The following is a 102285-nucleotide window of genomic DNA, read 5'->3' as shown; positions in this document are numbered from 1 at the left end:
ACAGTTTGTAACTACTTTCTCCTTGGCTTCAAACTGGAGAAGCATTTTAAGATTTCAGTTTATTTCAGGCTTTGCCAAGTTTAACAGTTATCCACAAAACCAGGCAATAAATTTATGGACATGGAATGTCTTTTATAATTTTCTCTACAAAGGCTATCTTTTTTTTTTTTTTTGCAGAGTACAAAACCAGCAGAAAAACACACATACCAGAATTTTCAAATTATTTTTCCAGACTTAGTCTGCCCAATTCAGCGTAGGCAAAAGAGTTCACAACTCTGCAGACTTACCCCAAGCTGACAGCCTGGTTCTGAGAATAGGCCCTTGTATTAAAGTTAATGGGACTACTCAGATGAGTAGATTTATTGAACTGTGTATGTATATGTTTGCAGGATCAGTTCCTACGCTGATAATGTAATGTGAAAAGCAAATTTGAAAAAGAAATTTAAGAACATTTGGTGGTGTTATGTCAGCAAGTAAATACCAACCATCTGGTCTCTAGATTGCTAATCTATTTCCCCTGATTTTTATGGGTAGCGTACTTCCTGTGTGTGCAAGCTTGAGACTGCATCATTAAACTTTTGTGTTGATCTTTTTTAGTGTTTTAACAGAAACGTTTAAATTACTTTGCCATTTTGGGGGTGAAATTTTGTTCCTATGCATAATTTTTCTGGTTGGAAATTTTTCATTCTCCTACAGCTTATTTTAAGGTGTTTTATTGAAACACATTTCTAATAAGGATGAATAATTTCGGGTATGTTCTTTGAAAAATAGACCAGTCATCTGCAGTGAACAACATCCAGTTATCTAGAACTGACTAATTACTACAGATAAGATCTCAGTTTGATCCTGGTTGAAAGTTATGTTCTTTGTAAAATATTTGCAATGTAGTATAGGGTTCTGCTTGTATTCCAAATCTATTGTTCAGTACTAAAATATTTTTTTAAAGAAAGTAGCTCAATTAAAAGTATCTTTCAAAGTAGCTGCCTTCAGTCATCTGAAAATGAATCCTTTTATAATTGTTTTCTTAAACTGTGCTTCTTCCATCAGGTTCTAAGAATTTGGCAAATAAGTCTTAAATTATTTAAGATGTTAAAAAAATACATATCTGAATTTGGATTTTTAAATGTGTTTGGAACATTTTCAATGAAAATCTGACTTCTTGACTGTATGTTGTTATCTTGGGGTAAGTTCTGGATTGCTATGCATTGCAAGGAAAAATGAATTGTTGCATACTATTAAAGGTATGAAATTTGCTACATACTTAAATGTTGAGAAGTACTTATCACAGCTTGAAGAAGGCTTGTTTCACTGAGGGAAGCTATAGGAATATCAATTTTCTACGAACTGCAAAGTAAACATATTTAGAAAATTAATTAAAACTACTTTAAAAACTCTCCATGATCCTCATTCTTCCCACCACAGGTTTAACTGTAATTTATCTTTAATTCAATATAATTACATCAAATGCAATCTCCTTTATGGATGCATAAAACCTTGCCCATGTGAACTTGTGCAGTGTTAACTACACCAGTGATAAGAGTAAGATTTTATATACTTCTTTTTCATTTAGCTTAACTTGGAACTTCACTAGATGAAGATGAAATACACCACTGTTAAATCTTCCACAAAAATAAAACTGTCCACATAGGGTTTAAATCTACATCTCATGTGTATTCAAGAATTTAAGTCTATTTAGAGCTGTTCACATTGGTTAACACTCAGTACAAACTATGACTGAATTTCACCACAGTTGAAATGGCGTAATACAGATTACACCAGGAATTATGCACTTGTTTTGTGTCTCCTTGCTGGCCAGAACTTCTTGTGATTTGGTTTATGCATTCTCATGCGAATAAGCCATGGCCTTAATTTAGATGCATTCATTAAAAAGGATATAGCAGGAAGATTGCTGAAATCTGTAAAGATGTGTTGTCTGTGCATACGGTCATGCTATGTAGGCTCTAGAGATCAGAAAATTCCTTGCCTCAGTAGTACCTGTGAAAACATGCAGCTCTCTGCATGTGTTAATTTACCTGTAAAATTTGTGTCTATTCCAATTTATACTTCTTAACTCTTAGCATCCCAGGAACTTCTACAGATTCTCAGGAAAACAGAGTAGGAAGGTGGTTAAAGAACGTACAAAAACGGAAGGTAACGGGTGTCGTGGTTACCCGGGATGTGGAGAAGGCTGAGGTACTCAATGACTTTTTTGCCTCAGTCTTCACTGATAAGAATTCTTGTCTCCCCACCCAAGCTGTGGAAGGCACAGGCAGGGACTGCAAGGATGAAGAACCGCCCACAGTGCTCGAAGAGCAGGTTCGAGATCATTTAAGGAACTTGAAGGTGCACAAGTCCATGGGGCCTGATGAGATCCATCCGCGCGTCCTGAGGGAACTGGCGGATGAAGTTGCCAAGCCACTGGCCATCATATTTGAGAAATCGTGGCGGTCTGGTGAGGTCCCCGATGACTGGAAGAGAGGAAACGTAACCCCCATTTTTAAAAAGGGGAGTAAGGAAGACGCGGGCAACTACAGGCCGGTCAGCCTCACCTCCGTGCATGGCAAGGTCATGGAGCAGATTCTCCTGGAAACCATGCTAAGGCACATGGTGAGCAAGGAGGTGGTTGGTGACAGCCAACATGGCTTCACCAAGGGCAGATCGTGCCTGACCAATTTGTTGGCCTTTTATGACGGGGTAACAGCATCGGTGGACAAGGGACGGGCAACGGATATCATCTACCTGGACTTGTGCAAGGCATTTGACACTGTCCCGCACGACATCCTTCTCTCTAAACTAGAGAGGCATGGGTTCGATGGATGGACCACTCGGTGGATAAGGAGTTGGCTGGATGGCCGCACTCAGAGAGTGCTGGTCAACGGCTCAATGTCCAAGTGGAGACCGGTCACCAGTGGCGTCCCTCAGGGGTCCGTGTTGGGCCCGGCCCTGTTCAACATCTTTGTCGGCGACATGGACAGTGGGATAGAGTGCACCCTCAGCAAGTTCGCCGATCACACCAAGCTGTGTGGTGCCGTCGACTCGCTGGAAGGGAGGGATGCCATCCAGAGGGACCTGGACAGGCTGGAGAGGTGGGCCCGTGCCAACCTCATGAAGTTCAACCAGGCCAAGTGCAAGGTCCTGCACCTGGGTCGTGGCAATCCCAAGCACAAATACAGGCTGGGCAGGGATTGGATTGAGAGCAGCCCTGAGGAGAAAGACCTGGGAGTGTTGGTAGACGAGAGGTTCAACATGAGTGGGCAATGCGCCCTTGCGGCCCAGAAGGCCAACCGCATCCTGGGCTGCATCAAGAGGAGCGTGGCCAGCAGGTCGAGGGAGGTGATTCTCCCCCTCTACTCTGCTCTGGTGAGACCCCACCTGGAGTACTGCGTCCAGTTCTGGAGTCCCCAACACAAGAAGGACATGGACCAGTTGGAAAGGGTCCAGAGGAGGGCCACAAAGATGATCAGAGGGCTGGAGCACCTCTCCTGTGAGGACAGGCTGAGAGAGTTGGGGCTGTTCAGCCTGGAGAAGAGGAGGCTCCAGGGAGACCTGATAGCGGTCTTCCAATACCTCAAGGGGGCCTACAGGAAAGATGGGGAGAAGCTGTTCAGTAGGGCCTGTTGTGATAGAACAAGGGGTAATGGGTTTAAATTAGAAGGAGGTAGGTTTAGATTAGATATTAGAAAAAAATTTTTTACAATGAGAGTTGTAGAGCACTGGAACAGGTTGCCCAGAGAGGTGGTGGATGCCCCATCCCTGGAATCGTTCAAGGCCAGGCTGGATGAGGCTCTGAGCAACCTGATCTAGTCAGGGATGTCCCTGCTTCTTGCAGGGGGGTTGGACTAGATGACTGTTGAAGGTCCCTTCCAACTCTAACTATTCTATGATGCTATGATTCTAATATACATTGAAGAACTTTATTCTGAAATAGACTTTCCTTCTGTGTGAATATCTGACTGTACATCTTCGTTTGTGCAACGAACAACTCCATGCAACATCCCACGTGCATTGTAGTTCATCTACAGAGGGGTACCAGCACCTTCAGTTGAAGACAATCAGCCAATGTGCTGAAACACCAGGAATGGCACAGTGCCTGGTGAAAGTCTGAGTTGCCTGAACACTGATGCAGCGTTCCTCGGTGCTAGAAGAAGATCTTCTCTCTGAGATGTTGACACGGAAGTAACGGACACTGCTGACGACCAATATGATCAAGCAAATGCCAATTTATTGTTGATACATCCCGGTTAATATAGCCCTTCTAATTCCGTATCATGCGCAAGCTCTCTACTAATTGGTTAACTATATCATGCACGCGCTCCTAGCTAAAATATGATTCGTTAAGTCTCTATGTTCACGCGCACGGCTCTCTCCACCTGCACCCTGTATCACGTTCAGCCCCCAGTCACGTATGCCAGCTGTTTTCCTTCTTCTCAAGGTTGCTTCGTTTACTTTCTCACAGGGAGCTTCATTACTTTCTCACAGACGGCCTCATTATTTTCTCACAGGCAGCTTCAGTACTTTCTCACAAGCGGCCTTATCGATGTCCTTGAGGCCTGCTACTCAAAAACACAACAATTCCATTCGGTCTGGATTGTTCACTAAGTGCCCCTGGCTCTCCAGGTATCCAACACTGAGAGTCCTTACAGTCAATCATCTGTCTCCAGATATAGCTCTTAGCTGGAGACAGGTAAATCTTGTGATCTTGTCTTGTCCTCTCCAAATAAAAAGAAAATATACCTGATCTGTAAGGTATGTGGTTCAGGTTCAGTCTTAAGAATAATATGGTTTATGAAAAAAAGCATAGGCTAATTTTCTATTTCAGATTAAGTTAGGATGTTATGCTAGGCAATAACTTGGAGTAGGCCAGTTACCAAGGAAAGGATGTTCATGGAGGATCATGCCCCATCCCTGGGGCATTCAAGGCCAGGTTGGATGAGGCTCTGAGCAACCTGATTTAGTCAAAGATGTCCCTGCTCCTTGCAGGGGGTTTGGACTAGATGACCTTTGAAGGTCCCTTCCAACCCAAACCATTCTATGATTCTATGATTAGCAATAATCACCTGGACCACCTGGCTCATGAAATGGCCACCGCAAATGTTGTATCCCTGAAAAGGTGAAGGAGGAAGTTGGCTGCCAGAGGTTCAAAGAATTAATCCATCAACATTCAACTTTTACCGTGGAATAGAAATTTTAGGAACCTTAAGAAGTGATGCTGAGGGTACTGAGACTTCCATGCATGCTGTCAGGGGCAAAATGACTCTTAACAAATGAACTTAAAGGAGAAATCAATTTATTTTCCTTCCAAAAGGTCACTTAGAATAACTGCAAGGCTAGAAATGAAACCAAAGTTTTGGTGGAGCACAAAATTATTCTACCTTATGCAGATACACCTTAATGATTTTTCACACTATAATCACGATGATTCTTACCCAGAATGAGCAGGTGTCTGCTAATCTTAAAAGTCATTCAGAATCTAGTTAGAAGGTGAAGGAAGTTGAAATCAGCCTGAGTTAAATCAGATTTGAGAGCCAGGGCAGAATCCCGTATTTCTGTCATTAGGCATGGAAGCTCTTAGTCCCAAAAAAGATGGAACTAAGCCAAGGTGGACCTAAGTATTACTGCAGTCATGTCCTGCCTTTTGAGCTGAACTTCAAAAGAGATTACCACCAGGAGAGCAGTGCCTCTGGCAGGCATCCTAAAGACAGACTGAACTTGGTCCAAAAGGACTTCCTGTTTTCTCCAAAATTTGGAGCTAAAAAGCTTGAAGAGGAAATGAGAAAATGCTTTTTAAAAAAAAAATTAACTGTATTTTAATATTTAATTAAATAACATAGTAGGTAAGGACACAATTACAAAGCCATGTAGATGCACAAGGTATACAGGTAAATCCTTTTATGCCTAAAGAGGATTGAGATGATACATCCCCTATTGGCCAGTCAAGATTTAACAAGATCAGTATCCCTGCTTAGTGCTCCTACTTCACAGCTCCTTCTAAAGATTTTGTTTTACATTGGTATGCTAGGGTGGGAAATACCATCATCCAAACCAGAATGCATTTATATAAAAATATTTTCTTCCTTTTGCCACTGCCAAGAGCATCTCCCACTATAGAGAAGACTATTTAAAAGAAAGGAAAAAGGTGTTTGTAAAAATTAGACTAACTAGTAAAACCAAGGTAGGTACTGGCAGCTGTATGTTCTTGCAGTCCTTGGTGTGGAAAACATGGTCTTCACTGATCCCTTGCATTTGACCCTGATGGTTAACTGAAGAAGGAAGAGCTTCTGGAATTCGGGAAATAAGTTCCTAAATTCCTAAATAACAACGTTTTTGCTCCCAACTACATATTAACTGGCCAACACAAGCTAACAAAAATGTATAGGATATATAATCTTCCCTGATCTTCAGAACAAAACTAAGCTAGGAAAATCAGAATGAAGTTTGTATACTAACGAAGCATTTAATGCTGACAATTATATACAATTTTATTATTTTTAACATGTTGAAAATATTAAATGAGAAAATTGACATTTATGCAAGGATATTTCTGTATGTATAAAATAAACCATTTTTAGAACAACCAAAACATTCATTACTTTAATCCAGGTAATTAAACAATTGTAATTAAAATAATAGACTTTGCATCAGAAGCTGGACTAAGTTTTATTTTCTGACTTCTCTTCTGGTGTTTGTGACTGCAATAAGCACACTTTGTTACAGGATATATGATAAACTTCTCCAGATCAAATCTGACAAGCTGTTTGGTGACAGCCATCCTCAGTGTGATTGAGATGTCTGTACACCCAGCATTAAGCTACTTAAGTTTATAAGCCAAAGCCTTTAACAGCCCAAAAGCCACAAATCCTTAGCACTTTGTTTCACACCCTTTCTTCCTTTATTGTCTCTAACAGTGGTGAAAACAGTAAGAAAAGTTACAGCTGAGACCTTGTGTGGATTTTTTGAGGGGCCATTGATCACTTTGTTCCAGATTCTGACACGGTCATAATCACCATTTCCAAAAACACTGAAGAAAAGCTCTAAATTCATTGACAGTGAGTTAGGTATTTCTGACTGCAAGTAGGCTGTGTGAGCACACCTGTTTCCATGTCAGTCTGGGTGTTCTCTTCTTCCTTGCTGAGCAATACCCAATGTAGGCAATGCTGCTCTGCTACAGAGAAGCCTTCTGTGAAGTCAGAGTGATTACATACTCCTGTGCTATTACAAAAGTCCAGTCAATTCCACCAGCTGTCACAAACAGAACAGGTTCAGTACCTATGGAAGAGGTAATCTGACACTACCATGGAGTAATTATTTTATAGTTAGTAAACACTGATGCCAATTCTAGTATCCCTCTTCTCTGAAACAAAATAAAGCATATTTTTTTTTGTATTAATTTTATTTTGTATTTTTTTGTATTAACTTCATGGGATACCTGCAGATACCTCTGTGGAACAGCTGCAATTCCACTTTACTCTACTTGTCACTTTCAAAGAAATTTTCTTCTGTTACACTCATTTACAAGGTCAGACTGTTTGAAATATGCGGTTGACCAAAATTCCCTCTGTAGGCAAGGGGTAGTGCAAGTCAGTGCTAGATCTGTCAGGCATGGACAACAAGAAAAGCGGCAAAAGACATGGTCCTGACAACCTCATATGGAAGCTGGAAATAATCGAGCTATTAAAGGACAGCAACTTGAAACAGCACCTTTTGTTTCTTGAATGCAGTTCTTGTCCCTCTGACATCTCGTCAGTCAAAGGGTTAAATAACTATTGCTTGTTCGGGCACATTTAGATCGCTAGCGTATTTTTTTTTAATATTGTATCACACTTAGAAGAATCAATCATGTGAGGTTTAAAAATCAATCAGTCAATTTTCTTTTTTATGCTTCAAATTTTTAGCCTCCCTAAAGGATCAGTAATTACTTTTACAGGACACAGTACGTCTGGAGAAATTAAGGCCACCACCTTGTAATTTTACACTGATCTGCCAGGATGTCTTCAGCGAGGATGAGGAAAAGAAATAAAGCTTATTTTATTCAGTTATTTTCCCCTTCAGAAGCTTTTCCCATAAAACCTGGTGAGAGAGACAACAAAACTAGCATCTGTCTTGATCTGAAATGTTTCATATTGGTATAAATCATCTTGGGATGGACTGACAGAAAAACCCAGAAGAATGCAAAGGCAGAAGTAGGAGTGGAGGTGAAGGAGCCTCTATTTTTCCAAAGAGCTTTTTCTTTTGGCCTGTGTTTTTGGCCTGAAGACCCCAGTATACTGTAAACATTTCAGAAAGTGAAGGAGATATTAAGAAACAATTTCCTAGACTGGAGGAAAATTAGACAAATTACTGAAGTTAAACCACCATGCCCCAGTTTTAAAATCTGTAAGTTTTCTTACAGATGTAACAGCAGCAGTGGGTTGTGAGACACAAAGCCTGTTCTGGAGACTGGAAAAAAAAAAATGAAAGGAAAGCATTGTCCTAGGAGGTGGGTTCAGTTCCAGCACATTGACATAGACACTGAAATGAAGAAATCCCCTACATACAAAGGATTTCTACCAGTCCTTATTAACAATCAAAGATCACAATCTTCTGCAAAGATCACAAAATCTTTTCAGGTTCTGTAGGGAAGTCAAATACATTTGGTTAACTCTTCCCTTGTCTGGACCTTATAGTCTTTGGGAATCTCTTAACTGATGTTAATTTTTATGTCTACTTTCTTCCCCTCTTCCTACTTCTTTTACTTAAAACAAAGTTTTCTAGTATTGCCCTTTGGAAATAAAGAGTTGTCTCAATGTATTTTGAGAACTTTTTGCGTGTGCCCTGCTCCATCCGAGTGTTAAAACTTCCCCTCTACACACAGTTTTGCCCTTTGGACGCTTAATAATTACAAAACGCCTCACCTACCTCACCCTCATTGGATCGTTTAACGGTTGAACCCGGTGCCATTCTGCTCCCTCCCACTTTTACTTCTACCCTTACCTCGTCAGGTCTGCCTCCCTCTCTTCCCGGGGTTCAAAGGCACGGCACACCGGTTTGCTGCACCTCTGAACGCCTCCCGGCCTGTCCTCCCCGGCCAGCCTGCCCCTTCTCCCCAGAGCTGCACGTTACTCTAACGACTCTCTCCCCTGCCCGCTAACGTCGTAGTGCTGTTTATAAGCGCACTGGCTCACGCTTTGTTCGCCCGACTCCCAAAAGACCGAAATTGTCCCTGCTGTGCGATCCTGACCGCTTAATTCCCTCCCGCCCGCCCGCCCCGGTTTCGGCCGCGGGGCCGCTTCTCCCTCGCGCCCCCCTCAGCGGTCGCCGACGAAGCCCAGTTCGAAAGAGCGCCAGCAGCTCGCGCCTGCGCACTCTCCTCCCGGCCGGAGGCGAGGAGGCGGGGCACCCACTGCCCACCGCGCCCTGCCGAGGAGGCTGGGGGAGAAGTAAGAACTACGCGGCCCGGCATGCTCCGCGCGGCCAGCTCTCCACGGCCGAAGGGAGTGGGCCGCTCCTAGGGCACGCCGGGAGTTGTAGTTCTTCGACGCTGGGTATTGTCTCTCCCCTTTCTCTGTCCGGGATCCCGACCGCCAGCCCTGCCGGGTGAGTGCGGTGACTGACAGCTCCTCGCAGCCAGTGGCCGAAGCGCTGTGTGGCGGAGCTCGGCGCCCGTCTCCTCGGTGACCGGGGGAGCTGGTGCCTCAGTAGAGTAGCCGCGAGTCCTGGGGGACGGAGGTGAGTGGGTCGGAGCCACCCCTGCCGCCCGGCTCTCCCCTCCCCTTCGTCGCCGAGTGCCAGGCCCGGGACCCCGCTCGGGGTGCGCTGGGAGAAGGGGGGCGGTGGATGGGCGGTGTGAGGGGGGAGGGGAGGGCGGCGGAGGGAGCAGAGGGGGAGGGCAGCCCGCGCGCCGCCCCCTCTGCGCGCCCCTCGGGCTCCGGCGCTGCCCGCGACCCCCGGCGGGGGAGGCGAGTGGGGGCCGCTCCTGGCCCCGCTGTCTTTTTTACCGCTCGATTTTTCAAACCGCTCCCTGCGGGCTCAGGTGCCGCTTCTCCCCTCCCCGCGGCTCCACCCTCCCGAGAAGCGGCTGCCCCGCGGGGCGGTTAATGGGTAACCCCGCCGACCCTCGCCCGAGGCCCGCCCGCTGAGGGCAGCACTCGGCGCCCCTCGGGCGCAGGAGCCCCCCCCCACCCCACGGAGAGAGCCGGGGGGCGGCAGCTGGGTCCCTGGTGCCGCCGGAGAAGCCGGCAGCGTAACTTTTGGAGCGGCTTTCGCGAGTGGGAGCTGCCCCTCCCGCTTCTCGCCGTTGCGTGGAAGCGCCGCGGGGACAGACCGTCCCAAGCCTTTTCCTCGCCGCTTTTATTCGCTTCAGCCCTAAACGCTGCCCTGTTCCGCGGCGTCCCGAGAGCCGTACAACGTATTGGCAAGAAAGGAAGAGGGGAAAAATGCCTAACTAGCAACAGAACCGTTTCACGTTCTCAAATACAACAGATAAATTAGTCTGAATTGTAAATACGTGACTGTCTATACAATAGCTTTAGAAAACTTTGTCCTTATTTGCATGAGTCTTGTCAGACGAAACAGCAAAGGGCCAAATTGTGTTTTTTACGCTTCATGCAGTGGCTTCAGTGTGAGAGGAGTTTCTATTAACAACTATTTTTTTAGCCTGCTGTTACTAATTGAAGTCAGTATTTTTTTGAGTGATTGTGCTAGGTACATGTAATTGTTTTCTGGCAAAGCAGTTGCTGCTTACACAGGACACATAATAGTACGTTTTGCCAGTTGTGAAATGTTCATACTTTTTTTTTTTTTTTATTAAAATGTTGTCCTGCCCAAGTTCTGAAACAACCGGTAGCTGTCTTCTACAAGTTGTGCTGTTATATTTCTCGTGTAACTTGTCTGTAAACATGTACCACATTTGAATAGTGAGTGGAATTTAAATTTTGTAACTTCATTTGATCTTTGTAGCGGCATCATTTGTGAAAGTTAGTTCTGCCTTAATGGCACCCATGCTGAAGAGGCTCTTGCAATCCTTCAAGACGTGTGTGAGGGATGAGGGAAGAGTCTCTTTCCTCTATGTGCTTCCACTTTGCATGCTTTATCCTCTTACAGTCTCACTGTTGAAAACCAAAATGAAGCCAATGAAGCCAACCAGTTCTCTGCTTTTTTTTTTTTTTTTAAATAAATAAAAGCATATTAACATGGATACTGAGTATCAGCTCATTTGCAAAGGCTTTTCAAAATGAACTGATGGTCAGTAATGTAGTCTTAAACTTGACATGCGCTCCCTCATTGCCCTGTGTAACTATTAAGGTTGTAGTCTAACATAGACTCCAATAGGAATCTATCTCCTGTTTCTGTTTGCTCTTTTTGTTGCTATGGGTTAACAAGAGCAGAAGCAGGAAACAAACCGCCTCTTTCCCCTGAAAGTAAGCGAATAAGTATTATTTTGTCTGTAGCAGCAGGTTTGAAAATGACATGGAAAGCTAGCATGGATATGTAGAAACATTACCGAAGGAAATGAAGTGTTTGTGGGATAAAGTACAATTCAACCATAACTGCTATTTTTGGTGTTTTGTACCCCCAGAGAATTGATTGAAATGGTAGACCAGGACGTATACTAGCAGAAAATGAAAATGTTTCTCTTTGTTTTGCAGTTCTGTGACAAAGCTGATGTTTATGGGCAAATTATGTTATTTCACATACTTGAACAACTTTTTATTTGCATATGTTAGTGTTTCTGTCTGAAATGTCCTGTGAAACATTTAGTACTTTATAAACTGTATTTGTTATGTGACATTAAGCTATGTTGGTACAAATTTCAATGAACTTTCTGAAATGATCCTATTAATTTTATAGTTCCAGCATTATTGAAATGATAGCAGGAATTCTTTATTTTCAATATTTTTAATAAGTATTTTCTAAATGTCAAAAAACTGTGCAATTTGCTTAAGATTTAGTTACTATGTATTACAAATTATTCTGCTTTTATAGGCCTGTTTTCTCCTATGAAATGCATGTGTCTTCCTGACTAATATTCAGTCATGTGTTTTGCTATTCTACAGACGTTTTTTCATTAAGACTTACTTCATCATACTTAGTGATAGCAAGAAGTCAAAGTAAGCTTGATCATGTGTAGTATTACGGTGTAACCATTTTTCTGACCTACTGTATATGACTGGATGTAGTTATGCTATCAAATTAATGCTATAATTATTAGAAGTAATTACAGTAGTATATTATTGGTAGGCTCTGTAAGATTCAGTATTTAATTTGAACTGAAAATCAACAGCTGAAATAATTTTTTCTCTGGTTATTTGTGGCAATTATCACAGGTTATATAGTTCACTAACAATTTAATGTTTTTGTAAACATGCAGACACCTACAAAGCTTTAGATCAGTGTAACTAAAATGATGTCTTTGTTTCACTGAATGCACCACTCATTCTGTGATTTATTGGAAAACGATGTTCAGACATGATTACTTTGAAACTGTAGAAGTTTGTGCCATTTTTGCGCCACTTCTCTTTAGCTCTGGGTTTCAAATCTGCAAATATCTCATTGTCTAAATTTTCTTTTAATTTAATTTGATAATTGAGTTTTGAACTAGTTTGTTAACAGTTTGTAACTCAACTAATCTCTGTTGGAATCTCTCTGGTTACGAGAAACACTATTTTCATAATTTTTCCATTTGCCTGTCATACTGTTGTTGCAGTAAAACATATTTGAACGCTGAGGATTCTTGCAGAAGAGCTACATTTGTCCTTGTCTTTAAGTTTCCTAGATAAATTTAGTGAGCTGTTATTTATCATGGGTATAATTGGCACAAAAATGCACAATAATATTCAGCTACTGAGGGAGGGAAGCAATGGCTTTTCCAGTCGTGTTTTTTCTCTGTTGGTGTTTTTGGTTTTTTTTTTGTTTTTTTTTTTTTTTACTATTTTTATATATATACACACATAAGTGGCAAAAAACCCTTTAATGAACTTCACACTCACGAAATGACATGACTAAATTAGTAGCTGGAAGTCTTCACACCTCTGGAACTTCATCATTAGAGAAAAGTAATGTATTAGCAGCTTGCTGTTTTGTTTTTATAATGGTCAGGTTTTGGAATGATGTTCCCGTATCAGTGATTATCATTTGGAATAGGTGCTTGATGTGCAAGGGGCATAGGTTAGGAAGGCAAATAGATAAATTGACTGAGGTAAGACAGTGCTGGGGTTTGCTCCTTCCCAAGACCAGTCTAACTACACTTTCATTGTGTGGTTTTTTTTATTGTTGCATTTAGGGTATTTTTTGATAGGTTAGAAAGGTAGTTGGAAAAATCTGGTTTTTTTCCTCATCAGTCACTTCAACATTACAATATTGATCTTTTTTTTTTTTCTGTAACTACAGCTTTTTATTACATTTTTTGATTAGATTATCTATAATCTAATACTCTTTTTAATTGTTCCTTTTCCTCTTGCAAGCTAGTAACACGCTTCTAGGTGCCAGATACTAGAGTGCCTTATGTTGGCCAGGTTAGCAGCACAGTTTTGGAGGGTACTCAAGGGACACATTAGGCTATCCTCCAGACAATCGAGGACAGAAATACTCATTGTAAGGCAAAATGAAACATATATATTCATGCTCCTAGATAGCAGGTTTTTATTCTCCGTTGGGAACTTGTCAGTTGGTTTTTTTGGTTGAAGAACTGTATCTTGAAATGTTTAATGATTATTCTCAGAAAGTACCAGATCTAATTAGTGATAGCTGAATGCGCAGTGATCTCTTGGTTCACAAGTTTAGCCTCCTCAGGAAAAGGTCAGTCTATGTTTAAGGCACAAGACTCGATGCAAGTTGACAGAGATCTTTTACAGCAACGTGTGATTTTTGTTAAGTGTTTGCAAAGCACTTCTTATGTTATGATTTCTATTTAAAGGTTAAGTGTGAAGTTTCATTCCTTCTTAAAGTGAAGTTATTTTCTCAAATTATAGGGGAACTGTTGTTATTGAAGTTAGATAATTGCTATATTAAAACAATTTGCAGAAAACATACCACATTGAACAGGCACAGCTGCACCATGGAGACATAAAAACCTGATGTCCCTTTGTTCAAAAAAATACTAACTAAAATCCAAAAGTAAGGCCAAATGAATGTCTTTTGTAGTATCTTGAGGGCTGTCCTACTTAGGATTTGGAAGGGCCCTAAGAGAATTGCGTCCCGTACTTGAGTATTTAGCAGAACATTCAAGAAACAACAGTGGTGGTTTTTTTTTTTGTTTGGTTTTTTTTTTTTTTTTTTGTTTTTTTTTAAATTCGGCTAATCAAACAGCTTATATATAGTTAAGTAGTTAAGACTTTGATCCTAAATTGTATTTCAGGTTTCGGCTTTTTTTTTGTGGAACTTTTGAAGTCATGACTCTTCTGTTTGTTCTCTCTCAGGCAGAAAAACGATGAAAGTAGTGTGCTGTGGATTGCATCACGAGTGTGGGGTTTTTTACTATTTCTGTAGCTGAGAGCAGTGTCAGAAGGATTTCTTGGTCATTTTTCTTCCATGCGACTGGTGGGTTGGAGACCATTAATTTAACACTTTAGATACAATAAACAAATGCGTGTCTCTGTGTGTATTTTTTTTCATGTGTATCTGTGTGTCTAAAATGTTCACATTTTGCCCGTATATACACCATACATGCTTTCAAGTACCTTACACACTTTAAGTATGTTACAGTGTTACTGAGTTATGAATAAGCCTGTGGACTAGCTCAGGGAAGTAATTATTTTCAGATTACTTCTCCCTTGCTCAGGCTGAGTTTATTGCAGTTTTGTGTAGCTATAGTCCTCCAGTTATTTCAGTCAGTCATCCTCCAGACCCGTGGAAGTAAGAGTTTGTATCATGCAAAAAGGGGATAGTTTCAAAAGTTGAACAAGATGTCATTTCTGTTCTTTGTGTTCCAACATTTTTATGCATTTTAACCTGTTTAGTAGAGGAAGCCTCTCTAAAACAATGGAATTTACCTGAGTATGATTAGAATGAGACATCTAAACTTCAGTGTCAAAACTGAAATGTAATGAAATGGACTGATTTTTGCTGTTCATGTAAAGCTGCTTTATTTTAATTGTAAAGTAATGACTAGATTAATACTGGCAGCATGTGGAGTTCCTTCTTTTTTCCTCTTTTTTTGGTAAGTTTTTGTCTAAATTAAAACACATGGATGTTGGGATGACTAACTGAAATGCTTTTTTTTTTTATAGTGTTTGCTTTCTGACAAGTTATTTTTGAGTAGATCAATTGGTGTAACAGTAAATCTGATTTTTGGATCCCTTTGGTCTAATACACAACTGAATGTCTGTTTGTTGTTGCACACGTAATTGAAATGTATGTGTGAAAGCTGAAGTTTGGCATACATATTTTAAGCTGCCTTTACAGTCAGTCAGTGGAGAGATATAGGCAAATCTGGGGGTAATTTATGCGACCTGTTTTATGTGGATGCATTTGGTACCTGTTTCTGTACATTGCGTATAAAGGAGGGTGGGCTATAGCTGAGTAGATAAACTTAAGCTCTGATTTGTATGTTGCTGGGAAACGACAGATGAGCATCATCCGGGATTTTCACTGTGCTGTAAAATGTGGTGGTATCGCAATGGTGCGGTAAGCCAGAAGTTACCGGAATAGTAGGTAACAGTGTGGAGTTGGGGAAGATGTCACCTGCCATAATATAAAAACACCGACTGTACATCACAAGACTTAGATTCTGTTCTTTGCTTTGCCATTCAGTTACTTTGCCATTTTGGACAGTCACTTTGCATTTCCTACTGCCTTCTCATCAGTAAAATTAAGGCTGTGGTACCAGTTCTTTTCAAATAGTTTTGAGTGTTGTGTTAATTCTCTAGCAATAGTTTTTGATAGAGTTCACTAGTAACGTTTCTGAACAGTAAAGGGAATACTGGGTACTAAAAAACTGAAGTATGATTGAGAATTAAAATTTTTTTTTTCTTTCTCTCTTTCTTTAGAGCTTCGTCAGATGGAGTGATACTGTGAAACATGATAAAAAAGAGGACTAATTAAAAGTTTTCCTATTTCAGGAAAAAAAACCCAAAAATGTATAGACCAGGGGAAACAGTCAAACGTCGACTCAACATGCATGCTCCTCCTCGGATAAGAAGTGTGGAAGTTGCAAGAGGAAGAGCAGGTTATGGGTTTACCCTTTCTGGACAAGCTCCTTGTGTTCTCAGTTGTGTTATGAAAGGAAGCCCTGCAGATTATGTTGGACTTAAGCCAGGAGATCAGATATTCGCAGTTAATGAAATCAATGTGAAAAAAGCCTCTCATGAAGATGTAGTGAAACTTATAGGGAAGTGTTCTGGAGTCCTGCACATGGTCATTGCTGAAGGGATTAGTCATATAGATTCATGTTCAAGTGATGAAGAAGTTGGTTTTTATGATGGGAAGGGATGGCTGAAACCCAAACCTGACTCTAAAGCCCTGGGTATAAACAGAGCAGAGAAAGTTGTTGAAGAAATGCAGTCTGGTGGCATTTTCAACATGATCTTTGAGAATCCTGCTCTTTGTGCTGGTAACTCAGGTAATTCTGCACCAAAACAAAGATCGTTTTCAGATTCTGCTGCTATTAAATTTGAAACTGGAAATGAAAGTGTGAGCAATCCAAACCTACTGTCAAAGGAAGAAATATCCAAAGTCCTGAATGACGACTCGGTTTTTAGAATTGGACTGGAGAGCGCAGAAGACTTTGGATTAGATGCCAGCATTTTAAATGTTGCCATGATTGTAGGTTACCTAGGTTCAATTGAACTTCCTTCGACAACCTCAAATTTGGAAAATGAGAGCTTGCAGGCTATTCGTGGATGCATGAGACGGCTGCGGGCAGAACAAAAAATCCATTCACTAGTGATGATGAAGATAATGCATGACTGTATTCAGCTCTGCAGTGATAAATCAGGTGTAGTGGCAGAATATCCTGCAGAGAAACTGGCATTCAGTGCTGTTTGCCCGGATGACAGGAGATTCTTTGGACTAGTTACGATGCAGACGAATGACGATGCAAGCTTGGCTCAGGAAGATGAAGGGGTTCTGAGGACATCATGCCATGTTTTTATGGTGGATCCTGAATTATTTAATCATAAAATTCACCAGGGCATAGCAAGACGTTTTGGACTGGAATGTACAGCGGATCCAGACACAAATGGCTGTCTAGAGTTTCCAACATCGTCTCTACCTGTTCTTCAGTTTATTTCTGTCCTGTATAGGGATATGGGGGAATTGATTGAGGGAATGCGAGCGAGGGCTTTTCTTGATGGTGATGCAGATGCTCATCAGAATAATAGTACGAGCAGTAACAGTGACAGTGGAATTGGAAATTTTAACCAAGAAGAAAAGAATAATAGAGTTCTGGTGGTTGATTTAGGGAGCAATCCAAGTAAACACATTCCTAACAGCATATGGGAAAATCCAGTAGGAAGGGGACAAAATCAGCCTGCTTCCCATTGGAATGGCTTCTGTCATGAACAAGAAGGAAACGTTCCTTTAGAAGTTATTCAGAACGATAAGTCCCAAAATGTAAGCAAACACTTAAGTCCTTCTGCTCGCATTGAAGTTCCGCTGGTTTCCTCCCGAAATTCAGTACCCCCATCAAAGAAAAACACTGCAGGCATAGGCAATCAAAGGTGGTTGCCCGTGCATGTTTTACAAGAGTGGCAGCATGGAAATGCTAGTGACCAGGAGTCTTACACGGATTCTACGGATGGCTGGTCAAGTGTTAACTGTGGAACTCTTCCCCCTCCAATGAATAAGATTCCAGCTGACAGATACAGAGTCGATGGCAGCTTTGGTCAGCCGCAGTTAAAATCTCATAAAAATGAATGGTCTAAGAAGATGTTTTGCATGCAGAACAAATTTGGCCCTCCTCACAGTATTAGGAAGTCTAAAGAAGATAAAAAGGTAAGGATATGTTGATACTGGTTCCTAAAAAAACCCCCAAACCCAACCGCCTATGGTATTGTTACACCATGATATTTGCGTACTAAAATTTAAACTTATATTATATCACTTAAAAAATTTCAGATGAAGAAAAGAATATGGTTCGTTCTTCTTTGCAGAGGCTTTGCATTTTCCTGTTTAATTGAGTGCAGCTCTGGAATGGTACTTCTGCTTGTTGTCTGTTAGAGCTTTCTCATATTTCTTCTTGTCTGTTCATTGTTTCCAAATGTTGCAGTGGCATTGCAATAAAAGGAGACATGACATTCTAGTAACTTCAGTTCCTTCTGACCTCCGTCAGCAAAAGAATGGAAACAGTCTGGATCTACAGTCTGAGCGAATGTTATTGTTTTAGTGATACCTATTTATATAGAGATGTAGTCTAATCATTAATCAAGAACTTGTGTTATACACTTTTAACTCTAACTGAATAAGACAACTTTATTATAATAAAAATTCACTCTTGCAAACCTCAATACAAGTAGCATTAAACCTACATCAAAGGATAGTCGTTAGTGGTGATTATAGTGTTCACTATTAAGTCACAAATCTAACATTCTGCCAGTGAGCTGTAGTTCAAACTTTATTCCTAATTGCTGCTTCATCTACTTTGTTTTGTCTCCTATTAGGCTTCTATAAACCAAAGTGAGAAGGTCTAAGAAAACTGCCAAAAAGTATGGGGGGGTATCCAACATAATTACGTACTGTTCCCATTGTCACATACACGTTTCGCTGTTGAGGGAGCTAATCTCATGGGAGTCTGTTGTTGATAACTGGGATTCAAGCAAAGTGCAGGTCATTGGTCTTACACTAAAAGAGTTAGTAGCAGAGTTGTATCTAAAACACTTGCTGACTCCGGGGAAGACAGAACCTTGTACTCTAAATTAGTCTGCAAGAAGTCCTGTCCCTCTCCTTCCTTGAGGAAGTGTTGCTTGTATGACTGATTCAAGGGTCCAGCATGCTATCTAAATCTGTTTTTGCAATTTTTTTTTCCACCTTATTAAAAATATCTGACAGCTGCTCAAGTGGATGACAGTAGGGATTCATTAGCTGTTTCATGCTGTTATAAACAAAATCTTTGCGTTGGTATCACACTCAGACATGGACTTTTTGGGGATTAGAATGCAGAACTTCAGAACATTTTGGTGTGGAAAGAAAAATTATTTATTATTGCTTTTCTTGCACTGTGAAGCCAACAATTTTCACGTATGTTCTTTTGTACACTTTTTGAGCTGAAAAAAACCACAACAAAAAGCTAGTATATATAATAGTTATATACTGGTACAGTTTTAATGTGAAGTGGCTGCTACAGGCAGCAATATTTTCCAGACCCACAATAATATATTAAATTTCAAGTGATCTTAAATACAAGGTGATTAACGCTTCTCAGAAACCAAGTACAAATTATCCAAATAGAAACAATTAATTTGTAAATATTGTCCACCCAAGCCACCTAACAGTCAATTCTGTCCGCTGCCCTGAAGACTACATGCTGCATGATGTGTTTGCTGATGGCCCAAGGAAAAGGCTTCTTTCTATGCAGCACCTGATGCAGATGCATTCTGGATGTTGGTCCCAGTGCTCTTCGGGAACAGGACCAGCTACATGGGATGCTGTTGAAATTCCTTCAGGGTCTCTGCAGCCAGTTTGTGTCTGCAGTGTTGTCCATGATAGTAATATGGCTTAGATTTTTTTTTTTCAGAGATTTAAAACTAAACAAAATATTGAAATGTTTGGAATGTTTATTTCATGTAAGTTAAGAATATACTAATGAACATCTCACAGAAAATTTTTCACTTTGAGATGAAAGATATCCTATATGTGGGTAAACAGTAATAATAGCAACCTGATCTAGTCGGGGATGTCCCTGCTCCTTGCAGGGGGGTTGGACTAGATGACCTTTGAAGGTCCCTTCCAACTCTAACCATTCTATGATTCTATGATTCTAATATTTCACCCACTGTATCACTCAGACCGGCATATACCAGAATATATTTTCCAACACTACGTATCTCAATTAATCTTCCCTTTAAAGTTTATTTACTAATAAAATAGGCGTTCTGTTCTTTGATTAATAACAAATTTGTTTGCAAGACACATTTAAAAGGTTTCTACATGGCTTTAACGTTTAGTCTCATTAAGGCTCCAGAACCTCTTCTGCATTTTAATTTTGTCAGTATTATTGAAGGCTTTTGAAACTGATGAGAAAAGCTCATGAAAGTCTCAAAATCATTTGCAGGCATAAGTTGCAAGCACTTAACGTTATTCAGAGTCATTCATAAAGATGAAGTAGTACTATATTCTCATTGTAAATCTTTAATGAAAACAGCCAGAGGATGTTGTTACTGATGAACGTACCTCTGTACTTCTTTAGGTACTCCAGAAATAGGGAAAAATCTAAATTTTTGAATATTTTTACTTTCGTAAAAGAATGATACTCAGAAATTCATACTCTCTTTTTGCTTTGTGTGAAGAGAAGATCTAAGATTGTCTTTTCCAAAACATTATTCATGCTGCATTCTAGAAAACTATATGCCCTCGGCTTCCTGTGACCTTTTTAAGTGGTAAGAACTGATTTTACACAGCATGCTGAAACACATTCCAGTCATGGAATAAAGTATATGAAGTGGCCACATGGGATTGCATTCATATTTTTACAACCTAGTGGCTGAGTCAAATGCTTCGTTTGGCAGAGCGATCCTTAAATTGCTTTTTAATTAAGGTGGGGTTTTTTTTGTCTTTTACATTAATACTGGAGGGCAATATATCCTATGCGTGGGAATGTGCAGAAGCCAGTAGAGGGAGAAGAGATTACCAAAGCTAGAGTTTTTTTGTGATGGACTCTGCACATCCATATTATGTACCGTCTTCTTTCTTGGAGCTTTCATTACACGCTGGGGAGAGGAGATGAGTTCCTGGATGCAGTTCTGATCTAACAGATGAAGAGACTGGTTATGGTTTGAGTGGGAATGGAATAATTCCTGCTTTTTTGTTTGTTGTTCCTTTTGCACTGTACTACTTCCTTTGCTGTTGCCTTCTTATCTTGTTATTTCCACCTTCTTCAGCATCTCACTAAGTTTCAGTCACTTACCTACTCATCCTTTTGCATGATTTTGGTTTATGTGAAAGAAAAGCACCACAAACAATACGAAGATATCAAGAGATGTTAGGATTGGCAAGGGACTTGAGAAATTGCTGAACAGGGAAGCATTCCTTTCCCTCTAGACTAAATTAATCTAATACGTTTGATTTTGTTCAGCCCTTACTCTCTGATTTTGGGCTAACTCCTGGCCAAAAATATGTCTACCCATTACTGTTTTAAATTAAGTTTTACTGGGAAAGTACTCCTTTTTCCACTGGAAAGCTTTGTATCAATCAGTTTAGTCTTTGAGTTTTCTCTCCATGAGGACAGAAGCACTGACCTCTCATGGTTCATTTTTTTTTTTTTTAAAGAAAGTCCGTTTTGATATTGTGGAAGCAAGTATAACATTTAAGATCACAAGAGGTTTTATAACCTGAGCTTAAGAACTCGTACTTGGGTACAAGGTTTATTCCATGTGAATATGACAAATCTATTAAAAAGTAATTAAAAAGCCTTTTAAAATTTGGGGGATTGATTTTTAGAAACCCTTTTCTGCTTCACATTTGTTGTAAGACTTCTGTCTTGACCGCATTATTGTTTGGGCTCATGAAGAGTGTGAGTTTGTAAACGGATCTGATCTGTAGATCTTAGAGGAAGAGAAAATAGATAATCTCATTGTCTGAGATTCACTGGACAATAGTGTTGCAAATACTGTTGGTTTTCTTTTAACTAAAAAAATGTATCAACTGCTTTGTAACCTCCGTGACTTCAGTGACTGAAAATACTGTAAAAATGTGGAAGAGAGAAGACAGCAATACTGTGGGGTTCACTAATGCATCTTTTCTTGCTAATATATTTTCTGGGTTACTATTATTGTTCCTCCGTTTAACTACTTCAGAGTTGTCTTTGTTTCTGAAGTAATTATTACTGAAAAAGATATACTGTTCAAGTTAAAAGTGGAATAGTTTTTCATGTGAAAATTTGTAATTTGCTTCAAATCCAAGAATTGCTGTTTTTAATGTTGGTAACTGGATGGTGAACTAACTGAAAGGCAGATATTTTAGATGCAAAGACAATGTTGGCAAAGCTGTGTGGTTCCCATATTTGTTTTTTGTTGTATAATTACATGTTTTTTTCCCTTTTCTCTACAATTCTGTTTGCTCACTAGCTTAAATTGTTCCACCCCAGCTGTTTATGAAGCAGAATTAATGACAGCTGGATTGCTATTCTTATGCAGTGCAATTTAATGTTAATCTTTGGAATTATAGGCTTTGATCTGATTTGAAATGTACATACATACCTTAAAGAGAACTCAACTGAAATCCTGAGCTAGATCTGAGAATGTGCTAATGTGAATTAATGTACAAAGAGGCATTTATGTGAAATAGGTCCTCTGATACATTTTGCTATGAGAAAATGAAAAGCAGTTGAATGTTTACTAATTTTGTGTAGCCTTTTCTTATGTATTGTAATCTTCTAAAATAATTATTTTAAAAAATAGTCAGTTCTAGGATCTTTAAAAATGTATAAAAAGCCAGAAAAATGCTGGGTGCTTTTCTCTGAAAAAGAAATTAGGTAAAATGTGGAGAGTAAATGTCTGTAGAGCAGTGTTGACTTTCTGAACTTTTCTCATTTCAAATTATGTGCTAGAGATTTAGAATTTTGCATTACACCTGAATGTAAATGTTTTCTAAATCAAGTGTAGGTTTGGACTCCAATTAACATAATGACAATTAAGGGTTGATGCAGGCATCTAAGGATTTCTGAGCTAATTTTGAGTTGCAAAGTCATAGGAGAAGGTAGCATCTTGAGAAACAAAAAGAAACAATGAAGAAAACAGTGTGGAGAAAAATAATTAGCACAGAATGAATTGAAATAATGAGAAGTGGCTTCATTTTAAGTTTTAAATGTAGAAGCTTTGATATAAGAGATTGTAAAATTATTGTCTGAGCGTTCAGTTGTACAAAGAGAGACAGCATTCCCTTGAAGTTGAGAAGATTTAGAGAAGGAGCTGTAAAATACCAGTTCTTCACTGGAGAAGAGAGAGATCAATATCCAATAAAGGTCTTTAATTAACAAAAATAAATACGTAATTGCTAAAACTTACCTGAAGCGTCTAAACAGAAACATGGAGAAAGGAAGCATCAAGAGAAAGACTTGAAAATTCATCCCATCAATAAAATGGCCATTTAGACATCAGTAAGTTTGCAAAGATAGTACCGGAGAAGGATATTCTGTATCATCAAAACAAATTCAAGGTCTTGTAGGTAATCATGTGTTATCATGCTTTGCGTTCACTTAGCAGCTGTACCTTTGAAAAAGATGTGTTTGCACGCCACCTTCTACAGGAGCAACGTTCCATCGCTATTACAATATTAGAAACTTTTGTTTATTTTCCAGACTTAATTCTCGTCATGGCCACCTTATACCTATTTCTTCTTCTGCTAGTGTCTTTTAGTGCAAGTGACTCTTTCTTCAGCGTTTACCTTTTTGATTGTGCATAGAAATGATATTCTCTTTTGGCTTTTATTTTGTTTGATGTAACATGCTTAGTCTCTCAGTCTTCTGGACTTGTTCCTTCCTTGATTGTACTGTATGGGTTTCGAGATGGGTTGACCAGAACTATAAGTGGTTTTGAAAATGTGGGTAGGCAATGTATTCTTAAAGCTGATTTCTGTATTTATTTTGCTTTTCTGATGGTTCTTCATTTTCCTTTCTGATTGTTACTGATTATTGGGCCATACTGACTTAATGTTCCCAGCTAATGCCTACCTAATGTTCAAGTGGAGACCGATGACGAGTGGTGTTCCTCAGGGGTCCGTGTTGGGCCCGGCCTTGTTCAACATCTTTGTCAGTGACATGGACAGTGGGATAGAGTGCACCCTCAGCAAGTTCGCCGATGACACCAAGCTGTGTGGTGCCATCGACACGCTGGAACGGAAGGATGCCATCCAGAGGGACCTGGACAGGCTGGAGAGATGGGCCCATGCCAACCTCATGAAGTTCAACCAGGCCGAGTGCCACCTGGGTTGTGGCAATCCCAGGCGGGGAATGGATCGAGAGCAGCCCTGAGGAGAAGGACTTGGGAGTGCTGGTGGATGAGAAGCTTAACATGAGCCAGCAATGCGCCCTTGCAGCCCAGAAGGCCAACTGCCTCCTGGGCTGCATCAAGAGAAGCGTGGCTAGCAGGTCGAGGGAGGTGATTCTCCCCCTCTACTCTGCCCTGGTGAGACCCCACCTGGAGTACTGTGTCCAGTTCTGGAGCCCCCAACATAAGAAGGACATGGATCAGTTGGAGAAGGTCCAGAGGAGGCCACAAAGGTGATCAGAGGGCTGGAGCACCTTTTCTATGAGGACAGGCTGAGAGAGTTGGGGCTGTTCAGCCTGGAGAAGAGAAGGCTCCGGGGAGACCTTATAGTGGTCTTCCAGTACCTCAAGGGGGCCTACAAGAAAGATGGGGAGAGGCTGTTCAGTAGGGCCTGTTGCGATAGGACAAGGAGTAATGGTTTTAAAATAGAGGGGGGTAGATTTAGATTAGAAATTAGGAAAAAATTTTTTACAATGCGAGTTGTAGAACACTGAAACAGGTTGCCCAGAGAGGTGGCGGATGCCCCATCCCTGGAAACATTCAAGGCCAGGTTGGATGAGGCTCTGAGCAACCTGATCTGGTTGGAGATGTCCCTACTTCTTGCAGGGGGTTTGGACTAGATGACCTTTGAAAGTCCCTTCCAACTCTAACCATTCTATGATTCTATGATTTGTAATTTTCTCCATGTTTCCCTCTAGTAACTTGGCTCTTTCTGCTCCTCTGCAATTTCCAACTAATAGGCTTCCAACTCATACAAGAAACTATTATCTAGTTTTACTGAGAAAATTATCTTACTGTTCCATTTGTATTGATACCATCAACATGTGTGGGTTTTCCTGAAAAAGGATTAGGATAGTACTGAAATGTAGGTGAAGAGTGTTTTGTGCCTAGTTTCCTTAGTCCAGGAGACAAGCAATGATTTTCATTTACTTGGGTGTCTAGTGTGACAGGACAGGCTCTCTTCTCTGTCTTCCTAGAGTGCAGAGAAATCTTACATGAAATTTTACGTCATTCTTGATTATATTATGGGCCTAATTACCATTAAAAGTGCCACTGTAATGGTTAGAAGGCAGTGAAATGTGTCATTATCGTCAGTAATTCACTAATCATAGTGAAGAGGTATTCTTAAAGGCAATCAAACCCATTGACCAGGAATGGTGAATAATACTGTTTGAATCCTTTGTCATACTGGCGCAAAAAAAAAAAAATCATTACAGGAATTGCAGTGTAATTAAAGCCTGTGGAAAAGCTGTCTGTAAAGTTGGAGTTGTAACGTCTTTTTACGTTAACCTTGTGAGGTGGCGTCAATCCATGATGACGGCAGCAGCGCGAGGCAGCCTGAACGCTGTTACTTCATTCTTTTTTTGTTCCGTAGCATATGGAGCCCTCTCTATCAGCCTGCCTACCTGCACCCCAGGACTTCCTGCTTCTGTTCCTGTTATGGTTCAGGGGACTGGACTAGAGCAAGCTCTTCTCCCATTTATCTCTCAGATTCTTTTATCTCTTTAAGGTGACGAGAGGCCCTAACCCAACATACCCCATTTTTCAATGTTAGGCTCCATAGACCCTCACCTTACGAGTTCTGCAGGTGTGCAGTGTCAGATTTTGGGATGAGGAGCGTGTGATGCTGGCTGATGGGATGAGGGGTAAAGGGAGGTCATGGCCTACAGTCTTGCTTGTTCTGCGCTGCGGGGTGGTCACTCAGCTAACAGGACCTGTAATCAGGCGAATGGCACGTAGGGATGGTAGCGTACAACAGAGGAAGGTGAAGCCAAATTGTCCAGAGCGGGATTTGAGACTAATATTAATGACAGAATAATATTTGTATCAACTTCTTTCTTCTATAATCCTCCACTATTTTTTGAGATTTTGTGCGCTGACTATATTGGCATTACTGTGACATCTGTTTCTCATCCCTTTTCAGAAGCGTCTCAGTTAGGAACTAACTTTCTGAGGTCTTAAACCTGCATTTTTTGTGAAGATGAACTGCCGCTCCAGACTGACTCTTTGGCTGTTTAACATCCGAGAGTGAATTTGGCATGTTTTGAGTAACCACAGAAGTTTCAAATTATATGATCTGTGTATCTGGGTTCTGAACTATTATGCCCTTTACTGTATAAAGTCTTAGAGTCAAACCTAAAAGCAGTGAGAGTTTTTAAAAACCTCAATAGCTGGAAGTATGAGTAGGACAAATTAAATTTGATGATTTTATAGTTTGTATGATTAAGCTCTGTGACACATAGAACCTAACAAATTCTGCATTAATGAAGCTCCTTGAATTGTGGCCTTTTAAATGGTGCTGTTCCTTTTTTTTTTTTGTGAAAAAATTTGTGCATAGCATCTTCCTTTTGTTACATGCTTTTTAGAAGCAATTAATCTGAAATCAGTACTCAAATTGACACTTGTACAGGCACTCATAGACAGAGTTCTTGTTAAAAGAATCTAATTTATTGGACTTTTTAGTATAGAGAGATGTTTACCTGAGGAGTTGACTCTCTGGAACAGGATGGCCAGTTACTATCTGAGTGGTGACGGTTGTTTCCCTTGCAAGCGTGGTTTAGGTGGATTGTGTAAGACTCCCCAACCTGTTGTTCTGGTGAATTTTTCTAACCCAGGTGGCAAGTGGTCCTACATGACCATTGCAGCATGTGTGTGGTCCTTTTGTATTGATTATCTTAAATGGTCAGGACAGAAGATGGTTTACTTGTCCCGAAAAGGAGGAGAAAGCAATTCCTATTACGTTATTACATATCAGTAACTATATTTTTGTTTTAGAGCTATTAGAACTTAGTTCATGACATTAAATTTCTTTCTTATGCTTTTTTTTTCTCAAACATGTTAAAAAATGATTTCACTCTTGTGCTTGTGAATCTTGTGAAAGACTGAAAACTGAAACAGTTTTGTGAGCATTTGAAAGCATCTTTCTGTAAATGTAGATCATCAGGCTCGTGAGAGTAGTGTTGATTTAACTTCTTATATTTTACTTATCCCTCTTCCTGCTCTTCCATGTATCAGCCAAAATCTCTGTCCCATAAGATTCAGCTCCTTTAGTTTCTCCTCAAGGTCACAAATTGTGAAGCTTTTTCCGTAAGAAGATTAAATTGGCTAGATGTTGTAAAGCTGGCCTCACAGTTTTTTTTTTTCTTCTTTTCCCCCTTTTCTGGATTCCTGCTGCCAGCTCCCTGTATTTTGCCATTTTCAAGGGTCCCTGAACACCTAGCAAAATATCTCCCACTTCCTTGGTCTCTTGCACTCCAAGAGCTGCCCGTATCCTCTCCTTGCTACCTCTTTACTGCTCCTCCAGCTTTAAAACTGTTGTATCAGAGGAGAGGAATCTCATTGTTGCAGAGAGATACAAAGATTATGTAGTACGAAAAGGAAATTTCAGGTTGTTATGTAAGACAACTTGATAAAAAGTTGTAGTACTTAGTGCATTTGGTAGAATATGAAAGAGCATGATACAGCTCATGCTATAGCTGGGAATTTCTTTAAGCTAATTGAAGATGTTTTCTAAAGGTGTTTGGTTTCTTTGGGTTCTGAATAATTGATACGGTGTCATCAATGTGCTGCTGTGGGCTCCAGCTCCAGGTTAGAGTATCGTATGGACTGTCGTAGTTTCACATTGCATTTCTTTGGTAGTACCAACTTAGAGTTCCCATTGCTCTCAGGCCGGAGTTGGCAGTGAGCATCATCAGTTATGTTGTCATGATTGTCTGCTGATCTTTGTTAGAAACAGGATTATTTAAATTCATAAACTATGGTTTATTGTTAGTGGAGATGAAGGGGCAGCCTGCTGCAGTTTGAGAACTGGCATGAGCGGTCAGAGGTACATGCAAAGTCCTTTAAGCCAGCATAGCTGCTGAAAAAAATGTTACATGGAACTAGTGCCTAACTTGTTTATTTGTAATATTTACTTCTAAGAGCCTATCCTTTTTCTTTCTGTCTTTAAAGAACTGGATTTTTGCAAGCCACCTTGTATCGGGTCATTTTTGTTCTTTCTGCCCTTCTGTTTGCAGTCTAAGGAGTCATGTGCATCTTCACTGCCTTTTTCTTACTAATACATAAAGTACAACATTTTCCACTTTCTCATTTGTACTTTTCTTGCGCACCTCTTTTGTTACCAGACAGAAACCGTTCCCACTTGGACATATTCTCAAACTGCAGCTCTATCAATCCTGCTCTGGTGACTTGTTTTTAATACCTTTCTTGGCAAGTAGATCAGGAGGTAACATCCACAAAGCCAAAAAAGCAGGTTAAAAATAAATTTTTTAAACAATTGTACTTGAAGGGAAAGAAAGACTATAGTTTGGTCAGTGATTGATGGGTTTTTCAGGGGGATGTATTTGCACTTGCCATTTCCTGTTAGCCTAAGGAAAATGTGTGATCTAGTCATATAATAAAAAAAAATTATGCAGACCCATTCATTGTCCTGCTTTTTCTCTTACGGTTATACATTTAACTGGTATTTCAGTCCAGGGTAGTTCACAATTTTTGTTTAAAAAATAGAAAAAGGAACGGATTTTTTAGAGCATCAGTGTGTTAATTCCTGTAATCCTTTGTTGTTTTTCCTCTCCATCTGCCAAATCATAACAAGATAAAGGCTTTTAGAGAGATGTTCTTTTGTACTCTCACCATGATAGATAAGTGGTAGCAGAGTTGTGAGTTATCTGTATGGCAAAATGCAGAGGGTGTATTGCTGTAGCACATGCTTTTCACTAATCAACTTCTTTTCACAAATTTTATGCATTTCTGTTTCTGGTTCCTAAAATGAAGACACTTAGTGAGGTATCAGATGGACTTTAGTTTCCAATACTGTTCTGTGATAGGATTTCTTAGATTTTATTGACTCTCTAGATATTTTTAGAGTTTTCTTTTATAGATTCAGCAGCATAGTGTTTCAGGAAGAGACTATTTAAGATATGATAGTAAATAGTTCTAGCACTTGTTAGCTAATCTGTATTTAAAAAACCCCACAGCCCATGTTTTTGTTTGGCAGGTAACAGTGAATGAAACAGCCTTTTGTTGGTCATATAGTGTACTGTTTTGAAATTTTTTTAGGTTCATTTAATGCTTTTTAATATCTGCTTACTAGTCTAATAAAGGCTTTTAGAAGTACAATAATTTCTTTATGGCTAACAGACGCAAAATTTACATTAATATCAGTCACTGCACTAGCAGTCTGTCTTTGCTCAAATATTGTGGATTTCTTTAGCCATGCTGATTAGTTCATTCTGGTTGCAATGGCTGTTCTCTCTTCAAGTTACGGATGCTTTTATTTCCAGCTCTTTAGAGTCCCATGAAAACCATTTGCCAAAATGTTGCTGCTATTTACTTAAGCTACGTGCTTGTTTCTTGATTGGTGTGCATGTGTGTATGCAAGGCAATTTTTTAAATTGATCTGCAGAAGGAGGTCTGCCTCCATAGTCTGAATGTCTGGAATAGAGTCAAGAGAGGATGAAAAGGCAGACTTCTCAGCACCATCACTAGGAAATGAAATACTTTGTGAACCGTAGTCTTTTTTTTTTTTTTTTTTTTTTTTTTTTAGCAATGTCTTCCTTAATTTCCTAGGTTATTAATTGGATTCTTCAGAGCAAGGAAGAGATTTTTGTCAGCTGAAAATGTTTTCCTAATTGCAATTGTTATCCAAAGGGGTTGGGGAAATGGTTAGCTCAGTGAATTTTGTAATTGTTTCTTAAGCACGATTATATTCTCAGGGTCTTTTCTTCCCCTGCTCTTATATTTACAGTTCCATCCAGGGCTCAGTAGTAAATTTGTATAAGAATGTCAAAAACCGCAAATACAAATTTTGATTGGATACTAATTTACTGTTCTCTTTTCTACTACCACACAATTTGCAAGTGTTTGTTGTCCACTCTCTTTCTTTTTGTTATGTTTCTGACCACAAATAGATAAGCAGCATTTACTTCGAAAATGGGGCATCTGGTGATAATTAATCTTATCTAGCGTCTGCTCGTCAGTGGAATCTAATTAGATTTTTCTGCAGGCAGTTTATTCTTCTTCCTTAGATTTGTAATGTTACTGTTTTTCAAAAATTTTTGAGTGTATGTTCTCTAGTTTTATGTCTTAATCTCACAGAATTGTATATGACTAAACATATACTGGACAGTTTCTATTATTTTTGGTCTGAATTAGGAAGAAGAGTGAAATTGTATTTGTTATTCAAAATAGATATGATTGCTATTAATAGTTTTTTTTTTTTTTAATTTTGTTTTCTTTCACCAGTTTTCTTTTATGAAACATGAAGTCCTCCAAGGGATGCATCTTGCTTTGAGAAATACAGGAAAGGCTATTAAGCAAAATCCATACTGTGTATCTGTTTCATTAGTTTCAACATACCCATTGTACTCGCACTAATGATGTCATTAATTTCACTAGCCTTAGAATTTGCTGAGCTATTTGTAGTCTGATAGTTTTTTCACTAATTCACAGATTAAAAATTAAAAAATTGCGAAACCAGTGTGGTCGTACTTGGCTAGTGGTGAAACCTGGTAGCTGTACACAGGTATTCATGCTGCTTTAACAGGAACGTACCCATGTGGGAGGAGCCATGTTAGTGTTTTGAGATCTTATGCGGTAACAGTAATGGATACTGCTGAATTTAGTGAGGGGTTAGTGTGGAGTTCGCTGTTTGACACAGATTACTGCATTAGATAGAAGCTTTCAGTTCAGACAGGACAGACTGCTGTGACTGTAAGGTATGAGCCAGGTGAGAACTGCTTTAGTGACACCTATCTGGACAAACAGATGATTTTAAAAGTGGCTCAGAAGGACAGGACCTGTCCTCATTCCAGTGAGTGCTACCTGTGAACGTTTACAGAGAGCAACTTTCCTATCTTCACATTCAGGTCATCATTTTAACAAAAGCCATCTTAGCTTGTTTATATTGTACTTTTTTATGTTCTCTTAAAAAACTTAGAAACCAATTTCCAGTTGCTAGCTTTCCAGTTTTCTTTGGCAGAACCCATCCAATTTTCTTCTCAGCCAGTAAGAAAAAAAACCTTAGTAAATTGAAAATGGGGAGGGAAGGAGATTTTGTATGAAAATGGATCACTTTTATAATGAATGAAGAAGCTGGGGTCTCAGCCTGTTGCAGTGATGAACCCTGCAACATCCTTTGGATCTAGATTCCTGTTTACTGTGTTATGTCTTGAAACTTCTATGAGCTTTTAAACAGAAGTCTGTTGTGAATACTGGTGACAGTAGAGCCCTGTTGCTGAAGAATAGTGTTGAGTCCATAGGAATAGGCAAACAGGCAGACATTTTCTGTTGGATAGTTTATCTTTTATTGCAGTAAGGAGACTGTATAATATTCTCGATGCTCTTCTCTACTTTGTATTGAGTGGGTGGTGAATGTGAAATTTCATAGAATCATAGAATGGTTTGGGTTGAAAGGGACCTTAAAGATCACTTAGTTCCAACCTCCCTGACATGGGCAAAGACACCTTCCACTAGACCAGGTTGCTCAAAGCCCCATCCAGCCTGGCCTTGAACACTTCCAGGGATGGGACATCTGGAACTTCTCTGAGTAATCTGTTCCAGTGCCTCACCACCCTCATAGTGAAGAATTTCTTCCTAATATCTAATCTAAATCTACTGTCTTTCAGTTTGAAGACATTACCCCTTGTCATTTTTGCCCTTGTCAAAAGTCCCTCCTCAGTTTTCTTGTAGGCCCTCTAGGTACTGGAAGACCGCTATAAGGTCTCCCCAGAGCCTCCTCTTCTCCAGGCTGAACAACCCCAACTCTCTCAGCCTGTCCTCATAGGAGAGGGCTCCAGCCCTCTTATCATCTTCGTGGCCCTCTTCTGGACTCACTCCAACAGATCCATATCCTTCTTATGCTGGGGGCTCCAGAGCTGGATGCAGTACTGCAGGTGGGGTCTCACCAGAGCAGAGGGGGAGAATCACCTCCCTCGACCTGCTGGCCACACTTCTTTTGATGCAGCCCAGGATACGACTGGCTTTCTGGGCTACAAGCACACATTGCCAGCTCATGTTGAGCTTCTCCTTCACTAGCACCCCCAAGTCCTTCTCCTCAGGGCTGCTCTCAAGCCATTCCATGCCAGCCTGTCAAGTTTCCTCTGGATGGCATCCTGTCCCTCAGGCATGTTGACAGCACCACACAGCTTGGTGTCTTTGGCAAACTTGCTGAGGGTGCATTGTATCCCACTGTCTGTGTCACAGAGTCAGTCCCAATATCGACCCCTGAGGAACACCACTCATCACCAGCCTCTGCCTAAACATTGAGCTGTTGACCACCGCTCTTTGAGTGCAGCCATCCAGCCGATTCCTTATTGCTAGAGTGGTCTGTCTGTCAAACCCATGTCTCTCCAGTTTAGAGGCAATGATGTCATGTGGGACAGTGTCAAATCCCTTGCACAAGTCCAGGTCGATGATATCAGTTGTTCGTCCCTTGTCCACCGATGCTACAACCACATCATAGAAGGCCACCAAATTAGTCAGTACGATCTGCCCTTGGTGAAGCCATGTTGGCTGTCACCAACCACCTCCTTGCTCTCCATGTGCCTTAGCATGGTTTCCAGGAGAATCTGCTCCATGGCCTTGCCAGGCACAGAGTTGAGGCTGACCGGCCTGTAGTTAGCAGTACTAATAAATCTATTTGTAGGTTTACTGTGATAAAAAAATATGCTCAAATGAAATTGAAGAAAATTTACTCTGAATTAAACTCTGTTGTTTTCTAAGGTGAAAAAGTATCAGAAAACAGGGAGGAATTTTCCCCACATTGGATGTTGCAGTGAAAGGAATTCAAAATTTCAGGCATGTAATCACAAGTTTTTCATAATGTAGCGAGTTTATGTACATCTGCTTAGCACCAGTCACCGACTGTGTGCCTACTCTTCCTTGTAAGCTTACATTTTGCCATTTGGCATAAACTAGATATGCACATGCTGGGCTGTTGAAGCTTAACTGACATCTGGTGACTTTTTAAGGAGAAAGAGTATGATTATGGGGAAAAGAGAAAACCATTAGATTTAATTATTGCAGCCCCAATTCTAGTGATGGAACATCCAAGTGAGGTAGTTTGTTTCCTCAGAACAAAAGTTCCTGCATTTTGTAATGTGTGATTTAAAAAGTTGGACTTTAGGAAGCCTTTTTTAAAAAAGGGTAGTGAAAGTGGGATCTTTAAAAGTGTGGAGAAAGATTCCCGCAGAAGCCAAGTGGGGTGATTTCTCGGATGGTAATTTCCTATAGAAAGAACAAATATTTTGTCATTGTAAATGTTTTTGAGTAAAGACAGTAAAGAAGTAGGATTGTCTTGCTTTTAATTAAGCTCTGTCTACTAATACTGACATGCAGCAACTTAACTGATGACTTGTGTTTATACAGTACCTTAATGCTGTATATTTATGATATTTGACTTGAGACTGAAAAAGGCATAACTTCAATGATTTTAATACATTATTTTACAGGGACATGGCAAGTGACCAACTTGTGTTGAAATTGTGGTCCTGGTACAGGTTTGCAAATCCATCTCCTTGGAATTCTGTACCTATTGATGCTTGAAGTTCAGATGCTGTTGCTATGATCAGCAATGTACTACAATTAAGTAAAATAATAATACATATTTTCTGTTATGTTTAGGGTGCAAAGTTTGGACATCCAATGGGATTAAATCAGGCTCCTCCTCCACGTTCTTCTGTTCGAAGATCATTTGGAAGATCTAAGCGATTTAGTATTACTCGTTCTCTGGATGACCTTGAGGTAATTACCTTTCACTTAAAACTGAGTCCTGGAGAGGAACTTACAGTAGTTAATGCTGATCATTAATGATAGAAAGTAAGTAATATCCGTAGTGTAATAAAGTTAGTAATCATTATATGGCATTTATGTGAGGGGAATACAGATTTCAGGTATTATCTGAGTTTCTCAGTGTGTCTTTAATAGTTTACATTGATGTCAGCAGTGGCCATTCTTTCTGTGGGGAATTTTGACTTTATTTTACCAATTTTGCCAATTACAACTGGTCATGTAAAGCAAAACAGTACAGTTTTGCTGATGAAAATTTTAATCATAGCTTAGAAATAATTGTATCATGATATCATATAAAAATCAAATGCTTGTCATATTCTTGTTTTTTTTTTTCATTCAGCTGATGATCATTGCATTGAGAAAATTTTGGAGGGTTATGTTTATTGCTGGACCAAGCTCTTTACGTAACTTTCTAAGCAACATAGCTTACTGCATATGGAAAAGTTTTTAAAAAATACTTAAATAGGTTTTTCCTCCTTATATGTCAGCAGTTGAGAGAAGAGAATTCCTCATCAACTTGGTGTTGGTTATTGGTTATGGTGATTTTGAGTGTTTCTGAGTGTAGTATAACAATGCCATTTCCCATCTGGTATACCATCAGCTGATACCTGGGCCTCAGTGGCAAAACCTGATTGATTTTGGTGAAAATGAGGAATGAAAAGCCATCTGAATTTTAAAAACTGCTCCTCCTGCTCTGCTGAGAGCCTCCTTTAACCAGCCGTAGGAATATGACTTCATTAGATCTTCTCTTCTAGTGTGCCTTCTCGAGAAAACCTGACCCATAGCAATGTGAAGGTGAATAGAGAGATTTTTCCCTTATCCCTTTATCATGCTTATTTGGAAGAAGGTTTGTTGTTGGGGAGAAACAAAAATATGTGTGGAGCTCTTGGGATAGGAACATATTACACTGCTCTTCAGCATGGGAGGGAATGTGGCACACTGATTCCTCTAAATGGGAAGGAGGTGTTTAAAAAGCATTTGAGATGGGAGGAGGAAAGAGGGAGATACTCTGAGTTTCCTGCTGTGGGAAAATGTAGGAAGAAACAGCATTTTACTGACTCGGAACTAAAGGAGAGGAGAACTCGGTGGATTTTTAGGGAACAGAATATATGGAAGGAGCTGCTGGCGTGCTTAGGGAATGCAGGTAGGAACTGTAATTACTTCTCAGATGTTTTAAAGGACCTTTTTCATTGTGGTCTATTTCTCTTTTGTTGTGTGAAGCTTTTAAGTGTTTTGGTTTTTTCCTAGTCATGGAAAATAATTTTTCATTTCTTTGCACTCAAAACTTTCATGCAGCAAGTACATAACTTTAAAAAACAGAGCAAGATCCTCTGGATAGAGCTCTTTGGGAACCATCTAGCTATATCTTTCTTCATTGTAAAATGGTGATTCTTCTAAATTAAAAAAGCTTGCTACTATGTATTACCTGTTTTGACAGAATTTCTGGTCACAGTAAGAGAGAATCCTCTCAGAATATCTTAAGAGCCTAGTGCTAGTTAGTCACGTGCAATAGGAAAAACATGGTTCATGCCATGTTCTTCCAGATTCAAATTTCACAGAGATGTATGTGCACATCTCTTATTTTGAACAGCAAGGGTATAATTTAATTTCTGTTGTAGGAGCTGTTTTACATTGCATAAATATTCATTAAAATAGGGACTTGGTAATTACTTTCCAGTAATTTCAGAAAGATGTCATAGTCACTGGCCTAAAAAGTCCATTTTTCTCTCATTATGTCTTAGCTGCTATTTGTTAGTGTATATAAATTGAGTAGCACCAACAGGAGGGATTAAGAGGACTGAGAGGCTCTTAAATTCTTAAAAGCTGTTACTTTGGACGGGGAAACTTACATTCTATGTCACAGTATAAATTGGACAAAGAAATAATCTGTATTAAAATCTGTATTTAGATGAATGCCCTTGGTACATTGAGCTATTTGGGTGTGGGCTGCTCTCTCTCAGTTGTTTCTTTTCACTTTGAAATATCTTTTTTTCCCCTCTGCATGCCATAAGAGAATGATATCCTAGCCACCAGGAGAAATACCAACCCAGAGAAGAATTTAAAAATCTTTGTAAGTCAAAGTAAAACAGCATTGAGGTGTTTTGATTTTGATTCCAACTTTAACGTTGCTACTGCAGCACTTTTCCCAAGTACTGTTACACTAAGCATAGTAGAACACAATGTTGTCAGTACACGTTTAGATTATTTCAGGCCGTCTATTTAGAGTTGCTGGAAGAGGAAATAACAATACCAGGAAATTCTTAGAGACTCCACCTTTGAAATAATTATCATGAACATATTACATAGGCTACTCATTGCTTTTGTGTTCTTTACAGTTATCTTGGCAGAATGGATAAGGTACTAACCCAAACATGAAGTTTGAAAATGAGTATGCTTCTCTGAGCTTGTGGGTTTGATTCCTGCTGGCATCCAACTTAGTCTTCTAAATTGCGCAGTGTAAGCAGGTTCCATGCAGTTTCTTTCATGGGCATGTGCTGAACACTGTTCATTTGCTTATGGATCTGAAGAAGGCTGTATTTGTTTTTTTTTTGTATGAATGTATTCCTCTTGTCTTTGGAGCTGTGGCGTGTGAAGTACTAGCCGTTAGTTTTGCTGTCTTCTGCCATAAGGTGGCGTGATTTCTTTGCAGTTTTTTTTTTTTAACTCTATCCAAGAATAAAACATATTTTTATATATATAATTTTAATAAAGAAAAGCAATGATTGCAAGATAATATTTCACTTTTTCTTTTAAATTGTTATATTATGGCTGCCTATACATGTACAGACAATATTCTTATAAGGTTAGACTTAGCTATAACGATACAGTTAAGCATTTTTCCTCTTACCTGCAGAAGCTGTATTATACATAGAAGAAAACAGAGAAGTTTGTAGGATTAACCACTGGGTGCTATTTTTACTAATAGAACCTGAATGGAAGATTATTTTAAATCTGCAGGGATCAAAATAGGAGGAGAGTGCAAAATTAACGGATGCAGTTATGCTATGACTATGGTATGGAAAATGTCTCACAAAACACAAAATACACAATTTTATTTCTGAACTGTGGAAATTGTGCTTATTCATGCCAGGGCTGAATGTGATTATCTTGTAAGTTGGAATTGAATTCAGAAAATCAGCGAGCCTAGTATATGCCTTAATTATGTTGTTTTCACAATAAATGTATTTAGAACTTTTTCTTTATTAAATTCCAAGAAATCTGCTTGTATTAAGAACAAATTCCTATTTTGTATGTAGTAAAAAGTCTTCCTGTGTGAATCATTTATAATAGTTATGAAATACTGTCCATTAACAACCATGTTAAAATTCTGTGATTTCCACCAATTTTACTTTATAGCAAGTTTGCTGCTTCATATTTGCAAGGTGTAGCTTAAGCTAAATGGAACTTGCCATGATTTCAGATTATTTAATATTTGGACTAATGAGAGAGCATGCTCCTATCTTTCTTTCTGCTTTTCTTCCCTGTAGGTAAGTGCCACTACTCTCATCCTCCTGCACAATTCTGTCCTGGCAAAGACATTGTTTGTAGATTTATAAATACGTTAAAGGTGACTCTGTGAGACTGCAGAGACTAGAACACTACCTTTGTAAAAAAATTATGTTAAACAGAGTAATCCTTTTACTCGTCAACGGTTTTGGAATCAGATTCCATATCACTTTCAACTGTACCTTATTCCATTCATGCTTTTAACTTTTCTTGAGGTCTGTAAAAATGGTGTACCCTTGCAGTATTCCTGTGAAGTCAACAGATTTAGGTTCCTCCTCACCAAGGAGAACATTCAAAGCTGTTGTGTTTCCTGAAGATCATTGTGGCACTTGTACTTCTGGTATTTTTCTGTGGTTAAAAATAGGGCAGAATAGTATCGTGAGAGACATAATATCTTAGGCAAACAAGTGTCAGGCTCTTTGAGTATTGTTAACTAATCTTTTAATGTAGTGGTCTTTTTAAAACTAAAGACTAATTCTCTTACCTAAATATCAGGACAAAAAAGATGTCTGTTGCTGCTTTACTTCTTGTTCTCATCCTGTTTTGGAAACCTTAAAGCTGTATCCTATATGAAAAAGAACACTTGGATCAAACTTCTAGAGTTAAGTAATGTTTTCAAAGTTGTAATGTATCATACATTCCTTTTAAAAATCAGTATGAGGAATTTTGTTAGAATGTTCTATCTTAATTATAACCATTAATAATGTAGTATTATTAGCTGTTATTATAGATAATAATGCTTGATTTTTTTTTCTGTTTTGTTAATTCCGCTAAAGCAACTTTTTTTTTGCATTTCATCTGCTAATTGAAAGCATACAACACATCTCTTTGGTATGAGGTTTTTATACTAATGAATGACATGTCTCTACTGGATATTAGATTTGGCATCTGTGGGTGGCAAAACCCCCTAAATGCTCATTTGACTTAATAATGAGTTTTTAAGTGGGTACCTGTCTTTGTTTGACTGATTTAAATAATCAGACAAAGCTTACACAGGGAGATAATAGCTTATATTAGTCCAACTAGTATACTAGGAAAATCAGACAAGAAGAGCTAAACATGCCCCGAACTTTTCCCACCCTGTCAGTTGATCTAAAAAAAAAGTATTAACTCTCCCTGCAGAGCTTGCTTCACCTTAGGTCATCACCACGGCCACAATGCCACCAGTCTGGCTAGTATAATTACGTGATTTAAATCAAGAGGCCTCTTCATTCTCAGCTTATAATTGTGAATTTAAAATTTGAAAAAAATGTATATTTTTGTCTTAGGTTTCATTATTTTTTTAACTTATGATAACTTGCCTTGGACTGCCAGTATACACAGGTTCTACCACGTACTACCTTCCTTTAAGTATTGCATCTTTTGAATATATTCTGTCCTAATTTTCATCTAAGATGTCACTGACCAGTTGACAGTTTTGCTGTCTGCTTTCATGAAGGTGGAGAAAAGGCCAGTTCTGAAATGAAACTGCATGCAAGAATAAAATCTCCATTTTCGTATGTAAAGGGTAGTTCTGCATTTTTAGCATATTAGTAATAGAGTTCTTAAAGGGCTACTCCTTTCTCATATACGGATATTCTGGAATGGGAACGCTAACACAGTCCAGCCCCTAACACTGCTGTTTTGGAAGCCTCATGGATCTGTGACCACAGCCTAAATTCTTTGTTTCTCTTTTCCCTTTGCTGGAACCTGTCTGGTGTGGCTCGGTGGAGTAGCAGTGACTGACAGATGCTGTTTTCTTGGAGCATGCCACCAGTTTTTAAACCACTGCAAAGCCTAAGATGTGTGCTAAGTGATTTTACAGTCACTTGCTGTAATAGCCCAGACCCTCTTGCTGAGCTATAATATATAGCTTTAAGTAGTGTAAGTCAGTCATGACATGAAACATTGAGTTCTTTACCTTGAATTACTGTAGCGTATGTGGTCATGGAGCTGATCAGTAAGGCTTTGAAAGCATCTAGTGGTTTCTGCCAGGCGTTCTTCTGCTCTGTTCAGACCTTTGACTGCTACAGTCCTGGCTGGAGTTGCTTATGGGCTGTGCTGCACAGTGGCTGCACACCTGTGCCGGTAAATGAAACGCTGCCAGGACACGGGCAAGCAGGCGTTGCAGTGTTCGTGCTGTCACATTGTTAGAGTTGTCATTTGTGTGGCTTCGTCCTGGGCCAGCCAGTGTGTTGCCTCAAATGATTTTGGACATGTTTTACAGGTTAGGCCTAATAGCTAGCATCCCTGTGCCCAAGAGGCAGTTTGGATGCAACCAGCTTCATTGATAGGAGGCTGGGAGAGCTTGGTGGTGTGATAGTGGCCAGAAAGCACCAGCTGTCTTTGGAACGATGCAGTAGCTTACGGTGCTATTGATTTGACTAGTACAGATACAGCCAGTATGTCAGTAGTTTACTATCATCTTATTCTGGATGATGCCTACGGTGTCTCTTGGTCTTGTTTTCCTTAGGTTTATAGACTTTATCATGGAAAGTTCTTATGTTCTTCACACTGTTTTGTAAAGTATCTGACAAAGGTGGCTTGGTCAACAGATGAGTACAGTTGTGTGTAAGCTCTGGTTTGTAGTGAAGTGAAGGTACTTATGTCTAGATACAGTCCAGAATGTTAAACTGTGAGATTTTTTTTTTTCCAGACACTGACAATATTGGGATTTGTCTTCTGTTATTGCAATTTGTAAAGTGACCATACTTTTGTAATTTTTCTGTTTACTCTTTTCTGCTGCTTTTGGGTTATTTTCTTTACTTCAGATTCTGGAGAAGTTTGCCATGTAAATTTTGCATGTACAAAGCAGAGTAGTCAGAAAATATGCTGAGAGCTGGATCTCATCTCAGCTTTCTTTGTGAGGTACATATGGCAGTGCTCATCACAGCAGTGCTCATCCCAAACTTTGGTGCCTGAGAAGAAACCAACAGTGTTGCCTAGGATGGATTCCATAGGGAATTCAGTTCCCATATGTGCAAAGACAGCAGGCACTGTATGGAGAAGTTTCTCCCTGAGGAAGCAATCAGTACATTGTCTGACCCTGCTACTCAAGTGCTGTCCAAGCCTTATTGTCTCTGGGCTTGGCTCTCCAACACAAGCCAATTTCTGTTGCAGATCCAGAGGCACAGTAAATGCTCTCAAGGATTAGATGCGAACGTGTATTCTGCTTAAATCCCCAGGCAGCAGGCCTTACTTCTTGTGAGTAGCCAGTACCACCATTCTTAAGATGTATGCTTAAATGGGCACAAGTGACTTAATAAGCTGTCAACATCTCTGATGCAGTCACCTTTGTGGAACTACAAGGATCAGCCAGGGTGAACAAGTTAAGGTAACTACCTCAAGCTGCAGAGGGATCATATCCCTTAGTTCAGCAATGTAAGGTGTTGGACCTTGGTTTTAGCTCCATTCCTTTGGTTCTGGTTTCTTTGCGTAGTGATGAAAAGTCAGAGCTTGCTTGATTGGGACTCTCGGTAGGCAAACAACCTCCTGGGGTGTCTTTCTCCATAAGCTTTGGTTCCTAGCATTCTGGGCTTGCTCTCTTTGGACTAAAGCTCTGCTCCCCTGAGTCTAATTCATGAGGCATGTTAAGCCTTTGGCATTAAGGCAGAGTAATGGCTTACAGCACTGGGGTCCGTTTTTGAAACTCAGAATTATTTGCTGCTTAAGGCTGGCCCTTGCTGCAGTTTCTTATGTTACACTTGTTGAATCAAGAGCATCTTTTAAGGCTCCTCCCAAGAAGGTGAGCAGTGAGGTAAAGTTACTTAAGGTAACAAGGACAAGAGCAGTCTGAAAATGAGAGCAGACTACTTTTATAAGACTGGATGACTGGACGATGAAATGGCAGATGAAAATGTATGCAGATAAATGGAAAGCAATGCAAATGAGGCAAAATAGTCCTAGCTTCATATATCAAATGATATATATATGTCTCTGAGCTGAGTGTTTCCTCTCAGAAGTGAAGTCTTTGAGTTACAAGGGACAGTTGCATGAAAATATCAGCTCAAAAAAATAAAATCCTACATTATGAATTATTAGGGATGGAATAGAGGGAAAAAACCCCATATAATGATTTCATCGTACAGATCTGTGGTTTTCCCACACCTTGAATGTTATGGTCTGGTCTCTTTATTTCATAAAGGTTGTGATATGTTAGAAGTGGAAAAGGTTCAGAAAGGTGTAACGAGTACAAAATCATGGGTGGCATAGAAAAAGTAGCTGGGATTGACTGCTCACTGTCTCCTTCGGGACAAGAAGTCAGCACCATTAATTAAAGGTAGCTGGAGCCGGGAGCAAAACAAACAGAAGAACACGATTGTTCGTGCAGGAGGTAAGTCGGTCTGTGGGATACCTCACCACTGAGTGCTGTGGATGCAAGAAATTTGCATGTCCTGGGGGAAAAGTGGACAAGTATTTGGAAAAGAGAGCCACTGGGGATTATTAAGGAGACAAGCCACACCAGATTCAGGAAGTATCCTGAACTAAAAATACCTGGAGTCTGGGAGAATGTCATCACGGAAATGTCCTGTATGTTGCCTTGTGCTGTTCTTCAGTAGACATCCATGTGTGGCCACTACTGGAAACATAATACTGGGTTCGATAAACCTGTGTGTTGAACTGATTCTTATGTCCTTAGACTCAAGGATGGACATTGGTTCTCCTTAACTGTGGGATGATGGATTGCACTCTCAGCACGGGAGGCTGCGTTACCTTTCACTTGGTGTAAACTTGTTTGTTTGTAAAGCCACGGGCTTGCTGACGGTAGTATCTCCTAGTGTTTTTGTGTGTGTAGTGCAGCGTAACTGCCGTGGGCTCTGGGAGCATTTACGGTTTGTGCTACAGCTGTCTGAGGGAGAGGGCATCTGCAGCTTTACTGGGCAGAGCTGCTGCTGCAGAACAGATTGCCCGTGCAGTTCCCGGGTGGGAAAGAGGAACTGGGTGACTGGTTTCATGCCTCTGTTCCTGCCCTCCCTCAGCTGCTCTTCCTGTTACCTGGTCTGTCCTTTTGTCGTGTCACGTGCTAATGGGGATGAGGAGAGATTTTTGCTCTGTGAGATCTGGTTAATGTTAGGGAATGAATTAAGGCCTTATTGAATGAACTGAATTGAGTATAATCACAGAATAGATACAGCACAAATGACAGCACTGTAGCTATCCGTGAATTGTTTCTGACCCTGTCTCCATGCTTGAACTGCTGGGATTTTGGCTGGGAGTTGGTACCATTTCATTTTCACCATCTTTGTGGATTTATCAGTCCAGTTAAGTTTTTTTTTTTTTTTTTTAAAGAAAAAAAAGGAATCAGCTGTGGCGCTTCTACTACATGAGTTACTGCTTTTTATTCAGTATTAAATCCTCAAAACATTTCATCGTTCTTCTGATAATTAAATATATACAGTAAAAATCCATCCTCTGTTTCACTCCGGTCTGAGGAACTGCAGAAGGATGGTATTTAAACATTACTTGTTGGGCAGAAAGTGTGTGCATCTCTTTCTGAAAACACACAGATATTGCTGGTCTGTCTGGAGAGTAGGTGTGGTATTGAAAATTACAAGAGTCATGTTTCACTTGGAACGTGATCCTTGTAAATGCCAATGCCCTGCTTACTCAAAAGAACATGGAGCATTTTGGTAGGATGAGATAGATTGCATAATATGCATACATACAATTGTAATCATACCGAGACACGTACCTACATGCCAGAAACTGAAATAAATTTGCTGTGAGTCTTACAAGTTTTAACAATTTTTTTTTTTAAGTATTTTTACATTATATTTTAAGTATTTTTAATAGGGATTGGCAGTCTAGTTCATTCAGATAACATACTCATCAAAGGGGAATGTATTAAAAAAGAGAATACTTTGGAGGAGAAAACGATGTTGACTCAATCTTAAACAAGTTTGGACAAACGTTTCAGACGGAGTCCTGTAGGCCCTCACTGCCTGCATTTTACATTAGCAGATTCCTCAGCAGCGTGCTGTTGTCTTTACAGAAGCTTTGTTACCCAGGACCTGCCTAAACAACATTTTAAAAGCTGCCTGTTCCTTTTGATGAGAAGATACAGAACCAGTATTGAGGGCGGAGAATGTGCTGGGGAGGGAGGAGAATGGGAGAGGTGTTGATAGGGCAACAGACAGAGAAGCCTCATTTTTTTACTGGACTCTGGAAGAAGTAAATATGTGTTCTGAAAGAGCGTAATCATAAAGTTGAAGGGACTGTCTCTTAACAATGAGCTATTAAACTACTTATACATGGAGAAAACTTTTACTGATAGTCAAGTGTCTGTAAGTATAAAGTTTTTTTGTTTGTCTAAATCGAACAGAAAACAGGAATATGGTTTAATGAGTGGTCTTCCGAGCTAAGAAATCTTACAGTGAGAAATGATAAATAATGCTTCTAAGGATTCAATGAGGTTTTAAAGAGACAAAGTTTGTAAGTATAAGTATTTAAGTTGAATTTCTATATAAGCTTTGTTAAGAAATTAAGAATACACCAATTTTATAGAGATATTTTAAATCTCTCTTTAGCATTGTATTGTTTTTAAAATGTGGAGTGAGTATAGTAGATATACAAATACTTCTGTAATTAAGTTTTTGATAAGTATTTCGCTTAATTTTCACTATACTTGCACTTTTTTTCCGTAAAGCAAGAATGTCATGTTGTAGTTGTAAGTTACCTTCTAATTGTTAACAATGGTTTTTTAAGGTGTGCGGCTAAAGTGATTTTTTTTTTCTGCCAGCTGGATTTTTATCCAATAAAACAGAATCCAGATGCTGTGAGTTATTAAAATAACTGAAAATAAATGGAAAATATTTATAGAATACAAAATTTCTGAGGTGTAGAGACTTCAGACCAGTTTTAGCTTCTTGTTGCTCAGAAAACACGTATTTCGTAAGTAAAGGTCGTAGCTGTGTTATTAAATTTTGACATTATAGTCTTATTCTTTATATATCTCAGAGTATAATTGTCTTTACTGCTAGAAGTATAGAAGAAAATCATCAGTTTTTGAAATGAAAAGAGAAAGAAACAATTGCAAGGCTTAGGAAGATATATATGCATTGTTGACTTAAAAATTATTAGTTTTCATACTCAGTTTTACATTGATTTCCTCAAAATCTTTTGATTTTTTGAGGCTCCATCTGCAGTAGCAGGAAATTCAGAAGCAGCTTAATGTGTTTCAGTGATCTGCCACTTAATCTTATGCTCCTTAATATGTAATTTAATTTTAATTTACTGCTGGGCTGCAAGTCACCTGCCATCTGGATGTGCAGGTTGTGCTGTTGCTGCATGTTCTTATTAGTGGAGAGAATTCAGTTGTCTTAAAATGTTGATCAACAGAAGGAAAAAAATAATAATTATTTAAAAATCATGTGTGAAAAAGTGTTATTTTTTTTATCATCAGTTTACAGCCAGGCTCTACAGAAGTATTTTTCAAAGCTTATGGTATGCCTTTCAAACCAAATATTTGTTTCTAGGGTAAATCTCTGGGTGCAGGGCTGCCTGGGTTCACGCTCCGCGGTGCGCGGGCGGACAGCAGGGGGCACTCGGCGCAGCGGTTCGCACCCCGGGCCCTCCCCGCGCTGGGTTTGTTCTGTGGGCAGTCGTGGTGGTTAGCAAGGGAGCTTGTGTTTCGGTTATTCATACACGAACAAATCCCAAACAGTTTGGCCTGAAAATATTTCCCGTTAATACTGCTTTGGAATAGGAAGGACTCTTATCTTTAAAATTGGCAGAGAAAAAACACAATGTAAATATGAGAATCTTCCCTCTTTTAATCAGTAGCACGTATGGGGTCTGTGTATTGTTGAGTAGCTGACAATTAATTGACAAAAATATATCTGGACAGATTATAGAAAATTTGGAGAATTAGAACATAAACCTCTTTTTTTAAATAGCAAAATTTTCTTAATTTGTGTGTAGGCTATTCAATACTCCTGCTTTTTATTTCAGTAACTAGGGTCAGTGAGCTAAATCATATTCTTAATAGGTATTTTTTTTTCCGCTGGCTTTCATGCAGTAGTCATTACTTTCTGTAATATGAGATAAGAAAAGAAATACTCTGTATTGATAAGATTTAAGATTTTGGATGGTACATTCTGCCAATGTCAAGTTTACTTTAGGAATTTACGTGACTAGGAGCTGGTCCAGGGGATTGCCTCTTTCTAGTTGCCTGGTGTTTTTTTGTGTGTGTTTTCTTCTTTTAGGACTCAAGGATATATTAAATCCTATTCATCTTTTGACAAGTTAAAACTTATCCAAGGTTCCTGTCATTCTGTCTTTCTCTTCAGCTTTTGCTGCTCGGAAAACAAATGTGCAAAAGAAAATAAGAGCAGGAAGCGGAGGGAGGGTAGAAGAGAAAAACAGATCAACTATATCTGGGGTCTCTACCCCTTCCCACAGTTTAGCTTCTAAGCAGATGGATGTGGGTTTACAACTGTCGTCTTTGGTAGATCTGAATAAGGTCTTTAAAGCTGTTATGTCATATTTTAACACTTTCCATTAATAGCTTTGCAAATTAACATTCCTTCTGCTTTTGACCTTTGAACTTTGAGTTGCCTGCCTGGTTTACAAATATGGTACACAAAATCACAAGATTTTGAATCTGGCAGCTGCTGAAATAACCTGTGAACATGTAGAGGGATATGAATTTTTTTAAAGGGCTTTCAGAGTCGCAGGACATTTCATAGCCATTACCATTAACTGGTACTGTCTCACTGGTGGAGCTTGTTTGCAGTGCTGGTAGAGTCACTGTATGGAAAAAATGTGGACATGCAATGCTTAGTTCAACTAAATAAAATCAACATCTCCAAAGGTCTGTTTAAACTAAAGGATTATTAGGTATATAACGCCAAGTATGAGTGCCTAGAATGTATAAAACACTGCCCACACACAGTGTTCCTCACAATGTTCACAGTGGTCGCGCTGGTGAACTGCTAGTCTTCCAGCTCCATCCCATTGCATGTAGCGTTTTTCTCCTAATCATTCTTATGTTCTTGTGAGTAACATCCTCACCTGTTAAAACTCTGCTAGTACATTTGTTCTACCTAGGTGATTCCTAGAGAACTTAGGTTGAGCATTAAGTAACCGCTATTGATAAAAGTCCTTTTTTTTTTGTGGTACCCCAAAGGAGTGTTCATAGGAAAGTTCTCCAGGCATTTTGGATCCATTTGTGCTTTTTGCTTATCCAGTGTAAGCATTATTCTGCAGGTCACCTGTATATTTGTAATGGTGTTGCTGTTTGGTTGTTGAAGGTATTGACAATGAAAATACATTGTGCATCTCACTAGGTTTAGTGTCAAGCAATATGCAGTTTTTAAACAGCTCTGGAATTTTTTCTTCATAGAATTATTATTTTTTTAATACTTATCCACATGTAGTAAAACTGTTCTGCTCTGCAAGTACCATAGGGGATTTGCTTCTTAAGCCCTAAAATAATGGAGGCTGTAATTTGTAAAACACATTCCTTCCTATCTACCCACCCATTTGTTTCAACTGCATTTCTTCATGGGATTAAAGACTTGTAGAAGACAGCATTCTAAAGTGCTGTAGTGTGCCTATTCAAACAAGTAATCAATTTTAAAATTATCTTTGTCCATTGTAGCAATTTGTGTGTGTCTCTGGAATGCTTGTTAAAGCATAGTTCCTCCATTTTAATCTGCAATTAGCTTAAAATTCCTTCTCTGATAACTTTAAATTAAACTGAGAAGATGGAGTTTTTCTGGTAACCAAGACTCTTCATCCTAAGTCTGAAAATAGGAAAATGTGCAGACTTGGACGGGCTTTTGCAAGCCAGTCCTGTGAGATCTTGAATAAAGGCTCTTCTTTTTGCCTCATTTTCTCTCAATATAAGTTCAGAGTAATACTTGCCTTCTTCATAAGGTTGTTTTTATATTAGGGGCTCAACCTAGGAACTGTATGGATGTGGAGGATTCCATATGCTGCATTGAACAAGGGAGAAGATTCCTCTTTCCTAAACTACTACTAGTAAGTCCACCTTGGCTTTAAGGACATCCCACTTGCATAAAAATGCCCACTAGTCATTCCCAGTTTGCAATTCTGGTGTGTATTTTTAGCAGAAGATTGTATCCTGTTTGCTTAAAAAATAACAGCAGTGGAAGGTTTAGATGCTATCGCTATTTACTCGTGAATAGCAGCAAATTTCTTGGAATCCTCTACTTCCCATACACAAGCTCTTGAAGACAGGCAGGTTAATAGCACTTCCCTCTTACGTTACGAGCAGCCTGTTTTGCTCTCTGTTCTTACGGCGCTGTGCACAGAACTGTCTTTTGAGCACAGGCTCGGGTAGTGAGGAAGGAAGGGCAGAATATCAGTTGCTTTCTGAACGGAGAATTTTGTCTTTAGTGACAGCAGGCTTCTCCTAGGTTTACCCAAATATGCCAAGTTTCCTTGTACTGCGGATTTTTACATGCAATATATATTGGTAACCACTGAAAAGTTAAGCAGAATAGAATGTTTGAGGTCCTGCTTTATTCTGGCTTGCATTATGTAAACCTCTGAAAATAGTGGTTTACTATGTAAATGTTTCTATAACTAATGTTAGGGTGATTAACTAATTTTTTTTTTTTCTGAAAACTGTCTTGGAAATCTGTTTTATTGAATACAGGACTATCACACAATTCAACGTCATTTTATTTTCCTGATTTGTTATAGGAACCGTTTTAAAAGACAATCAGCATGATTTATATAAAATGATGTAGCTTTTCTGGTGAGAGATAATTGAGATCTAATCTGAATCCCTGACGAACCACAGCTTCCTGCATTGGCCTGTTGCTATGGGTAACATAAAGGGAGTAAAATAGAACTTCATACGAAATGCCTTTAAACTTTACTGGCATGTACAGGCATGGAACGGGGTTGAATTTTTTAGTTTACTCTTTGCGAAGCCGATGTGTTAAGGAAATGCTTTTTTCGTATTAAGTGAAGATGAATTTAGGAAGAGTACTGTTAGGAAAAATAACTGCTGTTTCTTACGAAGAGCGGGTAAGTCATATGAATTATATTTAGCTAAGGCATCTTGCAGTGAGAAATTAGAAGGGTCTATTGTTATTGGCAAGAAATTATAGAAGAATGTTATCAGCTTCACAATGCTTTTTGCTTAAGTTAGAGAAGAATGTTATCAGCTTCACAATGCTTTTTGCTTAGCCTTTAAGCTTTTTTGCTTTAAAGTATTTGAGTTAAAATTCTTCTGTAAATGCAAACATTGGGTTTTATTATCAGAGAAGAGTAAAGGGAATCTTATTGTACCAACTAACATTCAGATTTTGAGATGTATTTATGAACTGTGCTCAATACGTATAAAGTTAAAAAATCTGTATGTTTATAATCTGTGCCTATTTTTTAATTCTGTGCAATGTATTTTGTATGTGCTTTCTGTACCTTTATACCAATATTATATAGTTAGGTAAAACTGTATATATTTTGTATATATATATATCTGTCGAAGTAATTTTAGGGATGGATTTGGCATTTAAGGCACTGTGTTTATTTGTGATAAGACTGGTTTGGTTTGGGGTAAAAAGTTGAACATTTATTTCTTAAAGGAATTCCAAATGTCACATCATTCACTGTTCATATTTTGTTTTTACAGGTTCAAATATTTGATAAAAATATTTAATTTTCAGAGAACAATGTATTCAGTAAAATTATAGTAAAGTAGTTTTACTGTATTTTTTTCCCTTGGCAATTGTTACATCTGTAATACTTTTGTATTAACTATTATAAATGCAGGTCTTTGGTGGTAGAGAGTTGAAAAGACAAATTATGTAATAGTCCTCCTTTAACTGGTATTGTGAAGGGGCATCCTGTTCATAGAATTCTAAATCATGGAATTAATTGCCATAACATTTTGAAAGGAGGATAAAAATACTGTAATGTTACTCCAATATTTAAGTGACAAGTACATTTGAGATTATTTATTAGAAGGAAAATCTAGCAGTAATTTATAAGTAATAAGGCTTTATTTTTTGTTTAAAATGTTAGAACAGTGTACACCATATTTTGAGACGTGATGTCCCTCACAGAGATCATTTGAGTTCACGGCATTTGTGCAATGTTAATGCTGTAATGTATTTAAAAGTATAAAAATATGTGTATGCAATGTAAGTCCTGGAGTAATGCGATTGAAGATCTAGGAACCTGCTCATAATTCATACCTTGGCAAAAGGAGAAGTTGCTTCAGGTGATTTAATAAGGAGCTTGAACAAAGCTAGATGCAAGCAGTCGACTGACTGATGGGCTCTCCCTGAGCTAAGCGACAGAATGTTTGAAAGTTGGCTGTTTGTATTCAGTCTGTAAATATTCAGTGCTTCATCTCTTAAAGAACACAAGAAGTTGCCCAAACTTATTTTGTATATTGAAATCTTACGAGAAAATCAGTTTAGAAGGTTGGTGGAGCTAGGAATGCTATTCCAACCTGAAAGGCTTAATTAGAGCGGCTTTTGTAAAATAGAGTGTAGTGTAGTATTGTACTAGGGAAGTCTAACATGCTGAATATAGTAGTCAGAGAATTCTTTGGATGCAGCAAAAAGTCGATGCTTGTATTAGAAGAAAGTGGGCTTTAAAAAGGACACACAGGTCATTTTAAATCTCTTTTTCTCTGAATCTTTCTGCATGCCCAGGAAAGAAATAGATACTTCTGTTTAGTCAGTGATTTTGTCATTGTTAGGGTAGAAGAGAGGAATACATCCTCACTCTCCTTGTAGATTTTATCCTTCCACATCTCCGAAGGAGTTGAAAATAGGTATGTCTTTTTTGACTCAGGAAGGCACTCACCCACCTTCTGTTAACACAGATGATTTCATGTTGCTCCATTTTATCGCTAAGGCCTGGTATTTCCCTAGTATGCGTCACCCCTCCTGGTATTCCCATCTTTCTCTTTGTTCTACTCAAGTACTTGAGCATGACTTTGACTTCAATGACAAATCTTGAGGTGGAGAAAAAGGACATTTTTGTATTGTGTTATTTAGGTAGCCTGTACATATGGATTTATTTGTAATGTCTGGGATATACGTAGGGTATTTTGGGGTTTTCTGCATCATGGTATTATGGCAGACTGTGACAGTACTTACTTGGCTTCCTGGAACCTGGTCCATGTAAAATGGAATAAAATGGATTTTCTGGGTAAGAGTTTCTGTCAATGGAAAGATGTCATCGGACCAGATTCATGCAGTGGTGCACACATGTGGCAGGTTATGGAATCATAGAATCATAGAATGGTTAGAGTTGGAAGGGACCATCAAAGGTCATCTAGTGCAACCCCCCTGCAAGGAGCAGGGACATCCCCAACCAGATCAGGTTGCTCAGACCCTCATCCAACCTGGCCTTGAACGATTCCAGGGATGGGGCTTCCACCATCTCTCTGGGCAAAGAGAGGTTCATGGTTATAGACCATGAAAACTAAAAGATATAGGCTGTTTCAACCTTGTGAATTATTCTCCTTTATGCCCTCTCTCCCTTTTTACCCTGTTGTTGGTGCAAGATAGTATGTTGTCTATTTCTATTCTGGAAAAAAAAAGTTTTATCTACTCACAAGGTAGTTTTCTCCGCATTAATTATTGTAAGTTGATACTCTTTTAGATTTGTTGCAAGTAGATCCTGAACACAACATCAAAAAACTCGTGGGCCCTTCTGGTTTTTCCACCTAGCAAAGATAAATGATACAAAGAGAAATTTTGCATCTTTTCTCTTAATTGGAACTTTATGCTGTCTAATATATGCTGAAGCATTTGCCAGTTGACAGAGACCTGGAACATCTTTTATGGTGTATGATAACTGGGAAGGCACTGTTCAGCTCGCTGGCCCTGGCAACTGAGCGCCTTACCTGGGTCACAGGGATCAAGATCTTGCCCTGAAGTCTAGGGAAGAGAGTTGTATCCTCCACCTTTGCAGGGTGTTTGTGTCTGTATACCTCAGCTAATCCAACTAGATGAGTAAGCAGAGTTCCCATGAACAGGTAAACTGGAAGGCATTTCAGTTTTCCTAAACTAGATTTATTTTTAAACTTTGGTAATTTTTTTACCATCAAACTCCAGGCATATACCATGGGCTTTTTCCTAAACCAATGTGGAAGTCAGGGTAATTTGAAGAACTAATTTCAGTTCTTATCTGGTTGTGAAAGATTTGAGGATTGAATACAATTAGATTTTATCTCTGGATGATAGTTCATATGTACATTCACAAAATGAATACATATATGTCCTGTCATTTGGAATGAAATACTTAAATACCTTTTTTTTTAATCGTCACATTAGCCCTAACTGGCACAGGGTTGTACCCTATCCTTCTTCATCTTTCAGAAATGGCTACATACAGGAACTGGTAGATTTTATAGCTTTTCAATACATATGGTTTTTAATAGGTAGTTCTTAATATGTATGTGGCAAGTTAAATTTCATCAAATAATCAAACTTTATATGTAGATCAAATTTTGTCCTGAAGAGCCTCCAGGGTGGTAAGCACGAGTGCTGAAGAATGAAAAACAGCCCTCGACATACAGTGAATTTTTAAAATGAGATCATCATAGTATTTAAAAAAATCTGGTCTTGCAACTTACAGCTTTGGACAAATCTAGACAAGTTTCAGCTGAACAGTTTAGAAGAGAAACTACTTTGTCTAAATGTGGACTGCATACAATTTCTAACAGGTTTATATTAAGATTTCTATGTACCTACAAACATGTTTTGGACATACTACTGTAAATACTTATACAGTAATTGAAAGCTTTTAGTTTCTTGCTGGTTTTCTTGAATTAAGTGGATTTAGTTTCAGTTAATGAATTCAGATGAATTTAAAGAAATGTTCTTAAAATAAATTTTATTCACTGATCTACAGAAGTAAACTGATAATGCTTGGAATGTGCTGGGTAGTTTTAGTGACACTGATATACAAAAAATACCATATAGTTGGAATATATCAAAACCAAAGGGAAATTTGAAGTGTCTTAATAGCACAGAACTAGGTGGTTGATATTTAGATGAGAAATTATGTTATTCCTATGGGTACTATTTTTAATTTTTTAAAATGTTTAAACATAATAGTTACTAAAGCCTTGCTTGGAGAGGTTTTAATGTCATGTAATGTGCATTAGCCAAAGCATTTAAAATAAGAACACAGAATCATCCTGTGGTGTGTAGCAAGCTCACTGCATTAACGTATGCTAAACAGATTGAGGTAAAACTGGATCTCATTGTCCACAGAACTTAACTAAGTGGTACTATTACTGTAAGATTTGAGCTTTTCTATGAAGTGACACCATTTTTCCTTTAAAGTGGTATTTTACAATTCTTCACTTGTTTTTTTAAAAAAGTAGTGTAAATACTCTTTTTACTATCATGAGAATTCTACTCGTTTTACTTGATACCTTTCAGAGACATGAAAGAGAACTGTACTTGGTGTTTGGATCTAGATTCATGCAAGCTGCCAAAGTAAATGACCATTCCTAAAATGCATATATTTTGAAAGTGGTTTTTTTTGGTCTGCTGTGTAAACTGATACTATTACTTTACTTCAAGTCCCTTTTCTGCATTCTCTGAGAAATGACATTGAAATTGTTTATGCATTGACTGTTCCGTACAATATGTGAATAAGAAATTAGAAGCAATCATATTTATAAAACATAATTCAGTAATGTAAATTAAATTTTCTAAATTATGAGCATGAATTAAGTTACAGCTTCTGAATGCATAATATGCTTGCTAGACTTGTGTGCAAAACAGAAGTACAAAAGATGTCCTAAGACTCACTGAAGAACTCTACCCAAAAGAGTAGTACTTTTTTTGATATCTGAAACTGTGCCATTAAAAAAAGTGAGAGGTCTGGATACACTTTTGTTATTATTATGCTTCGCAGATTCAAAAGCATTTATTTTTGTGTAGTTAGACAAGAAGTGGCATCATCTTTTTTTCATCTTTTCCTTGAAAGATGCATTTGTGTTTATCTGACATAGAGGAATGATGTCTAGTTTAAACTTTGAAAGTTCGAGAATACTTGTATTAAAAATGAGATCAGACCCTCTGATGATGAGGTGAATGGTGAGGCCACAACGCTTTGTAACAAGTGATGTTCTTCAGATAGTATTAATAAGCAGTATAAAATCCTCCAGTGAAATACAAAAGAAAAGGGAAAGAAAGGAGAATATATGATTCTTTTAAGGATTACTAAGGGGAGAGTGAATATTTCTTCCCAAGGCTGGAAAATACAGCCAAACCATGGAGAAATAGCATTTCTTCTAAGCTGTGTATATATCTGTGTTTTTTTTCTTCTGTGTGTTTTCCATCTTGAAGAAATTACTGATATTATAGGACATTCTTTCCTAGCTTTTTTAAAGAGCAGTACAAAATAAGAGTTTATTTTTAATTATGTAGAAAGTTACTTAAAGGTTCAAGGACACTTTAAATGACCAAGAAAAGACTCTCCAAACTAAAATAATAATGATTTTTAACAGCCATTAAAAATCAATATAAACTAAAAATCAGCTCTCCTTCCAGTCTTTCGCTCAGCTGAGTGTCAGGGTGCAAGCACTGGAGTACGTGCTTGGGAAACGGTCACCTACTTGGTTTTACAGAAATGTTAGCTACTTTGAGGTAGTTTGTGATCAAAGGTGAGAAGTTTGGGGTAGATAAGTGCATTAGTATCAACATTTCACTAGAAGACTAATTGCCCTTGAAAATTTGGCGTAAAATAGTAGAGATACTGAGGAGTTCTTGCCTAGGTTATTGGAAATGTTCTTGCGTCTTTTTGGCTCTGTGGAAGTCAGAAGTGATGGGCAGGGGAAGTTTTCAGTCATCTGACTGACAAAATACCCAAATTTTACTTTTGATTCCACATATCTCCACATATGGCAGCATAATAAGGTGTATGTTTTAGTTCTTTTCAGATCACTTTTAAGGTATCTGCTTTCTCACATACACCAACGGATTGACTTCTTTCATCTAAGGAGGACTGTTGGAATCAGTGTAGCTGCTCACAGGAGGAAGTACTTTGCCCAGTAAATACTGGTGGGATCAAGTTCCAGGACAGTGGTTAAAAGGCCTGGGGTGAACTTCATGGTGGGGAGGAAACATCTGTGAGAAAGTAACAGCTTGGTTCTTTAGATTTTTCTTTCTCGTGTTATCTGTTGTTAATAAGATCAGGAAAGTAGTTAACGCTTCAAATACTGTGTGAAGCTCAGAGATTTCTAATATTTACCATGAAACTTAAGTAACACTTATTTTTTCTCTTTCTTATTGCAGTCAGCAACTGTTTCTGATGGAGGTAAGCTGAAGCTTGTTTTTACTTTTATAATGAAAAAGAATCAATTTTTCACATTAAGCAACATAATGTGTGGTAAATAAGGTGATATACTACAAGGCGTGAGTCCAAAATGGTGCAGATCTCCGAGTTCTTTGGGAACTGTGCCAGTGATTATGTTCACATACTTTCACTGATTCAATTTCATAATTTTTTTTTGTATGGCACGTCTCTCTATGTATGCACATTTTTATTATCAGTAGGCTTCTTCATTCATAGTAACAAAGCAGCAGAGCTGGTAGACTTTCATATAATTGGATGGTAGATAAAATCTTGTTCTCTCTTTTATTGTCCTTTACACACCCGGTGTGCTTTTGAAGAAATATGCTCTAGCTCCTGAGTTGTAAGCTGTGTTGTGCATTTGTTGAGGTTGGAATTTCTTTGCAGTGTGATACATTTTGAGAAGGGGGTAAGTAACTTGGTGTTTGTAAAATCCCAGCATGAAGTTTTTGCGGTTCTGAAGTACTGCCAAGTAAACTCCTCTTTATGTCACCTAAGCTTGTTTGTTTTGATTTCAACATGGCTTTAATGTTTTAAAGGACATCCACTCTGTTAAACCTTAGAATATGATTTCTCTGAACCTTTGAAGTTAATTGAAACAATTTAGGTATGCTTCCTTCATGGAATAAAGGAATTCATATAGTTTAAGGTATACAGGAGATGGCATTTCTCACTTGCCTTGCCTAGCAGGAGTTGATTCACTCCATCCTGCAAAGAAACTCACATACATATTATTACTTTTGGTATTCTTTGACAACAGTAATAAGGCAATTTTATTAAATAGAAAGGGGGCAAACTGTTGGTCTAATTAGTGCAGTGAAATTGAAGATACATTTTGAATAGTAAGGATTTTTTTTGTATTACATGCAAATGTAAGTGCAAAATCAGCAATGCTATTAAAAAAAACTCTATTGTGTCCTAATTTCTGATTCCTTGAAAAACTAAACTACAGTTGAGAGAAATATGACTGTTTTGGTCCTTTTGATAGAACCATTTTCCAGTGGCTGCCTGACTTTATAAGGTATTTTCTTCTCTGCTGCTGACAGTCTACTTCTGTAACAGTACTTCTGTCTAGATAAGAAGGTAGACTCTATATTGTATCTGCCTTGTCTGCAAAGTGACAAAAAAATGAAACAGAAAATAATTGTGTCTATTCCACTTTCTGTTTCTAAAATGTAGCCTATGTTTTTGTGGGGGAAAATACGTTCCCCCCCCTTCCCCCAGATGTTACCTGTCTGATAGAAAAATCAAGACTTTTTTTTCCTTGTGTATGTAGTTGAATTAAGTTCCATGTGCTGAGGGGCAAAAAATGTGATTGATCTTTTTTAGATAAAATTTAATGTAGTTGCATCTTGTTGCCACTACAATTCTTGTTCCATGTTAATGAAAATTATTTTACTTCTGTTGCCTATCCAGACTTGGAGATCCTTGTGGTAGTACTCATACGATAGTAATTTCAAGCTTTTTGTCCTTCCAGATGAAAATTTATTTTAAAGATCTGACATAGTTTTATTTATTCCAATGACTTCTGTATTTCATTCCAATTCCACAGGTAATTGTGTTTTCACAATTAATTCTATACAGTTTTGTGAAGTCATGAAATCTAAGGACCATGTAGGTTGCAGACGTGAAAGAACAGACAATGTTATATGCATTTTCCTGCTGAGTTTATGACGTATTTTTTCAGCTAATGCCGAACATGAACTCTCTCTTCGTTGTTAAATGCTACTTAAGGGCAGGTGTGATGTATGTAAAAAGCAGTAGTCGAACTATACTGCGTAATATTGAATCCGTGCTTAAATACCTAGAAATTGGATTGGAAAAGTAAGAACCAGAGAGACTGTAACCAGAAAAGGTGAAATGAAATAAAATCCTAATTAATTTCATTTCGAGTTGCATTGAGTAAAAAGCTCTGATTCATGTCTGAATAATGTTTTCAGGCTTTCATTTTTATTGAAAGTGTCACAGCACTGAATTTTTTCCAGTCTTCTCTAATCTCACTAATTCATTAATAGATCCACAGATTTACACATTTTAGGGCATGTCTAGATTAGGAAAATTTGCACCAGTGTAACTGTTTTTAGAGCAGTGCATATTTCCCTTCATAGACTAAATTTTAATAGTAGTATTTGTACATATAAATAGATGTTGTTAAGTTTTAGTCTGGAAAGGGAAATTTATGTGTAAAAAGTAATTATTACGTGTTTCTGTGCATCCCTTCGGTATAATAGGAAGCATGTACTTTTTATTTCCAAGGTCAATAAAGCCTCATGTAATATGGCTTTTGTTACACTAGAGCTAGGCACTGGAAACCATCTACCCCTTGTTGCATTTATTTTACATGGTAACTCAGTTTATGTGAGGCTGGGATGTTCTCATTAGCCAAAACTGTGCACTTGGGCTTTGCAACATAGGTAACGTGTGGAAGATACAGGTACTTGAATGAGTGTTGTTTCCAGAGGTGCTGACTGGTAGCAGCTCTTAACTGTAATTGGTTCACTTAATGAATTGCAGCTAATCAGACTGCAAACTGTAATAATGCTTAGATGCAAGATCAAACTGTAATAATGCTTAGATGCAAGATCACTGCTATAGGTCAATTAATCTGCAGCCACCTATGCTCTAGGAATAGCAGGAACAATTTTATCTTACTACAATGACCTGTAATTAGCAGATTTCTACTTCCAATCTTGGAAACTGTCCGTTCCTGCTGACTGTAGGAATAGTGAAAATGTGTATACAGTATGCAGGCTGACAATGTGACATTTTGAGCACTGTGCCATCTAAACCATCCCAGGTGTGATCAATAATAGTCCCCGGCTAATGTCTGACTCTGGTTATTGATACATAGACGGCACTTTACAGAGGGAAAACCTTAAAGTCAAAGGACATATAATAGAAGTACCTCATCGTTCATCTCCCGGACAGACAGGTGGTGAGGTATCTGAGATATTAAGAATCTCTAAGTCAGTTCTTACCTGCTGTTCCCTACAGAGATCAGTTCACAAAGCTGAAGTCTATTATTTCCAAATACTTAAGCATAACAAGTCCTATCTGCGTATCTTTTTCCTAAGATACTACTTTGCTGTAGTTTCTACTAGTTTCTCTTTGTAGTATTCATCACCTGGAGAGAATTTTCATAAGGAAAAGTGTTCTTAAAAGACTTTTGAAAGGAATCTGATGTTTATAATACTAAATAATGTAAAACTGTATTTTAAAAAGTAACTAAAGACAGTAGAGCAAAAAATCCGCAATGACATCCAAAATAAAGCAAAGCACTTGTTACACTTTTTACATGATAAATACAGATGGATTATTTCCTCCAACAGCTATACGGCTTATTTGTCGGTCAGGCTGGCAGTGCGTGCTTGCTGTAGCTGTGTTCCACTGCAGCATGAATAATTCAAGTTCCTTTAGCAGCAGTGGCAAAAGGTCTTTTCTTTAAATTATTTATGTAGCATCTTATAATGCTTCGTGTTAAGTATACTATTGCTTTCCTCTGCTTGAAGCCATGTGGGTAAAGAATCGATTTGTTTAGAGCGGTGTTGGAGGCTACCAGGAATTGCTCGGGGGGAAATGCCGTAGCTTCCCTTGTCCCAGAGCTGCAGAGGAACAATGCGCTGTACAGTAGGACTAATCTGCACCCAATGGGTTCCGGGATGCTGCAGCTGAACTTGGTATGGATTCAGAAGGATGGCTTTCAGTGAATGGCTTGAAGTATTTGATTAAGTGGCACCACAGTGGTTCTTACCAGCTTTATCCAGGTACTGTATTTAGTGATGAATTGGAATTTCTTAACTATATGACTCTATGCATTCCAATGATTACAAGCAATATGGGTCGCTTTTCACAATAATAAAAAGTATTTGTAGGTTGAAAAATGTATATGAATTTTATAAACAAATGCATACAAAAATATCCTTAATTAATTGTATTAAGACTTACTGCTTTATATTATTTAAATTGAAACTTTCAAAGCCATCTTATCCTGAATACTTTCAAGATTTTATTGAATGCCTGGCTTTTCTTACATAATAATGTTTTTGTAAGAGAAATAAAACCAAGATCCTTTACACAACGTGTAAAAACGAAAGGTGTAAAATATTGAGGTTTGAGGATTTTTAGAAAGCATTCTGTGTCAGTTCTGTGTTTGAAGGAGGGAATAAATGAAACTGAATGAATTTGCACAGAAAATAGTACTTCCTTGCTAGGTATAGTGGCCCTTGAACAGAACAGAAATAAATTTAGGTCCCCAGGATTTGGGATGCTTGAATAAGGAGCCTTCTTTTACAGGTAATGCAAGATGAGTCAGTGCTTCCACACAGTAAGGAGAAAGGCAGGCAGGCATTAGAAAACCTCACAACTTCACCCTGCTAAGTTGTCCGTGCACCTGAGTTGGGATTTTCACAGTAAACTCCTCTGGCATCCTGAGGTTCCCAATAGCTAGGTTTTTTTGGTTTTGGTTTTTTTTTTTTTTTTTTTTTTTTTAAACAAGAAGGAGGTGGCCGCTTTGCACAACAGCCTTGCGGTTAGAATGTTTGAGGGTGGGATCAGGGCTCTACATTTCCTCTAGTGATCATCACAGAGTGCTCGTTAGACGAAATACGTGACTCAGTTGGAAAATTTGCCCGTTCCAGCTTTCCAAGGTGGGCTGCGTGTACCTAGGAATGCAGGAATTGTGAGAGAGTCAGGAAACCTGACACCAAAGCCTTACATTGGAAGCATTCCTCCGCAAGAGGAGTGGAGCAGGAGTTACAGCTTATACAGGCCTCGTTTAAGCGTGATTTGGAGAAATTGTGGACTAGTGTTATAGCTGGTGAGGTTTTCTCCTTCCCATTTGACTTTTCTTTTTCTCTGATTCTAAATAGTATACTTGCACTAGGTTGTAACAGTTTTAATTGCAACTGTTGATATATGTGGTAAAAGAAACTAGAATAACCAAGCCTTTTCTGGGAGACAGCTTTGCTCTGTGTTGTTTTCAGGCTGACAGGTACCCTAGCAGAAATCTGTACAGGTTTTACATAGAACAGACTGTATTTTTGCTTTAAGGGAATACAAACCAGTGTCAAGGTTAAGTATGAATTCAACTAGTTCTTTCTGAATAAATCTGAATTAGCTAAATAAAATCCACCAGAACAGAGACATTTCACTGTGAAGGAGTAATCCTTTAATGCTGCTTTAACACTTTGCAGGACCTGTGCCAATAGGTCTCCAAGTTGTTGAAAATACAGCCTTATTTTGGTTCACTTGTCTTCATGGGACCTCCAGAGTCGGCAGTATATCAGAGGAACAAGAACCCAGTGTAGTTTAGAGCAAATGTAACTCTGACAAGCTGGAGAGAGCGAGCAGCTGCTAGCAATTAAAGGTAGTTTGCAGTCACCCACTGGTGTAAACACTCAGTAATTGCAGTTTGGTCTTCCTGCCTGCCATAGGGAAATTGAACAGCCATCACTTGGAGGGAGGAAGGCGAGGCTGACCTGCTAATGACAGCTGTGCCTACCATTTCCAATCCCTTCTGAGTCCTAGGGCGCTGTGACTTGCGGATTTAGAGCTGAGCGCTTTGCATGGCTACTCCCTAATTTCCCTCTGTCAGCCAAGTAGATTTAAATGGTTTGGTGTGTGGGATAAGTTTACTTCTCTCATTTTTCCTGAAAGGAACTAGGAAACTTTCATCATTCATCACTGGAGAACACTGGGGATTGAACCCTCGAGGAGTGAAATTGTTCCAGATATATCAAGAAGTGGGTGTCTATTTATATCCTGGACTGTAAAATAAAACTTATCCACCTGCAGAGTTAAAGCAAAATACTTCTGATAATAAATTTAGATACAATTCTCTTCAGATTCACATTAGCTTCTTTCACAATAGTTTCACTGTGGTGACAGGTATTCTCTAATGAAGCTAACAGTTGACTTGGTTATGTGCTTTCATATGTCTTAAAGGAAAAAGTGAATAAATATTTCTTATAAACAATTTACCATTATTTGCTGAGTGTTTTTTAATTAGCTTTGGTTAATATGATGATTAGGCAAAGAAAAATACTTGTATACTTGATGTGTTATTATAGTCCTTAAACATTATCCTTGTTTAAAATACAAAGTTACATTTTCATTCCTCCCTAATCTAATTCTCTATCTTTGTCTTGTTTTATCTTAAACAATAGGTTTGCTTACAGAAAATTGCTGTAGTTAACTGTTACATCTTAGTAAATGTTTCTAAGCTGCAGAATACATTTAAAAATGAAGTTTCGGAATGTGGTGGGTTGACCACGGCTGGATGCCAGACACCCACCAAAGCCACTCTGTCACTCCCCTCAGCTGGACAGGGCAGAGAAAATACACTGCAAGGCTCGTGGGTTGAGATAAGGACAGGGAGAGATCACTCAGCAGTTACCATCATGGGCAAAACAGACTCGACTTGGGGAAAATTAATTTAATTTATTACATTAAATCAGAATATGATAATAGAAAATAAAAACTAAATCTTAAAACATCTTCCTTCTTCCTAGGCCTAACTTTACTCCCAATTTTCTCTACGCCGTCCCCTCCAGCGGTGCACGGGCATGGGGAATGGGGGTTGCAGTCAGTTCATCACACGTTGTCTCTGCTGCTCCTTCCTCCTCAGGAGGAGGACTCCTCACATTCTTCCCTTGCTTCACCATGGGGTCCCTCCCACAAGAGACAGTTCTCCATGAACTTCTCCAGCGTGAGTCATTCCCATGGGCAGCAGTTCTTCATGAACTGCTCCAGTGTGGGTCCCTTCTATGGGACCTCTCTTCTGCCTCCTGTTGCCCAGCAACTTTTTTCCCTTCTTAAATGTGTTATCACAGAGGTGCTACCACTGTTGCTGATGCACTCGGCCTTGGCCAGCAGTGGATCTGTCTTGGAGATGGCTGGCATTGGCTCTGTTAGACACAGAGGAATCTTCTAGCAGCTTCTCACAGAAGCCACGTAGTCCCCACCACTACCAAAACCTTGCCATGCAAACATAATACATAGAACTTACTTTTTCTTATCTTTATAGCTTTTTCCAATGATCCTAACTATCTTTGAATGGTCCTTTTTTTTCTAAGCTCATACTTCCAGAGAGGAATAGTGATGTTTTGTAACATAGAATTTGGAAATGCGAAGTGCTTTCAAATACATATAACAGAAAAGGAGAACTTGGGAGATCTTATAAAGTAGTAATTGTGATGAAATTACTCCTTGCTTTAGTTAGTCTGGGTGATTAACTAAGGAAAATAAACAATAATAAAAATGTCTCTGTGAAGAAGAGGCTGTTTCTTACTGGTTGTGAATTCAGTTTTCTCAATCAGCTTATGTTTATAAAGAACTGTATGTTTGCTTTTCCTTTTGGCATAGAATTATTGAAGATAGAATCTATTTTATTTGAGGGTAATATTTTCTCACATCTATTATTACTAATTTTTCGAAGGATTCGAAGGATTGAATGTCTGGGTTTTTTTTTGTTTTGTTTTTTTTTTTTGTTTTTTAATCCCTTCATCACAGAATCATTAAGTTTTGCATCTCTGTAGTGCAACCTCCTTCTCAAGCAGGGTCTGTTATGAGATCAGACCATGTAGCTCAGGGCTTTATTCAGTTGTGTCTTCACAACTAATTAAACCTCGAATCACCTCTGTGAAGTGGGTGTCTGTGAGTACTGCTATACCAATTTTACATTTGTGTAAACAGAGTTGAAGAGAGCAGTGATTTGTAAAAGGGCATACAACAAATAAATGACAGGTTTGTGAATAGGACCCTATTGTATACAGTGTCCTCTTTTACTTAGAGCAGCCATTGCTTTCACCTTTACATTTCTGTGAACAAGTGGTCGCTTCTTCAAGAATTTATTGTTCGTGCTGTCTTTACAGATACGTGACAAAGATAATCTGGGTCAATAGTTGAAATGATTACAGTCCTGCAGCTACACAAGGTTGTGTTTTCCTGAATACTACAGGTTCTTGTTAATTTGTCTTTCAGAACACAAAAGAAATGCCTGTTTTTCTGAGATCTAAAGAATCTGAGCATTTCTCAAATTGCAGTCCCCAGATTATTGCACTATGTTGGCTTCAGTCTGGAAGGGAGTCATGGATCCCTGTTTTTGTCAAAAAACCCTGGTAAATTTAGGACCTGTGGTTTAATAGCTCTACTTTCCATGGATGAGGAAGGCATCCGTTACTAGCTCATTTTCCTTGGTGTTCTTTTCCTCATTTTACTTTCCTAAATTTTCAGCATTTAACAGGAATCTCTCATTTCCATGAAAAACTTCATGTAGTCCCCGCGTGCTGATTCAGGAGTGTATGAGATTTTGCTATTTCGTATCACCTAATAGTTTTTTTTCCCCACTTTCTGATGAACAGTGGGTTCTTAAAGGTCTACTTTCCTTGGATAATCTTAAGAAGGATTGCAGTCCATGAGGAGAGGAATGTGAGCAGAAATTTTGTCCAAAATATTTACTTTGTGAAACAAGAAAAGAGATTTCCTTTTGTGCCTGCCCCTTTTGGTTCTGGGAGGGGATTGCTGTTAAGACACTTGTTTAATTTTCTTTGCAGTGGAACAGAAGAAAATTGAAAGATTGTTGGGGTTGCTTTATTTATGCAGGTGCTTCTTACAAAAATGGGGAGGGATATGTTGAAGTCTGCACTACTTTCAGCTTGAGCAGGAGGTGTGATAAATCAAGTAAATAATGCTGAAGAGTAAAAGTGAGTAATATTTTATTGACGTATTTGTTCATTTTTTTTTTGTAACAGAGCTGAATAGTACTGATTTAAAAGACTGCATCAGTGAGAACAGCCTCAGTAGCAATGCTAGTCTTCCCAGCGTACAGAGCTGCCGACGACTTCGAGAAAGAAGAGTTGCAAGCTGGGCTGTTTCGTTTGAGCGTCTTCTTCAGGATCCTATTGGTGTTAAATATTTTTCAGTAAGTTTTGAATGACAGTAAGAAGCCTTTCAAAATACCCGATATTGCTGCATTATTTTTTTTGTATTCTTTTTTCTTTCTTGACAGTATCCTTACATAGGACGAGATAGGAGTTTGTTGTTACACAGTTGTTATCTGAGCATCTAAGTTTAAATGGGTTTGCGGTTGAATAAGAGTTCATAGTTATGCACATACTGCTGTGCATTTCTGGATAGCAAAAGTTTCACATAAAAATGGAGGCTATACTTCGTCTTGTATCTGAACTTTTAGAAATCTTCCCCATTTTATAAAGCAATTACATTTGGTTACATTTGTATCTGTAGCCTTTGAAAAAAGAGACAGTAGTTTCCTAAGAACTTAGTAATCTATTCACGTTTATCTACTGAAATGTTGGAAGCCATATAGAACATTTTTTCAATGATCCTATCTATGTGCTTATCTTCCTGCACAAGGTTTTTAGAAATACTTTTTGGAAGTAATGAAGCTAGCTTACAGTCCTGGTTAAAGCTGCAGCTTGCAGGAGTAGTCCTGAGTGTTTGCAAAGCATAAAATAAGCTTCTTCGCAGCACATTTATGAAGTTGTAAGTGGTATGATCTGTTTTGCATGTAAGGAAATAGATGTTTATACATTTTTGCATTGTTGCACTGAAAGTCTGTTGCTAATTCTGCATCACAAGGTCATTTTGTGCTGCCCAAATAATTTTCACAAACAGGACATAAAGAAACCAGTGCTATAAGAGATGTAGATTATTGGACTCGTTTACTTGATACAAAAGTACATTAAAATGTCAAATGATTAATTAGCAGACTTCCATATCAAATGGTGTGGAGACCCAGAAAATCACATTAACACCTGTTTGAGGAAACAGAGAAGATGAAAGCAAAATAATAAAGCCTGAATATTATGTTCCCTGTCTTTCCAATTTTCTTAGTAGAGTAGCTTAAGAGTTATTAGCATTTCTGCTTAGATACAGAGACTTCTCAGACCAAAAGAAAAATTACAATTTTGATCTGATGTTAGAATCCACCTGAAAAATGATATAGTTTAGGAGTGTGCTACTGAAAGTTTAGCAGTCTTTACTCATGACCTTTAAGTCACCAGTAAACTTACTTACCTACACTAAAGAGTATAAGCCTAGTAGTCTGGCATAAAGCAGAGTCGTGGTGCCTAAAAGAAATGCCTTTTTAAGTGACAGGTTAACATTCCTTTAAAGGGAAGCTCAGAAAGCCTATGAGCTGAGGAGGGAGTCACCTATAACTAGCCAAAAGATACAGATTTCTGCCAGTATTCAAGAACATGGAAGCGTCAGCATGTGATTCACAATGGCATCTTGGTGCGTTTGGGATTCAGCATGCATAGGCCTTTCCTGAGGACAGCTTTGTCACAGAGCAGGAATTACTCTCTAAGAAGAAGAGATTTTGCATGTTTTGCAAATACTCATATTTTGCATAATAGTCTGCTGATTAGAGGAGTCATCCAGGAAGTGAGAGACCTGATTGCAAGTTCGCTCTTCAAGTGGTTCAAACCAACTTCTCCAGCTTCCCAGCCATATGTGACAACTGCTAGGCTACATAATGTTCCAACTGGGGCACCACTCCATCTTCCTGATGAAGCTGAGTTGTTGTGCAGCCAGCTGTGCCCAAATCACGTGGCCAGAAAGAAAGCGAGCAGGAGATAGACTGTAGATCTGTAGTGAAGGCTCTGAGTGGAGAAGTAGGTGGTTGGTTTCCAGTTCCTGCTCACTAATTTGATTCTCTTTTAATCTGTAATTACATGTAAAATGCAGAAATGTCCCCTGACCACTCTCTGGATTGTCTTTTATGTATTTGGTGTCTTGAGTTAGGTATCTGAAAAACTTTTAGTTTAAACTGAGAGCTTGCTAGTGGATTTAGACTCCCAATATAGTACTTTATCTCAGTTGCTTGCTGACAGTTGAACTGCCTAAACTCTATGTGAATTTAAAAAGCACAAATTAAGTTAAGTTTTAAGTATTTGGGAGACCTTATAGCCATCTTCCAATACCTAAAGGGGGCCTACAGGAAAGACAGAAACTCTTTAGCAGGGTCTGTTGCGATAGGACGAGGGGTAATGGTTTTAAAATAGACAGAGGTATTAGATTCAGATTAGACATGAAGAAAATATTTTTTTACCATGAGGGTGGTGGAACACTGGACCAGGTTGCCCAGAGAGGTGATAGGTGCCCCCTCCCTGGAAACATTCAAGGCCAGGTTGGATGGGGCTCTGAGCAACCCAATCTGGTTGGAGATGTCCCTGCTCCTTGCAGGGGGTTGGACTAGATGGCTTTTAAAGGTCCCTTCCAACCCAAACTATTCTATGAATCTATGATTCTATTTCTGCGAAAATTTCTCTTAGACTGCTTTCTGGGACTGCCTTGTATGTTAAGGAAGCTTGAGTGATACAAGTGTGACACTTGAGTGAAGGTTCTGGCTTGTGGGCTGACTTAAAATAAAATTTCCAATTGAACACTGATACCTAAAGCTCTAAAGTGTAAACCAGCATTGTTCCAATTACATGAGTGCGTGGATAATTTTTTTTTTAGAGGACCAAATCAGTTTTTTTAATATCTTTCCCCACCCACTCCCCCAACGGATAAAATGCTTTTGAGAAACATATGCTGAGATAATATTGAATTACACAGATTTGAATCAAGGACAGTTTATGGTTGTACAATTTCCCAACTGAATAGGGTCTCAGTCTTCATCTAGACCTTTGAATGGTGTAATATAAATGTTTTGATTATTGTGTGTTATACTGGGAGATTTTTTACTTTTCTCTATGAATACATCTTTGAAGGAGAACCCATGTGACCACATCAGCAAGCAATGATAAATAATTTTTTGTAGTTGCCATGTGATGCAGAAAAACACTGTAATGAATCCAGAATTGATTACAGACACTGCTTGATAAACATCCGCTCTATTATACTAGTAGAAATGCAATTAAAGACAGCTGGTTTACAGTGCAATTTTTAAATGTAGTTATAAATTTTTATTAAAAGTTTATTCACTAGTTTATACACTACTTAACATGAAGTTTCAAACTTTGTACATGCAAATGATTTGATTGCAATCTAATGGATTCTTCTCAGTTGTGTACATTTAAAAAGGAATGAGGAGGAGAAGCACTAGGCATATGTTGGACATGCACTGATTTTTACTTTAGAAGAAAACTGGACTGTAAGACTGATTGAAATGTTACCATTATGCAAACTTTAATATTCTTATCAAGCATTATAAACATGTTATTTGAAATGGCAGGTAACTTATTTTCTGTGAGACACTTATTTATTTTTCCCCTAGGAATTTCTACGGAAAGAATTTAGCGAAGAAAATATTTTATTTTGGCAGGCCTGTGAATATTTTAACCATGTACCTGCACATGATAAAAAAGAAGTAAGTCAGTGTTGTGTTTCCATGTATGGTGTTTCTTACCTAAAACTTGTTACTTCTTCAAGATTATTTAAATTATTGGAGCTGTGCTTGGTCTTTCTACTGTGACTTCACTAAAATAGGATTGGAGCCTCAGTCTAATTTCCTCAGTCCCCTGAGAGTACTGTCCCAGGTTTAAGATGTTGGATATATTTAGACTGCAGTGAAGTGCAGAGGTAGCTCTGTAAAAATGAGCTAAGTTATAGTGGGTGTTGAAAAATGGTTAGCTGCAGTAGCCCAGTGCAAGGGAGCGTGGATCAAGTTAATTTAACAGGTCAAGGAGAGGTGAAAATTGGCCTCTGTGCTTTTTCAGCTAGACTGCCTCCACTAGCCAAGATAATGTGTTTAAAACTGACTTAGATATATCTACTGCTGTAGTCATATTCACAAATTAAGAGAATCTGCATCTCATAATTTTAAGACAGTTCTGTGTTGGTCAGGCAGTTTCGGTGAATTTTGGCTTTTGTGCAGGTTGACAGCATTTCTGTCAGCACCACAGCCAAATCTAGTCAGGTTTGCACTGTGGAAATGGTTTGGTTTCATCTTGCAAGTCCCTCTTTGCTCTTTTGTGGACCGTTGAGGTTCTTCCCACTTTCTTGTCTTCGAACAATGTATTTTCTGAATACGCTCCTTTAGGGCTTTGAGATCAGTTTGGTGGTTCTTTTTCCTTATTTTCAGAATGTGGGTGTTTCAAAGTAAACAAGTTAAAAACAGAGCATGAATGTTTTTAACAGTAAATATCCAAATATAGGTTTACATTTTTGTAACTTCTAGAAATTGAAGCTTAGAGGATTTATTTAAATAGTAACATGCAAAAGGTCAAAAATCTTAAAAAAAATCTATTCTCCTTTGTAAGACAGCATTTGATGTGCTTCACCTTTATTATTTTCATAGTTTGGTTATTTTAAGTTTTATTTTGATGGCAACTTTTACTGCTGAAGAAATATCTGATGAATATTTGTAATTTTAAAGGAAAAACCCCATTTATATGCTAAAACAAAAGCTATTAAATGAAAAATGCTTATATATTAATGAAACTGGAGTGGCTCTATATTTTTGTGTGGAATATGTCTGTGTAAAAAATACCTATATAAAAATATGTTTGCTTTGCAAACATACATTTAGCATTTCTTTTCTGTAGCTTTCTTACAGAGCTCGGGAGATCTTCAGTAAGTTCTTGTGTAGCAAAGCTACAACCCCAGTTAATATTGATAGCCAGGCACAGCTGGCAGATGATATTCTCAATTCTCCACATCCAGATATGTTCAAGGAACAGCAACTTCAGGTAACTACAGAAAACATGACTGTTCTACATTTATGTCTATTATCTTTTCCTCTGAAGTACTTTAAAAATCTATAAAAGTAGCTTCACATACTGTATGTTTTACTATGCATAAAAAGAAAGCAAAGTCAAGATCATATAGATTCTGCAAAATAGAAAGAGGCTGTATAAGGGAATGCTGCTTGACTTTTTCTGTATATTTGCATATGTGTGGAAAATCAACATTAACTAAAATAATCTAAAAAATACTGTTATTGAAGGTGTTATGCAAGTAAATAATGCCATGTGGTGCAACAACGTTGCATATGGTGTTTGCATATGGTTGCTTATTTTCTTTAGTGGACAATTGTGTACACAAATAGTGTCTAATTTTGGTTAAAGTGATTTGTGAAATATGTCTGTTTTATTGAAGGAGTCCTTCCCTTGTGCTTTAATAGAGCTGTCAAAAAAAGAGCTTGTTAAAACTGTTGCTGTCTGAAGACTTCTGAAGTGGATGCATTTTAAAGAATTTTTGATGTTCAGGGGAGAACAGCTATGTAACAACAGGATACATTTCACGTTTTCTGTAGAATTTAAGTTTCTTCTTTTTTGTCCTAAGTAATCTCTTTGGTAGCTCCTACTATCAGTAGAAATAATTCTGAGATCATGTTATTTAGAAATTAAGGATATAGCTTTAACTGCATAAATGAAGCAGGTCACAATCTTAGTCTTAGTGCAACCTCAGATGGCATGCTGTTGGGGCAGAAGAGCAGGTGAATATAGTATCTTCCTCCATCTGCGAAGTGAAGATAGAAAGGTAGGTCTAACTGCTGGTCTGGTAGCTTCTAGCTTTACAGCTACCCCCCATCTGCCTAGCAAGGCCTGAGGCTTCTGGGGGAATTAACAGCCATGATTTTTCCAGAGATTTTTTCATGCATTCCTCATCTTGGCTTTGTGGAGCCCGAGCCTGAATTCTTCTTCATCCTCTCCCAGTTGTCTGGTAGAGCAAATGGTGAGTGATGAGTCTGACAGGTGGGCTGATGCAGGTTTTCTTCCTCCTTTGAAAAGGCTGTGTCATTAGGTTGGAGGGCTCATAAGTGGGTGAAAATGCTAATGTGAAGTGTTGCTGTGGGTCTAATCCCGCCACGTGGCCTGTCTTGACCTGACGTTCTTCTTTCAAATTATCAATGCGTCTGTAGTTCTTCTGTCAGATCCCTCAGTCAGGCCCCTTCCTCCCACTGAAAAATTAGGTGAAGCGCGGGATGAGAGTTACTTCTGCCTAAGTAAGTGGTCTTGGAGCTAGGTGTGCCAGCTGCAGTACTAGTGGTATGTTGCTTGCCTAGGTCAGTGCTGGGTAATAAACTGCCTTGATGGCCCTCAGTATCTTGGTTTCACTACGTGGTGGTTCTGCAGTAGGTCAGTTTGTGGTTCTGATAGGTGGCATGACCTTGGGAACACAGAACTGTAGGTGTGTGTAGTTATTGCAGTACACCCACAGACTTTCAAAGTTCATCTCATGGTGGTGACACCATCTTAATACAAAGGCTCTGCATTTGTGGTCTTTCACAAGGTTTTTTTAGAATTCAGCACTGAGCATCGAGTGCAAGGGTGCTGATCTCTGGTGGTCATCAGAAAACTGTTATGTGATGCTGGGGAATAGGGAGTGTTGCTGTAAAGCTGCAATGGAGTTGCAGAAGTGTGTGTGGGGAAGTGCCTTGGAAAGCACTGCTGAGACCATTAGCTCTCAAGCACAGCTTGTTCAGAATGCTGCTGGAAGTCGCTTTCTGTACATAGCTTGACAAATTTGGCCTCGGACTTCTTGTTAGAAGTGTTGTAATGACAGTGTGGATGTAGCCAACATGTCTAATTAGGATTTCACTGTTTCTTAAAATAGAATAAGAACATGTGTTTTGAGTGTTTCTGGATGCAAGACAGTGTAGGTCACTTGAAGATACTAAAATAAGAATAAAATATCATTTACTTCATGTAGAGTCACATAAATGGATTTAAGTTTTTCTACTCTTGTTGAAGAGCAAAGTTCAAATTATGCTTTTATAAGCTATATTCCTCGTTCTCATTTGTAAGAACAAGAAATGACACCTGGTAGATTTTTCCAATAAGCAGATCATTAACTATGTGTAAATTGATGTGATAATAATGCTAAATGTAAGAAATTGGGGATGTAGTGTGGGCTAGTGAGGTAGTAGGGCAGATCTTATCAGCTCAAGATAAACTAGTTAAGCTGTTGTCACTCTGTCCAGCAAAGTTAAAAGGTTAAGTATTAAGTATATTTAATCTGCAGACTTCATCTCTGCAGTAACTCTCTTTCTGTCTCTTAGGAAGAATAAAGGAAAATACTGCAGAGAACTACCTAGCATGGAGTAACAATTTTATCTTCTTTTGGTGCTAGATTCTGTGAGAGGAGACAACTCTGAAAAGCTTTGTTTTTCATCCTGAAACTGTATTAAATTTAAGGTATTTAAGGTTAGCTACACTGTAAAATAGTGTCTTCAGTTTGGGGGCATAACTGGCATTTAGCTTAAAATATTGTGACTTCTTGAGTATAACCGCTATACATTTCATTTCCATGAAAACGTCAAGGACAGGTGAAGTATTTGTGGTTTTCAGTTAGCTTGTTTTTTGCATCTGCGTTGGTGTGTGCAGACTGCACTTACAAGGTTAGCTATTGGGGAAAAATGGTATCAGCAGTTCATCTATGAGTCTGTGAGACTGGGGCGTTTTGATATCTTGTGGTTGCTCCTCCATATTTTACGCTATTTTGGCAATACACCACAGTGTTATTCCTTGAGTTCAACAGAACTTGAGAAACATTTCTGAACTATGTGCGTTGTGTACACTGAATAATTTGTTGGGAATGCCGTAACCAGTTGGGTGGCGCATACCGTTCTTTGCTCGTAGGGAGTTTGTCATGCCAAAGAAGGCATCCATATTGTTTTTTCAGATCAAGTGACTCACTGGAGAAGATATAAAGGTAAAAGTATGAATTTACTTCAAACGATAGGTTTGCAAGAATGGAGTAAGAAATTCAAACATTGTTTAGCATTTAAGAAAGAACTTTTCTTACTTTACTTTAATGAATTTAGCTTTGGCTAAATTAGCCCCAGACATTTGCTCCAGGCCTGGTATAGAGCTGCTTCCTTCCTATTTAGTTAAAGATAAATGTTGGTCTTGCCCAGAGCAGCCGTTTATGTAAACTGTTCTTTTTCAAGGTCTTGATTTTACAGCACCTTGATTATTGAATCTTCCAAAGAAATTGTGGGTTTTTTTTTTTCCTTATGATTGGGCGTGTGAACATTACATAATAATATAAAGGACTCTTCCTCCCTGTGTCAGTAATTAACCTTGTGTATCTTGCATCATTGCATACTATTGCATATTGTGATTATATCATGTTCCTGGATTTTAGACCATAAACTTCTTCCTTGTTCACAGCTGCCGTAAAACACATTTGTTTAATTGAATCCTATCACATTTAGTACTGATTAATAATCTTTAAAAAATCTGTAGAATGGCTAGCTTGCAACACGCATTGCATCAAGTGTACAAAGGCATAAATGATGGCTATGCGGATGGTGTTGTCAAGAGTCTACAGTACCTTAGCTTCTCATGCACTTTACGCAAATCATAGCCTTTTTCTGAACCGGCACTGAAGGAGTAGATCAAATTATGTTTCGCTTTAAATTGGTGCACTGTATTTAACCAGGTCTGAACGAAGTCATGTCTACTGCTGTTTACAGGTTAATGTCCTAAATTTTGTGGGAGTTGGCTCTTGCGAAATAGCTTCCTTTTCTTTATGTGTTATTTGCGCTTATGTAACCATTATCCATTGCATTTTAATTTCAGATATTTAACTTGATGAAGTTTGATAGCTATACTCGCTTTCTCAAATCCCCACTTTACCAAGAATGCATCTTAGCTGAAGTAGAAGGTCGTCCTCTTCCTGATCCTCAGCGTGTTCCCAGCAGCCCCACTTCTAAACACAGTATCAGCTCTGAGAAGTCCAATATCTCAACACCGAAAAAGGTTACCTTTGTATTGTTGTTATCTGAAAACTATGCTCTTAAATAATGCTTTTCAAGTTCTTTAGAAGATCGAAGATTATATATAAGAAACCAATTAGAATGTTTGTTTAGCGGTGCTGGTAAATATAATTACAAAATCTTTATATAATTACAAAATCTTTATGTACTCAGGAAAATACTTTTTTTTTAAGTCCGTACCTTTTTAATCAGATTTCTAGCTGTTGACTTCCTGAGTATAATTTTAAATATTAGTTATTATTTAAATATATGTGGATAAATAAAAAATGAGCATTATTTTAACACATCAGTTCAGAAGCTTATTTTGGTTGAATATTGGAATTAAGATGATATATTTTGACCTTTGCTGAGAGCAGACATTTTATCAGAAGTTATTGGAGGAGACTTAAACTAATCTAACTCACCTTTGCAGAGGATAGTTTTTTAGTTTCTTAGCCCTTACTGAACTAGAGATAATTCTGTGTAAAACAGATACAGTTGCTTAAATGTTAGACCAATAGTCTTACTGACTTCTTAACATTATTTAGAGTTTATTTTTTCTTCATTTAGATAATACCACCACAGTATTACATACAGTATTACAAAGTAAATTATAACTTTATATTTTTATGTCAATCACTACACATTAGTCCATCTGTTATTACGTATTTTTATGACTAGGAACCTCTTTAAAAGTAGCATTTTAAGAAATACTGTAAAAATCTAACAAGAATAGTAGCTTGTTAAAAGCAAGTTTAGTTTGATATTAAACATTGCTGATGTTTGTATACTTCAGCACTAATAAAGTTTTTCATTATACTTGTAAAGGTTAAACAGTACTTTGTCATTGTCTTTAAATGCAGTTCACATTCAAGTTTAGCTTGGGAAAAATATCTGAAATACCAAAATGAAATTCTGTATTTTAAAAGCAAGGCATACTAACTTAGGCATTACGGGTGAGCTGTGGAGAGTTCTTTCATGTTTGTGGGAGCTCTCCAGCTCTCCGTGACTTGTTTCTAGCTACTGTTTGGAACAAGTAGTACATTTCCATCTATCTCTTTTTGTTTCCACTTGTTTGTTATTTTTTTTTCTTTTTTTTTTTTTTGATTGCTACTGAGAGGGATGCTGGCATTATACCCTTGTGCGTGGGGTAAAGATGACAGCTAACCTGACCATCACACTGTTGTTTTGGGAGGAAGTGTGGGAAGGTTTATTTTAGATAATATACTTAAAACTGTGATCCAACCAAGTATTTAATTATGTTTTGGTGATAGTTAAGTGGTAAATCAAAGTCAGGAAGATCTTTAAATGAAGAGTCAGGAGAGGAGGACACTGAGAAGAAAAAAAGGGGAACATTTTTCTCATGGTCAAGAAGTAAGAGTTTGGGAAAATCACAGAAGAGAAAAGAAAATGGTGATTATCCAAATGGTGAGTATTCATTTTACGCTTTGTTGCAAAGCTTTTTCAGCAATAGATGTGGCTAATCTCATCATGTTTGTTTGCATCTAACTGCATCCTTGGGTGGGACAGAGAGAAAAGAAGCTGTCAAGTCAGAAGGCCGTAGTGTAGCTGGTATCATTGGGAGTTTTGTAGAAGCAGATGTGTAAATGAATAGATAAAAGTATGAACATATTGAAATTTTTTTTTATTGACTTCCAAGAGACTTTTTTCTCCTTTCCAGTAGACACTGCATTTCTGTGTGCTGGCAATTGCTTTTGCAAGCAGAGTGCTACTATTTTTATAGTAAGATAATTTCAACTCTTTACAGAGAATTTCAGAAGCTGTACATGCAAATAGTGCTATAGCTACAGCTATTTAAAAATTCCTCCATCTGCATTATCCGACTTTTCTTTCTTTTATTAGTACCACAGAGGTGTGTTCACTTTTGAACACACTCACAACCTGTTTCCACTTTCCTGACTAAAATGAAAAAAGAAGAGTCAGAATTGTGAAAACCCTTGTAACCGGCAGGTTTTGTTACTTAACTGCTTTTGAGACTTTAAGGAAGAGTTCCCCTATGAAAGCACCTGTACGTGGCCTCTAGAGAAAGAGATGAAAGTTTTGCATTAACTCATTCCATTGAGTTAAAAATAATAGAGAAATTTAATCAAAGCATCAGATTTGGACCATGTAGTTACTGTGGTTTCTTTTTCTCTATTTTCTAGTAAAGGTCCAAACCCACAAGACATCTTTAAGAAAGTGTTCTCATTATACTTGATATGTCAAAAGACATTAGAGGCATTTGCTAAGATTATAGACTTCGCTTTCTGAAAGTTACTAGTGATTGTCTTGGATTTTAGTTTTCTAACACCATACTTGCACTTTTAAAAATATGTATCTCCCTTCAAAGTATCCAAAGAAATAGATCAATTTTTAAATTTTAAAAAACTTTTAAGATTTAAAAAAAAGGGGATTAGTTTATTTTAAAAATGGTAAAAAGCAAGCGGAGTTATTCAGGGGTTACATAATCAAGAAATACTGGACCAAATATTGTTTCATTTTTCCATGCTTGGGTGCACAGTATGAAGAGTAGATGTTTTTTCCTTTAATGAAAAAAATTACTTTTCTGACTGGGGAACTAATATTTGAAGCCTTCTGTATTATAATAAATTAAAAAAATTAAGCCTTTTTACTAATTGCTGATTCTTTCCACGAACAGATTCTATTCAATCCAATGGATTATCGTACAGACGGGAATCACAAGGCTCCATGTCATCAACTGCTAGTCTTGACTTGGTAATGGCTGGCTCTTAATAATGAAGAAGTAGGGAAGCAGTGAAAACAGTGAATTGCTAATTTTCTAAGTAGTGTGAAGTAATTTATTTGAAGTAATACTTGAGAAAGGGTCTTTAAGTGATACAGTAAGATGTAATATTAAGCAATTTTTGAATACTAGCAATGCAATAGAGGTTGTGTTCATATATTGCTTCTTATTTTGTCCTTGTAACAGAAAGGTATCCTTTGCATCATGTCTGTCTTAACTTCAGGCACTAGTAAACTTCCAGAATAAAAGTTTGCCTTTCAAAGGGAGCTGCTGTAGCTCTTCATAAACAGCTTTTTCCACCTACCAGAGCTTTGAGATTCTGTTCTGAACAACTACATATTAAAGTTTTCTCTCTGCTTGACCTGTATGCAAGGCTGTTCAGCTTGACCTGTTAGGCTGATTTTGCTGACACCAGTGTCTGTAGTGCTTCTGTAGTCCTATTTGTTTTAAAATTGTGAGTTTTTCTTCTTGTCATTACGACTTAACTCTGCTCCTAAAATCTGAGAAAAGAGAGGTAGGGAATTTCATTGCAAACACTGTGATTTTTGTCATAATATGTAGGAAAATACTGTGCATGCAGTTTGAATATTGTGTTCAGTTTTGGGCCCCTCACTGTAAGAAAGACATTGATTTGCTGCAGCACATCTAAAGAAGGGCAACAAAGCTGGTGAAGGATCTAAAGATCAAGTCTTATGAGGAGCAGCTCAGGGAACTGGGGTTGTTTAGCCTGGAGAAGAGGAGGCTGAGGGGGGGACCTTATCACTCTTTACAACTACCTAAAAGGAGGTTGTAGTGAGGTGGGTGTTGGTCTCTTCTCCCAAGTTAACAAGTGACAGGACGAGAGAAAAGAGCCTCAAGTTGTGCCAGGAGAGGTTTAGGCTGGATATTAGGAAAAATATCTTCACCCAAAGGTTGTCAAGTGTTGGAACAGCTTCTCATGCCCAGGGAAGTGATTGAGTCACCATCCCTGGAGTATTTAAAAGATATGTAGACGTCGAATTTAGGGACATGTTTTAGTGGTGGACCTGGCAGTGTTAGGTTAACAATTGGACTCAATGATCTTAAAGGTCTTTTCCAACCTAAATGATTCTATGATTGTATAATCAGTGAAGACACTGTGATTTCTACCCATCAAGTTCTACCTTCACAGTGTGAAACTAGTGAAATGCAAAATTAAAATGATTAATAATAGAACATCAATATAATTCCTTAAATTTATTTTAACTATGTTGATATGGAGGAAAAATATAAAAAAGAAAATTTTAAAAAGTGGTTTTTATGCTTGATATCCCTCTAGAGACTAGATTCTAGTAACTGTGTAATTTTGCCTATGCTACAAATATTGATCAGGGAATGGCAATGTCATGTTTATTTCTGTTGTGGAAAAGTCTTATCTTAAACAGAAAACATAAAGCTTCCCCAAAGCAACAACCCCTCTTTTTTCTCCCATTCCAAATTGTTAAGTCAGAAAGTTACTGTGATTTGGATGCGAAGCAGCAAGTTGGAGAGAGAAGCAGCACCATGAGTACCCTAAAAGACTGTTGAAAGCTATTTTTGTAGTGTCCTTTTAAGTTATAAGTGAGCTTTTTGTTAAATTTTCAAATATGCTTTTGATACTTCACAGTAGTGTTACTGTTCAGCTGTTGATCTAGAATAAAGGTTAATGCTGTGCCCTTTAGCCTTAACCCATATCATTGCACTTCTGTTTAGTAAAAAAAGCAACATCATTAAGTGAATTATTTTAAAATTTTAGGTTTTTGTGGTGCATTTTTATGTGTAGCATTCAAATTGTACTAAAAGAAGAGGAAATTTTGTTTGAGGAACCTGATATTTAAAGGTGTTCCTCATCACTTAATGTTGATTTATAGTGTTACAATGGTAATTTTTACATCACAGGTCATTACTGAGTGTAGATGCTCGGGGATGTCCCTGCACTTTACAGGGGGGTTGGACTAGATGACCTGTGAAGGTCCCTTCCAACCCTAACCTTTTTATGATTCTATGATTCATTATTTGGAATCTAAATAAGATTTTATTTATTTCTTACACTTTTTGATTAGGAGTTCTGTTCTATAGTTTGGGAATCTTATCACCTTTTTTACACACTTGCTGTCTAAAACTTCATTTGTGCTTGAAATACATTTAGATTTGTGCAGTGCTGTTGCCTTTATCTAAACGGGGTTTTTTTTGGGGTTTAAATTTGTCTGATATTTGTGATATTTAGAAGGAATTCTAAACTGTAAACATGGTAGAAAATATGTTTCTTGGCTTGGTTTGATTTGTACAGACTCTCAAAGTATATGCATATTCCTAATTTTCCCATTGGGCATTGACTTTTCTTTTTCTTTCTCCTGTCAAGTCTGAAGCGTCAAGATTACCTGCATTTGTCTCAGATAAAGAGAAGTCCCCCAAATACTGCTGTATAAATCTTCCAGATGGTTCATCCAGCAAAATGGCTGTTAAATCCGGATTCTCTATTAAAGAGGTGCTGTCTGGGCTCTGCGAGAAGCATGGCATTAACATAGCTGCAGTGGACCTTTTTTTAGTCGGAGGTGATAAGGTATTGCATATTCCTGTGCTTTTTTTAAAAGCGTTTTTATACTCATTTTAGTAATAAGGAGCTTTGTTCTATCAATAGCAGTACGTATCTCGTGGTTCTGCCTATAGCTTTACATTGGCAATGCTAGTTAACTGAAGGAGAATTTTACTTAAACTAGAACTGGTTGAGTACTGTGGTTGGTTGTGATGTCTACATTACAGAAAGCACAAGAGAGCTTATTACAAGGATTTCCTTATTATTATAAGTTAATTTAGGTAACTAGTCCATGTAATTTGTCCAGGGGAATAGTTAGCTTGTACTTAATTGAAAGTATCCATAAAGAAAACAAATGTGTTGTAGCAGATGGTACTTCATTAAAGTGAAGGAACATAATGACATTCAGTTGTTCAAAGGTGAAATGAGATGAATTCATACTAGAGTTAAGGTACATGTTATAATATTGAGGAAAATTTCCAAGACAGCAGTCTGTATTGGTGCAGGGTGGTGGCTCGTATTCCAACAGGAGTATCTCCAATTCAAAGAGAAGCTGTGGCTGTGAAACATTTGTTGTCTTAAATTTGTGCTTATGATCAATCTAGATTATTACAATGACAAAAAACAATGAATGTGCATAGTTATGTGCCTGTTGTTTTAAGTATTTTAATGACTGTTAACTTGCCATATTTTCTAATACATCATTCTGTGTAACAATTTATTTAAGTTGAAGGAGCTAGGCTTGTTTTAAAACACCGAGTTCCTGAATACCTGCTGAGTCCAGCGGAAGAAGAAGTTTGGTCATTGTCTCACAACTAGCCAAAATAAAATACACTTTAATCATGTTGCATATTGTAAATGAATACATAAAACCTATATTAATAATTTTCTGAGTTACCTGATTTTTTTTTAACCACTCAGCTGTTCTTTTTTACATATTTCAAAATTAATTTGCTCTCTCTTCTTTTGTTCCTGACATGTGCTCTGTAGCCACTTGTATTGCACCAAGACAGCAGCATCCTGGAGTCTCGGGACCTACGTTTAGAAAAACGCACTTTATTTCGGTAAGAGTCAAAAATACTATCTTCCTCTGGCGTTTTCGACCCCATTTTCCATTTTACTTTTTGTAAGTGCACTAAAGTATATTGTCAGTTACCTGTGCAGTGAAACAGTAGTTAAGGTAGAAAATAATTAGTCTGAATCCAGTAAAAAATCCAGTTAGCCATGCAGTGCAGTATATTAGTTTGTGACCCGGAATCCAGCATTAGAGGATCTAAGGTTCCCATTCATTGTACAGGCCTTAGTATCAAGCCAAGAGTCTCATGTGAAGAAGGAAGGTGACCTAACGTTTGTAATGGAAAATCATTGACTTCCATATCTTGCAGTTAACTCACAGTTTGAGTTTGTTAGACTGCAATAGCAAAATAGATTGCAAATTACAAAAAGTTATTAGATTGCAATAAGGCAAGAGATACACATTTAGCGTGGGGATTCTCCGAGTTACACAAGTGCCTCAGTTAGGTATCCTGCCTACATTTAGGCACTGATATCCCTTAGAATTAGAGTCAGCTGCGAAATGCTTCCTCTACAGGTGGTGATGAGATTGAGGTACCTCTGAAAGGTAATTCAGATGAGGGCAACCATGGTAAGGATGAGTTGGAGTAACGTGGGCCTCCAGGAACGTTTCAAACTGAGTAGAACAGCGCGTAGTGAGTTTTAAATGCTGCAAGGGAAACTTTCTGAATTGCTGTAGAAGTGGGATTTTGATGACAACATTCCAGTTTAGGGATTTCTAAATATTGTTATGATGTCTAACTGCTCAAGCTGAAGCAGTTGTGAGCAAGCATACAGGACAGATCTGCAGGCCCAGAGGGACCTTCCACATCAGGACGAGGCATGTTTAGTAGGTTGAAGCAGTACAGGAATGAGATGGAAATTGAACTGCAAGTCTCCTAGTCTAATCCGAAGTGCAACAATAAAAAAAATAAGGCTTTAAGATTAAATGGATATATGTATTGATTGCATGTTCCCATTGAGTTACATTCATAATTATGTGCATAACTGGCAGATTACAGTAAGACTAATTGTATACTCATCTGAGTATATAAATTCATCTGAGTATAGATTTATAACTCTGAATCTTAAACAAGACAATGTTATAATATTATTATTGATATGAGTATAATATAATTCAGTACATTATATATTTAGTATTATGTAATATTATGTTGTAGTATACAGGTTTTTTTTTTCAAAATCGCTTGCTTCTATTTCTTTCCAAAATGCCAGGAAATGTTTTAATTTTGCTAAATTCTAAAAATCTAAACTAGTGCTGTGAAAAGTCCTGAAATAATTATTTCATGAAAAAGTAATGGAGTAGAATGTTTGTTTTGCATTACTGAGTTGCACATTTGAAGTGAATAAAATTTATTTTGTCAGGCATTCTTCATTTTGGCTTTCTATTACTTTCCATTGGGAAGTAGGGCTAGTTTCTATTTAAGGGTACTTCAGATTAATGAATACAGTATAGCATATTCGATTTTGAAATTGAGATTGAGCAGTCTTTTATTAGGTGTGAGCTTGTTGAGTTTCCAAATTAAAAAGGAACTTTAAGTAGTCAGTACCATATGTTACTTGTGTGTTAATTGAAGTGTAGAAATGTTCTACGTTGTTTCCTTCTGTGGGCAGACCCTGTGTAAGCAAAAATACTCAAATATTTGGAATATTTTCAGACGTAAGACAAATACTATACTAAATACTTGGTTACCTGACTGTCTGCCACTTCTGTATCAATTACCAGTTAATGATTAAAATTGATCATTTCTATTTAGTAGCTGTTGTATTCAAAGAAAATATGAAAGACAAAGTTGCAGTTATTCAGGTTGTTCTTGGAAGGGAGAAAAGTCAATAACACTAAACGTATTTAATTAATTTATTTGAGAGAAAAGATGGGGTTTGCATTTGATTGTCACTGACAAAATCACTAATCATTTTCATTTCTTCTGATGATGTTTACTTCTGATAGTTTTCTTAGTGAAAAGCCTGCCCTTGTTTTCATACGGTAGTATCCTTATAGTGAAATGTGGCTGGTATGGAGGAATCAGGGCACAGATGAAGAGCATTTAAAAACAAAAACAACTAGACACAGTTCTGTGCAGAGAAATAGACATAAATGGAATAGTTGTTTGGGTTTAAAAATTTTTTTTACATTTCTTTATTTTTTGCTATTTTGATTAAATGATATAAAATTGCATAGTAGACTCTGAAGAGGACTGTCTTTATCCTTTAAATTTCACCTGAATTGCTTTTACAGCTTTGCATATAAGTTTCTCTTACAGCAATTTCTTGTGATATGGTGGCATCTAGCCAGAAATCAGCATCATCTGGAATTCCACTGTTTTTGTTTCCTATGCTTAAAAATAAAAATTCCTGTCCAAGCCCATCTGAAGTGATTGCATAGGACATTGTGAGTGTCTCTTGTGGAAGTGGAAAGAAATATTTTTCTTGCATCCAAGGCTGTAGTACAGGCATGGAATCACTTTGGAAGCACTCTGGACCAGAATGGTCAGAGCAATCTCACTGTAAAAATGAAAGTGCTATGGAATGTATCTAATTGATCTGAGGATCACCGTGCAATTAGATTGACTCATGCCTTCACTTAACTCGAGCGAGTGAAACAGTGGAAGTTTTATTTGTATTAGAAGTGCTTTATACCTTCAAGTTAGGATGGGTTTGTGCTAGTGAAGTTCCAGGGTCACTAGCTGTAAACTAGGATAGCTCTGTTGTAGATGGGATTTTATATATTTTGTACATTTTGTTTATTGGAATATTTCATACTTAATGTTACAATTGATATGTTTCAGGCTGGATCTTGTTCCAATCAATCGATCAGTTGGTTTGAAGGCTAAACCCACCAAGCCAGTAACAGAGGTCTTAAGGCCTGTGGTTGCAAAATATGGTTTAAATCTTAATGAACTTGTGGCAAGACTAGTAAGTATCTTTTGATGTAATTCAAGCTGCACTATTTTTTGTCTGGAGAAGATCATATGATAGTCCCTGAAAATATTCTTATCCTTATAATTAGGCATTAAAATCTCTATTTATAACTGCATATTGAGAGGAAAATACATAGTAGTCATAACCATCATGCTTAATAGTAACTACCTCAAAGCTATAGTCTGCATCAGTTTTATATTCTCCGTCAGAATAAATCCAGCATCTGAAATAATAGAGCCTGAACTTAGCTTCTTCTAGAGCTCAACTTTTCCCATTATGAACCCAGGAAAGTTGATTGAGATGAGTTAAAGTTATTGTTCCGTTATCTTGGGAATCATGAAAGTCACCTCAAATGCTCTCGCAGACAACCTCTGCAGAAGCAGACTGATTAAACTTCCCTACTACTGAACACTTGGCTAGCATTTTTTCTATTCTATTATGATGGAATATCAAGGAATGGAAAGTTACTTTTGTGATACGTGTAGAATGTATACTGTCTTGGCTGAACCAGTCCAAGTTTTTAAAGTAACTGAAAAGCATGTTTGTATAAAGATAATTTAATTTAATAAAATTACAAAATTAATAAAGTACAACCAATTTAGAATATAAAATAATCTTAGACTTCCTCTGAAAAATATGATCTGCTGAACATACCCTAGTGGTCCTAGAGTATTTGTGCATGCTTGCAAATTGGATGATTTTTTTTCTCCTTGAATTTTTTTTTCCCCATATACCATTCTCCTCACATAGATGAGTTACAGACATTGTAATCAAGGTAGTTTTACACAAATTGAATAAACATTTTTTAAATTATAGAAGATAGATATATTGAGACTACATTGAAATGTAAAAATGCTTTGCTCATTTTCTTTAAAAAGACTGCATAAATTTGTTCTGAAAACAGCTTTTTCTCTATTATATACAAACTGTCCTCCGACTTTAGAATGGTGAGCAGGAACCACTTGATCTTGGTGTCCCTATATCTAATCTGGATGGTCAGCGAGTTGTTCTAGATGAAAAAGAGCCAGCAAAGGGTAAAGGTAAGTTGGTGTAAAAGCTTTTATTTATGATGTCAAGTCAGTTTTGTAAGACCTGACTTCGCATGCTGTTGTTGCGAAGGTGAGGTAAATGTGGTTAGACTTGGATATGTCACATGTGGCATATATTCTTTTTAACTAAAAAGGACTGCAGTTTGTAAAGATTGAAGGTAGATTCATCTGGTGATACCAAGTACTTTGCTGTTGCTGTAAGAAATTTTGCACTAGTAGTACTTGAATATTTACTTGCACTCAACCATAGATACACATACGCTTTCAGGGACATAGTGCTTAGTAATAATAATAATGAGAGTAAAATGCCAAATAACTTCTGTGAATTTGGCAATTAATTAATAAGAAACAATTTGTATAAGTAAAACAGATGCACTTTGTGCAGCAGCTAGATACACTGCTATGATAACCCCCTCCTTTAGCATAAGAAAGTAACAGAGCCTACATCTCCAGTTTTAAGTGATGATTTCTCGAGATAATACTAAAAAGGATATAATTGGTGATTTTTCTGGAGAAAATAATTTGAAAAATAGAAGTTGATCAGCTGAAGAGCTGACAATCTTTTGGCACTATTAACATGCTAGATTTATGTAAGCAACCTTGAAAGTAAAGATTTGGTTTCATTAGGAGACCTTTTTATAGATACAGAACACTTAGTTTTAAAAACAAAATTAGATGTGGTTAAATTAAATTGACTTAGAGCAGAGATCCTCTTTGAGGAAGAAATAGGAGAATAAAGATGGAGGTGTTTATTGAGGAGAATCAGATTTGTAATTTTTCTAGGAAACAGAACCAGTTGTCATTTTGAAAAAAGATATCAATCTAAATACTCACACAGAATAATCAGTTTAAGGATTACAAGTAAAATTGTAATCCTGTGTGATGCCAACTGCTATAAAAGCCTAAATCATAGAGGATCATTCTAGCAGCAGGCTGATTCTGTGTCAGTATACCAGTGGAAAGAAGCCATGATTGTGTGTTTGCAGCTCAGTCTTTGGTTAGTCCATTTGTTGTAGGCAGATGTAATTTGAAAGAGTCATTTAGTTACTTAGAAGTGGACAAGGAGGATATGGGCAATGTCTGGAAAACAACTGATGCACAAAACAGGTTGGAAAAGAGTCACATTACCTTTCAATTTTCTGATGAATTATTTTTTTCTTGTTTAAATCCTAAATTTGAGAATTACAAACTGAATTATTATCTGAGATTTGAAATGCTATTTGATCTAAATAAACTGAAAATTTAGGGGAACTTAAATGAAACTTCAGCATCTTTAAAAGTATTGCCAGTATTAGGAAAATGTGAAGATAAGAGGGAGACTCTGGTAGGTGTTGACTGAAAAGTGTTAGGGGACCCAACTGTGCTGACTTTATTTTCTGAATACATCTTCGAGAAACTGGAAAGCCAAAAATCTCTTTTGTGCATCGTTACTTAAATATTACTTCTTTTGGAAATTATAAATTTGTAGTTACGGAAGGTATCTTTATGTTCAGTGTTTACAGATAAACAAAAAGGTGCATCAGTAAAACAGAGTGCAACTGTAACTACTTCAAGAAATCAAGTATCTACTGTAAGTCTTCTGCAATGATTTTTGTCTCTAAGATCATCTTTTGTTTCCTTGTGGAATTCTAGACTACATTCATCCATTATTTTGAATCAGCCAAATTATGTAACTAGATTGAGTATAGTTATAATTCATCCGATACTTTTCCACTGTCAAGAGCATTTATTTGTGAGAACTTTGTCTTGTGATGAATCAAATAGCTCGTTCACTGTGTTGTATTTGTTGTTTCGTGTCTCATTGGCTTATCTATATTTAAAAATTATTGTATTACTCTGAAATTCACTGCCCCTTTCTGTAATGTGAATTCTTCAGAGTAAACAATATTATATTTTATTATATATTTTTAGGAAGTACTATGGCAAATGTTCTTTGTAATCAAGACTGAACTAAAACATTTGTTGTAGTGGTGTTAGAGAAATGTGTTTTCAAAATAACTTTTTTATTCACTTAGACCATATTATGTACAGAATGATATAGCCTAAATGTAAGTAGTACCTTAACTTTCCTTCTAATGCAGGGAGAGGGAAGAACTCTAGGAAAGTCTAATTCTATCAAAATGAAAGGCGAAAATGGAAAAAATGCTAGGGAAGTCCGGCTGTCAAAGAGAGAAGACTCTATTGCAAAGATTGGGAAAAAAAAATGTCAGAAAATAAATTTGGATGAAGCAGAGGGTATGTGAACTTCCTAGTTTATATACTAACATAAGTAGTCTTAGAAAAGTGAGAGTTGTGTATCTGTGTGGGAAAAGGTGCCGTGTCTTTAATACTGCATTGTGAAAATCATCTTCATGATCCTTATATTTTTGTTTGGTACTGTGTTTGCATTGTAAAGTTTTTGAAGCTAAAAGTGAAATTTTAAGAATGCCGAAAGATAGGTGTAGGTGCCTACTGGGGTTTTCAAAAGTGAAAGCTACCTAATTCCAGGTAAAATAAAAAGAAATTAATTACTCAGTATGATTGAATATGCCATTCAATACCCTTTGCAAGCAATGTAGAAGCTTGCCTGTCTATTCACCTTTACATAAGAATCTTTAACTCACTGAAAGGTGTTCTGCACAATGGTTTAGGCCCTAACTTACTCAGGTAAGAATTTTGGAAAATTTTGTGCTCTAGTCTATAACAGTTACGATCTGATGACTGTAGAGGAGCTGTGATGGGCAAGAGTACAAGCTTGAAAAGGTGGTTAGAAGTAGAAATAATCAAGGAGGGGTTATTGATAATCTGGTATTCTGAGTCCTATTTTTACCTTCAATTACATCTTAATAGTTTTTGGTGATATAATTGGAAAAGAACTCATAAGAGAATTTGCTTTCTTAAAGAAAGATGCTCATGGGAGAAAGAGGAATAAAAATATTGTAGCAGTAGAAATCTTGACATACCACCCTCTGCTCTGGGCATTCTCTGGAGCAATTACCTGTCTTGTCAGCTCTACATGTTCCTCCCCATTTTCCCAAGTAGAAAAAAATCAGAAGACATCTTTTGCCCACAGATTAAAATTTACTCCTGAAGTTAGCTAATATGCATATCTAAAACCTGGTTACGCACAGTTTTACAGAAAGTGAATGTTCATCTGTGAATACATGTCCACTGACTGAAATGGAAAAAAAAATGTTGTGACTGAAACTTTTATTGCAAAATAGATTTTTGTTAATATGTTATTACAAAATACTAGTGCATTTTACATTATTTTCTGTTGCTTACTATTTTGTTAACTTGTTTTCCATATTTTAATATCTTCATTTTTCTTCCTAGGGCTGAGTAAAACATTAACATAATTTGAAAACTTCAGAATTCGAGGCTTTCACATTTTATTTTGAATTTTGTGAAATTTGTCCAAGTTTGGAAAATACGTACCAAATGTTGTAGACTGTTTTTTAATGGAAAAAAAACCCAACAACTGTTCTATGAAGTTTGAAATTTCAGAAAGGAACATTTTTGTGTGACATATATTAGAAATGTTGCATGTTTTAATATGCATACTGCCATTTTGCAAAACTTTGGCGATAAGAAGTATTTTGAAGCTTCCATCTTGGCTACATTCAGATTTTATGGCATTTGACAAAGCATGTTAAAAAGTCATTTTTACAAATACATTGTAAAGCTTGCCAAATATGAGTAGAGGATTAGGAATAAGGTCATACGAGTGCAAGTGTATGACTTCATATTATGCTAAGTTAAAACTGATACTAACATTCTGTGCTTTATTTTGTAATGTTTTTTGCTTCAAACAGTATTTGTAAGATGGGCTGAAACTACTAATTTTAATTCATCTGTTGGAGATGGCCTTTTAAAGCATCTTTAATATTCCATAGTTTCAATGCTCTCCTTGAAAAATTAGGACCTGCAGAGACCCTCTGTCGAGTTACATATTTTTGTGTTTTTATGTTTTGTACCAAAGAGTTTATTTATTGTTGCAAAGCTTCTATTTTTGAGAAGTGGTATAATTCTTGGCTTATGATTGCTAAGTTTCTTATTGCCAAGTTTTAAGACTTTCTAGAACAGTGGTGATTTACTATAAGTATTATTTATATATAGAAACATATTAAATCATTGGACATTATTAAGGACATGATCAGAAAATCATTTCTAATTGTGTTAAAAGCTCTGTGTTAAAAGAAACTGCCCCATCGCTTTTCGAAATGGCCCCTTTGATGGTTATTGACTACCTATATGCTACTGATTCATTGCAGTACAAAGTAAAATGGGGTTACTTAAATCATCATCTGATCATGCCTTGTGATGATAAGATCCTGGATTAAAACTACACCATGAATTGAATTGAAACTGTGATGAAATGTTATTAAGCCGAGAGAAATTCAGTATAACAAGGAAGTTTGCAACATTTTGCATCTTTGAACTTCCAAATGGCATGGCTATTTTGGAGTTAGGATGGGTAGAAACCATCCAGAATATAAAAATGTGCACCTGTTGTCAGTAAGACCAGAGCCTTGTTTTGTATAAAGAATTAAAAAATCCTATGCGTGTGTACAGATTTATTAACTGCATAAAATAGAAGATGTGTTCAAGGCTCACTGAATTGCAGCTGTTCTAAACTGCAAAACTCTTGCAATAGCAATCCTGATGGTCTTAATTATAGTGATGCTAGTGAACATTGCTGCAGTTGAAAAAGTTCCTAATTAAATAGGATCTTATTTCAAGGCAGCATTGAAACAATTGAAGATCTTCATGGAAAATAAATGTGCTGAAAATTTACGTTTTAATGACATTGCACTTTCTGACAAAAACTTGTCAATTTTGGGTTTTTCCCCAATAGAATTTTTTGAACTCATATCCAAAGCTCAAAGTAACAGAGCAGATGACCAACGTGGACTGCTAAGGAAAGAAGACCTTGTTCTTCCTGACTTTCTTCGTTTACCACCCACTGGACCAGAACCATCTTCATCTACTCCTGCAGGCCCTAAAGGCCTCAACAAACGCGTTTCAAAAAATGATGGCAAGGATGGATGTACATCACCAAGTGGAAAACAGGAGTCCATACAAAACTTTAATGAAAATTCAGTTAAGAAAATGAGTTACGCAGAAAATAAGCATAAATCTGCTTTGACAGCACTCCACAGTCAGAAGACTTTCAGTGTTCCATTTAATACTCCATTGTCTCCAATTCTGCATGCACAGGAAAACAATGCAACAATATGGAAAAGGCAGTCAAGAGAATTACAAGCTGAAGGCATACAGATGGTAGATGATGAGAACGTGGCAGATTTGACTCTTGTGTCTGAAGGAGATATTAGCAGCCCTAACAGCACTTTGCTACCACCGCCTCCACCAACGCCACCGTCAGACATCAGTAAACTCTCAGAAGCCAACTATCCACCCCCAACTCCTTTTGCAGGTAATCAGGAAAAATCTGGATATCAAAGATCCAATTCAGGTATTTCTAGATTTTAATAGTCTTTCCTTTTATGTGAAACTGCTTTCTTGACACTGTTAATCAGTATTTGGCACCCATTAAAACAAGAAAGAAAATTCTCTCTGCACCTTAATTTTTTACAGAAAAAAAAAAAAAGAAAATAAAATATTTTCATTGCCTTAGTCTGTGCTAACTGTAATATTTCTGGTTGCCTTTAACAATGTACTTTTGTTTGGATTTGATATGTGGCCAAAAATGGACACATGCAGACGAACCTTTAAAACACATCTATATGCTATAATTCTCTCATTCTTTACCCTAGGAGTACAAACCAGGGTATCAGCATTTTGAGCTGCATAACACTGTTGCGTTCCAGATTTTCTGATCCATTTGTCCTAATGAGATACATGATTAGGGTTTGGAAGTTTAAGTGCTTTAGCAGGAACCCTAATTATGTGTTGAAAATTGCAGTACTGTTTATGATTAAAATCTGAAATGAATAAACCTTAATTTAAAAAATATTTCTCTAATAAATAAGATATTTGTGACTAAAAATAAAAATGTTACAGTTTCTTTTAACCCATACTTTGCTACACAGAGAAATAGAGCGCATCTATCACACTTTCTCCGAGAATATTCACACGTGAAATAGTTCTTTCTGTTAAATAATTTTAAAGAAAATATGTACCTTTTTTTTAGGATGTAAGTTTCATGGTGTAGCAATATCACAGAGCAATATTAGCCCAATGCTGAAGTATGAAATTTCTTTATAAACACGGACTCTAATAGTAATTGCTATTACCAGAAACAAGAGTTTGAAGACGATGGGGGTTGTGACATTGACATTTTACAGTCATTATACTGTACATTTTAATGTAAAATATAAGAAGAGGTATCTATGTGCTACATTTATTTTTGATGTTTCACAAACATATGGTGCCATGATTTGTATGATCACATTTTTTTGTGATGTGGGAATATACATTTTAATTATTTATCTTTTTACACAGAGTATTTGATACTGTTCTTTATCTGTATGGTTGATGATTTGTAAATACTTCTTTGGTTGTTAGATGCTTATAAATGGCAATGCAAATTATTTCATCCTCTTGGTATTTTAAAAACAGAATCCTTTATTAGTAGTATTTGAAATGTTCTATAAGCGCTACCACTTAATTTCTGAAACTGAGTATTGAACAGACTTGTAACCAGTGCCTACAAATAACAATACCACAAAATGTACTTCAGAGATATTGATGTGTATATGCATAGATTTGTGCTGGTGTCTTTCTGATGATACGACAAGTGTACAACATAGGTGTCAATTTGCATATTTTTCAGTGAGAACTGTTAAAAAAAACCATTTGCACTTAAAAAAAAACTTCATGAATTTCCAATATTTTAATGCATGCCATACATTTCTGTGTAACCACTGAACTGTAGCTTTCCCTTTTCCCACTTTCTACTTTTTACTTTGTAGAAATCTTTGTGTAGTTTTCACATGTATTTTGTATCTTTGTTCTCTCAGGAGTAATAAATTCTAGACCTAGTTACACAAACTGGTTTTAAGCTTTGATTTCCTTCGTTATTTAAAAACAGTTCTTTCAGGCTTGGACTAAGAATTCTGATTGAAATTCTCTTCTAATAGCAAAAAGAGTAATAGATATGAACTAGCAATTACCGTGAGACAAAGTTGACGAACTTTATATTTGGTAATAATGTACATGTCAAAGGGCAGATGCTGTCTTGAGATGCTGATAGGTCACATGTGAAATCCAGAGCATTGACATGTGCACCAGAAGGCAGATAAGACAGGAGATTTCTTTAAAATGAGCCATAACAGGAACTCCTGAAAGGAGAATCTCTTTTGTCTTTGGGTTCTTGGGCTAAACTTTATATTCATTACTTTCCTTCTTATTTTAAACTAAAGCAATTCTTTCCTGGTCTTTCGGAAATGAGCTGGTGATCTCAGTTCATTTGATGTGGAGTAACCCATGTAACAACCTCTCTATTTGGTAGTCTTGGATAAGAAATGAAGGGTTGGATGGGTGCTGGAACCGCACTACCCTTTTCATTCCTAGAGATGGGTCCTGCATAACAGTACTGTGAAGCCTAATTAAAAAAAAAAAAAAATACTGCAGAGGGGCTTATGGTGCTGTTACCTAGGTCTCGTTGTGTTCTGGGGGCTGAAAATGTAGTTTTTCCAAAAGTCACTGTGTTCCCATGTAGTCATGGGCCTCTGTGAAAGAAAAACGAAGCAGTTGGTGGTCCTGTAGCAGTTCCCCTTTTAAATTTATTCAGACTTTTCCACAACAAATGATGAATATCCTACATATTGAATTATTATATATATATTTTTTAACAGATTTTAATTTTCATGTATTCCAACTGGTCTGGTCTACTTTCACTGGTGATTGTGTTTTATTTTTCTGTCATAGTCACCTGTGAGAGACCTTCAAGTAATCAAAGAAATTAATTTTGCAAAACTAAAATCTTAGTTTCTCTTAGCTTTGTGACAAACTAGATTTTATCTGTATTTTTTAGGAACAACAAAAATCTAAAAGAAAGATGTAAAACACCTTCCTTTTTTGCTATAACCTTATTGCATACACTAACTTTGTTCTACACTCATCTCACAGTGCACTACTATTTTATGGGAACTGTATTCTACGAAAGAACGGTGATTTTATGGAAAAAAGTGTGGGCTGAAACAAAACTTTTCTATTCTCATGATTTCATGGAGTTTGCATGGAAAGACTATTCAATGATGTACAGTAATTATAATAAAGACTGCTGAAAACTATCTCCAGTCAATAATCGATATTTCAAAGGACTAAACCATTAATAATGGTTGCTTTTTTAAGTGCTTTAATGGTTCTCCATTCATAATCTCCTATCAATGGAAGATGCATTTCTGATTGGTTTATTGAATTAAAATGTTGGGATAAAAAGAAAAATAATGACTACATAATTTAAAGTGATCTGTAATCTTGGTTTCAAATTGCTATAAAGGTAAATGGCGTGTATGCTTACACTATGAGTTGGGCTTTTATACGTTGGGTTTATACATGCTGCGAGAAGGGCTGGGGGGACGAGGTTGGCCCGCGTGTTCTGCAGGGGGCACTTCGCTGACCGCAGGCTGATGTAGCAAAGCCAGGCCAATGTCCGTCCCCGTAATGGGTAACTCTTGAGGTTTTTTTTGTTTGAAGATCTAGAAAGCAAAATATGAATAACGGAAAAGCAAAATGAGGTTTGCATCACTCAGAGCTGTTGAGAACGATTTTTCAAACACAGATCTTAACTTTCTTAAATAAGTGAAACGTGTTTATGCTGTGGTAGCATTTAGCTATTGATTTGCAACACAAGAATCATTACTGATTCTAGTTGCGTTACGCATCAAGGGAAAATGTCTTTGTTTTTGAATAAGCCTGCTAGTTCTGGCAGGTTTCCCACTTTGGAAATCAGGGGTTTCTGGAATCTGACGACTAATTCTGAAATGCACTTACTCCATGTCTCCACATATAATAGTGGTGGTACCCATCTGTGCAAGAAATAACTTAATTATTGTGTGGTGTAATTGGCCTGAAGTGATGCATTCATTTTTGAAAGTGTTAAAATACTGATTTAATCTCTTTGGGTTTTTTTTTTGTTTTTTTTTTTTGGTTTTTTTTGGTTTTTTTTTTTAATTGCATGGTATAGTCTAGGTACTTTGAATGTTGTCCTGTTTTCCCCAGGGGTTTAGGCACATTCATTACCCAAGTGAAAAATAGCTGTCAGAGGCAGTCTTTCAAACCTCTAGTCCCCTCAAGAGCTGTGAATATCAAGCCAGGGGCCTTGCATTAGTTTATTTATTCAGCGATATTCCACTGGGGCCTGTGAGTTATTAACTGGGATTGTTTCCTCTACCACAAAGTCGGTGGGCATTTAGTCTTAGTAACAACTGGGCTTTTTCAGGGAGTACCCTTTCATTCTTAGATAGGACAATTTGCCACAATCTGCACTGAAGATACACAGACTGTGGGTTCAATTCCATCAAATTGTTCTTCCTTCTGTTATTTAAAAAAAAAATTTTTTTTTTTTTTTTTTTGCATTTAGGATGAAAAATATTCTTAAAATGAAATTACAATTACAGCCACTGGAATTATTGCCTGCCAAGTAAGATGGTATTTTTTGGAGCAGATTTATAGACTGGATCCAGCAATTCAGTCAAATAAAGAGTTTATTCAAAACTCTCTTTTAATAGGTATAAAATGTCATTGGTTAAGATAGAGGGCCAGCTAGGGAAAATAAAAGCATGGTGAACTCCCTGGAATTATATTTATCCTCCATAGCCATATTACTAAAGGGTGAATTTAGATTCTATAAACAGTTACTTAACTTTTTCCAAAGACACTGCTTTGTTTCTGAAATAGATGAGCAATCGTATCCTCAAAATAAACTTGCTTCCTTTCTTATTAAAAGAAAGAATTATTTCAGAAATGGGATAGTCAGTACCAGAGCAAGGATGTTTTTGCTTTGAAAGATAAATTATGCAGAAATAAAATGCAGGGTGGACTCTCAGAGCCTGAAGCTGGCTATTGTTCCCAAAGACAAAAAAAATTTCCCAACTGCTCTTTTTTGTTATTCACAGAGAGGCTGCAGAACACTACAACCGAGGAACAGAGATCAGATAATTTCAGCCGTGTTTCTGTGACTTTCACTTTCTGGCTGCTAAACTTTTCCGTTTATAAGGATAATGAATTCCAAGTGCAAGAAACTTTGTGATGGTTAAGGAGATTAAAAATGATCATCGATAGATCTTAAAAAATTCAAAATAAACATTTACTTTTGAAATAAATTCTAAAATATGTAGTTAATATTTTACATAATATTTTAATTCACATGGCATATTTTAGAGAAAATCCAGTGATGTTTCCTATCTAAATCAGGATAGCCATGTAAATGAAAACATAAATGAAGTCAAAATTTAAGAAAACTAAGGGATTATGATGAAGAGATGTAAAAATAATGTAAATCATTATTTTTAAAAAAGGCTGTTGTCCTGCAGTTAATTATATCCTTACTAGTTCTGTGTAAATTTACAGAAGGTAATTGGATTCTGGATCAATATAAAGAAGTACTCGTGGGGATCCAGTAACACTAAGGCCAGAATCTGTTAATCCTCTTTTAGTCAGAGCATGATTAAATGGAAGAATTACATGTAGTACATGACTGAGATCAATAATAAACAAAGGAGAAGGAGAATTATGTTAAGTGCAGACAACCGGGAAGCGAGGGACGCCTTGAGGGATGATTATTTGAAATGTAAGCTTATTTCAATCAAACAGCAAGATACACATTTGAGAGAGAATTACAAATTTTATCACAGACCAGATAAAATATTAGAAAAATTACAACTGCTCTTTGAACCAAATGCACACTGGTTAAAACCAGATCTTGTCAAACACATGGCTTAGATTTGGCCGATGAAATGAATTTAGTTGAATTATTAGTTGAAATGTAACTCGTAGCCTGGCTAAACCACATTTTAGAATTTCTTAATTGAAAAATAACATAATGAATGGCAGATTAAATTAAAACTGATTCAAGTAATTCAATCCACTATTTCCCAACATACTACTCTGCAATAATTAAACCTGCTGTTACCAACTACTGATGGAAAAGCAAAACCAATGTTAAATGCTGGACGATCAAACTGAGGGCTGAATATTTGTACTGTTTGACTGTGGCAGAGATGTTTTGTCACGCCTGTTGTTTGGAAAGCATTAAACTGAAAATTATTTCAATTTTAGCAGTGGAGAAACAGAAAATGTAAGCAAATTGGCCAGAGTTATTGAGGCCATGCGCGTCGCTCTGGATCAAAATTCAGAACTTTTAGTTTAATTTATTCTTGGCCTGTTCCTGGCTTTTAAATGACGTTGTGTGCAGTTCCCTTTGGCAGAGAGGTATGTAAAAGGTCACTGCCCTCAGCCAACACAGTTTGTAGTGTTTCCTTTTTTGATTATATGTGCCACTGCTGAGCCATAGTAGTCATACCAGCTCCCTCTCCTATGTAATATTCAGAATTTGATTTTCCAAATAATGTTTTGTGCTTTGTTCTTTTGGTGGATGCTTTTGAGACGAGCGCAAGGAAAGAATTTCTATCCGCCCTGCGTTTCTAAACTTAACCCTGCAAATGTATTCTAGAAATTCCCAGGACAAAAGTGAACAGACTGGTAACGCAGAGTATTGCTGCTTTGTAGAATAATCCATTTCCTAGCTTGGTGCCCTCATTGTTACTGAGTCCGGTTTCAAGGCACTGAGTGTATGCTGCAGTTCGTCTTTCATCATGCAAGTGTAATACAGGATGTAAAGTCAAATTTCCCTTGAAAAGATTTGGCATAAACTGTAGCTAGGAAACTTTTATTAAATCCTCTTTCTCCTCAGTGTTGTATGAGTTAAGAGATAAAAGGACGGAAACTTTTGAAGGGAATTTAACCTGCAGAATTCTAAATTTTAAATGTAAAGTATCCTTTTCCCTTCAGAAGCATAGATCACTTTACAACCTTAAAAAAATAAATGCTTATGGTACTAACAGCACATCAGTCAGTGTGGAAGTCATTTATCCACCACTTAAAAGAATCCACATCTGGGAAGCCTAAAATTTTGAAGTACAATTTCCCAAGGTTTTAGGACAGGAAGGGAGAAGTGTCTTTCCCAGCATGAATCTGCCAGATTACATGTATCTTACAGAAAAGAGTTACTCATACTGAAATAGTTCCAGGACATCAAAGTGAACACCACTGCAGAGTGGCCATCGCAAAGCTACTTTTCTATAGCCTCATGTAAAAAAATGCTCTCTCAGCCAGCATGCCGTCACCTTGGGACAGGTTGTGTAGAATCAGGGATGAGAACGGCATCTGCCCAATCTCCCGCATAAAGGAACAAACCAGTCCTTCAACCTGGGGACTGAAAATGACGGATTGCATTTGGGGGTGGTATATGCCTCCAAATAACCAGTTCCAGGAGCTGTTCCTGAAAACTTTGGTGATTTCTTTTCACAAGAAATATATTATATTATATTAAGAAATATTTCAAACAGATTCTTCCCTGCTGTAAGGCAGCGCAAAATCATTAAACTGGAGCTCAATCCTTTGTAAGTGAGTATCTGATCCTCTCTGACATCAGAAGTTGAATGCCTGGCATCAGCCGTACAGAAATCACAGAGTATCCCTGCTACCTTTCAGTAAAACTGAGAGCCATCTACATAGTAAATGATTTTGACAAGAACAGTAGGATTTTAGCGAATCTAGAATGATAAGTGAAACACTGAATCTGCATGGAAGAGGTCTGTCTGTATGAAAATGGTGTTGGGAAAATGATGGAATAGAATTTAACCTTTGGTCATACGTGAAATCCACAAAGTATGGATTTTAAAATACAGAGCTTGTCTCCTGCAATGAAACTTAATAAGCATGTACTTGCTTTTATTAAAAAAAATATAAATATGGTGTGAATGGAATTAGATTGAGTATTGATCACTTAAAAATAACGGTGCTGAATTTCAGATCAGATCTAAGTTGCACTTTAACAATTGAACCATACCTAAAATTGGAACTAATAATTATGGTATAGAAAAAATATCAAAATAATACACAAAATCAAAATACCACCAAAAGAGAAATGGTAAAGGAAATGAGGAGATCAGCTAAAACACTGCCTGATCATTCACCTTTTGAAAAATGCAGACGAGTGCACTTGGCCTTCTAAGCAGCCATTTAGTCGTGAGTCTGTGAAGTAGCAGATCTCCAGTTTAAAGATGGGAGAAGACATGCATCATCCCATCTTTAAAGCAGCTGGAACACATTAACAGGATCAGATGCACAAGAAAATTCCCTTAGAGCTGCATGGAATGCTTCGCAGGGGAGCTGAAGACCACCAGTAGCCATGATTATGCTGTTCCAGGCTGTTTGGAAATTAATCTGTGCAAGTACTGCTCTAAGCGCTGGCTTCCTTTCCCTTCTGAAGTCAGGTAGGACATTTGACAGACTAAATTCAGGAAAATGTAGTATCATTCTTGACATCATGCAAGACAAAGCAATCCACAGAGATAGCCATGGAGGTTTTCATCACTTCAGTGCAAGAATATGTGAAGAGAAATTTCATCTGTGAAAGCTCTCTGTGCCTTAGATGGTGCCCTGTGTGGCTAAGTTTGCTCGAGTATTTGTTACTCAAAAAGAGAATATGAGGAGGAGACCAGTGCAGAAGTGTTGTAGGCAACATTTAAGCCTCATAAAGCTCCACTGAGTACATGCCAATCTTGAGTCTATTTTTAAAACTTGCAGGATACATTTATACACAAGCTGTGTTTGGGAATCTCTCCTATTGTTTGTGCTAAATAGCCTTGCTTCATAAATGCTTTTTTTTAAAAATTAGGAAAAAAAAAAAAGCCCATTAAAGTATTTTTCAGTGTAGTGCTACTCTTGAAATCTTCTTGTTTGGTGAGTTTGATGAGCCAAGATCTTTTCTACCCTGCCAGGAAATGATAAATCATCTTTAGAGTATCATCCCTTAGTAATTCCATATTCTTTTGAACCGGTATTTCAGATAAGACCTTTGCTGTTACTGTCCTGCTGCTAGGAGTAATTTATTAGATACTTCAGAGGGATTGCTCCTGAGAAGGGCATTAATAGAAAAAACTGCCCATAGTACAGATGTATTCCTCTTCAGCTGGGCCTATGTCTTGTGGAGCCCAGGAACTGACACTGACCTTTGCTTTGCTTTGTTCCTATTAGACACCTTGCAAGCCTAGCTGCTCTGTCTGGTGACTCAGTGACACCATAATTCCAAGACTTAATGGCATTTCTTACATTTAGCTGTAGAAAGACTTAGCACCAAATAAATACAGCAATACTTACAGCTTCCATAGCATTCCTCGTAGGAGTTTCCAGCTCTTTCATCTGCTGTACCCTGGTAATGCAGGCTGCACCTTTTGACTGTGGGAAGTGTTTCAGCTTAGCTAAAGTCAACAGAGCAATGGGACCTTATACCACCATCAAAGTTCTTTCTTTATATTACATTTAACAGAAGAATGCATTCTCAATATTAGGACAACTGGATGACTCATGCTGTGTCAATGCAAACGTCTTGGTGTAATTTCTCATTAGTGTGGCTTTTTAAAAATTAGTACCTCTTTTAAACCAACATGAAAGGAGAATCTGAGATCTTCCTCAAAGGGCCTAGAATAGTAGATTAGAAAGATCAAGAGTCCAATTCAGTACATTCATGTAAGATAAACATTTTAGAATAGAAGAATAGCATGTTGCACCACAGCCATGCAAACAGCAGTTAAAATTAAGCCAGTGTTTGGCTGCAGTAGGACGATGTAAACATGAAGCGTAATAGAGTCCCATTAAACGTTAGCTGTAATTTAGTAGGCTGGAGTCGTGCTGGGCTAACAGGGCTGAGAACGCTTTCTGCCTTCTCTGCTATTACTCAGCTAATTTGTTTGGAGTTTGAACAAATTCCTCTGAATGTAAAAAAAAGGCAAGCATTGCTGGTGTGGAATATCCACATTAATGTGGGGCTGCACTACAGCTAAAGCACTAAAAGAATATTGCACTGCTTAGAATTATTTTCATTAAATAGAAAGCTTTAACCCTTGAGAAAACTCTGCAGTGATTTGATTGAAACAGTATGAAATTGCTTTTTTTGATCCTTTTCATTTGCATTTTTCCTCTTCTTCATATAAAAAAGTTCTTGATTATAATGATTATGCGTTGAAATTTAATTTTCTTGCAAAAAAAAAACCACTGTACATATCACTTTATGGAAGAAACACAAATAAATATTTCACAGCCAGCTGTGGGATTTAAACACAAGTTTCAAGGGATTGGCGTGGCTAAATGTGCCAGTCAGACACTTGTGTGTACTGCGGCAAAAAGTTTAAAAATGGTTTAGGTAAGGCACGTTGGACAAGATGATATAAAAGACCAGATGGTATACATTGAAAAAATAAATTAAATGTGACATGGAAGCCCTTACTCAGGTCTGCCTTTGAGCCTTGAAAGTTTTTCTGGTTTTTTTTTTTCTTGGATATTGGTTGGTCTAATAAAAGCAGTTCTCTCCCTGCAAATTTTGCTCCTTTTTATAGGGGTGGGCACCTCAACTACAGAAATCACGTTGATAACCATGGTGCGAATCATTAAATCAACTCATTCTTCGTCCTTCCCTTCGTGTTGCCGGTTGAAACAGGCAAACAGCTTTGTCTGCGTTTGCTTTAACAAGTGCCTAGCAGTCTGCAGTGTCACACCAACACAAAACCAGCTTTTGGGGAACTCGGGGTTTTAATCTAGGATTAACTTGGGATAGTAACGACTTTGTATGAATGGTTCTAGAGAACAGGCCCAAATCTTACCAATTGTGATTTTTTAGAAGCACTGTACCAAAAAGGAACTTCTAGGTTAAAAAATATCACACATAACTCAGGTGTTTCTTGACTGTTATTTCTTCTTGTCCTGTAAACCGTGGCCCATAATTGCTCGGTTGCAGTTCAGGACAGTGAACTGCAACTTCAAATCAGGCTTTCTTGGTCTGCTTGAGAGTTACATCCAGCCAAGTAAAAATACTGTCTCAGCAGGGATTTGGTACTGAAGGCCAGTTCAACTCAAGGAACATGTCCCGTTCTGCCCCAGTGGAAGCTCTGTATTCTCCTCCTTCACCTCTGGGTTTACTGATGTGTGAGTTTTTGTTCTAGAGGTGTAGATTATTAAGCAGTTATTTTTAATGGAGTATTTTAAGAAACTCTGAAAAATGCTAAATTAAGACAGATACTTATTAATATTTTACATTAATCTTTGAGATCTACTGTTCAGTTACCTACTTGGTCCATCTGTAAGTCTCCTTGATGGGGCACAGGAATATCCCAGCTGACTATCTACCATTAGTGCTTTAGAGGAGGCTGCAATATTGAAACCTGGTAAAACCAAAAGATACATAACTCTCCTGTTCTGTTTTATTTTTGTTTGTTTGTTTTTGATTCTTCTGTTAGGTGCAAACCACAGAAAGAAAAAAGATTCACAAGGGACTCCAGGAAACTCTTGTGAGCAAACCTCTCACAAAGTGAAGACCAGCAGAAGCTTTAATCCTCCTGGTGTGAGAGAGAACCCCAGTACAGAGCTCCCTGTAAACCGGATAATCGATGTGGATGGGGTCAAACTGGAAGACACTGGCACACGCTCCTGTGATGATTCTGAAGGGAACCTCAGCTTTGAAGGTTACATCTCTGAACTGAGATCTTGCCAAGGGAGGATGAGGACTGGAGTTTATAGGACATCAGACCTTCCGTCTATGATTGCTGTCAAGAGTGAGAAGAATAAGGGCACTGAGAATCAGTATAAAGCTACTTTTGTTTAAATCTCTGCTTTTAATTATGAGTTCTGGTATTTTTACTTGGCATCAGCAGCAATGGAGATATGCCTTAGAGACTTGTTTCTGCAAGTTATAAGTTGTTTTCAATACCTGTTGCTTTCAATGAGCCTGCCAGACCGTCTCTTCTGATATGAATTAGAACCCATAAAATGAAAAAATAGTATTTCAGTGAAAGTATTGAGCTATTTGTTTTTGTTCTCTTACCATTTCTATATCATTTTCTCTGGGATTATTCCATTGCACAGTGCAATTAAAATTATTATTTCCAGTCTTACCCTTCTTGTCTTTAATAAAGACAAACTCACTTTAATTTCCCTATCCAAACTTTTTATTTAAGATAATTTCAGTTTAAACTTCTAATGTTTTTTCCTGGTCTGCAGAATTCCCTGTGTGTCCGTAGACTTTTGAAGGGGAAGTAAAATCAGTTACTGGCGCAAACAGGTTAGGATTATTTTCTTAATATCTTCCTATCTGTCTCATAACGTTTGGGAAGAGGTCCAAGTGGAATTCAGTCTTGCCTAATGCATTGCCTGGATGGATATATGCAGTAAGACCATTGTTATACAAGCTATCAGAAGCAAAAAAAAAAAAGCTGTGAGTTTCCTGTGCTGCGAATAATAGCTGCTCCTGTAGCCAACACTGGTGCAATTCCATACCAGAAGTGTATACACCACTTACACAGTGGTGGGAGGGTCATCCAGGTCCCTCCTCATTACTGCTCTTGGTCTCTTTTAGCTTTGGGGGAAGGTGAATTTTGTTATTGCTCTGTTGATAAGTGGTTACGTGCCCCTCATTCTTCTTATTGTTGATTCAAGTTTCAGTTAATCTTCTAGCCTTGGGCAGAGTTTTGAGAAAGAAAAGGTGCTTAATACTACTGAACATGTTGCTTTTGCCACCCGCTCCTCTTCCTCCTTTCCCATTTCTTCAGAAGAGGTTATGAAGCTGGACAAGCAAAAGGGCACGTGAAGAAATGACAGCGTTGGACCTCTGCTCATCAATGTGAAACAATACTGAGTGTATATATTGCGACCTTCTGGTGGTTCACTGCTTTGAAATTATTGTGAGACCTGAAATGTCATATTGCATAGCTCCTAGACTGCAGATCCGCACAGGCAGTAAGTCTAAAGCATTACAGTCATTATTCATTTGTTTTTTTTCTTTTGTCCTTCTTACTAAAGCCTACCAAGAATTGTGAACAGCTGAGAATACTGGAGGCAGTCATTCAGTGTCTTAAACTCAAATCTGTAAGATGAGAAAGAAGTACATAAAATTTTGTAACAGTAAAGATTCCTAAGCACTCAGACTATACCTGTGCTGATGGTAAAGGAGGAAAGCTTCTATACTGATCCATAGGATAGTTGTTTTATATTGTACTATATATCACCTGTGTGGGACACAAGGTAACAAAACAGTCCTAGTCCAATGAAGTGAAAATATTTAAGTATCTATATATTTTTAAAGTGTTTTTCTCATGTTACTTTTTTTTTTCAGTATTTTGCTAATAATTGCCCATGATAGGACATTTCTTTGTACAGATAAATGGCCACATTTTTTCCTGTCTTACAGAAAATTAATAGTTTTGTTCTAATCAAGACTCACATTACACCAGTCAAACTCAAGAGAGGGCTTTTTGACCTGTGATATGCTTTGCACTTTTTGTGTGTCTTGGAAAATAAAATCCTAACATCATAGAGGTAAAAGCTCGAAATTCAAATACAATCATTACAGTCTTTATTACTCTATGATCAGTATTTTAGATGAAACAAGGTTGCTTATCTTACATAGTGCATGTGCACTTAAGTCATAGAATCATAGAATCTCAAGGTTGGAAGAGACGTCCAAGATCATAAACTGGAACAGGTTGCCCAGAGAGGTGGTGGATGCCCCATCCCTGGAAACGTTCAAGGCCAGGTTGGACGGGGCTCTGAGCAACTTGATCTGGTTGGAGATGTCCCTGCTTATTGGAGGGGGGTTGGACTAGATGACCTTTGAGGGTGCTTTCCAACCGTAACCATTCTATGATTCTATTATTCTATCAAGTCCAACTGCCAACCTAACACCACCATGTCCACTAAACCATGTTCTGAAGTGCCATGTCTACATGTTCTTTGAAAACCTCCTGGGATGGTGACTCCACCACTTCCTTGGGCAGCCTGTCACTAAAAGTGACTTTTAATGAGCAATACAGAATTCTAGAGCTGGAAAAAGAGACAGCTGACGGGAGATATAATAAAGTCTGAAAAACCTTGAGTGCCATGGAAAGGGTGGATAGGGATTGACTATCACAGTCTCATACAAGAATTAGGGGCCATCAGACGAAGCTGTCAGAAGCCAGGTTCAAACCAAAGAGCTGGTTCTTTACCTTCTCCTGTTTCATTTCCACAAGCCGCTGTGCTCAGGAAAAAAGCAAACAAAAGTGCTGTTATTCAATTCTGAGTGCAGCAAACTGGATTTGACTGTATCAAGGATTCAAAGGGAATTCGACAGCATAGGAGAGTCAAGCTGTATGCAAGAAAATGAAGGATGTGAAAGAAGGGAGTTTTCTTTAACGCAGGGAAAAATCTTGGCACAATGCCTGGAAATCCTGTAAACAAAGGGACATGGGAAAAACATTCCTCCTCGCGCTGCACTGTTATGCCAGTTACGGGCATATTGTTTAAAAGAATGACTTCTTAGCTAGGACTCATGGAAATGAGTTCCTTACACTTAGAAATAATTTATAATATTAGCTCTT

General features: G+C 37.6%; 1 protein-coding gene across 6 annotated transcripts; it reads left to right on the top strand.

Annotated features, from left to right (window-relative positions):
- The first annotated feature begins 9598 nt into the window (after window positions 1–9598).
- On the top strand, window positions 9599–99857 carry RGS12 (regulator of G protein signaling 12). 6 transcript variants are annotated; one of them, XM_086746691.1, is made up of 18 exons: window positions 9599–9705; window positions 15963–17907; window positions 33735–33854; window positions 54638–54659; window positions 63446–63615; window positions 66937–67029; window positions 68207–68350; window positions 72191–72370; window positions 73641–73794; window positions 75026–75102; window positions 77490–77690; window positions 78654–78727; window positions 81527–81653; window positions 82603–82699; window positions 84202–84278; window positions 84790–84943; window positions 87546–88163; window positions 99172–99857. In XM_086746691.1, exons 2-18 carry the CDS (start codon window positions 16051–16053, stop codon window positions 99534–99536), a joined length of 4530 nt encoding a protein of 1509 aa, XP_086602817.1. In that variant the 5' UTR covers window positions 9599–9705; window positions 15963–16050; the 3' UTR covers window positions 99537–99857. The 6 variants fall into 6 exon arrangements, with proteins under 6 accessions (XP_086602817.1, XP_086602813.1, XP_086602814.1 ...); XM_086746687.1 differs by lacking the exon at window positions 99172–99857 and having other exon boundaries at window positions 87546–89701; XM_086746688.1 differs by lacking the exons at window positions 87546–88163; window positions 99172–99857 and adding an exon at window positions 86024–87454.
- Window positions 99858–102285: the final 2428 nt, after the last annotated feature.

The sequence above is a fragment of the Chlamydotis macqueenii genome, chromosome 4 (genome assembly GCF_036417535.1).
Source record: "Chlamydotis macqueenii isolate bChlMac1 chromosome 4, bChlMac1.mat, whole genome shotgun sequence".
Taxonomy (NCBI): domain Eukaryota; kingdom Metazoa; phylum Chordata; class Aves; order Otidiformes; family Otididae; genus Chlamydotis; species Chlamydotis macqueenii.
Note: the sequence above shows the minus strand (reverse complement) of the source record. Positions and strands in the feature narration are given on the sequence as shown.

What these genes read in the sequence shown, in the direction of transcription:
- RGS12 (XM_086746691.1), top strand. Translation starts at nt 16,051, where the DNA reads ATGTATAGACCAGGGGAAACAGTCAAACGTCGACTCAACATGCATGCT. An exon ending in CAACTGCTAGTCTTGACTTG is followed by an intron (nt 75,103 to 77,489) that starts GTAATGGCTGGC and finishes TCTCCTGTCAAG; the next exon opens with TCTGAAGCGTCAAGATTACC. An exon ending in TTTTAGTCGGAGGTGATAAG is followed by an intron (nt 77,691 to 78,653) that starts GTATTGCATATT and finishes TGTGCTCTGTAG; the next exon opens with CCACTTGTATTGCACCAAGA.